Genomic DNA, 144,179 nt, shown 5'->3' with positions numbered 1-144,179 from the left:
TGTGGAGAAATAGGAACACTTTTACACTGTTGGTGGGATTGTAAACTAGTTCAACCATTATGGAAAACAGTATGGCGATTCCTCAAGGATCTAGAACTAGATGTACCATATGACCCAGCCATCCCATTACTGGGTATATACCCAAAGGATTATAAATTATGCTGCTATAAAGACACATGCACACGTATGTTTATTGCAGCACTATTCACAATAGCAAAGACTTGGAATCAACCCAAATGTCCATCAGTGACAGATTGGATTAAGAAAATGTGGCACATATACACCATGGAATACTATGCAGCCATCAAAAAGGATGAGTTTGTGTCCTTAGTAGGGACATGGATGCAGCTGGAAACCATCATTCTTAGCAAACTATCACAAGAACAGAAAACCAAACACCGCATGTTCTCACTCATAGGTGGGAACTGAACAATGAGATCACTTGGACTCAGGAAGGGGAACATCACATACCGGGGCCTATCATGGGGAGGGGGGAGGGGGGAGGGATTGCATTGGGAGTTATACCTGATGTAAATGACGAGTTGATGGGTGCAGCACACCAACATGGCACAAGTATACATATGTAACAAACCTGCACGTTATGCACATGTACCCTACACTTAAAGTATAATAATAATAAATAAATTTAAAAAAAAAAAAAAAGACACTTTCATCACAAGATGAAAACAACGTGAATCCCAAAGTAATGTTTAAATTAATTTTGGGGTTCTTTTACTTATCCTAAAACTAATTCAGGGTTTTGAGAATAATATCATTTTTAAACTCATTTTAATTTTTATTGCAGTAATACTATTGTGTAATTTAACATTTCAAACAGCATATGATTTTTTAAATTTAGATATAATTCGCAAACCCTAAAATTCAGCTTTTCAAAGTATACAATTTAGTAGTTTTTAGTATACTCACAAAGTGATGCAACCATCACCACCATTCTAATTACAAATATTTTCATCATCCCAAAAAAGAAACCGTGTACCTTATTGGCAGTCACACCCCATTACCCCTCTCCCAAACTCCTGTCGATTACTAATCTATTTTCTCTCTCTGTGGATTTGTTTATTCTGAATATTTTATACAAATGGAATCAAACGATATGAGATCTTTTGTGTCTCGCTTCTTTTACTTAGCACAATGTTTTCAAGGTTTATTCTTGCTCTAACAGGTATCAATACATCATTCATTTTTAGGGTTAATACTCCATTGTATAGATATGCCACGTTTTGTTTATCCATTCATCCACTGAAGTATATAAAGTTTTGTGTTTTGTGAAAAAAAAAAAAAAAAAACACCTCAAACCTGAAACTGTGTCCAAATCAATACTAACAGGATGAAACTCCCTTGTGGAGTGTCTGTGGGCCCTAGGACTGCTGGTCTTGCCAGCATGACACTAATCACTACACTGTATTCGTACAACCTTCTCACTTGACAAAGCACCTTCATACCCATGACCTCCAGTGAGCCTCCTTGGGCATTTCTGTGAGATAGGAGGGCATGCATAGTTATCCGTGTTTTACAGGGGGTCACAGAGAGGTACAGTGACCCCGCACCCCACACACACATATGCACATGCACACACACTCACCAAGGAACAGTGACCCACCAAACAAGGCCTGACTCAAACCTAGACTTCCAAGTCCCTGCCTGTTCAGCAGCCACTACATCTGAGGGCTAAATACAGTCTTTGGCTTCAAATCTTTGAGTTTCTCCCCCTGCTTCTCTTTCCTCCCCACTGGCAGGTCCTGCTGACGCTATCTTTGTATTGCCTTTCTCATTCTTCAATTGGTCATATCTGGTAAGGGAGGCAGAGTTGTTTCCTAGACCCCCAGTACCTCAACACTTGGGATAATGTCCTAATTGCTTTTTCTACATCTGGGATCCCCTTGTCTTGAATTTGTCCGCAGCACAGCTGCCAGATTCATATTCCTACAATACTGTTTATCTTCAATGGCTTTTCCTTCCTTCAAGAGTAAATGCCCAAATCCCATCACCCACTGTTCAAGGCGGTCACTGCTTGGCCCTCCTGCCTTCCCAGCCTGGTTCCCAGTTAGTTGCTCCATTAGACCAAACTTCCCTTCCACTGAACCACCTGCCTGTCTTGATTTCCTTCCAGCATGTGCTCCCCCCTGATTCTGGGTCATTGTTCTAATGTGCTGGTGAAAGGTACAGGAACGTGGGTTTGCATCCCATCTCTGCCTCTTGATTGTCATGTAAGTTGGGTTACTTAGTATATCAGTCTGTTCTTGTATTGCTGTAAAGAAATGCCTGAGACTGGATAATTTATAAAGAAAAGAGGTTTTATTGGCTTATGGTTCCACAGGCTGTACAGGAAGCATAGCAGCATCTACTGGGCTTCTAGGGAGGCCTCAGGAAACTTACAATCATGTTGGAAGGCAAACAAGGGGCCAGCATTTCACGTGGCAGGAGAAGGTGGAAGAGAGAGGGAGGGAGGTGCTACACACTTTTAAACAACCAGATCTCTTGAGAACTCACTATACATTACCAAGTGGGGATGATGCTAAACCATTCATGAGAACTCCACCTCCATGATGCAATCGCCTCCCATCAGGCCCCTCCTCCAACACTGGCGATTACAATTCAATGTGAGATTGGACAGGAACAAAGATACAAACCATAGCACTTAGCCTTTCTAAGCCTCAGTATCTGCACTTATAAAGTGGGGCTAATATTAGTACTTGCTCACAGTGTTATAAAAGCAGGTGCTTAGCACAATGTTTACCTATAGATAGTGCTTCATAACTATTAGTTATTTTTATAAACCTCTCTAATTTTCCTTCCTTGAAGCCCACTTTGTTCCTGAAATTTTCCCTGAAAGTTCAGTAATATCAATAACAGTAAGTAGGATAGACAATAACTAACACATAGATGGCCTCTCTCTTCTGCCAGGCATTATGATGTGCTTTGCAAATATTAACTCATTCATTCTTCACATCAACCCTGACGTTATTGTATCTATCGTAATATAAGGAAATGGGAGTTCAGAAATTAAATAACTTTCCCAGTTGACCCAAGTATGAAATGACAGGGGCTGGGTAGGCTCCATCCTGGGAACTCCAGACCCTTGCTGAGCACCTAACTCACACCGTGTCCTCCTGGACTTACGAAGGGCAAGGACCAGCCCCCAGCACATCACCTTCTACCTGGCAGGTGCTCAGGGATGTTTTTGCTGGAGATGATGGTGTGGCTCCCAGCATCTTTCCCCTCCCCCACTCTAGGGAGGGCCTGGATTCATTTACAACGCCTGCTGTGACAAATAAATTACCACAAACTTAGTGGTGTAAAACAAAATAGATTTATTATCTTACATTCGGTACACTTGAAGTCCAATTGGGCCTCACTGGCGAAGATCAAGGCGTCAGCAGGGCTACATTTCTTCCTGGAGGCTCTAGGGGAGAACTCACTTCTTGCCTTTTCCAGCTTCCAGAGGCTGCTGCCTTCCTTGGCTCAGCGCCCCTTTCTCTGTCTTCAAAGCCAGCAAGGTCAGGCTGAGCCCTGATACTGCATCGCTCTGACCTTGTCTCCTGCCCTTCTCTTCCACTTTTAAGAACGTGTGTGATTACATTGCGCTCACCTGGAGGATTCAGGGGCTTCTCCCTACTTTAAGGTTAGCTGATCTGCAGCCTTAATTCTATTTGTGCTTCAATTCCCCTTTACTATGACACATTCACAGGTTCCAGGGATTAGGATGTGGACATCTTTGGAGGGCCATTTGCCTGCCTACCACAATCCCACATGGAATTCAAAATAAAATCAGCATCTCATCATAAAATAAGTATAAAGAAATCTAGGCAAGGCACGGTGGCTCATGCCTGTAATCCCAACATTTTGGGAAGCTGAGGCGGGTGTATCACTTGAGGTCAGGAGTTTGAGACCAGCCTGGCCCACATGGTGAAACCCCATCTCTACTAAAAACACAAAACTAACAAGGCATGATGGCACACATCTGTAAAGCCAGCTACTCAGGAGACTAAGGTTGATGGATCACTTGAATCCGAGAAACAGAGGTTGCAGTAAGCCACGATCATGCCACTGCATTCCAGCCTGGGCAAGAGAGTGAGACTCTGTCAAAAATAAAAATAAAAATAAAAAATAAAAAGAAATCTAACAACATGCTTGGTTTTTCCTAAAATTACCACATCAGTGGCTTTTAAAATAATAAAACATATTTGTTTACAAAACTACCTCTTTGACCAGCCCCCATTTGGTGGAGGCCTATGTGTACATCTCCTCTGGCTGCTGGATGCCCATCCCTGACAGTAGAGAGGGTGGCTGAAGGGAGGAGGACATGGCCACATCCAGCCTTGACCCCCTCTCTCCCACCTCCCATGGCTGGCCCTCGAGGAAAAGAGGAGGGGATATGCAAAGAGGAGAAAAATAATTCAATGACCATCCAGAAAGGAATGGATGGATTTCTGCTGGCAAAAAAGTGGTGAATGGACTTCACACCTCCATGTGGCTGATGCGGCAGTGGAGCCCAGGCTCGTGGGAACCATCGGAGCCAGAGCACGGAGATGTAATAAGCCAGTGACAGCCGGGAGAGAGTGATTGGTGGGACGAGCACTTGGAGGAGATAAAGCCAGGGTCCTACTCATAGTAAATGCTTTTCGGTTTTTATCATAATTAAATGTTTTAAAAATGTTAATGGAATAAATTGAACTTGACTTCCCTATTTTCTCCAGATCCTGCAATTATGCTCAAGGCCTGTCTTGAAAGGATGCCAGAGGGTGATGGATTAACTCTAAAATAAATCAAATTTCTCTTGCTACAGAGTTAGGGCGATACAATAAGCGTTTCATCCTGCCTCTGATGATGGAGGAGTTGCATCGCCTTTTCCCTGGCCATTCCATTCGGCTAGGAACAGCCTGAGGCATAAGCTTACTAATGTAGTGTCATAAACCAAACTCCATCAGAGCAATCACCCTCTGTTGCCACAGCGCAGTGGGTGAATGGACCTGGGCAGCGTTTCTGCCGAGCTGCCACCTCCTTGCCAAGGCTCCCTCCCTGCAAATATCTAGCTAGCAAGCTCTTGGAAATGAGCTGGGCGTGATGCCAGCCAGACTTCCAGCTTGCCAGCATGGGCGGTGCAGAGGGCCAGGCACCTGCTCCCTCTGCTCTTGCTGGTGGGACTTTCGTGCAGGGCTTTGCTGACAAGGGGATCTCTGGGCGGGATCCAGGAGGGCCAGCACTCCAACAGCTCCCAGGACTGAGTCAGCAGCAGAAACTCCTGCCTATGCCTGGAAATACTAAATCCAGGACCTGGGCAGGGAAAGAGGCCAAATGGAGCACTGGGCCTCTCCTTGGGATCACTAAATGTGGGATCATCTGAGTTTATTAAAAGTGGGAATCATCCTTCCACCCCCCGAATTTGGGGCAGGCAAGTAGAAATGAATACAGGTTTCCTACACTTAAAATTCCCAATTGACATTCATCCTCCTGTCTTCACACCCTCTATCTGCTTCTAAAAACTTTTCACTTCCATCCTTCATTCACATTTATGGATAATTTACTGCTATCACTTCCAGAGGCATTTGAATAGGACAGGAATCAAAGCCTTAGGCTATAGGGACAAAGAGCTAATGGTAAAGTTTCAGGCAAAGGCCAGGAAAGATTTTTCTAATCAGTAAGGCCTTTCAGGAGTTTCTGAAACCAAATTGAGCATAGAGTTTCCTATTCCAGCTACAAATAAGGGCCTTACTGACAATGTCCACATTTGCTATGTGTTTTTTTGACTTCTCTTTGGTTCCATTGTGGTGTTGGGATTAGTCTGAACCCAGCATTCTATCTCTTGTGAGTTTCCTTTATATGGACCCCTAACCTAGTCCTCTAGGGCAGCTGTCCCCAACCTTTCTGGCACCAAGGACTGGTTTCACTGAAGACAATTTTTCCAGGGACCAGGGTGGTGAGGGATGGTTTCAGGATGATTCAAGCACATTACATTTATTGTGTACTTTATTTCTATTATTATTACATTGTAATATATAATGAAATAATTATACAACTCACGATAATGTAAAATCAGTGGGAGCCCTGAGATTATTTTCCTGCAACTAGACAGTCTCATCTGGGGGTGATAGGAGACAGTGACAGATCATCAAGCATTAGATTCTCTTTTTTTTTTTTTTTTTTTTGAGACAGAGTCTTGCTCTGTATGCCCAGGCTGGAGTGCAATGGCACGGTCTTGGCTCACCACAACCTCCGCCTCCTGGGTTCAAGCGATTCTCCTGTCTCAGCCTCCTGAGTAGCTGGGACTACAGGCATGTACCACCACACCCGGGTATTTTGTATTTTTAGTAGAGACCAGGTTTCACCATGTTGGTCAGGCTGCTCTGAAACTCCCGACCTCAGGTGATCCGCCCGCCTTGGCCTCACAAAGTGCTGGGATTACAGGTGTGAGCCACCGCACCCGGCCCTAGATTCTCATAAGGAGAGCACAACCTAGATCCCTCACATGCGCAGTTCACAGTAGGGTTTGAGCTCCTATGAGAATCTAATGCCACACTGATCTGACAAGAGGTGGATCTCAGGCGGTAATGCGAGTGATGGGGAGCAGCGGTCAATACAGATGACACTTCTCTGGCTTGTCCGCTGCTCACCTCCTGCTGTGCAGCCCTGTTCCAATACTGGGAACCCCTGGGCTAGAGCTTTCTCACATATATTCTCATTCCATCTGTGAGGATGCTGTGGCAGTCTAAGACAGACTGCAGACATTAAAGCTGCCTCTCTTGTGACTCCTGAAATTACTCATCTCCATTTCTTCCATCTTCCTCGTTGAGGATATTTTAGGTTATTTTTATTAAACAGCTTCTCACCTCCATTGCAGCCTGTTCCAAAGTCTTAATGTGATGCCCAAAATTAGGAAGTCAAAATTCCTAATGATAGAAGTACACTGTAGAATGGAAGATCGCCTCCTCAGCTGCAGACTCTGCTTCTATTATTATAACCCATGATCCAAGTAGCATTGCAGGAGACCTCACAACACAATTGCATATTTTGTTGATGCAGACTACTAAGCCTTTTCACAAGAGCTACTGCTAAGCCATATTCTCTTTCTTTTATTTTTTCTTTTTTATTATACTTTAAGTTCTAGGGTACATGTACACAACGTGCAGGTTTGTTACATATGTATACATGTGCCATGTTGGTGTGCTGCACCCATTAACTCGTCATTTACATTAGGTATATCTCCTAATGATATCCCTCCCCCCTCCCCCCTCCCCCACCCCACAACAGGCCCCTAGTGATGATGAGCATTTTTACATGTGTCTGTTGGCTGCATAAATGTCTTCTTTTGAGAAGTGTCTGTTCATCTCCTTTGCCCACTTTTTGATAGGGTTGTTTGTTTTTTTCTTGTAAATTTGTTTGAGTTCTTTGTAGGTTCTGGATATTAGCCCTTCGTCAGATGAGTAGATTGCAAAAATTTTCTCCTATTTAGGTTGCCTGTTTACTCTGATGGTAGTTTCCCTTGCTGTGCAGAAGCTCTTTAGTTTAATTAGATCCCATTTGTCAATTTTGGCTTTTGTTGCCATTGCTTTTGCTGTTTTAGACATGAAGTCCTTGCCCATGCCTATGTCCTGAATGGTATTGCCTAGGTTTTCTTCTACGGTTTTTATGGTTTTAGGTCTAAAATTTAAGTCACTAATCCATCTTGAATTAATTTGTGTATAAGGTGTAAGGAAGGGATCCAGTTTCAGCTTTCTACTTATGGCTAGCCAGTTTTCCCAGCACCATTTATTAAATAGGGAATCCTTTCCCCATTTCTTGTTTTTGTCAGGTTTGTCAAAGATCAGATGGCTGTAGATGTGTGGTATTATTTCTGAGGGCTCTGTTCTGTTCCATTGGTCTATATCTCTGTTTTGGTACCAGTACCATGCTGTTTTGGTTACCGTAGCCTTGTAGTATAGTCTGAAGTCAGGTAGTGTGATGCCTCCAGCTTTGTTCTTTTGGTTTAGGACTGTCTTGGCAATGTGGGCTCTTTTTTGGTTCCATATGAACTTTAAAGTAGTTTTTCCAATTCTGTGAAGAAAGTCATTTGTAGCCTAATGGGGATGGCATTGAATCTATAAATTACCTTGGGCAGTATGGCCATTTTCACGATATTGATTCTTCCTATCCATGAGCGTGGAATGTTCTTCCACTTGTTTGTGTCCTCTTTTATTTCATTGAGCAGTAGTTCGTAGTTCTCCTTGAAGAGGTCCTTCTCATCCCTTGTAAGTTGGATTCCTAGGTATTTTATTCTCTTTGAAGCAATTATGAATGGGAGTTCACTCATGATTTGGCTCTCTGTTTGTCTGTTATTGGTGTATAAGAATGCTAGTGACTTTTGCACATTGATTTTGTATCCTGAGACTTTCCTGAAGTTGCTTATCAGCTTAAGGAGATTTTGGGCTGAGACAATGGGGTTTTCTAAATATACAATCATGTCATCTGCAAACAGGGACAATTTGACTTCCTCTTTTCCTAATTGAATACCCTTGATTTCTTTCTCTTGCCTGATTGCCCTGGCCAGAACTTCCAACACTATGTTGAATAGGAGTGGTGAGAGAGGGCATCCCTGTCTTGTGCCGGTTTTCAAGGGGAATGCTTCCAGTTTTTGCCCATTCAGTATGATATTGGCTGTGGGTTTGTCATAAATAGGTTTTATTATTGTGAGATATGTTCTATCAATACCGAATTTATTGAGAGTTTTTATCATGAAGGGCTGTTGAATTTTGTCAAAGGCCTTTTGTGCATCTATTGAGATAATCATGTGGTTTTGTCTTTGGTTCTGTTTATATGCTGGATTACATTTATTGATTTGCGTATGTTGAACCAGCCTTGCATCCCAGGGATGAAGCCCACTTGATCATGGTGGATAAGCTTTTTGATGTGCTGCTGGATTTGGTTTGCCAGTATTTTATTGAGGATTTTCACATCGATGTTCATCAGGGATATTGGTCTAAAATTCTCTTTTTTTGTTGTGTCTCTGCCAGGCTTTGGTATCAGGATGATGTTGGCCTCATAAAATGAATTAGGGAGGATTCTCTCTTTTTCTATTAATTGGAATAATTTCAGAAGGAATGGTACCAGCTCCTCCTTGTACCTCTGGTAGAATTCGGCTGTGAATCCATCTGGTCCTGGACTTTTGTTGGTTGGTAGGCTATTAATTATTGCCTCAATTTCAGAGCCTGTTATTGATCTATTCAGGGATTCAACTTCTTCCTGGTTTAGTCTTGGGAGAGTGTATGTGTCCAGGAATTTATCCATTTCTTCTAGGTTTTCTAGTTTATTTGCATAGAGGTGTTTATAGTATTCTCTGATGGTAGTGTGTATTTCTGTGGGGTCGGTGGTGATATCCCCTTTATCATTTTTTATTGCATCTATTTGATTCTTCTCTCTTTTCTTCTTTATTAGTCTTGCTAGCAGTTTTGTTGATCTTTTCAAAAAATCAACTCCTGGATTCATTGATTTTTTGGAGGGTTTTTTGTGTCTCTATCTCCTTCAGTTCTGCTCTGATCTTAGTTATTTCTTGCCTTCTGCTAGCTTTTGAATGTGTTTGCTCTTGCTTCTCTAGTTCTTTTAATTGTGATGTTAGGGTGTCAATTTTAGATCTTTCCTGCTTTCTCTTGTGGGCATTTAGTGCTATAAATTTCCCTCTACACACTGCTTTAAATGTGTCCCAGATATTCTAGTATGTTGTATCTTTGTTCTCATTGGTTTCAAAGAACATCTTTATTTCTGCCTTCATTTCATTATGCACCCAGTAGTCATTCAGGAGCAGGTTGTTCAGTATCCATCTAGTTGAGCCGTTTTGATTGAGTTTCTTAGTCCTGAGTTCTAGTTTGATTGCACTGTGGTCTGAGAGACAGTTTGTTATAATTTCTGTTCTTTTACATTTGCTGAGGAGGGCTTTACTTCCAACTATGAGGTCAATTTTGGAATAAGTGTTATGTGGTGCTAAGAAGAACGTATATTCTGTTGATTTGGGGAGGAGAGTTCTGTAGATGTCTATTTGGTCTGCTTGGTGCAGAGTTGAGTTCAATTCCTGGATATCCTTGTTAACTTTCTGTCTTGTTGATCTATCTAATGTTGACAGTGGGGTGTTAAAGTCTCCCATTATTATTGTGTGGGAGTCTAAGTCTCTTTGTAAGTCTCTAAGGACTTGCTTTATGAATCTAGGTGCTCCTGTATTGGGCGCATATATATTTAGGATAGTTACCTCTTCTTGTTGAATTGATCCCTTTATCATTATGTAACGGCCTTCTTTGTCTCTTTTGGTCATTGTTGGTTTAAAGTCTGTTTTATCAGAGACTAGGATTGCAACCCCTGCCTTTGTTTTCCATTTGCTTGGTAGATCTTCCTCCATCCCTTTATTTTGAGCCTATGTGTGTCTCTGCATGTGAGATGGGTCTCCTGGATACAGCAAATTGATGGTCTTGACTCTTTATCCAATTTGCCAGTCTGTGTCTTTTAATTGGAGCATTTAGTCCATTTACATTTAAGATTAATATTGTTATGTGTGAACTTGTTCCTGTCACTGTGATATTAGCTGGTTATTTTGCTCATTTGTTGATGCAGTTTCTTCCTAGCATCAATAGTCCTTACATTTTGGCATGTTTTTGCAGTGGCTGGTACTGGTTGTTCCTTTCCATGTTTAGTGCTTCCTTCAGGATCTCTTGTAGGGCAGGCCTGGTGGTGACAAAATCTCTAAGCATTTGCTTATCTGTAAAGGATTTTATTTCTCCTTCACTTATGAAACTTAGTTTGGCTGGATATGAAATTCTGGGTTGAAAATTCTTTTCTTTAAGAATGTTGAATATTGGCCCCTACTCTCTTCTGGCTTGTAGGGTTTCTGTCGAGAGATCCACTGTTAGTCTGATGGGTTTCCCTTTGTGGGTAACCCAACCTTTCTTTCTGGCTGCCCTTAACATTTTTTCCTTCATTTCAACTTTGGTGAATCTGACAATTATGTGTCTTGGAGTTGCTCTTCTCAAGGAGTATCTTTGTGGCGCTCTCTGTATTTCCTGAATTTGAATGTTGGCCTGCCTTGCTAGGTTGGGGAAGTTCTCCTGGATAATATCCTGCAGAGTGTTTTCCAACTTGGTTCCCTTCTCACCGTCACTTTCAGGTACACCAATCAGATGTAGATTTGGTCTTTCCACATAGTCCCATATTTCTTGGAGGCTTTGTTCATTTCTTTTTACTCTTTTTTCTCTAAACTTCTCTTCTCACTTCATTTCATTCATTTGATCTTCAATCACTGATACCCTTTCTTCCAGTTGAGAGTCTGTTACTGAAGCTTGTGCATTTGTCACGTAGTTCTCATGTCATGTTTTTCATCTCTATCAGCTCATTTATGGACTTCTCTGCATTGGTTATTCTAGTTAGCCATTCGTCAAATCTTTTTTCAAAGTTTTTAGTTTCTTTACGCTGGGTTTGTAATTCCTCCTTTAGTTCAGAGAAGTTTGATTGTCTGAAGTCTTCTTCCCTCAACTCGTCAAAGTCATTCTCCATCCAGCTTTGTTCCATTGCTGGCGAGGAGCTGCATTCCTTTGGAGGGGGAGAGGCACTCTGATTTTTAGAATTTCCAGCTTTTCTGTACTGCTTTTTCCCCATCTTTGTGGTTTTTATCTACCTTTGGTCTTTGATGATGGTGACGTACTGATGGGCTTTTGGTGTGGATGTCCTTTCTGTTTGTTAGTTTTCCTTCTCAGTCAGGACCCTCAGCTGCAGGTCTGTTGGAGTTTGCTCGAGGTCCACTCCAGACCCTGTTTGCCTGGGTGTCAGCAGCGGAGGCTGCAGAAGAGTGAATATTGCTGAACAGCAAATGTTGCTGCCTGATCGTTCCTCTGGAAGCTTCGTCTCAGAGGTGTACCTGGTTGTGTGAGGTATGAGGTGTCATTCTGCCCCTAGTGGGGGATGTCTCCCAGTTAGGCTACTCGGGGGTCAGGGACCCACTTGAGCAGACAATCTGTCTATTTTCAGATCTCAAACTCCATGCTGGGAAAACCACTACTCTCTTCAAAGCTGTCAGATGGGGACATTTACATATGCAGAGGTTTCTGCTGCCTTTTGTTTGGCTATGCGCTGTCCCCAGAGGTAGAGTCTACAGAGGCAGGCAGTCCTCCTTGAGCTTGGGTGGGCTCCACCCAGTTCGAGCTTCCTGGCCACTTTGTTTACCTACTTAAACCTCAGCAATGGCGGGCACCCCTCCCCCAGCCTCACTGCTGCCTTGCAGTTAGATCTCAGACTGCTGTGCTAGCAATGAGGGAGGCTCCATGGGCATGGGACCCTCTGAGCCAGGCATGGCATATGATCTCCTGGTGTGCCGTTTGCTAAGACCCTTGGTAAAGCACAGTGTTAGGGTGGGAGTGACCCAATTTTCCAGGTATTGTGTGTCACAGTTTCCCTTGGCTAGGAAAGGGAATTCCCTTCCCCTTTGCGCTTCCTGGGCGAGGCAATGCCTCGCCCTGCTTTGGTTCTGACTCGTTGGGCTGCTCCCACTGTCCTGTCCCCACTGTCTGATATGCCCCAGTGAGATGAAACCAGTACCTCAGTTGGAAATGCAGAAATCACCGTCTTCTGTGTCGCTCACACTGGGAGCTGGAGGCTGGAGCTGTTCCTATTCGGCCATCTTGGCACGGCACCTATTCTCTCTCTTATAGCATGCAACAAGGCACATTTTGTTGAATATTATCTTGTGCAATTCCACTCTTGAATCCAGCCTTTCAAAAATCTATCTGTGTGTATATAGAGAAAGACAGTTTTACTCAGTTCCTATCTTCTGAAAATCTATATTTCCATCCAAGTCATAGATAATACATTTGAATAAAGCAGAAGAAAAGGAGAGATTCTAAGCCAGACAACTACACATCATTTTTCTCCATATTCATTAAGCAATACCTCCAGTGCCCAAATGTTCACCTAGTTACCAATACGCCTGCACGTCTCTGCATCCAATCCATTTGTTTCTCTCTTATCCACAACTAGATATCAAGTCCATGTCATTCAGCAACTGAAGTCCACATGTTCTATATGATATGCCTGTTCTTGATTTACCAGTCGAGTATGACCTTATTGGAGAAAGAACTGTGGTTAGCCTGTTCCAATTTGCCCTCAGTAGATTCACGCTGGATTGAAGTGACCCTAGTGTCTTTTTCTAGATGCTTCTAAACAAAGCCTTCAATAACCTGGTGGAATTTTGACTGTGTTTGAACATTAAGTTCACAGGTCTATAGTTTGTAGAATCTGCCTTTTTGGGCACTTTGAAAATCAGAGTCCTGTCTAGGGACAGAGGTTACTGAAAGGACTAGTGTGTGCTCCCATTGCTCGAAGCTGCTGCCTGTGCTGTGGCTAATTAGAAACTGACAGACACAGTTCGAGCAGACTGTTGATTGCTTCTTATCCTCTTTACTTTGAAGCCCAGTGCCTTTTCCAACATACATCTGACCTTTCCTTGGGAGTCAACACTAACTCCAAGTTGTATGTTAGCCTTCAGCTGCTTATATGAGCCTCCTAAACCCCAAGAAGCATCAGTGAGGCACACGCTAAGGGGAAAAGGTAAGGTTGTGCCCTTGAGTTGTCCTCAGGGGTCCCAGGGCTTACTACTGGACTTTGGTATGTTTGGTGCAATGGGTGAAAGGCAAAGTAGAATCCCAGAAGCCTGCAGGGTAGCATTTTCCATCCCCTACGGGATAGTTCTGCCATCTTCTCTGTCTTGAGCCAATTACTCACCTTGGCTCCCTCTTCTGAGGGCTTGAGTTAATGTCCCCAGCAATATCCTTGCTTATTCAGGTCACATGTTAGGAATGTGAACCCATAAGAAGGGAATGAGGTGGGGCACAGCTCATGAAATAATGGGCAAAAAAATAAAAGGCAATGTCTACCCCAGAAACAAACAACTCTTGAACCTTACTAGCTTTGGATTCAGATGGGGATAATAATACCTGTTCTACCTCCCTCATGGAAAAATGAGTCAATGTTTGTGCACAAGAAAGTGAGGGCTATTATCAGACAGGTGGGGGAGAGTGGGGAGAGCCATTCCTAGAGTTTTAAAGCCATGGAGCAATTATCTTACTGCTTTAGAGAAACAGCTTGGGGAGAAAGAGGCAGAGGACAAAGGAGCTTGCCAGATGCTTCCGCAAAAAACAAACAAACAAACAAAAAAAACAGAAAAAACTCTAAATGAGTTCTCCTGCAGGTAGGAAAATCTGTCCCTGTTACTCTTTTCTGCACTTCCCTTTGTGGGACCAACTGCCATATTTCCTGACTCTTTGTGGTCAGAAGAATCCTTGGGGGCTTGTGTTAAAAGCAGAGGTCCCTAGGCAGGGTTTCTCTACCTTGGTTGTACAGTAGAATCACCCAGGGAGCTTTTAAAACTCTGATTCCTAAGCCCCACCCCAGGCCAATTAAACCAGACTCTCTGGGGCTGAGACCCAGGTATTAGTAATCTTTAAAGCTCCCCAGGTGACTTCTATGTTCAGCCAAGGCTGAGAAGCACTGTTCCCGCATCTCCACCCAACCAAAAGAATCAGGCTCTCCAGGCATAGGGCCTAGAAATTAGTATTTTTAACAAGTGCCCCAGTGATTATAATAATTAAGTAAGCTGAGGAACACAGTCCTTTGAAACCTCTCTCTCCTTTTAAGGCTGCTCACCCTTTGTTTCCTTTGCCAAAAAATAGGGGTGGAAAGGGCTGAGTGCCTCTCTCTACATATTGGGAGGGGCTGTGACGACTGTGGCTGATGGACGCCTCTGGAATTCTGTAAGGGTAATTACTTGAGAGTCTGACAAACTGACAAATGAAGCAATTTCCATTTCAAACAGAAAATGGGGAGAGATCAGATGCATTTCCTGGCTACTGGAGTAGGCAGCAAAATTACAGCTGCTCCAAGGACCAAACCATTGGCCTATCCCTGAGGATTGTAGAGCCTGGGGAGAAGAAACAAGGAAGGTTGTAGGCCCATGGCCCACACTTCTCTTCCTGCCCCCATGGTCCACCCTATACCACGCAGGGCCACAGACACATGGCTGTGGTTTTCAAGCCAGGGAGTCATTATCTTACCACTTGAAGTGACACCCTGGCCCTCAAATAGCCATGTCTCCAGCCCAGATGCACACTCCAGTAGCACGGTCTACCCCTGAGAGGACAGACCCCTGAAAGAGGTCAGCAAAAGCTCTGGAATGGGTATGAGACCATTTGAGCCACAAATTCTGGGTCTTGGGTACACAGCTTGACAGAGCACGGTGGTCTAGAAAAGGGTGACAGGTATTGGCCCCAGGTGGGAACATCCTTCAGCCCAGTGAAAGATGGGCTGAAGTGCATGAAGAAAGGCAAAACTAGAGGTGGGCTAGAGTAGGGCCTTTGAAATCACAGGGCCCAGGACAAGAACCCAATGGTCCAGGTCATAGGACGATCCTGCCAATGCATGCAAGGAAAGGAAGCCTCTGTGCCCAAAGACTTAACCCACTCTCCTGGAGGGGCCCAAGCTTTCCACCAAGTACTTGAACTTCTCTCTGGTAGACCTCATTCACTGGCAGGAGGTTCACACAAGATGTGCAAGTCCTCACCACCCAAGCCTCAGAAGGGACCCAGACCCAGCTGCTCTCGTCTTCTCCTTGCCAATGGATGGATCAAGTTTTCTTCTTCTCATTCGGATTTCTCTTGACAGTATCCTCTAGATGCTTCTATTCCCCTACTGTGCCCTGATCCAGGTGGCCCCACACTCCACCTGATTTCCTTTGCAAACTGCCTTTCTCCACCTCAGCTGGGCTATTTCCTACAACAGACCTCTTCCTGCCTGACAGTGTCCTTCATCCTTCAAAGGTAACTATGTGCTGGGCACAGTGGCTCATGCCTGTAATCCCAGCACTTTGGGAGGCCAAAGTGGGCAGATCACCTGAAGTCAGGAGTTCGAGACCCACCTGGCCAAGATGGTGAAACCCCATGTCTATTAAAAATACAAAAATTAGCCAGGCGTGGTGGTGCACGCCTGTAATCCCAGCTGCTCAAGAGGCTGAGGCATGAGAATCACTTGAACCCAGAGGCAGAGGTTGCAGTGAGCCGAGATCACACCACTGTACTCCAGCCTGGGCGACAGAGTGAGACTCCATCTCAAAAGAAAAAAAAAAAATGTAAATATGCACCTCAAGGTTCTTAGACAAGCCTACTCTCCCTTATCATTTTTTACTAATGTAAGTGCCTCATCTCCACTGCCTTGACCTTCTCACTTTACCTTTCCTCCCATGATATAAGAAGAGGCTACTAGACAATGTGCCTGATGTCTCTTATAAACAAAGCCAGAACTTACACTTTCAGATAATTGCTGTTTTCAAGCTAGTGACCTGGGAGAAGGGTGCGCTTATTTCAGTAACACTCTCATTGCACCAGTTGTCACTGCAGCTTCTCTTTTGAAATTGCCTCTGGAGATTGCAATATGTACTTTTGATTATGCTAGTCCTAACCAGGCTCCGTTCTCTGCTGTCAGGTCCACCGTTTGGAAGCAGCCTTCTCTTTCCTTTGGAGGAGGGTCGGTAAATGAAGGATGCTCTGGGTGATCAAATTAAGAATTTTTAAAATGAAGGATGAGTTCTAGGAATTCCTAGGGAAATAATCCTCAATGTATGAAAAAATTAAGTAAAGCGAATCTCCAGAATAGTTTTTTAAAAGATGCATCCAACATACAATGGAATATGTATAGCCATCCATGTGATATTGGGAAAAACCATGTAAAGTCATGGGAATGTAAAAGAGGGGGTGGGTAGGCTGGAGGGAACGGTTCTAAAAGGAAACATGGGGATCCTGATGGAGCTGCTCAGTGTATGAATGTGGTGGTAGACACATGATCTACATATGTGATAAAATTATAGACCACTTGCACACACAAGTGAACACAAATAAAACTAGGAAAATCAGAAGGAAAATCTATGGATTTTCTCAATGTCAGTATTCTGGTTTTTATATTATGCTACAGTTTTTTAAAATGTTACCATTGGAGGAAACTGAGTTAAAAAATAAAGGAGTCTCTTTGTACCATTTTATAAAACTGTATGTAACTTATAATTATCTCAGTAAAAATTGCACTTAAAAAAACACATTTGGACCAACAGAGCCTGATTTAACTATCATTATATAAACAACATTTCTTTAATTTCAGGAAAAAAATCAAATAAACTCATCCATAGAGAGATACAAATAAATGACTTAATATAATAAGTTTTAGGGACTCATTTACATTTTCATAGCAATTAGACCCTCATTTTTCTAAAGCTGACAGCATACGTTTCTTTTGAAGCAGAGGCTGGACTAGGATAAGGCCAGGGAAGCGGGGTTCTGGGCCCTGAGAGTGAGTGGCTTCTTGAATTTTGTACCCTAGAAGCCTCTCTTCCCTTACCGTAGTGTAAACTCCCAAGAGGTTTGTCCTGCTCACTGCACAGACAAAACCAATTCACTGTGACTGTGTTATTGCAATACAGAAAGAGTGTCATTAACACACGGCCACCGAGTGGAAGGACTGGAGTTATCACTCAAATCAGCCTCCCTGAGAACTGAGAGGCTAGCATTTATATGGATAATCCAGTGAGCCGGGGTATGGGGAATGGGTGCTGCAATTGGTTGGGGATGAAGTCATAGGGATGTGGAAAATGGTTCTCATGTACTGAGTTTGCCTCTGGGTGGAGCCCCAGGATGAGATGAGTGATGAGTCATGGGTCCAGGAGGGGCCAGTCAGTTGCCAGAATGCAAAGGTCTGAAACATATCTCAAAAGACTCATCTTAGGCTCTACAATAGCAGTGTTATCTATAGAAGCAATTGGGGAAGTCACACATCTTGTGACCTCTGGCCACATAGCTCCTGAGAAGTAAGTGATTACTGAAACTATGCTTACATTTGAGCAGAATTCAGGCCCTAATCTCATGGTCATTCATTAGTTTTTGGTCCCTGAGCAAGGAGGGAGTTCGTTTTAGGGAAGAATTTTTATCATCCTTGCCTTCAAGTTAAATTATAAACTAAATTTATCCCATGGTTGGTTTGGCCTACGCCCAAAAATAAGTGAGGACAGCCAGCCTGTGAGGCTAGAAGCAAGATGGAGTCGACCAGGTCAGATTTCTCTCACTATCATAATCTTTGCAAAGGCAGTTTCACTAGTCCCAGTCCTGTTTCAAAATTTCCCTTTTTAGTGAGCTACGGATACAGAGCGTAAAAGAAATATACACTCTTCTGACCCCAAACTCACTAAGCCAAAAGGAAAAGTTAAGCTTGGAAACTGAGTCATGCATAAAAAACAGCCTTTCTATGTGTTCCTAAACAGATCTCTCCCCGCCATGTACATTAACAGCTTATCTTCCCGAGTATGGGACAAAAGCAGAGTAGAAATCATCCCTCCGCCCACCCCAAGGCAACACATATTTGACTTCTCCCTCTACTCTACGTTTATCTTATGTGAGGGGCAGGTTTACTGACAGCAAGATGAATACATAATGGACTGTTCCTCTACCCCTCCTTTCACATGCATCATGTGGACTCAGGGAGTACTAATCAAAGCCTCAAAAGAATGTAGCCGCCGTCCTATTTGTGTACCCTGCCCTTTTTGTTCCTCTTTCCTCTTTTCCCTCCTGCTCCCTTTTTCCACTTTAAATACAGAAGCCCTCAAAACCTGCTTTGAAAAAAGTGTGGGCCACAGATCCTACTGTGGCTTGCATCTCTTTTGCCTGAGCACATCCTCAACCTTGGCAAAATAAACCTCGAAATTGAGACCTGTCTTAGACACTTTTCTGATTTATAAGCGGCTGCCTGGGGAAGCAGGCAGCTCCTGGCCTCTGACTCTGAAGGTCACGTAGACTCCATAGATTTTCTCACTGGGTTTATAGAGGAGAAGTTATCCCTGGTATAGCTATGCTTCAAGAGAGTATTAATGTGGCATTTTAAAACTCTGCTGAAATGTTTCTGTTTCTACCATGCATGGTATTCTTTATGTGCCGGGAATTTGCTGGATATGGGGAAGGCAGCAGGGAACAACAGCCCTCATGAAGCTTGAATCTCTTCATTTGAGACTCTGTAATTCGATACAGAAAGTCCCTAACCTAAATGAGTTATAGGCTGAAACAAAGCTTCTGACTTTAGGCAATTGTTTAATATCTGCTCTTTAATCTCATTTTGTCCAAATTGACAGGCTTTGATGTGCGGACCATCAGCAGGATTGCAAAGCATTAACAGATGGAGAGGAAGGACAGGAGTGGACAGAGCTTCCCTCCCAGATGGAGGGATTGATTGATATTAACCACACGGAGTTATAGGGCAGTAGGTCACCATGAGATGACAACCTAGAGCTTTGGCAGCAGGTCGACTTTGGTGTAAGTCCTGGCTCTGCCTCTTAACTGTTTCCATAAGATTTAGTTTTCTCATTTGTAACCTGGGCACAAGACTACATGCCACCCAAGGTAGTTGTGACAGTCAAATCACAGGTGTACAGGCAAATCACAGACGAAAGCATTCAGCACAGCTATGGCCATGGTAGGTGGTGAATGGACCATAGCTGCTATCATTATTACACCAAATCCCCTTAGGGTTGCAAAGCACCCTTTCACAATTGATATCCTGATATCATTGAGGAGCAAAGAACTCATGTATTTGTCCATGATTATGCACAGTTAGGTGGTAAAATAATTGGAAGGACCTTGAAGATAAGTGCAACTCTTAAATCTCTGATATTTTTCTCAAGTACCTCCTTCTAGGGTCTAAGCAGAACAGGGAGCTCAATAAACACTTGTGAATTTAAATTCAGTTCAAAGCGTATTCATAGACCCCAAGCCTGTGCACTGAGCTATTGGGGCAGAGGGTTGGGAGTTCTCTGGACCCAAAGAGAACTGTATTGCTCTACAGTTCTCTTTGGGTCCAAAAGAATTAGACTGTGAACAACTAACAGTCCCTCATAGAATAATAAAATACATGTCAATATAGAGCCATGAAATGAGCTGTGAAAACAATCGCCAATTTTCTAATCCACCAATTAAACACACACTACAGTAGTAGTAGCTTATTGAATGTGTATGATGTACCAGGCACTGTGTGCTAGAAAATGGGCTTTCAAAAATAAACATTGATGTCATATATTACTTCACAAAACAGCAAGAGAGACAAATAAATCATATAAGTCTAGTATAAATAGGTGCAGTGAGAGAAATACATACAGGGCACATGAGTAAGAGGAATGAGTTAGGAAGACTTCATACATGAAGTTTAAAAGATAAGTAGGAGTTTCACAGATGAAGAGGGGAGGGGCACAGTGGGCAGACATAGCTGCATGTGCTAAGTGAGGGCTGCGCCCAACAGCTTGGACCTTTGGAAGAGGGACAGGCAGATCACTACAGCTCCAGCTCAGTCTGAAAAGCAGAGAATGGTGGAATATGAGGTGGAGATGGACTGAGGATGGAGATCATGGGCGCCCTATCGTGCCATGCTTAGGAACTTATGCTTTATCCTGTGAGCAGTAGAGATCACTGAAGGGCTTTAAGGAGTGACAATCAAATTTACCTTTTAAAAAGACATGGAGGATGATTTGGACATGGGAGAGGAGATGAACTAGAGATGGAGAGACCAGGTTTCTGACTCTCCTGGAGCTATTGCCATGGTGACGGTAAGAGCTTGAACTAAGGAAATCGTAAAGAAGGAAGGAAGCAAGAGAGGAAGGGAGGAGGGCGAGAGGGAAGGGAAAGAAAGGCAAGGCAAGGAAGAAGAAAGAAAGGGAAGTAAGAAGAAATAGAGAAAGGAAAGGGAAGGGAAGGGAAGGGAAGGGAAGGGAAGGGAAGGCAAGGGAAGGGAAAGGAAGGGAAGGGAAGAGAAGGGAAGGGGAAGAAGGGAAGGGAAAGGAAGAGAGGGAATTAAGAGATGTTTAAAAGTTGGGATTCCAAGGGTTCAGTGACTGATAGGATGTGGGCAGTGGGAAACTTGAGAATGATCTTTATTGAAGGTGTGAAAGAAGGCCACAGATGAGCTAACATGGATTATAGAAGGCAGTGGAGCAGAGAAGGAGAAAACAGCTGTGGGGCAAAGAAGCATATGTGTTGTATGGAGGGTGAGAAGACCTGGGAGAGAGCTGTGTAGGTGTTTGGGATGAATGCTGTCTCCATCATGGGTGCATAACTGCCCCAGGACCTGTTTTGTGCAGTCACATGAGTATGGGCACCTGTAAGAGCTTATCTTGGGTACAGGCAGAGCACAGTCACACTGGGTGTGCATGGTTCTCTTCCCTCTCTCTGTCACGCTTTCTAAAGACTCTCATAAGGGCCCACTGTTGGCAGAGCCACATTCAGAAGTCAAACTTGGTAATTGATACTGTAATCCCCTGGATTCCCTCATTAGCAGCTGCTAATGGCTGGTGTGTTAACCATTCAATTAGGACTCTAATAAGCCCATTGTAAACTGCATCCATTCGAAGGGAACAGAAGAGCTGGGAGAGAAGACTGAAGCTGGCAGTGAAGATGCTGACAACACCAGAGACCTCCCACTATCTCTGGCTGGGGTGCCCTAGGTCTGGATTAAGCCAGAAGGCCTCTCCAGAAGGCCAGCCCAGGGGCCAGATACTGGACTTCAGAGAGAAAAAAAGTGGGCCTGGGATGGCCTCCAGCCAAAAATCTGGAGACTTTCTCTGTTGCAAAAAGAGGCTCCCTAGGTCTGGACATCCTGTAGTGACTTACTCTCTCCAAAACCTGTACCTGTAAATTCTGTTTTTACTTCTACCCCACCCAGCAACCCAAACTCAAAGGAATATTCAGAGCATCTGATTCAGAGAGATTGCTAGCGCAGCCACCTCCTCCAGCATCTGCCCCAAAGTCCTGGCCCATTTCCACCTCTCCACCACCTTTTCCCTCCAAGACATTCTTTCTGGAGAAGGGACGGTTTGAGATGTGGACCTTGCAGAGCTATTTAGTGGGGTGAGGGTGTTGCCAATGCTCACCTTACACAATTCAAGAACCCCGGGGAAAGCTCTACATGTGGCCCCCTTCTTGTGGTTTATGGCTCTATCTCCAGAGAGATCTGACTTATTAGAACCAAATTCCTCACCAGCAAAACTGGGATATCACTGGTAGCAGGCATCCCTCACTAGAGGCCAGCATATATTTTCCAGGACTCACTGGAATAGAAGTAACTGCAAAGACTCTTAACCAGCCCCTTAGTTGGTCAGTGGAAATGCAGGGAGGTGGGATTTACTCAAAAAATTGGTTCTGCATCAACCTCAAGACCAGCTGGCTGCTCTATGTGTCACGTTATTTCTTTTATCCTTTATTGTTTTAATTCTCACTTCTGAAAAAATAATCAGATAACATATATACAAATGTTCCATAAAGCATAAAATATCCTATCTCTTATCTACCTGCCTTTTCAGGTCCTGCCCCCAGAAACCCCCCACAAGCCTTGGAGCCTCCAGTCTCACATACATACCTTGATCTGACCTTGGGATCCACATTGCAAAGCCAAACCCATTTTCACACACACACACACACACACACACACACACACACACACAACCAAAAGCCAAAAAAACAGAAACCAGGGAACTTAGCCATACCGCCTGCTGCTCTCCACATCTTTTCAAACCCTGCCTGTCTTCTCACCTCCATTGTCTTCTATACCTAGTGGGAGGCAGCTTCTCCGGGGTGCTCTGTCAGACTCCATCAGCATGATGCTTTAACTAGGCAATTTCTCATGCTTCCTAGGCCTAGATAATGTAGCCAGCAATCCTACCTGCTGGGCCAGGGTCAGGAAACAAACTGAAGACACTGTGGAAGGCTTTTCTGAGATCACCTAGAAGCCAAGGCAAAGAATCAACAGAGAAACTGGCTGACTCTAGTATTGACTGTGAGGAGCAGAAAGAACAGTGAACTAAGAACTCCAACTAGTCCTGCCAGTCAGCTTTGGTTAAATCCTGTCTCCCCTCCGGAGTCATCTACAAAGGGAGAAGATTGTTCTGATCATCATTTTTTGAGCGCCACCAGAAGGACCCCCCTGCCTTTTCTGACAGCCCCAGGATTTCAGGCCTGCCTCCTACCTTCCTATCTGTGGACAGAAATAGCCTGTAGGGAGGGCTAAGGCTGGGAACACACCCTACAGAGTCTCATACCTGTTTTGCCTCACAAACCAGGTTAAATTAGAAATGATGCATAATCAGACTGTTTTATCCTACCCAGGAAGCTAGCAGAGAGAATTTGGCAAAAGCTGTTAGGAGGTCATAGGAGAGAGAACCATGTTACCATTGTTCTGAGAGTCCCCAAGAGAAGGTGATGTGTTCTAGAGTTAGTTGTAACTATGCAAATGTGGTAGGCTGATTTCTAAGCAGGCTCCCATGCTGTTCACACTCTGATGTCATTCCTATGATTATGTTATATTGCATGTCAAAAGGGATTTGCAGATGTAATTAAGGTTACTCATCAGTTGACTTTGCAATAGGGAGATTGTCCAGATGGGTGTAACCTAACAAGCTAGGGAGCTTTCTTTAGCTAGTGGCAGAAGGAGAAGTGAGAGATAAATAAAATATGAGAGGGATTTGATGAGAAAGAGATTCTCTGGTAGCATGGAGGGAGTTATATGGAATGACCTCAAGAGGGCAGTTTCCAGAAGCCAGGAGTGACCAAGAGTCAATAACCAGCAAAAAAACAGGAATTGCAGTCCTACAACCACAAGGAACTGAACTGAGATCTGCTAACAACCTGAATGAGCTTGGAAGTGGGTTCTTCCCAGAGCCTCCAGACTACAGCCTAGCTCAGCCAACACCTTGATTTCAGCCCTGTGAGACCCTGAGCAGAGAACCCAGCATGAGCCCACCCAGACTACAGACCTCTGAGATCATCATAAGTAGGTGTTGTTTTAGCCATGATGTTTGTGGTAATTGTTAGGCTCCCTAAGTGTGACTAAATTATTGCCAGGCCATTATGAACTCTGTGACCAACATGTTCACCTCCAAAAGTGAACTCTGTGACTGGCACTTATACCTCCAGATAGCTCCCTGGAACAAAGAGGCCCAAAGCAACAAAAGAAAGACCGCAAAGAAGAAAAACAGCAAGTTCCTGTTCCAGCCAGTTAACCAACGCTCCAAATCGATAATGACCAACCCCAGCTGTAACCTTCTGTAACTTTCCACTTGCTACCCCAGCCTATAAACTCCTGTCTGCCTCATTCCTCAATGCTGCCTCTGTTTTCGGACTCAGCCTGCTCACACCCGAGTGAATAAACAAGCCTTGTTGCTCACACCTAGCCCGCTTGGGTTGTCTCCTCAATTAAACATGTGCTTAACAGTAATTTGTTGCACGGAAATCAAAATGTTAATATAACAAGTAACTCTGACCCTTCTGCCATTCTGCCTTCGCTGGGCATCTTGGATCTGCAGCTGGTTTAAGGGCTGGTATCTCAAAAGAGGAAATCCGGTTGTGATGGTTAATCTTTTATGTCAACTTGACTAGGCTAAGGGTTGCCCAGGTAGCTGGTAAAACATTATTTCTGGGTGTGACTGTGAGGGTGTTTCCAAAAGAGATTAGCATTTGAATCAATGTGCTTAGTAAAGATCATCCTCACCAATGTGGGTGGGCCTCATTCAATCCATTGCAGACTTTAATAGAACTAAAAGGAAGAGGAAGGGCAAATCTGTTGGCTGCTTCAGCTGGGATATCCATCTTTCTCCTGACCTTGGACATCAGAACTCCTGATTCTCAAGCTTTTGGGTTTGGACTGGAGACACCAGCTTTCCTGGGCCTCCAGCTTACAGATGACATATCATGGAACTTCTTAGCCTCCAAATTCATGTGAGCCAATCCTTTATTATTTGTATATTATGGTATATTCATTGTATTATATCTATCTAATCTCCTATTGGTTCTGTTTCTCCAGAGAACTCTAATACACCAGTACAATGGAAAGATTCCCAAATTCAAAAGCCAGGAGGCTGGGTTCGTGTTCCCACCCTGCCATTTACCCTCTGTGTGGTCCTGATGAAGACACTTCATGCTCCACTATTTACTTGCCTCTGAAATGAAGGGCTGACCCAGATCAGTTGTTCTCTGACCTGCTTCGAGGGACTCAGAGGCTGTGGAGGTAAGTGGAAAACAGACCACGTTCCAGGCTCACACTTCAAAGAGACAAGTTCTGTGTTGGACTGTTTCACACACAGGGTTTCTGAGTTTTAGATTTCATTAGAAGTGTTTCTGTTGCCAAATGAAATTTGAAAACCACTGAGCTGGGTGATTATTAGGACCCATTCCAGCTCTCACATTCTTCTAGCCTGAAGATCAAGTTCAGCAGTGCAGCAGCTAGAGCCGTGGAAAGAGGTGGTATGAATTTGGGCTTGGGTTAGTGGACCGGGTAGCCAAATCAGAGATCCCTTTCTCATTCAAGTCATCTATTGGTACCTCTTTGCTCTGGAAGTCTGAACTTCTGGGAGATAAAGGTTTAAACCTGACAGACTTCAGGTGTCATATGTTGACATTGGGTAAATGAATAAATAAATCTCTTAAATTCCCAGTGCTGCAGGTTCCTAGCTATAAAATGATGGCATCACCTACTTTGCCCAGTTGTTGTATATGTCAGTTAACGTGGTCTAAACTGTGCCAATGGGAAGACCCAAAATGTAATGCCTTGAGCAGAGTAGAAGGTTTTTTCTTTCATGTAAATAATCTACAACAGGCCAGGTGGTGGCCTTCTACTCCAAGCATTCTTCAAGAAACCCAGGAGATGCTGGTTCTATTATTTTCAGCACGTTGTTCGCAAGGTTACTGCAAGGTTGGTATTCCAGCCAAACAGGAAGGTGGCATGGAGGTGGGGTGGTATGGAGGAACCTATGAGCCAAGTTTCACGGTCAGGTCTGGAAGTGACTCTCATCACTTCCACTCACATTCTATTGGTGAGAGCTTAGCCATACAACCACACCAAGTTTCAAAAGGAGCCAGAAACCAGTCCCTGGTTGGATAACTCCCTCCCAGTTAAAATTCTATTACTTTGGATGGGCTGGAAAGTCTAGAGTGGTTTCCACCATATTATAGATAGAAAAGTGCTTAACACCTAGGAGCCTGGGGCTCAGCATCTCCACATAGGCCCGGCTCTGCTGGATTAAGCGTTTCCATGCGGGCATGTGTGGAGGTGGCCAGCACTATTCCATATCCTCATTTCAGGATTTTTAACAGCTGCTTTCAATCTGCTTCTCCTAAATGACTCTCTTTGGCTACTCCTCCCTTTCCTACAGTGAATATATCCATCAGCTGATGCCCTTCTCAGGCCTCAGTCTCCCCTGGTTTGCAGACTGTGGCCCTCCCTGGCCTCTCTGGAATCTAGCCATTTGAATCCTGTCAGCCCTGTTCTCCATCACCAAAGGACTCCGGTGAAACTGTGCCAAGCAGGCTGTCAGCCACAGGCAAGCTTTCTGAAAAAGATGTGCCAACTGCAGCCACAGAAAGTCCATTCCCTTGAATAACTTTGTTAATATTTGAAAATTAGTTCCCTTGCTCCTGATCGTGCTACTGGGTATTTGGATATAAGAGCAAGGATGAGGGCAATAGAAAATTAAAATCATGTTCTACTCATACAAAATATGGAAGGGTAGGTCCTATTACCTATAATCCTGGGATTTTTAGACTCTCACTTTCATTGGACCAGAGTTGCCTTAGGGATAGTAAAAAAACAAAATGCTAGGTATTGTTTTCATCAAGCAACTACTGATAGTGCACATTTAAATCAAAATTCTTCTAATCCCAAACCCAGCAAACAGATGCTGTGAGCTTAGTTCTGCCCCTCTGGCTTCAGATTTTACCCCACTGGATGTGACCAATTCTGAGATGACAAGAAGCTTCCAGCTTCCACATGGTTGCAATTTGGCTGTAGAACCGGCATGAAAGCACGTCACTATGTCAGCAGCTGGGCCACCAGATGAATAACCTATGAACAACAGCTTTGGACTAAAATATGAAGGGGTTGCTTTCCTTCGATCTCCCCCTACCCTCCTCAGAACCTGCTACAGGGAAAGATTTATAGACCTGAAAGCGTCAATGACTGATTACACCCATATGATTGCTCTCGCAGTTTCTGGTATTTTAACAAACTGTCTTATAAAGAGGTAAACATAAAAAATCAATGGGAAAACTTTTGGCATGGGTGAGACATTTAGGGAAAGAAGTCATTTCAGCCTCCCCCAACACACACATGCACACACACATACAGCCTGTATCACACAATGGAAGTGAGGACCCACACTATCTAGGCTCAGGACTGGCTCCATGGGACAGATGGGTGGGACAAGTCATCCTGCTGCAGTCAGGTAGCAGGGAGCACTGAGGAGACTAAGATGACAGAGACAAAATAACCAGAGAAAAGATACAGGAGCTGGGGGGAGAGGGTTGAGGTTTGATGAAGCTCTCTGTTCCCAGTAGGGGAGAGTTGGAAGCCACAGATGTAGTTACAGCCCCTTGTTTTCCAGATGAGGAAACTGACCCCAGTAGTGGTCCATGGAGCCAGTGGCCTATGTCAGCTGGGCTCTTACTGCCACGTGAGAGGTGCCACCTTCAAATGTCTGAGATCCACTGACCTTCTTTGAATAACAGCAACTGAAGTAAAAAAAACACCATGAAAATCCCGTGCCTCTCTAGTGCCATTTTCATATTGATTTTCCATCTTCCTCCACGCAGTCAAAGGGCAACGTTTTCTCTGTAACTTCCCACTCTTGCCTGATGCAAATAAAATGTGCTGCTCTTGCCCTTTTCTCCTTCTCCCCTTAGTATTCTTAATTTTCCCCTAGATACTCAAGTAGCGCCCAGGTCTCAGGAATGTATAATCTCTTGCTTATCTCTAGCAACAGATTTGGGAATGAGGAATCGTTCCCTGGAAGAGTCAGAGCGCTCTTAGACACATTCTGCTGGGTTGCTCGAGCTCCTCCCCTGGGAAATCCACTAAAACTAGGAAAGCATTGCTGAGAAGATTCAGAGGCTGAAGAGTAGACAGAGGGCTTTAATTGAAAAAAAGAAGCAGAAAATTAAGGAAGATGTGAGGCATCAGTGCCAGCAGACAATATGTGACAGGTGCTAGCCACATGGATCACACTAAATTTCTGTCATTTATATAGATAAAAAAGAATTTCCAAAGAGCTCCTCCATAATTCAGCATCAGCCAGCTTTAAATCACCACCTTTCTTTACCTTTTCAAGGAGCTTTTATCTAGCTAGCTTTCATTTCAGAGTGAATCCTCACCAATTCAGGTGAGGATTCTCAATCCTGTTCTGCAGCTGAAGAACTCATGCTCAAAAGGGCTAAGAGTTTATTCTCCTGCATTCAAGTACCTTGCTTTTCCAAATCTTGTGCTCATTTTACCTACACACTTTGATTTTTCTGGGATGATGACAAGTTAGACGTGCAGACTCCTCAGGCTCATTCATAATCTGCGTAGACAATACAGGTCATGCAAATTTAAGAAAAGGCTAAAAGGTGCCCTTTTGCACCCAACATGTTTGATAATGCCCCGGTAAAACGGAACATCAGTTTCACAGCCTCGCTCTGTAGGTTTCCTTGGAATTGCAAAAGCACAGGACTCTGCCACATATTTATTTCTCAGGATATAGAGGAGCAGACTGAAAGGAGAAAGGAATTTTAAAAGCCATGGAAAGCTGCCCTAAATGTGGTTGGATATAGAGAGGAGAGTGCTGAAGGCAAACAGCTGTGCCCTCTTTGCCTTTTTAATGAGGAAGGGGATTTAAGCCAAAAGAACACACGTAAACATAGATTTCTTAAAGTTCTCACTGTAATTATGTAGCCTTGGGAGATGAGGAATTGTTAAGTAGATTGTTAAGCTGGAATTGTTAAGGAATTGTTAAGCTGGCTTAAACAAACGATAAATGCTTGAGGTGATGGGTACCCAATTTACCCTGATGTGATTATTACATATAGTGTTCCTGTATCAAAATATCCCATGTAACCCATAGATACACACACCTACTATGTATCCAAAACAACTAAACTTTTTTTTAAATGGGCATTTTCCCAAAAGGACTTTGTTTCAGTTTATTTTCCCCCCTAGGAAAAAAGAAACAGAAATCATATTAATACTGCCTTTAAGACTCAGAGAATGAGTATGTTTTGACTTAAAATATAGCAAGAATAAGAGGCAGTCCTGACAAGAGTGAGCAAGACCTAGCCGGAGACATCTTTTTATTTATCCTATTAAACACTATTTTCTTAAATAAGGTAAATAATTGGGTCAATACTAATAATGAGACTCTGACCTTAAACTCTAGTCTGAAGATTTAAAAAAAAAAAAAAGTAAAAAGATTCTCATTCTGTTGAGAGCCTCTGCTCCTGATTGGTTTGGGGGAAAAAGGCGACAGGACTGGAAACCCCCTTCAGAAAGCTGCACTCCTTCATGGAGTTAGGCAGCCACGCAACACGTCTTTGTTTTGTTGCTCCTTTCAGGGTCAACTCAACTCTCATCATTTTCCCTATAAACCAAAAAATGAGACTCTTGAATTGTCAGTATGCTCTAATAGTGGAACCAAAGGTAGGAGATTAGGAGGTAGGTGGGTGATTATGGCTGGTTTTCCTTATATTTCCAACACCCAAGTGATTAGGCTGCTTCCCCTCTTTTGCTCTGAGGTTTAAAATATTCAGTGTAATTTAAACATCAGTGGGATAGAGAGGATTTCTGAGGCTAATCTGAGAGCCACCTGCACCCTCGCAAAGGCACCCACATGGACTTTTGCCTCCCCTCCTACCCTCTGGCCTCCGGAGTTCCCTGGGCTCTCTCAGTAGGGGAGGGAGACGGGGAGCTTCTTTAGGTTCCTGGTGAGGGTCTCTGAAGACAATTCCTTAGGCATGAATAATTCCCAGACATTTGCTAAAGAGCAGCATCCTCCAAAGCTTTAATTGGGATCACAGGAAAATGATGCTCCCACCTCAGGTTCAAACACAGTTTTATCTCACACTGCAAGCTCCCTGGCATGGTCAAAGTCCTCAATGCCTTTCCTAGTGGTTTCCAACATCAAGGACATACTTTTTCCTCCTCCTAGCTCCCTCCTTCGGCCAAGTCCTTCCTTAGACTGAATTGTCCCAGCAGAACTCCCTCTTAAGCTTGGCTTCTGGGGCAGAAAACCTACTTTCTGAAAGGGTTGGGGACCGTCAGAGCATGAACTAGACTCAAGCTCCCAAATACAGAGCAGACATGGGGCTCTGCCTGCACCAGGCCACCCCCGGATTCCTACAGCTCCAAGACTCTCTTCCAGCATCTAGATGCAGCTAGTCTCATTCCAGCTTTGTGTCCCGTTTGATGCAAAATCTTTTTTCCTTCCTTTTTCAATCCCCGTCACATGTTCTGTGTGACAAAGCAACAAGCTGGAAATCGAGTTCTGAGTTGTATACCCGGCTCTGCCACAAACGTGCTGTGACCTTGAACAAGTCACATGACTTGTCTGGACCTGGATTCTCTCACCTGTAAAAAGAAGAAGCGAGCTATACTACTTTTAAAATGTCTCCAGCTTTAATTTTATTAGAATATCAGCTGCTTGCTCCTCTGGTTTCTCATGGCAGGTTGTGCATTCTCCTCTGAAGGCATCGTATTTCATTGGAGTATCTCTCCTTACAAATGTATTTCCCCACTAGATTGGCCCCTCAAGAACAAGGATTGTATTTCAGTTACCTCTGTTGTCTCTGTACCTGGGGAGGAGGGAGAAAAGGAGAGCAGGAAAGAGAATGATATAGCATCAACATTTGTTGAGTTTCTGTTATGAGGAATTGTCTATGCTACACATTGTACATAAAGTATGTACGATTCACAGTATAAACATTATAATCTGGAATCAACCTAAATGTTCATCAGCAGATGAATGGATAAAGAAAATGTGGCATATATACACAATGTGATACTATACAGCCATAAAAAAAAGAATGAAACCTTGTCATTCACGGCAGCATGGATGAGCCTGGAGGACATTACGTTAAGTGAAAAAAGTCAGGAACAGAAACACAAATGCCACATGTCCTCATTCATATATGGGAAATTTTTAAATGTTACTCTCATAGAAGTAGAGAGTAAAATAGAAGCCACTAGAGGCTGGGAAGGGTAGAGGGGCAAGGGTCATAGGGAAAAGACAGTTAATGGATACAAATTACAGCTACATAGATGGGAAGAGCAAATTCCAGTGTTCTATAGCAGGGTAGGTGACTACAGTTAATGATAATTTATTGTCTCCTTATTGTATATTATTGTATATTTTCAAATATTGTATATTTTCAAAGAGGATTCTGTATGTTCCCAACACAACAAAATAATAAATATTTGAGGTGATGGATATGCTAAGGACCTTGATTTGATCATTACACATTGACTACATGTACTAAAATATCACTCTGTACCCCATAGACATGCTCGATTATTGTGTGTCAATTAAAATGATAAAAAATTATAATCTCATATCTGCTGATAAAGCAACTGAGAAATTAATTTAGCCAGGTCACACAGCTGGATCAGAAACAAAATTCAGGTTTGCCCGGCTTTGCCTACTGTCCCAAGGACCTGACCCAAGAGCAACAGGGCTCCACCAAAATTCTCCAAATATCTAGTAGGTGCTCAATAAATACTCATTAAATGGATGTGACATATATTCTTTTATTTGGCTTTTGGTCAGACTAGGATGTGTCTTTGATCCTTATCTACACTGAGATGGGAGGGGAGCAGAACTGGGGCAGGAGATGAGAGCCCCGAACATAATTTTATTTCAAGGACTTCTGAATTCTTTAATTAAGAAGGGGCAGGGCAGAGCTCTTACTGGGTATTAGGAAATAATGATGAAATATTATCAAAGTAACTCAAGGTTTCAGGTGCTTCACCCTGAAGAATAAGCTAAAGCCCTAATTTGCCTCATCACTCAACCTACAAATTCATAGAGGACACAATTGTTTTCACAGCCCCTGAAGGTCACATTATTCTTTCTTGCTCTAATGCCCCTCACAATTATATACAGGTGAGCAGGCAGAGAAATCTATATTAAAGCCTCAAAGTGTGAGGAGCTCCCAGCTCCAGAAGCCTGCAAGGTACTTGGCCCGAGTACCGTGGCAAACTCTGTGGGCTCCCACCATGTGGCCTGAAAGGCAGTGATACTGGAATTGAAATGGATTGCTGTCTTCAGGGCACTCTAGCCTGGTACCAACACCTGAGAAAGGCTCTTTGGTTCTTGTTAATTTATCTTAAGCACAAAATATTCTAAGAACCAGCTGAGTTAATATTTGCCTAAGGGAGAAAGGAAAAAGAAAGGTGATCATCTGTTTCTAAGGGTGCCTCAGGATTGTGCCTGGAGCTCTTAACCCATTCAGGGCCCACATAAATCTCTCACTGGAGTGTCTGATATTGTTTCAGCAACGAATGCAGTCCAGTAGAGAGAAGAATGTTCATTTCTGTCTAGTGGTGAGTTAATGCCCGTCTGCAGGCAAAGATTCAAATAAACAGCACACTGCATGTATTTCTTTTTAAATAGAGTATTGCTTTAATAGCTGTTGGAGGTGGGGATGTTTGATATTCCTTTATGAAACAAACATATCCTAACACTTCAGAGAGGCAGACTAGTCTGTAAGGTGTTCTATCATTCCAAAACACAATATAGTGGCCCTAAACTCTGACCTTTTCTGCTTAATCATATACTGTGGTTTGAATGTGTCCCCTCCAAAATTTAGGCATTAAAACTTAATGGCCATTGTGATGGTATTAAGAGGTAGGGACTTCAAGAAGAGATTAGGCCAAGAGGGCTTCTCCCTGGTGAATGGGATTAAGGTTCTTTTATAAGGGGTTTCACGAAGCATTCAGGGAGCTTGAGCTTCTGTTGTGTGAGGACACAGTGCTCCTCCCTCCAGAGGACACAACCGCAGGTGCCATCTTGGAAACAGAGATCAGACCCTCGCCTGCCAGTGCCTTGACCTTGGACTCAGCCTTCAGAATGTGAGGAATCCATTTTTGTTCTTCTTAGATTACCCAGTCTTGGGTAATTTTGTTACAACAGCACAAAATTGACTAAAACACCACGTAATGGGTTTAGGACATTCATTCACTCAAAAAATCCTTACTGAGTGCTTGCCATTAGAGAGACAACAGATTAGTTTAGCCACTTATCAACTACATGACTTTGGGCAACTCGCTTACATTCTCTGTGCTTCATTTACCTTATCTGTGAAATGGAGATAATAATAGTGCTAATGTCAGAGTTGTGAGGATTAAATTAACTAATGTGTGAAGCACTTAGAGCACCTCTCAGACATAGCGAGTGCTGTGTAAGTGTTACTACTGCATGCCAAGTACTGGAGCCAAACCTCTCACCCAGGCTATTAACACCCATAGGATGAAGAGACACTTACTGACTAGAGTGGATTTCTTGTCTGGATGGAAAGGGCAAGAGGCACCTACACAGGCTGCCCGCCTGCCTCATGCCTTCAGCTGCCCCTCCCTGCACCTAGTCCCTGGCAAAGCCAGAGAGGCCGCCACTGCCACCCAGTGAAAATGGGGTGAAGGGAAGCTGAAAAGTGGGTCCTGGGGAAGAGCTCACAGTGTTCTTGAGGGAAGTGGTGACAAGATAGTGGCACCAAGGGCAAGATGGAGGCCAATTCACTCTGCTTGTCACAAAAGGCCAGGCTGCTGCCTTTACAACGTGACCATTTCGCACTTGACCCTCACCTTCACGATGGCTTGTACCACTTCAGGTCTGCTGCTCACAAAAATTATGGTGTCCCAGGGAGCGGAGTCCCGGCCATCCTGGCGTCCTGTCTTCTTGGAAGGAGCAGGTCCGAGCACTGGAACGCAGTGTAAATATGCCTGCCAGGGAACAGGATTCCGCGTCGGGCACTCATCCCAGCAGCTTCGGGCTCTCGGTTGTCACTATTTTTACACTTGTGACAAATGTCATGGCCAGTCACACTATAGTGTATGAAGAAACCTCTGTAGAGGAATAGGACGCAGCAGACATGCTGGGGCCCAGACAGCAGCTGCCAAGCAGATGGAGCCTGAACCTCCACAATTTGGCCAAAGAAGTACCAATACTCTCCATGAAAAAGATTTCCAGAAGCTGTGTGTCAATAACAAAGTCTTAACAAAAGAAACAACAACCACAAAAACAACACAAAGTCACCAACACTAAAGATTATTCTTGAGTCTGATTTGAAAACTAGGGTCAAATTCTGCAGAGGCATTGGACTGGCAGGATACCACCCTAACAGCCAGATCCATAGGTCCTCTCACCATGCCGGGGAAAATGCTCTATTCACCTCTCCTCAGCTTCCGGTTCTGGCTTCAGAGTTGTCTCTATATTGGAGGGATTTTAAAGCTAGAGGGGCCTTTACCTACTTACTCTTATTCACAGATCTGAATATGGAAGTCAAGAGGGGAAAGTGGCATGTCCTCAGTCAGAGTAGAGTCAACAAGAAAACAAGACAAACAGCGACTAAGCCCCTAGTGTATACTGGGCATTGGCGTGCTACTGGGGACGACGAGATGAAGAAAACCTAGTTCCTTTTTCAAGGAGCTCAATCTAGCAAAGGAGACAGAGTCTTTGCAGACAGGACCAGGCTTCCCTGTAGCAGAAGGAAACTTGAAATCAGGGTAATGAGCCTCAGCAGGGACGGGCCAGTACACTGCTCTGAGAGGATCGTGTGTGGACACAGGGCTATGGCATGGCCCTGCTTCAACCTGCTAGCTGTGCTGTAGGGCCAGGTGGGGCCTGGAGTGCCTCGAACTAGGGGCTGCCCTGAGCTCTTTCCACTCCCCCAAGGCATTACATAAGTAATGACACTTTCTATTTACCCAGCAAAATCAAGGACACAGTTTTCTAGAACACGGGATGGGGTGCTTCGCCTTCCCCCAGTCCAATGGACAGTCTAATCTGGTTGGTGGGCCTTTGTTCATGACCCCCCAGCCACTGGCAACTGGAGGTAGAGCTGCAAAGCCCCCAGGAGCCTCAGAGGGCCTGCTGCCTGCCAGGACATGCCTACTCAGCTGCTGCTGGCCCACCTGTGGGCAGCAGCCCTAGTGATGTACAGAATCCCGGGACTAGTACCAGCAAATCTATGGATACCCTGTGTGATCTGGGCGGGCACTGTTGTGGTGGCCTCTATGGTGAGGAGGCAACATGTGGGGAGAAGAAGGCAGGAGTGGACCCAAAGGGATTTGGTGCAGGGTGAGGTCCACAGAAAGGCCAGAACCAAGATGTGGCCAGTGGTGGCCTCATGTCGCCCATGCCGGAGGCCAGTTCTTGATCACTCTGAACCCTCTGCTTGAGGGTTCTAAATGGAATGAGCAGGTCATCCCATCAGGATCTAGGTGAACTTCTGAAAAAGCACAAAAAAGCAAGCCTCCTGAGCTTCCCCCAGTAACTGATATAAGGCACATCCCACATACTTCACAGCACAGAGGAGAAGAACTGCACCAGGAACATGTGATGGGGCCTCAGCGGGAGCCCGCGGAGGAGGACGCCTACTGCCTGGACCTCGGCCAGAGACTTCTCAAGGTCCACAAAAACTTGAACCGCGCGTGTCAGACCCGCGACTGCTACAAGATGTCCCAAGACCTAGCCCAGGAATTAAAGAGAGAGACTTCCAGTTTTCAGAGGGAAATCCTTTTCCATGAGAAAACAGCCCAGGTAGGCTGGATGGCTGCTAGCTGTGTCCACCGAGTGAGTGCTCCAGGCACTCCAGAAAGAATGACTACAACAGGCAGAAGCCGGCTGATTGCGAGGCCAAGTTCCAACCTTTCCTGAGGGGCCCTTTGGCTCCTGAGGTTCTGCCCTCAGCCCGCAGAGCCCCAGAAGTGCTAGGAGGACCATGAGACACTAGGACCCCAGGAGAGAGGAGGGTCATGATGTGAGGGCTTGGATCCAAGCACCTGTCAGGTTCTGTTTTCCCTGGAGCCGGGTTCTGAACACCCAGAGACTGGGCAGAATATCAGCCAGTGCTGTTCCCTTTAAAGCACTTCTGATTGACCTCTTGTTAGTTGAGCTACTGTTCATTAGTTGATGCTAAAATTGCTCTTATTGAAGTTTGATAGTGTTAGGATTGTAAGGTACTGTTTTTCAAATAGATTTTTTAATATAAAAAAAGAAAATATAAATCTAACACATTGAATCTTTTATTTAGGGATATTTTTACTTGGGGCCAAGTAAAGAAAGAAAAAAGAAATGCTTACATTGATTTAAACAGAGAACTTCTAGGTTTCCATAGTGTAATGGCAGTTACCTGAATCTAAATTTCTCATACACCCTCCAAAGCCAAATAACAAGTGGAATAAATACAGCTAAAACCTGTGCCCACAATAACATAACTAGTAGACAGATTATAGTATATTAAATGATTAGATTAACGTTCAGCAACTATTCACTCTCTCCTTCCCACCTAAGAATCGCAACCACCACCTCTGATATTAAGAGTGGGGTTGTGAATTGCTTTGGTCAGTGGCATATTGAGAACTGATGCAGGCAAAAACTTGATATGTGCCTGCATGGCAGAGCATGTTCTTTTGTACTCCTGTCTTTGCCATGAGAAGAGTATGGTATGCCTCATTTAGCGGCTGGTTCATAAAGGATAAGAGACATTTGAGGAGGACCTGAATACAACCTGAGCTTGTAAGCAAACCTTATAAGCTAGATGAGCTAAATCCCAGTCAACATGCAAAAACATAAGTGAAAGATGAACGTTTATTGTTTTATGCACCTGAGTTTTAGGGTTATTTGTTTTGCAGCAATAGCTGACAGATACAGGAATTAGTACCAGAAGTGAGATGCTGCTATAATTAAAACTTAAACTATTTGGTATTAATTTGGGGACTGAGAAGTTTGCAGTGAGGAGATTGTCATGTAAGAATGAAAAATAACAATCTATCTTATGCAGTGCCAAATTATTTGGAAAAATATGGCCTGCAATATCTTAGAAGTCAGAATATTTACCTAATAGACATTAGTGTTGGTTGAGGAAATTTTGAGGCAAATCGTTGAAAGTGTGAGCTGATCGCTAGTAGCTGCATTTGATAAGGTACTACATGAAAGAGATTCAATCACAAAAATGCTAACTGGTTTGCAGGCAATATTTAAAGGAATATTATAGGCTTGGGAAATGAAAATGCTAATTACTAAATCAAAGGTGTTGCCATTATGACCACAACCTCAGTCAGAGAAAAGGCCAAACCCAGGCTGCTTGCAATAAAACATGACCTCAAGATAAAGATCAAATAAAAGGTATAGCTATAATACTTGCTTATACCTCTAAAGAGATGAAGGTAACATCTGCAGATCTTTTTAACTAAATAAAGGGACAACTAGAAAGCTTGAACGTGATTCCAAAAAAGCATATTTTGCCCAAATTTTCTGCAATCTAAGTCTAGAAAGACACAGGTATGTATCAAAAATATGTGTATGTGACTTTTGGCACTGGTGTTGATAGAAATCAAATAAAAAACCAAGAAGGAACTTTCAAAGGGTAGAGTCAAAAAGAGTGAGGAATGATGGATTTAGGATTACTTCCACAGACATCACCAGAGCCTAATGAAGAAACATTTTTACCACCAGTGTAGTGAAATCTGATATTTGCCCATCAGGATTTCATAATTTCTAAGAACCAGTATCTATGTGCTATGTGATGGCAGTTCTTGCCCTTTTCAAATTAGAATGTTTATTGAGGCCAGGCACCGTGGCTCACGCCTGAAATCCCAGAATTTTGGTAGGCTAAGGCGGGCGGATTACCTGAGGTCAGGAGTTCAAGACCAGCCTGACCAATATAGAGAAACTCTGTCTCTACTAAAAGTACAAAATTAGCCGGGCGTGGTGGCACACGCCTGTAATCCCAGCTACTTGGGAGGCTGAGGCAGGAGAATTGCTTGAACCTGGGAGGCGGAGGTTGCAGTGAGCCGAGATCACGTCATTGAACTCCAGCTTGGGCAACAAGAGCAAAATTCCGTCTCAAAACAAACAAACAAAAAAAAAAAAAAAAAAAAAAAGAATTTTTACTGAAGTTAACCTGTTTCTCTTCCACCATTATATATTTGGATATGTGCAGAGTGGCAGTAGATAACAACTTGCCTTCTCGGTTCAAAAGTCTCTGTATCAAGAAGAGTTGCGTATTTGTTGTAGATCATAAGATCCTAGATTTGAAGCCTTATGCCATGATTTGATGAGACTTTGAGAACTCTTGGGATGGAAGTGAGAATATTTTGAGTATGCGAGGTATATGGATATTTATAGATAGAAAAGAAATCTATGGCAAATTATTGTTCAGCCAATATTCACTTTCTGTCTCTTCCAACTTCTGTGGGGAAAACACATTTTTCTGTCTCATTGTTGTTGAACTTGGTCATATACCTTTGGTCTATGGAATGTTTTGTAAATAGATATTTGAAATGTATTCTTATAGAGGGGCTTATTTTCTTACACTCTTGTCTTTTGCTATGAATATAGCATGCCTTGAGTAGCCACTAATAGGGCAAGATGAGAGGCTTTTAGACTTGGACTCAACCCACAGTTTGTAACTAAGCCCAGCCTAGATCAGCCAAATCTCAGCAGACCCAAAAATGGATAACCAAGAAATGAATGCTTATTTTTACAGGCCACTTAAGTGGTGTTTTTACACAGTAATAGACAAAGAAAGCTACAAACTTTATTTTTCACATAAGTGGGAAAATACACATCTGAAACCAGCAGAGCCACAGCTGTAGCTCATGCCAGAGTCAGGGGTTATGATAAGAAAGGGAGAGTACAATGTTTTTGAGATGGCATCATACATACAAATTTACCTCCAGAAAGGATCCCATCCTGAGTTGACAAATACTGAGAAAATATCTGAGACAGTAAATAAGACTACCGACAACTGGGAATTGGAAAAAGCATGCTTGAGAGGCTATAGCTTCAAATGTGGCAGCATGGGGAAGGCACTGTTTCTGGGTGAGAAGACGACAACCTGGAAAAGAAGGACTCTGTACCACTTACCAGTTTATTGTCTCCCAGCTCTGAATCCACCCTTTCTTGTGCAGCTTTGTTAATACTGAAACCAGACCCTGTAGACATTTCTCCTTTGCCAGCTGGCACACAGGCCTTTATCAACAGAGGATGCTGACATTACACTTTAAGGTGATCACCACATTAACACACTTCTCTTCCAGGTTCTAGCCAGCCATTTTTTATTCATCATTGCAGCCTAGTGGCCTTCCTGGACCAGCTCTGGCTCTGCCCTCAGGCTACTCTGTCCCCACCTAGTGGCCACTTGTGACACAGTCAATGAGCTCCTTCCTTGGAATCTCCAGCTGCACCTTTAACATGTTCTACCTGCCTGGCAGCTGATTGTGGGTGGTTCCCATGAGCCACAGCAGCTCCAGCCATAGCAGGCAACTGGATCCCCACTTGAACCAGGCTTTCCATCAAGCTTTGTCACTATAGGTAGGCTGTATGTTCCTCTTTACAAAGCTCTAAATCTCAGGCTTGTGAGGATGAAGGTGCTTTTCCAAATTCTTTGTTTCTTTATTGCCACTTTCCCTCAGCCTAGAAGTAGTAGCTGGTTTTTTGTTGTTTTTGTTTTTTGTTTTTTGTTTTTTGTTTTTAACAAACTACTTGTTGATCTCTGAGAGTCTTCTTTCATGTTTTTTTAATATTCAACTATTACTAGTTAAGAATTCTTTATGTTAGGCTTTCAATTTCTAATCACTGTTGCATTCTTTAGTTTTCTGACTGGACCCTGACCGATGTGGTGTCCTTTAGAGTGGCTTGGGAGTGAAGGAAAAGTAGGAAGAAAGTAGTTTAAAATAAAATTTCTACTGAAGTAATAGAAGACACAATCAGAAAACCAGGACCCTTCCTCTCCCCAAAGAGACATCATTTATTCAAGAAAGTGTACTGCACTGTAGAAAAGAAAAGAGACTTATCTCCTCTCACACCTTTATATAAACATCTGTTGTTGCTTGTCTGGAAAAATTCCAAGGCATTTTAACATAAATGGAAAATATCAGGAGACATCCAAGCAAAGCTAATATAAGAAGAAAACGGAAAGTGAAAATAAAAACATCTCATTTAAAAAAAAAATCCCTTCCAAAATATCAATATCAACCAGGAAGCAGAGGAAAACTGTAACACAATGCTCCAACATGAATTAAATATCATTAAAGTAGCATTTGTAGGAAAAAGGTACCCTTCAATCAGAAATTTAAAACTTGTAACAGAAATTGCCAAAAATCAAAATGACATAAGATGAGAATTGGCTGAACTTGGAGAAAGAAAACTGAAGAAAAGGACAGTCTTCTCAGAAATGAAGACTAGATTAGAAAGCACTCAAGTGAAAATAGATTTTATTGAAAATATATCACATAAAATTGAGAAGAGAAAACAACCAAGAAAATGAAAATAAAATAAATAATTAGATAAAAGATATTAGCAAGAAAGTGGTATGTAGAAGATAATGAAGGAAGACCCAATGGATGTATAATGGAGGCTTCAAAGAAGAAAAGCAAGACAGTAGACCAGAATGAAATTTTAAAACTATAATGCAAGAAAACTTTCTAGAAATATAAAAGAATTAAATTTATATATTGAAGTAACCTACAGTGTACCTTGAAAATTTTGACCCCAAATGACTAACACTAGGACAGACCCTAGTGGAATTACTAAAACACTGAATTTAATTTTTTAAAACATCTGAAACTCCAGACAAAAAGATGTGGTCATTTAAAATTAATAGACACCAAATTAGCTTCCGACTTCTCAAAAGCAATATACAGGCTAACTCAACAGTAAAACAGCATTTCAGATTACTCAAGAAACATAACATTGGTGAATTCTATTACATGCAAACTTTATCTCAAGACACAAATTTTCTCCCCCACCCTAAAAAAATATAATTAAAAGAAAAGGTTAGTAAAAGATTCTGGGAGGATCAGAACACAACAACAGCATGTTTTTCAATCTTGCTGAATCTTCACACTAAAAGAAAACAAATAGATAGCAAAGTCAGACCTTAATGGAGAACATGAGGGAACCCCAAATAACCATAAGCGTTCATCAGAAAGCTTGGCAGACCAATTTGAGAACAGCGGCTAAAACTGCGAGTGATTTTTTTCCCTTCCTAATCATGGGTGAGTACAAGTGAACTATAGTAAGATCCCAAGAGAATTGAAAAGGCTACCTTTTATAAACTCTCAAAACTGGCTAGGTAGGAATCTCTTCGAGGAGAGGACCTCAGACTAAAGATAAACTCCTGGAATGGAAGTAAAATTGAGCAGGATAGAAAGAATAGAAACAAATGGGGAAAAAATATCTAGATGAAATTAGAAAACGTTAACAGCCAGGAGACCTCAGAAAGCAAACTGCTATTTTTTTAACACTATACAAAAGCACAGAAGAGGGAGCTTTGTGAATTTAGAAAACCTATCTTGACTTGAGCACAGCTTTTTTCTAAAATTTCTGGGAAATGAATTTTATATAAATAAGAGCATGAGAAAAGGACTGAGGTTAAATCCCACACAAAGTAATTATTAGAAAAAATAAGAATAAAAAACAGAATAACATCTTTCCCAGAAAAACATGCCCATAAACAGATAAAAACTGGTAACCCTCCATTTCTAAACTAACTAAAAGACGCTTAAAGCATGAAAAAAGAAATGAAAGAATAACATAAATGAAAACTACAAAAAACTTAGAAATTAGGTCACAGAACACAGGAAAAAATTACACATAAAAAATCTCGGGAATGAGAACTAAACAAGAAAGAACACATGGGTAAATAAATACAATAGAAATTCCTTAAGAGAAAGTGAAAATAAGGAAAAGGTTTAGAACAGAAATGAAGAAAGACAAAAAAAGAGATAAAGAGAGAAATACTGAAAATAAACAAAGAAAATACAGCACACAGATAATAGGCATCCCTGAAGAAGGAAACCAGAACAAACAAAGGGAACATAAAAAATACAAAATAAATTATAATCTAAGGAAACTCCCTCTAATTAAAAAATACTAACTACATATCAAAGGAATACAATGCATATCTGAAAATAGCAATTCAGCATAACCACAGACAACACGTATTCATACAATTACTTGACTTTAATAGAGAAAAAATTATTTAAGCATTAACTAGGTGGAAAAAGCAAATAACTTGTAAAGGAAAGAAAATTAGATTGTCAACTTTTTGCAAGCAATGCTGTATGCCAGACAAAAAGACCATATCACTTACAATGAATGGATTCCAAGTTAGCCTCCATCTTCTCACAAAAAAACAACATATAGAGTGACACAATAATCAAGCAACTTTTCTAATACCTTCAAGAAGCTGGAAACCAATGGATTTTATTGCACATGTATTATACCTCAATAAATCTATTTTTAACTTGTTTTTAAGTTAGTAGAAGACAATGGAGAAACACTAATAATACACTCAAAGAAAGAAAACATAAGCCAAAGATTTCATATCAAACAAAACTAACCTCTAAGTGCTCTAACTAGAGCACGAATAGTTAGCAACATGCAAGAACCCAGGGAATATTGTTCTGATGAACATTTGCTGAGAAATCTACAAATCAAATTTTAGACAACTAAAATGTCTAGAGATACTTCTGTACACAGATTGAACAGTAAATATATAATTACTTGAATGCCTATAACTAAATAAGTCCTGAAAAAGAAAAAATAGAATATGAAATGGTTTTAACTCTGACAATGTAGCTACAACTACAAAATATGAAGGGGCAAGAACAGGGAGCACATAAACAAAACAATTTCAACACCTCTTAGAAGTTATTTTGATGGTAACATTTACATTGAGTGTTTAGGTCACCCTTCAGATATGGGATGCATCCCCCTCCCGAGTAGGAGGTCAAGTGTTGAGACTGGTGATGCCACACGCACATCAAATCGGTATGAAACAGTTTCTTACATCATGAGGCTTTCTGTGCAATGCGAGGCAGGCTCCCAGCAGGTCCAAAACTGTCTTGAGGAAGGAAGGAGGGGAACTAGCTTGGAGTTTTATTGTGGTTGGGGGTGAGGCTGAGATGAGGATTCCCACATGTGGTCTGGGGCTTGCATGGTTTGAACTTTCCACTAGTGCCAAGAGAGGGAGTATGCAAGTTTTGTTATCAGTTTACCCAGACTTGAGGAAAGAGGAAAAGAGAAAATAAAGGACTTAAAAGCTGTCTGCAGCCACACATCAGAAGTAGAGTCAGGCTCATTATTGCACTGAGATTGGTGTATGTGTAATGGGAGAGAAAGAAAATAAGTAACATGGGATTCTCTAATTCTGGTATTTCCTGTGTCCTTAGGAAACAAAATTCTCGGTGTAGAAGAAAGGAGATCTGTAACACAGAAAAGTTAAGCAGACTCTATAGTCCTGAATTTGAATTGGAAGTATCAGTATGAATTCATGTGATATCTGTAAATTTCTATTTTAAACATGTAACAGAATTTATTTATTTCCTAACTCTTCCCACAGAAAATGCCTGCAAACTATGACCAATACTGTAACAATAAACCTCTCTAATGCCCAGATTATGGTCTTAAAATATCACGTTTCACTTAGAGGAACAGAGGTTTTGGAGAAATAGTAGATTCTAAGTCTGAGGCAGGAAATCACAAGATAATCTTGTAATATTTTTCATTCCAGATAGCAAGAAAACTATCAAACACTACTAGGGTCATAGCAAAAGAACTCAGGAGCCAAACCAAGTAAGTTCCAGTGGGCCAAAGATACAACCTTTTGAGCTTTATTAAGTGTAATCATTAGATGTAAATCCTTTAAATATGTTTAAATCTACAAATTTATCATAGTAAGAAGAAATTAGTTACTTGCGAAGAATGAAATAATAGAATTAGAATATCATCACTGTGCATTGACTAACGAATGAATGAATAGATTTAAGCTTTGAGGTCGACAGATACTATGTGCCTCCTCTCGCTGAAAGAATTCAACAACACCTAATAGTTTTGTCACATGTTTGAGCCTGTGTCTATCAAGCCTCTGGATCCAATTGCCAATTTACAGAAAATATGGAAGATAGAAGAACATGATGAACTGTACTGTGAGCATACGATCAGCAAAATCCAGACTGAGTGAACCTCCATAAGACAAACAGCCAAGATCTATAACAAGTAAATTGCAGTAAAAGAAAAAGATGGAGGGAGATCCTGTAGATTAAAAAATACTTTAAAGACATACCATATTTTTATAAAGAACAACTCTAAACTATGGGATTCAGCGATGTACACTGGGGTAATAAAACTATAATGAAATGCAAGGGATATAACTAAAATAACACATCCGAAAAGTCAAAAGAGTGGTTGCTTGTGGGAGAAGGAAGGGATTCTGATTGATGGCACATGAAGGGGGTTCCAAGGTGGGTAGCAAAGTTCTGTTTCTTGCCCTGGCTGGTGATCACCAAGTTGTTTGCCTCCATTTATCCCTATGTTTATTTCTGGAGTTTTCTGTATCTTTGTTTTCTCTTTTAGTAAAATGGTTTTTTTAAGTAGGGGCAGGGTGAGTTAAACAGATACTGAATAAATAGTTATTCAGGTGGCAGCTGAATTTGGCAAAAGTTATGAAGGTACTTGGCTGACAAGGATTCAGAAAAACACTAGAATAATGTTGAAGAGCTTGGGCTTTGGAAAGCCTCAGAGATCTGTTCACATTCCCATTCTATTGACTATCGGCTGTGTGAGCTCTAAGCCTCAGTGTCCTTATCTATAGAATCAATATCATGATAGTAACAACCTCAGGGTGGTTGTGTAGCATAAATGAGATAATCCATGTAAAGCGCTCTGCAAGGGGCATATCACATAATAATCGCTCAGTACCTATTGTTGTTAGGAATATTGGAGGCTTCTAATTGTCTAGACATCTTTTTCATGGACCACTAGGGACTTCTGCGAGGCCTCTTTCCACTTCCATTACATCTCTCCGAGTTCTTTTTCTTTACTGCTCCAATTATAGTCCTGAGAAAATTCTGACTTCATTTCTTTAAACACTACACGCTTTGGGATACATAGGGAAATGAAAAGTGTTATAGATTTCCAAATTATATTAAACCAATTTAACTTGCTGCCCAACTGCCACAGGGACCAGCACGGCAGTAACTGCTAGGGACCAGAGAATTTTTGAGAACTCAGCCTGTGGCTGGTACACCTACCACCTCCCTAGGTATTCAGAGACGATAGTTATGCTAATCCTCCAGCTTGTGTGCATATTTGGAGATGTAGCCTGTGAAGCAATTATCCTTCTCAGCATATTTCCACTGATACATGTGGCTATATACATATACATATATATATACACACACACATATATATGTAAACTTTATGATCTGTCTGAATTCATCAGCTGACAGCTCCAATGAATGCCAATTTCTTACTGACCTGTCCCGTATCATTGCCTTTTACTCAATTCTAGCAGCAGGTAGGGAGATGCCCTCTGGGATGGAGGACTTCGAATTAGTTTTAGTACCCTTTAGCCTAAGGTACATGTTGAGCAGGAAGTAGAAATGTTCCTCTACTTTCCAAGCATCTCCTCTCTCCATGCCCCCATCATTCGGGGCTTAAACATTCTATTCACATTTCTCTTACCTGAATTTTCACAACCAATGAAACTCACCCCTGTTCTATTTCAGACATCTTGCTTTGCTTTTAAAATTTGCATAATGCTTTCACCCTCATCATTTCAACCGTCAGACAAGTGTTACTAACCTCTTTTGGTTTTTACAAGGAATCTGATCTCCTAGTGAGATCACATATAGACACAACTTGCCCAGAGCCCCACATGTCCGAGCTGAGACAGGAACAGACTTCTTCCCATTACATGTGTCATGTCTGTAGTTTCTTTCCATGATGTCCCACAGACACTGCCTTCTCCTATGGGAAGGGCATATGTATGATATGTGATATATTTTACTTAAATATAAAAAATATGTGATACATTTTTCTTATGTATTTATCTGCTTATGAATGTATGTATTTTTGTTGGTTTATTTTACATAAATTAGGATGCTATTTCTTATATTTTTAATAGAGAATAAATATATAATTAAATACAACAATCTAAAATAACTATGAGTTAGTCACGTTTTTAACAAGTGATACGAGATTTGCAAGAAAACATCATTACAGAAAAAAAAATGGAGATTTACCTCTAAAATCTATCAGGTATGCTGACTTTGTTCATTTCTTCTTAGAACAGCTTTCATTCTTTTTTCTTTTTTCTTTTTTTTTTTTTTTTTTGAGATGGAGTCTCTCTCATTGCCCAGATTAGAGTGCAATGGCACTATCTAGGCTTACTGCAACCTCTGCCTCCTGGGTTCAAGCGATTCTCATGCCTCAACCTCCCGAGTCGCTGGGATTACAGGCGCCCACCACACCAGCTAATGTTTTGTATTTTTTAGTAGAGATGGGGTTTTGCCAAGTTGGCCAGGCTGGTCTTGAACTCCTGACCTCAGGTGATCCACCCTCCTCGGCCTCCCAAAGTGCTGGGATTACAGGCGTGAGCCACCACGCCCGGCCTCATTCCATTTTTAAATCCATTTGTAATGACATATTTTTTACTTTATTTCAAATGTTCAGAAAAGTATGAAGGCTAATATAATGAACATTTGTGTACTGGCTATCCAAATGTTAACTTTTTCTTCATATTTGTTTCAGAACTTTTTCTTTTTTGAAATAAAATATTTCAGAAAAGGTTGGAGTTTCCTGTTTTCTTTTGTCTCATTCCTCTCCTTCTAACCCCAGAAAAGAGCAAACCACTATTCTGAAGGTGTTTTTGTTTTGTTTTGTTGAGACAGGGTCTCACTCTGTCTCCCAGGCTGGAGTACAGTGGTGTGAGCATAGCCCATTGCAGCCTCAAGCTCCTGGGCTCAAGCGGTCCTCCTGCTTCAGCCTCCCAGTAGCAGGGACTACAGGTGTGCACCACAGTGCCTGGCTAGTCTTTTGCTTTTTTAGTAGAGATGGGGTCTCCCCGTATTGCCCAAGCTGGTCTCAAACTCCTGGCCTCAAGCAATCCTCCTGCCTCAACCTCCCAAAGCATGGGGATTACAGAAGTAAGCCAATGCACCTGGCTCTATCTTCTCTTTTAATGTTTTAAAATATTCACTGTACATGTATTTATCCATAATCAACACTCATTCAAAAATAAATAATACACAAATAGACATAATAATAATGTTTTAATCTTTACACAAATGGTGTTATTATCCTATATCTATATATATGTTAATATACATCTTGGTTTTTTTGCCCAACATCATGTTTTTGAGATCAATAATAGATGAGCTTAATCTCTTTTCATGTGTTGTGTTTACTGACATATTTGAATCTATTTCATTTTATTTTGTGTCTTTTGTTTTCCATACTTTTCTGCTTAATTTTATCCCTTTCCTTGACTTTCATCAAACTAATATATTTGTCTATAGTCCTACATTTCTTCATTTGCTGGCTTGGAACTATAGATTATTTTTCTACTCTTTTGATATTCCAAAAATTTTAACAATCATATTTAATTGTACATTTTTAATAAAGTCTAAAGTTATTATTTTTATCCTTCTTTTTAATAAGACAAAGATTTTACCATGCTTCAACTAACTACTAAAAATCCTCCCCCACCACCACCACCACCAATTAGTCACAGATATAAAATTTCAGTTATACAAAATGGGAAATTTCAGGTCAAGGTGGCATTGAAAATTGATTCTTTGAAGCCTCCCTTTTCTACACACAGGAAATTCTAAAAGGAGGCAATTTCAAGGGCAAAGCAATTTCAAATGCAAGTCCAAGAAATTTATTGTACAGCAGAGTACCTATAACTAACACAAAATACTATATTGTATCTTAAAAATTTGCCAAGAGTGAGGAATACTTGTGTTTTTATCACACGAATTAATAATAATAAAGAGGACAGGAGGAAACTTTTGGAAGTGATGAATACGTTGATGGCATAAATTGTGGTGTTGGCTTCATGGCTGTATACTGATCTCTAAACTCTAAACTTGCTACGTTGTATACATTAAATATGCACAGCTTTTTGTATGTCCGTCCTACCTCAAGCAGTTTTTACAAAAATATCCCATTGCCAGATTTATTTCCACTTTTTTTACAAGCATTATTAATGTTTTGTAATAACTCATAGTCAATTTGATTAACCAATATATTGTACCAGTTTCTGAGTTCAAACTGGTTTTTGTCTTCTAGCTAAGAGTTTTTCAACAGTGACACTATTCACATTTTAAACAAGATAATTCTTATGGTGGACTGTCCTATGCACTGTAGGAGTTTAGTGGTATCCCTCACCGCTTCCCACTAGATAAAAATAACATCTCCCAAATCATGACAATCAGAAATGTCAAGTGCCTCCTGAGGGAGAAATTTTTCCCAGTTAAGAACCACCATTCTGGCCAGGCACGGTGGCTCACGCCTGTAATCCCAGCACTTTGGGAGGCCAAGGCGGGTGGATCACCTGAGATCAAGAGTTCGAGATCAGCCTGGCCAACATGGTGAAACACCATCTCTACTAAAAATACAAAAGATTAGCCAGGCGTGGTGGCATGCACCTGTAATCCCAGATACTCGGGAGACTAAGGCAGGAGAATCGCTTGAATCCGGGAGGCAGAGGTTGCAGTGAGCCGAGGTCGCACCACTGCACTTCAGCCTGGGCAGCAAGAGCAAAACTCCATCTCAAAAAAAAAAAAAAAAACCACAATTCTAGATGGCATAGGCCTTTGGTAGTAGCTCTACTAGCAAGGGCCGGGGACTGGGGGCAGGTATGAGGAGCATAAACTCAGTTAGTTGTCCTCAATGTTGAACATTTTTATACCTACGTTTTTAAAAATTTATTGAATCTTCATTTTTTTTCTCAGAACATCGAAGATATTATTACTTCACTGACTTTTGTATTGTTAATGAGTGGTCTGCTGACCATGTAAGAACGTTCCTTCTTTCTGAAGTGATCTGAATTTTTTCTCGTCTCTGGTAGATCTAAAGACATCCCTTATATGCCCATTGTGGGCATTTTCAGTGTGAGGACCCATGTTTTCTCAATTCCGGAAAATTTTTAGCTGTCTCATCTCTTTCAATATGGGTTCTCTGTTATTTCCTCTGCTGTCTTTTGGAATTCCTGTTACAAATGCTATTATCCACAGCTCTTAACTGCACTTTTATATTTTTATTTGCTCTAATTTGGATGGCTTCCTTCCTTAATATCTTCTAATTGACTAATTCTCTCTTTGTGTCCAGTATAGGATTTATCTTGTCTGTTGAGATTTTTCCATTTCAATTATCATTTTTTACTTCTAGGATTTCTGATTTTGTCTTTTTTTTTTTTTTTTTTTTTTTTTTTTTTTTTTTTTTTTTTTTGCTTTTTGCTTTTTGCTTTATTTCTGGCTCTATTGTGCCATAATTACTGTTTTTCTAAGGATATTTTCTTTTTATCTCTCTAAAGATTCTGAGCACACATGCCTTAAAGTTGTCCTCAGATCACTCTATTGTTTTTATTTCATTGGGATAAATTTATCTCCAAATTGCTGATTTTGTTGTCTCCTTCTCTTAGCATTACTTTCCCTTTATGTTTTGGGAATTTCAGTTTGCAGTGTTTTTTGGGGATTTTTTGTTTTTTGTTTTTTGTTTTTTAATTCCTATGGATGAATTAAAATCACTTTACGCAATCACTTATCAAATAACTTCTAAATTTTGTAAACCTGACCAGTCACATTTATCCCACATATATCGTAGGGCATTTTGACTATAGTAACCAGAAATAAGAATGGAACAGCATATATAAAATCAAAGAACACAATCTTTATTTACTATATGCCTTAAAAACTTCCTCTTAAAAAGAGGCTATAACTCAAATGACCACAGGGATTAAGGAAGTTGATGCTGCTCAGCTTCAATAGACCAGCACTGTCATCAAAGGAGCAGGCTGGTAGATCTACTGAGTTCAAGAAAGGCAGCCAGGTGTGGTGGCTCACACCTGTAATCCTAACACTTTGGGATGTTGAGGTGGGAAGATCACTTGAGGCCAGGAGGTTAAGACCAGCTGGGCAACACAGCAAGACCCCATCTCTACTAATTTTAAAAGCAAAAAAAAGTTTTATATATATATATATATGTGCGTGTAAGTGCATATATATATATATATGTATGTATGTGTATATATATAACATGGCAAATATATATTTATATATAAATTATACATATATTTATATATAAAAAACATGGCAAACATATATATATAACATGGCAAAACGCCATCTCTACCAAAAATACAAAAACAAATTGCTGGACTTTGTGATGCATGCTTGCAATCCCAGCTACTCAGGAGGTTGAGGCATGAGAATCACTTGAACCGAGGAGGTGGAGGTTGTAGTGAGCGGAGATTGTGCCCTGCCAGTTTGCAATCTTATATTGATAATTTATTCTCTGTCTCTCTCTCTCTTTCTTCCTCCTTCTCTCCTCCTTTCTACCTTCTCCTCCCAGCATCCTAGCAGTTTTGTGGTTGCCTCCATGCAACCTTCTGAGGTTCCCAATATAAAACTAGAACTCCTATTGCAGGTCCTGGCCCAGACATTCCTGGTTTTGGTCCAGATGAAAGTCTGGGTTTGCTTCCTCCCACCCTGATATAAAGCAGAGCCCCAGTAAAGAGCCAAATGACATCTTGTTAGCCTCTTTTGTGGGTGATGTTCCCACCCCCACCCCACCACAGTCTCTGGCTCCTTACCTGGAATGGGGCCCTTTTTTGTCTGTTATCCTGCAATACCCAAAACTCCTGGCTATCTCTGCCTATTTCTAGACCCAAAGCTCAGCAAGTCCCAGCTTCCCCATCTTACAATGTTTTTTGTTTTATTTATGCTGCACAGAAGTGTTTATTTTGTATTTTAACATAGCTTTGCCTTTGAATTTGTCTCTTTTTAAAATGTCCTATGTGAAGAAAAGGAAGGCATCAAAGAGTCAACTTTCAATGGCATCTTGTCCAGAAATTTCCTAAACCCCTTTCTAGCCTAGATCTACTTATCAACTTTATATTGGGTGTTATTGCCCAGAATGAATATAACTAGCCTTTCCATGTAGGTTAAACCCTCTTATTTATTTATCTCTGAACACCCTCAGCTTCTCTACTCTGCTGGATTCTATGGGGCAAGTTGAATAGATAACTTTCCCCACTATTAGCTACTGGGGAAAGTCAGACTAATGTGCTGATATGCTAGCCTATCTTCACTTCTTAACAGCTCTACCCATGAAGTAATCCATTCTGCTTGTCAAACCCTTGCTCTTTAGTGTCCCTTTTCCATTCAGATTCCCAGCTCCACCTCAGACACAGGGGCACCTTTGATACCATGCCCCCAAAGAGCTAGAGAAGCCAATGACAAATAGAAATTCTTGAGTTTGCAGGATGGCAGATTTCAACAAAAGAAACAACTGTTGAAACATTGAAACTCCCCTTGCTTCTGAGACCAAAAAAAAAAAAAAACTGGCTGAAATAAGTTGGAACCAATATGGCCTACTGCAGTCTCCATAGAACAAGTTTGCTGAAGTCACAGCCCGAATTTCCATAGCATGTTTCATGGTAACTCCCCTTAGTTTGCATATGGGACCCATTAGATAGCATGAAGAGAAAACTACACATGCCCAAGGACTTTCCAAACCTCCTCTTTCCTTCCACCAATCACCTGCTAATTTCAGAATCCACCACCTGGTGGATCCAACTTTTTTTTTTTTTTAAATACTTCATGTCCTAGGGTACATGTGCACAATGTGCAGGTTTGTTACATATGTATACATATACCATGTTGGTGTGGTGGACCCATTAACTCATCAATTACATTAGGTGTATCTCTTAATGCTATCCCTCCCCCCTGCCCCCATCCCACAACAGGCCCCTGTGTGTGATGTTCCCCTTCCTGTGTCCAAGTGTTCTCATTGTTCAGTTCCCACCTATGAGTGAGAACATGCGGTGTTTGGTTTTCTGTTCTTGTGATAGTTTGCTGAGAAGGATGGTTTCCAGCTGCATACATGTCCCTACAAAGGACATGAACTCATCCTTTTTGATGGCTGCATAGTATTCCATGGTGTATATGTGCCACATTTTCTTAATCTGTCATTGATGGACATTTGGGTTGGTTCCAAGTCTTTCCTATTGTGAATAGTGCCACAATAAACATATGTGTGCATGTGTCTTTATAGCAGCTTGATTTATAATCTTTTGGGTATAACCCCAGTAATGGGATGGCTGGATCAAATGGTATTTCTAGTTCTAGATCCTTGAGGAATCACCACACTGTCTTCCACAATGGTTGACTGGATCCTTTCCTTACACCTTATACAAAAATTAATTCAAGATGGATTAGAGACTTAAATGTTAGACCTAAAACCATAAAATCCCTAGAAGAAAACCTAGGCAATACCATTCAGTACATAGGCATGGGCAAGGACTTTGCGTCTAAAACACCAAAAGCAATGGCAACAAAAGCCAAAATTGACAAATGGGATCTAATTAAACTAAAGAGCTTCTGCACAGCAAAAGAAACTACCATCAGAGTGAACAGGCAACCTACAGAATAGGAGAAAATTTTTGCAATCTACTCATCTGACAAAGGGCTAATATCCAGAACCTACAAAGAACTCAAACAAATTTACAAGAATAAAACAACCCTATCAAAAAGTGGGCAAAGGAAATGAACAGACACTTCTCAAAAGAAGCCAACAGACACACAAAAAAATGCTCATCATCACTAGCCATCAGAGAAATGTGAATCAAAACCACAATGAGATACCATCTCACACCAGTTAGAATGGCAATCATTAAAAAGTCAGGAAACAACAGGTGCTGGAGAGGATGTGGAGAAATAGGAACACTTTTACACTGTTGGTGATCCAACTTTTCTAATAAAAATACTGCTTTGAAGCCAGCACAGGGAGACAGATTTGAACTTGACACTCCTGTCTCCTTGGGAGTTGACTTTCAATATAAAGCTTTTCTTTTCTCCAAAAGCTAGTGTCATAGTATTGGCTTTGAGCGCAGTAGGAAGATAGCCCCTTTTACTCAATAGTGCCTTCTTAGTTCACTAAAGCCCCTGAAGGATCTTTTTCTTTTCTACTTGGGTCTACATTACATTCTTGATGGCCTCCAAATCCTCGTCGAAATTTCTTAGAATATTTACCTTAAGGTGCTTTTTCCTGATGGCATCACAGACTTTTATGAACCCCAGCATGATCCAATCATAATGCTCTGTTTCATCATGGAACTCCAACACCTCCCCATCCTAGACAGGCTTCATGATTAATTCCCTTTCCATGAAGCAGAGACTCCTTTCTAGCATTCCGGATTCCTCCCCTCCCTCTTTGCCTATTGTCATCCCTATGTCATCCTCAAAACTTGTTTTCTTTGTTGTGTGTATTTTCATTGGTTCAACAGTTCATTAATTTAATACACATAAAAATCCTGATATGTTCTAGGTTTACATTAGGCTCTACAATAAGAAAAATACAGCAATGATTCAGATGCCAAGCATATTCTAAAAACACTTCTAACCTAAAATAGGGGAGGATGCATACACAGAAACAATTATAATACCCTCTAGGGAGTAGGAGGAGGGAGAAGCTTCGTGGAAGAGGCATTACTGGAAGATGGTCTTGAAGACCCTCTTGAAGAATTCTTGAAGAATCTAGATGAGGAGATTAGGGGAAGAGAATCCAGGTCAAGGGAAGAACATTAAGTTATCATTTGCCTTCTCAACTATGGTTTCCGTTCCTTAGGGATAGGAACCATATGTTTTATTTTTGTAGCCTTTCACAGTGCTTCGCACAGGTCTATGTATAAAACAGCTTGATATATACTGAGTCAATAATGTTATTAAACATGCTATGAAATGTTTTTCCACAGCTTGATCTCTGTCTTGCTGCTCAGTGAATGAGTTACCATTTATTAGTTTATTGAGGAACTGTTATTAGTGCCTACTGTGTGTCAGGGGTAATGGTGGAGAGATGAGGAAGCTGGGCATTCCCAGCAAAGACTCAACCTTTGGCAGCCCCTCTGCCTTGGAGCCAGAAGAGCACCAGAGATTCAGCATTCAGGCCCTTCCATGTATAGCAAGTAAGGGCTTCAATCAAGCAATTCCATGAGTCTCAGTTCACAGTCCCCACAGCCCTGGTGCTTCCCACTTACTCTGAAGTCTTTGTTACAAATACAAGGGATTCTCCAATGAGAAAACAGCCTGGGGGCACATTCACCCCAGGCCTTCTCCTAATAGACCTCACTCAAGGAACTGATGAGATGAACTCCTGGAGAAAGAGCCTGGGGGCAGCCCTGGAGCCAGGGGCTTTGTCTGGAATCAACAACCACCTATGCTTCTCCTGACACTCTCTCTTTTCCTGTGTTTGAACCCTATCTTCTCAGAGGTCATCTTGCTCCCAGGCAGCCAAATTGGTTATTCAGTTACAGAGAGAGAGAGAGTCTGTGTGGGTGCTTTTGTTATTGTTTCTCTAGTCTAAATTTGAAAAAAAAATAGTGCCATCTATAAACAACACTCCTCCTGTTTTCTACCAGAACTTAGCTACATATATTCACACGTTCTTCGCTTAGAAGAACTCCTTGTCCATTGACTATATCATATTTTAATTGTGAACATCCCCCACCAAAATTAGATTGTATTAAACCTTTTGGCAACCCACTATAATCACCAAAAAGCAAGCTTAGGGTCAAGAATGGTGAGTTTTTGTAGAACAGAGAAGTGAAGGCACAATTAGGAATCAAGCAACCAAGTCTGAATTCTGACTGTGCAACTTTCAGCAACTATATAACCTGAATGCAGACTTGAGCTCTCTGGACTTGTGTCTGCAGCTACAAAATAGGAATAATGATGCCACAATGCTTATGGGATCATTGTGAGGATGAAACCTATGCCTGGCAAATCCTCGCTAATGGGTGACAATTTTATTTTTATTATGATAATTACTACAAATGTCCAGCGCCCAGACTCAGTGGCTGTCTGAGCTGTTTGTTCACTCCCACTCTCCATCTGCTTCCATCAGGAGCAGGGAAGGGGAGCCTCAGGAAAGACAGCCTTAGGGCTGGGGTACAGTCAGTGGCTGTGATGAAGCAACACAGCCTTGTCTGCCCCTGAATGATGCATTGGCTCTGTCAGTCAAAAGGCACATGCAGGGCACAAATTTTGGCTATGATATCTACCTCACCACACCAGATACCTTCACTGGTACAGAGCAGTTTTGATCAGCAAGCTGTAACATATCCAAGTTACTGCAGTAAGATCTTCAGTTTCACAGTTTAGAAAAGCTCTCCCTGGGTCTATGTACAAGTGATGCAACCGTGACTCACCCAGAAGCTCACAGTCCCCACTTCCAGACAACTGTGTGTCATGTCACCGTGGAACCCACCACCCTCCCACCCTAAGGGGGTGGAATATGCTCACCAGGCTGTGGGAGGGCACCCAGGGAAGGAGTGGTTCTCTCCTAACCAGCCCCTCCCTAGCGGGAGCTAGTCACAGATGGGGTGTACCTTCTGTCTGCCGCAGTCTGGACACCACGTTCTCAAAAAACTCAGTGTTAATTAACAACAGACCTGGCTTACATGACTCTTCTTTGGAAAATGTGTGCTCATTCGTTGCTTTAACCATCTTTCCACTCCCACACTCAACCCCTATCTCCCCATCTCAGGCATCTTCACAGCCTGCCAGATTTGAGTGAGAAAAACCCACAAGATGGCCATGTGAACACCTGGAAAACATCTGTCTGCCATCATGTAATGATTGCAGGTGGTGCTGGGGGGAGAGACTTAATAATACTAATGAATAAGCCTAGTTAATTATTAAGCACTATTAGCCTGGCAATAATACCACCTTGGAATTCTGCCAATCCCTGTGACTTAGATACAGGGAATTCTTACTTCTTATTTGACTGGGAAACAGGGAATGCAGGACAGATCAGAGTATCTGAACTAGAAACCTTCAGGGGACTCAGGATACCAACAGTGATGTATGTGTGGAATACAGATATTTAAAATCTATAAACCAATTACATTCCCAAGGATTCTGAAGTACCCAGGCAGACTAACTTTATCACGAAGTAAACATATCCTCCAAACTTCATAGTAATAACCATCAACCACTGTTCCACGGGGTGGGAAGCTGGGTGATAGACAAGGAGTGATAGTTTGGACCTGAAACAAACCTCAATGATTTTACCCTCACTTTCCCTCTTAAAAGTAGAAATTCAGAAAATAAACATCAAAGAAAAACAATCAGACTGAGGAGTATATGCTATGTATATGCGGAGGGTACCTTGGTAGTGTTTTGAGGGAGAAAAGCATTATTATATCATATATTCTTTTAACAAATATTTTTTGAGGATCTATCCAGGCACTATGCTAGGTACTGGAGGTAGGCATATTTTGTTTCTCAAAGAGCTCACAGTCTAGGAAGGGGAGACACATACATGTAAAACCCAATTTCCTGCAATATGACTGTTTAGATATCCTGAAAGCGCCCTTCTGCTACCAAACAACTAGAAACTAGACGCAAAAGAGTTTATACTGTATTACTGGACTCACAAGAAATCTCCAAGACTTATTCACACCCACCCGCCCCACTGTCCCCAAAAAGTGAGCTGGGTGCAGAGAGGGAAGAGGTATAAGCAAATGGGAAGCTGGGGAGGCCTTAAGGGAAAATCTTAATAGTACAGTGCTATTAGGATATTGATACTAGGCCAGCAGCAATGGAGGAAATTAAACCTGAGACACCTGCAGGTCCTTGAAGGGAGCTAACATGGTCACAGGTCACTAGGAGATCCTGCCTCCCAGCAGAAGTAGATGCAGATTCTCTCTGGAGAGAAATATCCGTGATTGAAGGCTTCAGAATTTACACTGATTAAGAGCAAGCAAAAGTGAGCTCACAAAACAGCCACCATGACTGAGAATCAGAGTCACATAGAACAAAAGTCAAGCACATCCTTTTGCTGTCATCCATGCAAGCTGGAACTATCGATACAAGGGCAGTGAAAGCATGAGCTCTCCAGGCTCTTGACGTTCCAAAGACAAGCATGCTTGCGCCAAGGCAAAGCTACATTCACTGCAGGTTTTGCAATACTACTTGCTGCTTTCCCTTGCTTTGCAGGGAAGGGGTGAGTATTCAGAAAAAAAGCCTTATCCATAGTGGTATAAGCATTTTGGGAAATAAAGGAATTGGAATGTTTCTAACACAAAGAAATTATCAGTGCTTAAAGTAATAGATGCCCCAATTACCATGATTTGATCAATATATACTGTGTGCTTGTGTGGAAATATCATATGTAACCTGCAAATACATAAACTATTGTTTATCCATAATAATTAAAAATAAATTTAGAAAGAAGAATTTTGGACTCAAGTGCCAAGCAGTCAAGTGGTGAAGTTAAGGAGCTATCTGTTTAGGGCAGTGCTGAGAAACGTCAGTACCTGGTATCTGAAAACCTGAGGGCTCATCAGTTTCTGAAAAGTTCAATTTCAGTGGAACATCTCTGGATCGAGAACATCTCAGGGGAAGAAGTAGCCACTGGTCCCAAGGGAAGCTGTAGCCCCTCTGGCCAGAAGAAGGGGAGTCACTGGTCCCTGATACCTCATTGCTAGACAACTCAGAGAATCTAGGGTCATTCTTAGGCAATCCTGCTTGTCATTCTACCTTTAGCTGAAACAAAAGATAACAGATTTAGACCCCAGAGATTTCCAATACAGAATTGTCAGATACTGAGTGTGAAATAGCTATGCATGAAATGTTTATAGAAATAAAGGATGGGATCACAAAGTTGAGGGTGGTATAAGAAACCACCACAAAAGAATAAAATAGAACTTCAGACATGAAAAATATCATTGTTGAAAAAAATCTTAAAAGGCTCATAGGATGTGATACAAAGTAGATTATACACCTCTAAGTACAAAATAAGTAAACTATAAATAAGAACTGAAGAGATTATCCATAAAATACCATATAGAGTTAAGGACATGAAAAATATGAGAGGTGCAGTGATGTGGAAGAGAGGCAAGAACATTTACTATATGCCTGATTAGAGCCCCAAAGAGAGAAAATAGAGAGAATGAAAGAGAGGCATTATTTGAAGAGCTAATGCTTGGAGATTTTCCAGAACCGTTAAAAAGGATGAATCCACAGATTCAGGAAATACAATGCACCCTAAACAGGATAAATAAAAATAAATCTACATCCTACATGTCCTAATGAAACTGCAGAATACCAAGGACAATTTTTAAAATCTTAGATATTATAAGTGTTCATAATTGTGAATTCTTATTTTAGTTTCTTTTGGACCTTAGGTAAAAAGTCTCTACTTGTTATTATCCTTGTCCTTGCAAGGTCTTGCCATCAGTTGGTTGATTGGTTTGTCCATTTTTTCATTATATAGATTATCCTCTATATCTCTATGCCTCACAGACAACCATTTTAAAGTGTATGTTTTTTCTTTATGTATGTTCCTGCAAAATGTGTCTTGTTACTCTGCGTGCATGTATTTTTAATTCAAATAAATGGTACTGAATTACAGATCACAATCTACTTCTTACCTTTCTTTTACTAAGGATTATGTTCTTAAAATCTAACCATGTTATACAGCAGTGATTTTCAAACTGTGGGTTATGACCCATTAGTGAGTAATGAAACCAATTTGGTAGGACCTAGCAGCGTTTTTGAATAAAATAGAGCAGAATGAAAAACAAAATTTATCATAAGTTATAAAGGTTGATATTATTTCCTAATACTCATATTTCTATATGTGTATACATATAAACATACATAAACACATTTATACATATCGTGTATGTATGTTATTTGTGCTCTGGGTGGTGATGTCAAATTTATCCCTTGGACGCAATCAAAAAGAATTTTTAAGTCACTATTCTGTAAGATGCAACAGAGGCACAAAGAAGGCAGCTGTCAGGACTCGGGTAATATGGCCCTGACATTGGGGAATACAGGATGACAGCCAAAGTTTTATAGTGTAGGTGATATATGTGTCGGTTGTTCAAAGGCAGGGAAGGCTTTTATAAGCTAATAACAGAAGAGGAGACCAGATTTTGAGGGGAGAACCACAAAAATGGGCATAAAGCCATGACAATTGGATTTTTGAAGGCAACCTTAGGTTATTTAGAATTGATACAGCATAGAGTGTAGTGAGGAAGTCATAGCTGGAGATAAAAGTTTGGCAGGAGCCTCACCATGAAGAACTACATAGGCCATCCTGAGGAGCTGGGACTGAATCCCACGAGCAAGGGACAGGTACTAAAGAGTTTTAGGCAAGGATATTCTATGAGTCATTGCATGAATCAGAGAGACAATTCTGGCAGCATCCTGGGGAAAATGTGATTGAGTGGATGCTGGTGCTGTTCACCCAAATCAGAGTGAAGATAGAGATAGCTTGGAGGAGGAAGAGGATGAGTTATTTAGGATAGTTTAAACTTCCAATATGTGATAGATTGTATTACAACAAAATTATTTGCTGCTTCTCACCCAGGATGTCCACCAGGCTTGGTCATGTACCTTTGTTCCGGTTGATGAAACATGAGCGAACGTGGGGGAAGTTTCAACAGCTGACTTATACTTTGCCATGATCTCTCTTTTCTTTACCGTGAGGTTTTCAGTGTCCAGTCAGAGGGTTCTCTGTTGGCCTGGGCCCTAGGGTGGAGATGGTTTGGAGCATATCATTGTCAATCTGTGGTGAGCAAGTAGAATGAGTAAGAAAGAAACCTTTGCTACCGTAAGCCACTGAGATTTGGGGAGTGTTTGCCCCCACAACATAACCCAGCCTATTCTGACTGAGTCAAGATGCCTGTGGGGGCATTGTATTTACATGAAGTTTACCAATAGATCATTTTTTAAAGGATTAGCCGTGTTTCTCTACTCCTATCTGAAAATTTCTGGAGTAACTATTCATGGCTCTATGTCTTGAGAAAAGTCGTGTGTCGATTTTTACAGCCGAGATGGGGCTATAAAATTGTGTCCTGCTCTCAGTATAGGATCTCCACAGTGTAGGATGGGTGACCACAGTGACAAGGGGCCTCATAGGTGTACAGGAAGGCACAGTGTCAGAGTAGGGATGTGCATGGTCAACTTTTAGGAAATGGTGGGTGACAGAGCTCAGTTAAGAGGATGAGCAGATACAGGTTTTATCTCAGTATGGACGTGCCAATGAAGAAGGATTATTGACCCAAGAATCGGGAGGGAAAACCAAAGAGAGGGTTCAAGGCAGGTCTGAAGTAGAGAAGGGAGTTTAGCAAGCCCCTGGAGGCTGCAGAGAAGTCTGAGACTGGAGAAAGGAGGCTCAGACAGAATTCTGCTTCTGTGTGTCCCAGGATCTGGGGGTGGCACTGTGGTTCTGTGGGTCACTCCACATGACTATGTGCTGTCATGCACATGTACCCATGACATTTCCCATCTGGGGGGACATGTGGGTCCCTGTGTGTGAATGTCATGTTTGTCTTCTCTGAGCCTTTAGGAGCAACAGAAATTCATGAGATTCTGTTACTTGAAAGTAGTGTGGTTCTGCCCCACCTTGGTTGTGAGTATACTATTGTGTGTGATAATGAGGACTATCTGATCCTTACAAAATCAGAGGGAAAGAGCAACAGGAGAGATCATCTTTCCCCCAGAAAGGCTGACAGTTTGCTTTCGACTGGAGAAAAATAAGAAATCTCCCGGGAAGCAAATGTCGTGAGGGGAAAGGACAATGACAAGAAAATGAGACACAAGGGAAGGGGAAAAAAGGTGAACCTGGTAGAAAGTCTGCATGAGAATGTAAGTGAGAATTCTACTAGTGAAGATGGAAGAGCATTTTGAGAAGAGGAGACAATTTTAGATGAACTAAAACCAAATAATATCAAAAGCATTTCTCTACATTCTTGTACAGCCAATACCATAATATTCTGCTTCATACATACATTCATTCATTCACAAGCATTATTGAGAACATGTGTGTGCCAAACATGTGGCAAGTGCCAGGGACACAAAGATGAATAAGATCCTGCTTTAGTCCATTTGGGTTTCTATGACAAAATAACTTAGAATGGGTAATTTACAAACAACAGAAATGTATTTTCTTGCAGTTCTGGAGGCTGGGAAGTCCAAGACCAAGATGCCAACAGATTTGATGGGAGCCCACTCTGCTTCATAGATGGTGCTTTCTTGCCATGCCCTCACAAAATGGAAAGAGTAAGAAAGCTCCTTCTGGCCTCCTTGATAAGGGCACCAATCCCATTCACCTGGTATTCACCCTCATGACCTAATCACCCCCTAAAGACTCCCCCTCTTAATGCCATTACATTGGGAATTAGGTTTCAGAATATGAACTTTGGGGAAAAACAAACATTTGGACCATAGCAGACCACTCCTGACCCAAAATATTCAGTCTATGGTGCATTATAAATTTATTGCATGTCTCTTTTGCTAAAATATTAGCTCCTTAAAGACTAGGACAGTGTTTTCTCAATGCCTAGCACATAGTACGTCCTCAACAAATATTAGTTGAATGAACAAATGAAGAAATGGATGTCCAATGAGAGAGATACACTAGAAAACAATGACCCTTCAGTATGGTAAGTGCTCTAGAAACATAAGTTGCCATGTGAAGCTTGAAAAGGGGGTTCCTAGAATATGAAAAGCCTGCCTCTGAGAGCTCAAGCTGTGTGATGATGGGGAAGAGGATGTGGGTCCCTCTGAGGACTTCAGCAAAGTGACATAAAAGGAGATTTGAAGAATGAATAGGAATCTCAGAGCAGAGCCAGGTAAGCCAAGCTCAACACTCTGAAGACTCAAGCAGCTTCATCTAATTGGGGAGCAGCAAGAACTTCATGTCTAGGATGAAGTTCCTGGGGGGTTGTCTAATGAAGAGAAGACAACAGAGGCAATAGAGGACCATTAAATGCTTTTTTTTCAAAAAGAGGAACATTATTAGATTTGCATTTTCTACAAAAGCACTCTGCTACCAGCATGGCCGATGGATTTCAGTTGGGGCAGTGCTGAGGCAGAGGAACAAATAGGAGACTATTGTGGGCAGTGTTTGTGGGAATGGCCAAGAAAATATCGATATGGGAGAGACTTAGAAGCTGGAATCAAAGATCTGACAGCCCATTGGTACAATCTAAAGTGTTTATAATAGCACTCAAAAATCTGGCTTGAGTGGGCGGTACTACACAGGTGACTTTTTGGGAAGGAGGACAGTTAGAGTGACAGGAGGAGGCTGTCTTCCTACCAGCATTCTGAATTCTAAAGGGATGAGAGAAGATCAAGCAATCATGCAGTGACCAACAGGCCACGGCTGAAACTACCTTTGTGATCCCATTTGTTACTGACTGGAGCTAAGTTGTGCTAAGATTGGAAGGAGAAAATGAAGAGCCTGCCTCTGATAGCTCGAGCTGTGTGACGGTGGAAGAGAGAGTGTAGGTCCCTCTAAGGCCCACTTACAGGGTGAATGGGACGACCACTGCCTTTCCAATGACAGCCAGGCACAGAGGGAGACTTCTGGCTCCAGGAGGGCTGAGATCACGCCAGGCTTGTTCTCCAGGGTATCCCCAGGGAAGGCAGTGTCTGGCACATGTTGGCAATAAATGTTTGTTTAATACATAGAGGGAGATAAAAGTATGATTCAGATGGGGGTGGACATATATGGAGAGAACTTTATTTTCCACTTTTAAGACTCTATTCCTGGTGATGGAGGTGTGGGGAGAGGGTGGGGGAATTTAAATTTATCGACTGACAGTAATTCAGCATTCTTTGGTTTAAAAGTCTTTTTTAGTTTAATTTCATCCCTTTAGGGTAAAGATCATCTGACAGTCAGTATTTCTTCCTCCTTCCCTTTTTCCATTCCTTTTCCCAAGGTGGGTAGGGGGAACCTAAGATTTCAAATATTTAAAAAGCATTGTGGTGTTAGTTGCCAGAGGATAAGGCCACACTCCCAGTCCATACCTTGTCCTCTGACTCTGGCTAGAGGCATTGCTAGAGTCCACAGATGATGAACTCCACATTCTCTCCCTGGGAAACTAACACACCCTTCCTTTGAGTTGTCTACCTATCCCATCAGCCATACTCTCTGTCCCCCAGTCAGGGGTTACAGCAACTATCAGGTCCCCTGCATGACACACACAAATCAGGCCTGCCAAAGGACTACCATGCCCAGCCTCTCAAGCTCAGTGCTGGCTCCACCCTTTCTCTTGTCATGCATGCCCCTTACTCACTATGGGCTCCTCTGATGGGCTGGCAGCCTCTGTGGGCTGGGGAAGCAGGACTCCACCCACAATAGTCCCAGAGTCCTGCACATCTATCTTGGTGTGTTTGCCACACACTGAATTCCAAGGTTGACCCTGGTGGTGGCAGGAACACGGAAAGTTGTAATTGACCTATTTTCCTAGCTCCTCCTCTCTAAACCAGATACTCACGACTTTTACCTTTGTCTAGAAGGCATCTCAACCTACGAGTCTTGCATTTCACTCTCTTTTAACTCACCTCTCTATGTGGGAAACCCATGTAGAGAATTGAACCCTAATCTCCCCAGGCTATTGATCTTTTAGCTAGGAACCCCTGGATGTGTAAGCCTCAACCTGCAGAAACAAGTATCTCTAGTAGGATTTCATGTTCTTCCTGTTAGATGGAAGGAGAAGTACTTTTGAGTTGCCAGTTCTTCTCAAACTGCCTTGACCTGTATAAATGTACAACTGACCCAGCTGAGAGCCACAAACTTAACTACCACGGTCCCACTTAGCTTAGCCTTTGGTAAGTGCCATGGTACTTAGAGAATTTTTTTTTTTATTTCGCTATAAAGCATGTACCAGCAAACTAAGGCTTATCAGACCAAACCTAACCCGATGCCTGTTCTATACGATCCTTGGGCTAAGAATGGTTTTCACATTTTCAATAGATCAGAAGAAGATAAGGTGCAAGAGAAGGAAAGAAGAGGAAGAAAAGGAGGAAGAAGAAGAAAAGGAAGAGAAGGAATGCACACAGAGACCGTATGTGTTCGACAAAACCTAAAATATTTACTATCTGGCTCTTTTCAGAAAAACGTAAAGAAGGAACTATTGTACCAAATTCATAAATTAGTTTGGGATGAGAGTCTCTATTATCCCCAAGAGCTCATTCAAAGCAAATCAATTTAACAAAATTATCCTTCTCTGGAAGAAATTGAAACCCTCATTTTCTTCTAAGATCCTGAGAGCCCATGAAGTTAGGAAGTTAACATTGCTTTTGCTGCAACAGGTAGGGTTTTGTAGGTGACCCCTAAGTCACAGGTTGCTGCTCTCCAACGATCTAATGTCCATTTAGTATCTTTACTCTCTGAGCATAAGGAATAGGAAAAGGAAACCATTCAGGAGCTAGCCCAAGCAACCCGGCTGAGCCTGTTGGATGAAAGATGGGGGATACTGCTCCAGGGACATGCACTCCCATTATCAGGTTGCAGACTCCCAGCACCCTCGGACCCAGCTTGGGAAAACTGGTTGGAAGAAAATCACTACACACATCTCTTTGTGCATGCCCTTGATCCTCTTACCACCCTAAATAGTTCCTGTGCACTTCAGACTCATATGCCATGATTGGTCAACCCCTGAGAGGTGCACAGCAGACCTGTGTGCAGACAGACAAGCTACTTACACTGGTGAAGACTGCAGCCCCTGGTAGCAGCAAAAAATGACCATAAATTGCCCCATCTTTCAGTCTAGGGTTGCCCCAGATTTCTCCTTCAGAGAAAAGGTCATGCATTATTTGTCCCATGCATGCCAAACCCACCACAAACATAACCAAAGGGAGACAGCTTGGCTCCTGTGCCTCACTTCAGGTTTACACTCTGCACACAGCAGAGTGATCCTGTTCTTTCTTCCAAGACACAGGCTTTTGTCAGTCATGTTGCATACATACCCATGGTCATGCACTAATCTTTTTGTCTGCAGCATCACAACAAAGAATGAAATCACTGCCAGATGCTGGAACACGAAGGACAATGATGAATGAGTAGTATACCAAATTATAGCCTGTTTGTTACCCATCTTGTTCTGGCGACTTTTGTGGCCGCTCGTATAGATATGATCTAGCAGTCATCCAGTGACTTAGCTGTCTTCTAAATTTGCAGCTATATTATTTGATTTTGTGGCCTTTACTCCAGGCCCAGAAACTTGGCATTGGCATTGCTACTTTGGAAATCAGAGTATCTCATTCTGGGAGCCTTTCTAGGGGTGTCTAGTCACACAGAGCCAGGGTCCTGGATTCAGATTTCACCACTGACTTTTCTCAATGTTTGGAGGATAATCTGGGACCCTTAGTGCCCTTCTGGGGCTGTGCTCTGCTCATCACTTGGAAGGGCTATGTTGCTTGCCCACCTTTTCCCTGCCTCTCCCTTAGACTTGCACACAAGGGGCTGCACCAGCTGTATTCCCAAAATTCATCAGTGAGGCTCAAAATACAGTTACTTGAGCTTGTGTCTCTTAGCAGGACTGGGTAAGTCATCAGGGTGTCTCTTTTTTTTTTTTTTTTTTTTTTTCTTTTTTTCTTTTGAGACAGAGTCTCGCTCTGTCGCCCAAGCTGGAGTGCAGTGGCATGGTCTCGGCTCACTGCCAGCTCCGCCTCCCAGGTTCCCGCCATTCTCCTGCCTCAGCCTCCTGAGTAGCTGGGACTACAGGCACCCACCACCACGCCCGGCTAATTTTTTGTATTTTTAGTAGAGATGGGGTTTCATCATGTTAGCCAGGATGGTCTCAATCTCCTGACCTTGTGTTCTGCCTGCCTCAGCCTCCCAAAGTGCTGGCAATGTATCTTTCTAACTATTTTAGAAGAGCACCATAGGGATGGAACTCAGATCCTGAAGCCAAGTTTAAAAATATGAAAGGTGTATAGACTTCTACGGTCACAGGTGTGGGGGGATTCTTCTTTCAGGAAAAAGTCTTTGTCCTTTCACTTATTAACTTATCCAACAGGCATCTACTCAGAGTATTCCATGCCAGGCATTGTGCAAGACCCTTGGAATAGAGAGATGCAAAAAGTGTATCTTGGCCTCCAGGAGCTCACAGACCAGTGTGAAATCCCAAAAGGTGAGGACTTGGCTGGAGACTCTTACGACATTGCTAGTTTTAGGGCTATTCACAGAAATTCCAATTCTTCTCTCTTTCCCAACACAAGGTAGAATTACACTTCCCTGCTCTCTTGAAAGTTAGACATGACCATGGGACTTGCTTTAGGCAATGAAATGTGAGTGCGAGTGTAGTAGATGACTTACAGGTGGAAGTCTTTAAAAAACAGCATGTGGGGCCCACACGGTGGCTCACGCCTGTAATCTCAGCACTTTGGAAGACCGAAGTGGGCAGATCACAAGGTCAGGAGATCGAGACCATCCTGGCTAACACGGTGAAACCTCGTCGCTACTAAAAATACAAAAAAAATTAGCCAGGCACGGTGGCAGGTGCCTGCAGTCCCAGCTACTCGGGATGCTGAGGCAGGAGAATGGCGTGAACCCGGGAGGCAGAGCTTGCAGTGACCCAAGATCGCACCACTGCACTCCAGCCTGGGTGGCAGAGCGAGACTCCATCTCAAAGAAAAAAAGAAACAACATGTGTTACCATGTCCCATTTTTCCCTCTTCAGGAATTTTGGAAGGATGTGTAGAGGTGAAGCATCTATCAGCCTCAGTCTCTGAGTGACTATAATGAACATAACTCTGAACAACCCACATGAGATAAACTTCTGTTATGTTAACCCACTGATATTTGGGGGGTTATTTGTTACCACAGCATAACCTAGCTTATTTTAACTGATACACACTGACTCCAGAGAATGAAGTTTTCCAGCCCTCAGTGATCAAAGAAGAACCTTTTGCATATCAGGACCATGCTGTTATTTGAGGAACCCCTAGATACATGGAATGGGGGGACTCTTGGAGCTAGTCCAGACAGCATTGCGATAGCAGCCGTGAGTCACAAAAGGTCTTTCCATCTACCTTCTTCAGTGCTCACCACTTACGGGCTTCCTACCAAAGTTGCTGCAAGTCAATTTTAAAATCTCCCAGCTTATGGCATCTCCTGAGAGAGATACCCAGAAATTCAGTACTTCATGCAGCCTGTGCTTCCCTTTATCACAGCCCTTTTCACATTGTTTATTTTCCTATCTCACTAGACTGTGAGCCCAGGTGATGACCTGGCATGATACTCAAATCAGAACAGATAACCAATTCCTACTTTTCTAAATGAACACATGTTGAGTGAATAAGTGAACCCTTCCGCTGCTACCTTTGTACAATGTATCTTTGACATGGGAGACAGTAAGTTCTTTCAGTGAGGCCTGAGAAGGTACCAAAGATAGTGAAGCATGTGTCTTTCCATTTCCATTACTTCTCTGTAAGGTAATGGTGATGAGAAGAGTTCTGGAGCCATTGTTGGAGAGCTTGGCTTTAGCACATGCTGTGCTTCTCATCTCTTAGTTGTGAGGTCTTAAGCAAGTCATGAAACCTTAAGTCCAAGTGGTTGCGCGCTCTTAAGGGACGTTGCTCACAGAATATCGAAAAGGACTTCTGGATACTTTCCAGCTCACTGTACTCTAACTCAGCTGGCTAGTGGCAGAATAGCAGAACTAGGAATAGAGGAATAGAGTCCACACTTCCTAAAACCTGAAACCCTGCTTGAAGTATTAATACTGTTGATAAAAGGAATATAAGAATCAATAATATTATGGATATGAATATAAGTGCATTAAATAAATAACACCTTGATGCATCGCTCCATGTTTTCATGCTATTCTGGTTATAATGAGGAGAGAGGATGTGAGGGAACTGCATACACACATTCTTGCCTTACTCACTAGTTAAGTTTTGGTGGAGGATAAAGCCTGTTTATAATTCTGGTGGGCAGCTAACCCTAGGCAGCTATTTCCAAGGCTGTATAACTGTCATTTTCCCCAAACTAAGCAGATTGGCCCTGTATCCCTAGAGTGTATCCTCACCCTGTAATGTGCTCGTTCTTTGGCATAAATAACTCCATGCTAAAATAGAAGAGTTGATTGGAATTTAAATTACATTTACATAAAATAGACACACTTGCCTTGAGTACTAATTAATGAACAACCAAAAGCTCCTCTTTATCAATGAGTAAAAGTGTCAATAGCCATCTATGTGCTAAGTGGCCTGGACCTGGGTGGAAAGACACCACTATGAGCTGGGCAACCTTAGAGGCATGAGTATTTGCATACAGGATGTCAACCAACATCCACAAACGCCTTGGTATGGTTTGTGCTGCTCTAACAAAATACCGGAGCCTGGGTAATTATAAAGAATAGAAATTTTGCCGGGCGCGGTGGCTCACGCCTGTGATCCCAGCACTTTGGGAGGCCGAGGCGGGCGGATCACGAGGTCAGGAGATGGAGACCATCTGGCGGATCACGAGGTCAGGAGATAGAGATCATCCTGGCTAACACAGTGAAATCCCGTCTCTACCAAAAATGAAAAAAAAATTAGCTGGGTGTGGCGGCGGGCGCCTGTAGTCCCAGCTACTTGGGAGGTTGAGGCAGGAGAATGGCGTGAACCTGGGAGGCGGAGCTTGCAGTGAGCTGAGATCGCATCACTGCACTCCAGCCTGGGCGACTGAGCAAGACTCCGTCTCAAAAAAAAAAAAAAGAAAAGAAAAGAAATTTATTTTCCCACAGTTCTGAGGGCTGAGAGGTCCAAGATCAAGGATCCAGGATCTGGTGAGGGCCTTCTTGTTGTGTCATCCCATGGTGGAAGAGGAGAGGGTGAGAAAGGGTAAGAGAGAGAGAAAGAAAAGGGGGCCAAACCCACCCTTTTATAAAGAACCCACTCCTGCCATAATGAACCCATTTCCATGATAATGGCATTAATCCATTCATAAGAGGAAAGCCCCCATGGCCTAATCACCTTTTAAAAGTTCTACCTCTTAATACTATTACAATGGCAAGTGAGTTTCAACATGAGGACAAACATTCAAACCATAGCATCAAGTATTAAAATATGCTATATAGTATATTGTAGGGCAGTGTGGCAAGTAATACATTGCAATATACTGTATAATTTATAATGTAATTAGATCTAGATAATGTTAGCTATTTAGGCATGTAAGCCAGATGTACACAGGTTCTCCAGCTTTCATAGACTCCCTTTTTCATTCGCAAATAAGAAGGTACTATTCTAGGTGCCATTCTGAGTGCCATGATCCTGAACACCGCAAAAGTTCACTCTTCAACTGGTTTTCCTCTCCATATCATTTCCCAGCAGCCTTAAAGAATGTTCACATGTAAGAGGATACACTGCATAAAGAATTTTTTAAAAAGAATGTTCACATGGTCCCCAAATCTACCTTTTTGGTCCCTGATCCCTTTGCCAGACATCCCTGCTCAAGAGCTTGGCAAATGACTTCTTATTGCCAGATACTTGACTTCTTCATAGTCCCAATACTTCCCCTGAATTTCTACCCAAGGTCCATGAGGGGGCATAGACCTTCTGCCTACAGCTGCACATGGTCTAAACATTTTAAAGAATTTTGAACCAAGCGTCCATGTTCTTTCCACTTTGGCCAGTCGCGGTGGCTCACAACTGTAATCCCAGTACTTTGGGAGGTCAAGACAGGATTGCTTGAGCCCGGGAGTTCAAGATCAGCCTGGACAACACAACAAGACTCTGTCTCATTTTTAAAAAGTAAAAATAAAAACTTAAATAAAAAGAATTTTATCAATTATATCTGCACATCATTTAAAGAACCAAATAATATCATAAAGCAGGTTATTTAAAATTAGTAACCCTTACCCTCCCCATCTCCTCTCATCAATTTCTCCCTACCCATAGGCAGCTAGACTTTTACACACACACACACACACAAAATTGACTCTTGAACAATACAGGAGTTACGGGCACTGACCCCCTGACCCCCCCTGCACAGTAAAAAATCTGAGTATCACTTTCGATTACCCAAGAACTTAACTCTTAATAACCTACTGATGACCAGAAAGAAGTTTTATTGATAACATAAACAGCCAATTAACACATATTTTGTATTGTGTATGTATATATACTGTATCCTTACCGCAAAGTAAGCTAGAGAAAAGAACATATTATTAGGAAAATCATAAGGAAGAGAAAATATATTTACTATTTATGAAGTGGAAATGGATTATCAGAAGGTTTTCATCTTCATTGTCTTCACATTGAGTAGGCTGAGGAGGAGGAAGAAGAGAAGAGGTTGGTCTTGCTCTCTCAGGAGTGGCAGAGGTACAAGAAAATCTGTGTATAAGTGGACCCTCACAGTTCAAATCCATGTTGTTCAAAGTTCAACTGTATAATACATATACACATATATAATACATATATTTACACTGTAAATAAGTATGTTATATAATACATATATAATAAATATATAATATGCATTGCTTATATTAATAAAATATTTATATTAATATATATTGATTTACATATAATATATTCATGTGTATTTGTTGTTAATTTATCATAATAGATTATGACTATTTTGCTCTCTTAAACCCCCGCCTTTACTCCCACCATTCATCCTTTACACTTTTACTATCTTGCTATCCACCTAAGATATTTAATTTTGGTTATATCAGTACTCAGTTGTTAGACTGTTGTGGATACATAAATGCTATTCACAGCTGAGATATAGAACGTATTATGATTGCTGCCATAGATTGAATGTTTGTGTCCTCCCAAAATTTGTATGTTAAATCCCAACCTTCAATACAATTATATAAGGAGGTGGGGACTTTTAGGAGGCGATTAGGTCATGAAGGCTGACCTAATCTTCACAAATGGGATTAGTGCCCTTATAAGAAAGGCCCCAGAGAGTAACTGTGTGAGATTACAGTAAAAAACAGCCATCAGTGAATCAGGGAGTGAGCCCTCACCCGACACCAAATCTGCTGGCACCTTGGTCTTGGACTTCCCAGCCTCCAGAACTGTGAGAAATAAATTTCTGTTGTTTATAAGCCACCCAGGCTAGGGTAGTTTGTTACCACACCCTGAATTGACTAAGTGACTGAGAGAATTACTTTCGCTTTTAAACACAATTTTTATTTCCCCAGAGTCCACAACTGTTTACTTTGTTTAGTTTTCCACATAACTATCACTAATCCAGCTGACTTCAAGCCCTCCACCAATTGTCTAAATCCTCTCATCAGCTGTTCTATCCAATTGTGTCTTAAAGAAATCTTTCCCAGAGTCTTCTGATGTGCTCCAATTAGGGCCTGTGACTCTCCGTACCCGGTGCACAGCTGTCATCTTGAGATCTCCTTTCACCATTGCTGCTGCAATCAGAATGTTTGTGTCTCTCCAAAATCCATATGTTGCAATCCTAACCCCCAGTGCAGTGGTCTTACAAGGTAGGACCTTTCAGGTGGTGATTATTCGCGAGACGCTCTGCTCTCATGAATGGGATTGTGCCTTAACAAAGAAGCCCAAGAAAGCTCATTTGTCCCTTAAACCAGGTGAGGACGCAGCAAAAAGACATTGTCTTTGAATCAAAAGTATATTCTTACCAGACACGGAACCTTCTAGTACCTACATCTTGGACTTTCCAGCCTCTAGAACTGTATGAAATAAATTTCTGCTGTTTATTAACTACTTCTGCTGTTTATTATGGTATTTTTGTCATAGCAGCCTGAATAGACTAAGACAATTGCTTTAGGAATTCTCTTTTTTTCTATCCTTTAATAGATTGTCACTTTCATGAGTCCAATATCTTCCTCTTTCTGGATTTAATCACCTGTTTAATTGTTACTTTCTAGGAGAAAGTATATAAAAGATAACCTTTTTGAGATTTGTGTCTGAAATGTCTTTTATTCTACCCTCACCCTAAATTTACAATTTGGCATGCATGGTACAGAATTCCATGCTGGGAGTCATTTTCCTTCAAAAATTTTAAGGCATTTCTCCATTGTCTTCTAGCTTCCAGTATTCCTGTGGAGATGTTCAATGCCATCCCAATTTCACGTGCTTTGTGTATGAAATTTTACTCTCCACTCTGGAAGCATGTAGGATATTTACTTTGTTGCCAATATTCTAAAATTTCACAGTGTGCCTTGGTGTGGGCCACTTTAGTCTGGAAACCCATGCCCTTCCATTCTGTGAAATTTGTTTTAATTATTTTTGTGATAATATCTTCTCCAAAATTTCCTTGTTCTTTTTTTTCTTCAGGGTGAAGACATTCTGCAGTGATATTTTTTTCCCTTTTTCTTCCTATTTAGCATCTCTTTGCCTTCTTATTTTATTTTCTGGAAATTTTCTCAATCTTATATCTCGGCTCTTTCAGGTTTTTCATTTCTGCCGTCATTTTTAACTTCCAAGAGCTTTTTTTGTTTGTTTTCTGACTGTTTTCTTATAGACAATATTGTATCCTTGTTCTACAGATACATTATCCTCTCTTACATTTCTGAAAATATCAAGTAGTTTAAGTGTTCTTGCACCTGTTTAATTTTTGTTTCCTCAAAGTGGTTTTAATTTTGTGTATTTCTTATCTATAGATGTCATGCTATGGGCTTCCCTCTGGCACGCATAGTAACCTTGGTAGTCTGTTTATATGCCAGAGTTGGGTGAGACGGTGAAGGGGCCAACTGAGGGCTCTGGGCAAGTGTGCAGGCTGTTAGCAGAGGGGTTTACTATAGAGAGAATTAGCTTGGCCAACCTTTCATTTTCACTAGGATACTTCCATTCTCAACTGTGCCTAGTGTCTCCTCACTTTAGTGACTTTCTGATTTACCTTCTTCAATCCTCTGCCAGGATGGGAGAGAGGGAGGATTCCAGGTTCCCTGTGTGGTAGCAGGGATTTGGGGCCCTAACTCCTTCCCAGACTTTCAACAAATCTTTCTGTCATTAGCCCCCACTTTTACAGCCACTTCTGTAGTGACACCAATTTTTGACCCTCTGGGGAGTTCATCAATTTAACTCCAATTACTTTTCAGTCTTTTCCACTCATTTCCCATACATTCTCAGACCTGTTAAATCAGTTATCACTCATCCAGCTGGTGTCCAACCTCCAAAATTTAATTGTCATCGCCTCCCCTTCTACTGTCTTTGTCCTTATGGATAAAGATTTTTTAAATCCCTTTCTATTATTTCAGAGGAATTTCAGAAGGAACTGAAAGTAAATACATGTGGTCAATCCGTTGCTTTACCTAGAAGCTGATCTGTAATGATCAGGAAAGATGTACTGAAGTCCTGTCGTAAAAGATATACAACTCCAGGAGGAAATTCTCAAAATTCTATACTAAAGGCTCACCTTCTGCAAGTAGCCAGCTGAATTCAATCCTACAGGGATACCCAGACGGACTTCTCCCCTACTTAAATCCTGGCTCTGAATTCACTTTCAAGCTCCAGAGAGAAGAGTCCCCTCTCTTGGCCCTCCTCTTTCCCTGTCTCACGATGACCAATACTATAAATACGCATTATCTTCACAAAAAGTTCCCACACTTATCCATGGGGTGTAATCTTGCCTTTGGGATCCAGGTAAGACAGCCATGATACTTTGTATCCATTTTCCCCATAGGTCAGCTCTCCAATTTTATATCATGCCATGTGGACATCAAGATTCCAGTCCAGGTGATGCTAGGCCAGTTCTATCCTAGAACAAATTCAGTCTCTCTTTTCCAATATAACCAAGGAGAAGATCCAACCAGCATCCTCCCTGTCATTGTCTGATCTCCCAGGATCCTGTGAGCAAATACTTTGACTACCCCACCAAAATACCGTAATTTTCATAAATAGTTCAATCTAAATCTGCATTTTTAAAAATCTCAATTTTGCTAAAGACACCCACTTAGCATTACTAAATGTAATGATTACTCAGTATCTCAGTCTGCACCTGAATTTAGGTTCATTATAGATTCACAGTTTTCTTTAAGACAATGAGTGAATATTACACACAAAACACCATACCAAGACAGACCCCAGTTAAGGATGGTGCTAACTAAGAGAGCTTGCCTCCTAAGCATGAGCTGTGGCCGAACCATTGTGTAACTGTCTCCCCAACCCCCTAGAGCAGGGTTCTGCCAATTCTGGTTTAAATGAAACAGGCAATTTATGACTCTTTTCTGATCCTCTGCATGGTATAAGGGAACACTGTTCCTAAATGGTGCTAATCAGAGCCTAAGCTACTACTCAATAGTTCTGCTCTCTTGAATTTCAATAGTTCTTTGTACAGATGTGTTCTATCAGGTTAAACCATATGAAATTGCTGACATTTGATTTTTTTTTGACCTACAAAAATAGCAATTTCATATGATTCGACATAATAGTGAGAAAAGCACTTAGAGTCAGGAGGCTTGGTTTTGAATCCCGGCTGTCCTGCTCTATGGCTATTAAGCTCTAGCAAGTCACTGGGTATCTCGCTGGGCTCAGGTTTTCAAATGGATCGAGCTATGCCTGCTGCATGGGATTATTGTGGAGATGAAAGGAGAGATGGCACCCTCAATACCAAGCCACTGTTAATTAATTGTGAGTTAATTGTCAAAACATTTGCTCATTTATTAATTTGTTTGATCTTTACAACAATCCTGTAAGATACACGGGAAAAACACAGTCTATTACTGAATTTTAAAAAGGAAGAAACTGTTGTAGACTCTAAATGGTTTACACTGGATTATCCCACTGACAGGTAACAGGGCTAGAATTAGAACCTGATCTCTTGATTCTTGGTCTAGTAAGTAATTTTTTTTTCTTTCTTTCTTTCTTTCTTCCTTTCACATTGTCCTTCTTTCTGGTCAGCAGAGCACTGCAAAAAGAAAACATGCAGGAGTTAACTAAATTCTAAGAATCCTTAATGCAGTAATACACATAGCACCAAAACTAAACATTCTTTTTGGTGTGGGGTTTTTTGTTGTTGTTGTTTTGGTTTTTGGTTTTGGGGTTTTTTTTTTTTTTGATGGAGCCTCACTCTGTGGTCCAGGCTGGAGTGCAGTGGTGCAGTCTCGGCTCACTGCAACCTTTGCCTCCTGGCTTCAAGCAATTCTCCTCCCTCAGCCTCCTGAGTAACTGTGACTACGGGCACGCACCACCACCACCTGACTAATTTTTGTATTTTTAGTAGAGACGAGGTTTCACCATATTGGCCAGGCCAGTCTCGAACTCCTGACCTCAAGTGATCTGCCTGCCTCAGCCTCCCAAAGTGCAGGAATTACAGGCGTGAGCCACTGCACCCGGCTCCAAACTGAACATTCTTGAATCTCTTTTTCCTTTTTTTCTGATGGTGCAAGGACCTATTATGTACCTGATGCTCTACCTACGTTTTTATTTATTCAGTCCAAACAATAATTTCTTAAGGGGGATGCTCTGTCCCCATTTTCCACATAAAAAGAATGGAATTCAGAGTGGCTTGGCAGGTTGCTCAAGGATGCATGTCTTCACTCATTTGTACATCTCCTCACCGTAACTGTTTTAAAAATCAATTTCCACCTCACAGAAGATAGACTAGAATTTGCCTCAGACAAATCAGATGGAACATAAAAAGCTTGACATGGATTTGGCATAACCTCTGAAGACCATGTGGATATGATTTAATAGACGGGAATTCAGGAGATATGGGTTCCCAGGTTCTGATACTGTGACTTTGGGCTGACCACTTAATTCCAAGCTTGTTTTTCTATTTGTAATACACAAAAATGTCTCTTTTTAGCTTTCATGTTGTAGAGTCTGTACTGTAGAAGGCCCCATTTCACAAGCACCTGTACTTAGCTGTCTACCCCAGACTTACTCTGGGGCAAGCTTGGGGTCCTCTGGAAGGGCATGTGAGCTTGGCTCCTACTGCCCATAGCTGCTAATAATATAACCAGCTGTGGGATCACACCAACTTCCCGCCACCAGCTTTCAGAGAGCACCCCTCTCTCAATTCTCTAGAACAGCAGACCTGAAACTGAGTTTCACTGGAGTCAAAAGGCATATAAATGCAGCTAGGGCTGGAATAGAAAGCTCCCTTGGCATCTGGGTCCTTTCCTGAATGCTGAGATCATGCAGCAATTTTCTGGGGTGAAAACTCCAGAATGCTCCATGTTGACAACCCATCTTGCTTTGTTTCTTCAACTTCTGCAGATTTCAGAGGTGTTGACTCTCTGCCTGGGCTGGTCTCCTATGTTTTCCTGACACCTAATTCTCCTTGATTGATTTCTAATAGCTTATTTGGCAGCTGCACCATTGCTACCTTGATCATATTCCTTCATAACCCCCTACTTCCCCTTTTCTTTCTTCCTCAGCCTCCTTCACCTGATCCTGCTCACAGCATGGCGTGCCATCGTGGACATGGCCCTCTCACCTTTGTTTGTTAACTGGCCTCTTTCCTCTTTTTCTCTGCAAGTAAATGATTCTCCTTGGATGTTTGCCAGCCCTACAGGCATGGCTCCATGGGTAGTGACAGTGCCAGCTCTGAAACAAATGCCATGCCCTGCAGCCCTTGGGGCAAGGAGCCACAGTAAAATTGCAATCCCCAGTGTGGCTGTGGCAACAATTGAGGGGGAAATTGCCTCAATTCTGCCTAGTCCCTGGACAGTGCTCAGACGGTACTCTCCCGTGATATGTTTCCTAAAGTCACAATCTGAAGGAGAGGGCGTGGGTGGGTTGTATTAATATGGAGGTTCTGATCACACTCCAACGTGACTAATTAGACTCTCTTAGGCAAAATTACTCCAAGTCTGGATGGATTTAATTTTCTACTAATTCTCTGTGCCGTTTACTGTGTTTTATGTGAGGTCAATGAACACTTGTATTTTTCCTTCGGGTTCTGTCAGTGCCCTGGTGGCTAAATGTACTTGCTCTCAGTTTTGTTCAGAAATTGAAACCAGAAAATTCATATATCCAGACTTATTTGGAGCCCCTCTAATGATAGTTGATGCTAATCATAATAAATCAAAAGCACTGTGAGATCCTGAAGTGCTCTATGAATCATCCAAGAAAGAGAAAAGCACATTCTGTCCCATTTTGGTGATAAAATTATGGTTCTTTGGTTCATCCATTTAAGGCACGCCTACTGTGTGCAATTCATGTGGTGCTACCTAGGGGACTAACAGAGACATGTCTGTCACAAATAATTCACTCGAGGAAATTGTGACTAGTAGGTTAAGATAAAATTGATGTAAACGATGATAACTTAAAGGAGAAAGTCATTTCCCGAGAGATGCAGACAGAGATCAGGAATATGGGATTTCAGGGGCCAGGTATGGTGGCTCACGCCTGTAATCCCAGCACTTTGGGAGGCCGAGGCAAGAGGACTGCTTGAGTCCAGGAGTTCAAGATCAGCCTGAGAAACATAATGAGACCCTTGTCTCTACCAAAGATAAAAATAAATTAGTCAGTGTAGTGACATATGCTTGTAATCCCAGCTATTCAGTTACTCAAGAAGCTAAAGTGGGAAGATCACTTGAACCCAGGAGGCTAAAGCTGCAGTAAACCATTATTGCACAACTGCACTCCAGCCTGGGCAACAGAATGAGACCCTGTCTTAAAAGGAAAAGAAAAAGAACATGGAACTCAGAGGAGGAAGATATAAAAACTGGACCTGGAGGAAGGAAGAGGTGAAAAGAGGCCTCACCAAGAAGAGAGAATTGGCCTGAGTCTTTAAGGGTGGGTGGATTTGAAATACACTGAAACAGAGTAGAAAAACCTCCTCTGTAGAGAGAACATCAGGCATGGAGAAAGGTCAGGGTGTTTATGAGGAAGAGGGTGAGAGCAGAGAGGGTAAATAAATGGGGATGAAAGTAGATATGCTGGGAACAATGAATGCCCTTGAATGATAGCTTATTCAATCAAGTTTTTGAAGGTTTTGAGTTGGAGAGAAATGAGTTACTCTTTAAGAAGATTAACGCAAAGAGAGACTAGAAGAAACAGAAAGGTCAAAAAGCTATGGCCATCATCCAGAGAAAATGAATTTTCATTCTCTGAAAATGGGATGATATGTCAATCCCCAGTTAATCAGAATACTGGAAATTAAAACCACCTATCTCCAGCTACTCTGGATAAAGGGAAATTTGCTATAATTGGCGAAGTGTGAGGTGGTAAAAGGTTATGTGTCCTGCAAGATGACATCCTTTAGTTAGCTTGAGACGTGAGTCGAAGTATCACAATGAATTATGTTTCAGGTAATAAACACCTTCACCTTTCACACGCTGATTCACTTTAAACAATTATTTGGTCACCAGCTATGAAAAGATGACATTTCATTAAGTAGCTGAGACTTAAAATGCTAAGGAAGGCAGATAAACCCGGGAAAGAACCCTGTGACAATTACAATTCAGAGATGTGTTTAGCTATTGCTGCTGTCATCAAGCACCGCATCCCATATGCAGTGCACAGATATGAAGAATGTAGCTGCAGCCATCACCAATTTAACTCTTGGATTTCTCTATCTGGCCCATGTGCTGGAATAGCCCATTCCTCATTGAGGAATGAGAGCATTTTTAATAAATGTAATAGATGGCTGAATAAAGATGTCATAGCAATACTGTTGCTGTTATTTAAAAGAGTTTAGCTCTTTAGATTTATTACGTTTTGATTAGCATTTCTGATTATGATTTTTTTTCTTTCTGCATTCCCCATCCCATTCCTCTTCTGCTCATCATACGGCTGCCTGTGCCGGAACAATTTTCAAGATTAGGCCCTGAGGTGCCAATTCCCTTATTTTAGTAGATTCCTCAACTAACTAGTTAATCTCCTGCTCCCTCATTACTTTCTCCCTTAATGACCATAGGTAGTAACATTCTCCAGAGACTATCCTACCAGCATTTATATTTCTTTCAAATTAGAAGAGTAGGCATCTCTCCAGATCATGAAGAATACATTTATTTTAAGGTACAGTGGAGAGAACACACAGAAATTAAAGTTTGTTTAATGAGTCTTACTAGTTTGCAGAAATTCTGGCTGTGCAGAAGGCCTCGCCTCATGCTAATACCAGCTCTGGTCTTTCTAGCCTGGTGCATGATTTCCATATTCTCTCCGGCCCTTCAGTGTTAGATTACAAAAAAACCTTGGGAGTTCAGAATCAGAGAATGCTCAAAAGACTCATTTTATTTCTAGCTGTGAGTTTCTGTCTCTCAACTGCTTTAAGTCCATTTTCTCTTCCTCATTCTCTTTCTCTTTCTCTCTCTCTCCCCCACTCTCTTCTTCTCTGGTCAGAAGCTTTGACCTCAGGGGCTCTGGTGAAGCATCCACATTTCTAAGGATTATGAAATCCCTAGTCTGGATTCACTATGGACCCTGCTAAATGCATGTTCCCAAGCACACATGTTTGGCACTTCCACTCCAATAGGGTTATGTGGAGGCTCATCGGGGGCAATGTGACCCCTTATGTACCTGAGCTCGGCCACCTTCTTCTCAAAGCTGTGAACCAGGTATCAAGCCATGTCAAATAAAAAGGAAACTGTTAATAAATTATGCACTAACTAGCGATGTGCTAGTTAGTAGCAGAGTGAGAGTTCACCTCTCCCATCATGTTGCTGTCTTTCCTGGTCTTATCCATATGTTTATTGGTGGAGGTCTATGTCTCAGTCAGCTCAGGGTGCTGTAACAAAATACTATAAACTGGGTGACATAAGCAACAAACGCTTATTTCTCACAGTTGTGGAGTTTGGAAATCTGAGATCCGGGTGCCAGCATAGTTGGGTTTTTGGTGATTTTGGTTTTGGTTTTCCTCGTTTACAGACAATTGTCTTCTTGCTGTGTCCTCACATGGCAGAAAGACAGTTGTGTGGCTCTCCGGCCTCATCTTATAAGGGCATTAATCTCATTCATGAGGGCTTCAGTCTCATGACCTAATCAGCTCTCAAAGGCCCCACCTCCAAATACCACCACTTTGGGATTAGGATTTTAACATATGATTTTGTGGGGGGACAAACATTCAGCTCACTGCTGTTTATAAACCTGTAGCCTATCAGGGTAGAATGAATGGCTCATTCAAGGCTTTGAGAAAATCCAGGGCTTATTAGAGATATCATTATACTGAGGTGATCTCAATCTATTTCAGGCCTAGCAAGTATTTATTACTGGAGAAGCTAGAGATTCAAAAGGTCTGGTAGAGAAAGCTAGTGGTTTGGTAGCAAGGTGGAGCATCTATTGGTTGTTTCAGGGTCTTTTGACTAAAAGCAAAAGAAACAGATTCTTCCCATCTTAAGTTAAAAAAAAAAAAGAGAGAGTGAACATATTAGAAAAATGGGCAGAATTCCCAAAATGGCAGAAATGTATAAAAGTGTCAAACAGATTCAAGAAGGGCAGAAGCCAGCACATCCCTGGGAATCCAAGTCACAGGCTCTAATTGGTGATCTCCTTAGGGTGCAGCCGTAGGATAAATTAGACCCAACATTTTGTTTCCATCCGTTAATGATTTCAAGTTCCAAGAGAGAGTCCAGTTGGAACATCATGACCAACAGCCCCACCAACAAAAGTAATTACAAAGTGCCTTGAAAATATCAAACCATGGGGTTGGGCCTGGTGGCTTATGCCTGTAATCCCAGCACTGTGGGAGGCCAAGGCAGGTGGATCACGAGGTCAGGAGATCGAGACCATCCTGGCTAACACAGTGAAACCCCGTCTCTACTAAAAATACAAAAAAGTAGCACGGCATGGTGGCGGGTGCCTGTAGTCCCAGCTGCTCAGGAGGCTGAGGCAGGAGAATGCGTGAACCCGGGAGGCAGAACTTGCTATGAGCCAAGACCACGCCACTGCACTCCAGCCTGGGCGACAGAGGGAGACTCCGTCTCAAAAGAAAAAAAAAAGAAAAAAAAGAAAATATCAAACCAATTATCTCCTTTCTTTTTCCAGCTGACTAAAATGCAATTGTTTTCTATTCTGTACTCCCCTTCACCACCCTACTCTGGAAGATTCCTTCTTTTCCACTATCTCTTGGAAGAGCAACACCTTCCTATCTTTATGTTAACACATGAAATTTTCCCTCCCACTTACTCCTCCTCTACCCCCTAATCTTGATGGCATATAATTTTCTTTTTCTTTTTCTTATTTCCTTTTTTTTTTTTTTTTCTGAAACAGGGTCTCACTCTGCTGCCCAGGCTAGAGTGCAGTGGCATGATTACAACTCACTGCAAGCAACTTCTGCCTCCCGACCTCAAGTGCTCTCCCACCTCAGGTCTCCCAAGTAGCTGGGACCACAGGCATGCACCACCATGCCTGACTAATTTTTTTTTTTTTTTTTTTGTAGGTTTTGTAGAGATGAGGTTTTGCCATGTTGCCAGTCTGGTCTCAAACTTCCAGACTAAAGTGATCTGCCCACCTCGGCCTCCCAAAGTGCTAGGATTATAGGAGCACCTAATTTTCAACCAAATACTGACCACAACAACTAAAAAAAAAAATGTATGAACGCATCTTTGTGTATATTTCTAAACTGGTGTCACAGTGACTGCATCTGAACAAATAGGAAAGGGAAGAATTGAGGATTAGCAAGCGCTTACTGAGCGCCTGGTATGTGCAATGCACAAGAGCTCATTCACCTCAGAGTATTAAGACAGCTCTCCTCTCCTCCTCCTGCTCCCTCCTTCCCCATTCTCACCTTCCATTCCACAGAAGAACTTCATGTGTTAGTCCCCGCATCTGCAAACTGGACTGACCTAGTCTTTGGAGCACACCGATTTCTTTGCAGTCAAATAAATGTGGCCTGAGTCTGCTTATCTCACACAGATAAAAATAATTAACCTTCATGCTGCTGACCACTCCAAACTCCAAAAAGTGTCCTATTTTCATTAAATGCACTTCTGCATGACACACAGCCCCCCTTTTAAATTCCTATTTTCCCATGGCCACTTTGATCCAATGGGAGCATTTTCTTTCATTTCCTTCCTTCCTTTGTTCTCTGTCTCCCTTACCGCCTTCCTCCTCCTTTCTTTCCATCTTTATCCTCTTGGCTTCTTTGCTTTTCTCTCCTCCCCTATTGAGATAGAAACTGAACTGCAGAAACCAGTGTCCTGAAGCTGGTGAGAAGCCTTCAGCAATCGTCCCTCTACCAAGGACAGAGGCTTTCCTCCTTTTCTTGACCACACCCTCTGTGGGCTCCCATGGGCCTAGAGTCGGAAGATTTTCATACTTCTGGATAGTTGGTGTCTTCACTGAACCAATTGCTTCATGTATCACCAGGGAAATAAAACCTACAGTGAAAATGAGAGTATTGGTTTTCCATTTTACTTTACTGGTAATGAAGTTGCAGAACTTCTTCTCACAAAAAGAGCCCATGCCTGCTGGAACCGCAAACAATGGGGAGAAGGGAAGCCACACAACTCCTCCCTCTAACAGCGCAAGTCACAGGCCAGTTTGAACCTGAACGTGCCATTTAATATATTCTGAAATTCAGAATAATTTGTATCAGGTGAGGTGAAGGCAGTAGGGGAGAATAAAAATCTGCTGAATGTGATCTGCAGCAGAAACCCAGAAGGCTAAACTGATCTCCAACACCGAGACATTCTGAAGTCGTAGGAGGAGAACTGTTTAAATATTTTCGCAAGAATGTATTAAGACGGTGAGTCAATATGGAGCTGAAGTGAAGTTGGCTCGGGCAGATGAAAAAGGGTTGTTTTAAAATCAGTTCACATCACTAACTCGTTATGTGATCTTGATTGTGTCACTTAACCCCTCTGGACCTGATTTTTCCTGTTTCTAAAATGAAAGAGATTAAAATGTTGAAATTGAGGACTTCTAACAACATTTCTAGTTCTCCACTTACATAAGTCTAATCAAGACTAAAAGACAGTGGCTAAACAATAAAGCTATTCAGGGAGCTTTTCCTGTAACCCTGGGGAGGAGCGCTGGGTCTGACGGTGATAACCAGTGTGAGGCCTCTGCAGTCTATCATCTTTTCCGTCTCAGAATTATCTGGCTTCCCTATGATTCAAAGAGAGTTAATGGGCCCAACTTCTTACGTGACCTGTTGATTCCAGCTCTGCCTTTTTGACTTCTGCATCCAAACAAGCCCCTAAGGCAAGGACTGGCTAGATCATTGTAGGTGTCAAAGAGAATAGGTAGAATAATACAGATGGATGGTCCCAGGCAGAAACTACCAGGAACTCCCAGGAGGGACACAATAGGCCTTGAAAAAAGAATGCTTTGATAAAGAATTTGAAAACATATAGTCAGGCCTCCAGACAAGAATTTGGCCTCAGGAACAAGAGGAAAGTTATAGGCAATCTTCTTCCACTTAGTGGGAACAGTTTCTAAGTGTGAGTGGAGATTCTGTGCTGATCATTTACCTATCCTCTCTCAAGCCCATTCCCTCATTTTCTCTGGCAAATATGCAATTGACTTCTCACTAGGTTCTGCTCCTGGAAGGCACTAGCAGGAAACTGGAGGACAAGAGGAAGGGAGAGGGCAGGGAATGTCTGCCTCCCTCTGCCTCAGGCATGGCATGCAGCCTCATCAGTGGGCTGGGCCTTCTTTGTGATCCAGCAGGTCTGTCTCTTGGACTCTAACAGAAAAACCTCCCTCCTTTGCCTCTAATGCTAGGGATGGTAGCAGGTTGTTGATGTTGCTAATCTCTGACTTGTCTCACTATCCTCAAGTTGACTTTTCAGCTCTTCCAGCACTTTAAGATGAGCTCCCGATATTCTATTTTTTCTGTCAAACTCCGTGGCCTGGACTTTCTTTTCCTGACCTCACCCTGGCTGATACAGATGCTTGACTCTGACCATGTGCTGACACTGGCATACCATCTGCATGCAGGAATACTTTGGGTACAACCTTTTTTTTTTTTAATGGAGTCTTGCTCTGTTGCTCAGTCTAGAGTGCAGTGGTGTGATATCAGCTCACTGTAATCTCTGCCTCCCAGGTTCAGGTGATCACCATCTTGGCCAGGCTGGTCTCGAACTCCTGACCTTGTGATCCACCCACCTCGGCCACCCAAAGTGCTGCAATTACAGGCATGAGTGGGTACAACTCTTATAGCTCTGGCATACTTCCCAGGGATGTCACCTTAAAAGGCCCTCCCAAAGCTGGTGAAAGCAAGATTGTCAGCTCGGTGGCTCAACAGTAATGAAGTCAATACTGACAGTAACAATGACAGGTGGGCCAACATTGGTGCCTCCATCCATAAGCAGCATGCCAAGCCCATCATCTGGTAGACCAAAGAAATTGCATCGACAGCTGTTGCAGAAGACTTTTATAGGCTGTCTTTAATTGCTTGTGACCCAGACAAATCCACCTGGAAAAGGGAAGGGATTTGAGAGCCTCTGAAGGTCCAGAGACAAATATTATAATTACCACTAAAATTACTCCCTCAGCCTTTGATTGTTCTCACAGTGCTCTTTCCAGGGGAAGAAAGATGTGAACAGTAATTTAAAGAGCACTTTCAAACGTTTATATCATTGGATACTCACTTTACATTCCAAATGAAGGTTTTGGTATTCAGAAAAGCTACACATTAATAAGTAACATAGATTAAACCAAAATCCAAATTTTCAGTCTCCAGTTTCTGTGCTTTGTGGGTGCATATGGCAAGTGACAGTGAGGGATCCCCTTTGGTGTCTGAGAACACACACAGGGCAGGCAGGGCTGCTGAGGCAGGCTCAACCTGTAGATATGTTTACAGCAATGCCTGCCATGCTGAACATGTAGCTGGCTGCTTACACCTCTGTATGAATTATGAGACAGAACAGGGACCAGACCAACTATCAGTCTGTTGTGGTCTTCCTGCTCCTTAACTCAGCTAGGTCCGAGTTCTTGTCCCATGACCAGGAAGAATTAGGCACACAGGCACTGGAGAGTGAGTAGGGCAGAGTAGAATTTATTAAGCAAAAGGAAATCTCTCAGCAAAGAGAGGGGTCCTGAAAACAGGTTGACATTTTATAGTTGAATACAAGGGCTTTTCAGAAAAGCTGATGGGGCTAGGTTCCTTATTTGCACAAGGTGTAAATTCCTGGCAGTTCTACCCCCATCCTTCCAGTGCGTATGCAGGCCCTTAGCCTGAGTTGCTACATATTGATTTATTTCCCTTACCGTGCATGTGTCAAGAGATGGAATTTAGGAAAGCCCTCTGTGCATGTTCCTTTATCTGCACAAAACATCTGGTGTAAGCCCTTGTGGTATGTGTAGATGAGACAATGACCTGGGTGGATCGGAGGTTTTCTGGGGACGCTTTCCTTACTCTCTGCCTAAAGCAAGCTGGCTAACCTCTCTCAAGTGCACACTAACTCCAGTGTCTATCACAACTAGAGATCTAGTAAGTGCCCAGTAAACATTTGTCAGCTAAACAGATGAATGAGGGCAGAGAAAGCCACTACCTGGGCCAAAACAAATATCGATGGACTTGGAAATCAAAATCTGATAATACATTCAATCATATTAGCAGGTCCTGTCACAATAAGTGACTTCCTATATGTCTTAAGTTGTCTTAAAAACCCGCCTAATATGTCCTCCCAAAACTGAAATCCAACCATAAGAGACCCATTCCTTTTGTTTTTGAGAGTCTCTGTGACTAAACAAGTCTCCCTGAAACTGGGCATAATGATAAGCTTGCTTTAAAAAGCAAAAGCAAGGGAACAGGTCTCAGAGTAGCTGCACTTGGGTATTTGGCCTACAGATACACTTGAACACATATAAAATCATGTATGTAATGGTTTGTGCAACAATATTTTTAATAGCAAACAGTTGGAAGCACTTCAAGTGTCCACCTACAGGGGATTGGTTAAAGAAACCAGAAGACTTTCTATGCATTTTTACAAAAGAATGAAGGAACTCTTTATTTGTTAATGTAGAATCATCTCTGGGATTTATCATAAAGGAATAAAAGCAAGATGGAGACTCCATGTATAATATCTTAACTTTTTTGTAAGAAAAGGGATGGAATAAAAATACCTATTCTTATCTGCTTTGTTTACATAAAGTAGCCCTGGAAGAATATGCAAGAAATGGATAGACATGCATGCAGGAGTGGAGGGAATGGAATGGAACAGGAGTGGAGGGAACAGGAGGAGGAGTGGAGGAAATGGTCTGAATGGGAACGTGGTGACAGCAAGGCTTCTTAATGTATGTCTGATGAAATTATTTTGAGTTTTGAACATTAGAATGTATTAACTAATCAAAAAATTAAATTAAATTTCATTTTATTTAAAAGAGAGAATCCCCCCCCAAAAAGTGAGAAGACGCCAAGGACAAACTACAGCACTCCAGGACTCCTCCTTTCCTCAGTCTTCCAGAAATATATAACCATTGAACCCCACAGGTTCTGCTCTTACCCCACGATAGCACTTGCTAAATCTGTCTGACACTAGAACTACTGGCCTACCTCCATTATTATTGGGTCTCCTCCAGTCACTAGACTGTTAATCCCTAGAGAGCAGAGTCCATGACTGACTCCTCTCTTTCATCCCTGTGGTTCCAGGCATATAAAAGTAATTTAAAAATAAATAAATCTCTGTTAAATGGAATTGAATTTTTCTTACTGCCAAGTCTAATTCTGCCTTCAAAATCTTGAGCATGAGCCAGAGATTTCTCCTTCCTTCTCCTCAAAAAGCATTTTTAGAATCCATTTAGGAAGGGTACACTTGTTGGTTTTTGAAATGGCCTTCACAGTCCACATAAGTGGACAGGGACTGTCTTTCTACTCACTGTCAAGCAGGGGAGGTAGGGAGCATGGGCAGCATGTTGGGCAAAGGGGAGAGAGAATGGGAGATCCCTGTAAGGTACATACCTGCCCATGAGTCCAGAAGCGGGAATACTGAATTAGCTGCACATGGGCCCCATAGGGGCAGGTGGAGAACACAAGACTCATAATCTAAAAGGATGATGTAATTCAGGTTTTGCCCAGACAGCTGTCCTATCTAAAAAAGCTCTCTCCCTTGAGTGGACACGATAATCCAATGTTTGTTTCTTCACTCACTCATTCATTGACTCTCTACTATGCTCCAGGTAGAATGTAAGGCATTGAGGTTCCAGCAGTAAGCACTGGAGGTCATGTATAAAGTCAGATAGGGAGTGGTAATCGCATGACCAGTGATCAACCCATTCATGTTCTCAACCAGTGCCTGAGTCTACAAAAAGCAAAACCCAGCCATCCCATCAGGGGATGAGCTACTAGGGGCTAGCTGGAGCATCAGGATCCCAGATAAATGGTCTGATATTCGGGATGAGGCTCCAAATAGAAACTCAGTCATATGAACCCACTGCTGCAGGGGTCAAAAGAGGGCAAGGACTTCACGGGGTATATGGCTGCTCATAGCACATATCAGATACCTGATCCATGACAGCAAATCCTAGACATCACCATTGGGAAGAATAATGTGGCTGACACTCTGGGCAGCATTGGCTCCAGTACTCCACGGGACTAAGCTCCTGTTGGAGGCAGCCTGAGAAAGACAGGGTTGGCAAAGACAGCGCTAGAACATGATCACACATGTTCCTGTCTTATATATACTATCGAGCAAAGCTTTCTCCCCTCACACACATTTCCCTCATATTTCACACCACCCTTCTGTGCCCACCCTATCCCATTAAAACTGTCCTGGCTTCATTTTCATAAGTATCGCAATGGGCAGGGAAAAGGAGGACCTAACATAGATTACCCCAGACTCGTAGATTCGCCTAGGACACTTTTTTATTCCTTTTAAGTTTACTTTCTTAAGCTTACTGGTATGTTTTCAAATCTGGAAAGTTAACATTTAACTTTCAAAATTTGCACAGCACAGAAGGCTGGAGATTTTGCACTGACTTACTCACTAGTTAGCCAAGTGACTTCAGGATGTCATTTGACCCCTCTGTGCCTGGCTCCTCCCACGTCTAATGGGAATGGACATGCCCAGTTAGCCTTATAAGGAAAAATATGTGATGTAAAAGTGCTCTGGAAAAGGACAAACACTATACAAATATGTGAGATCTTAAAAATTATTTTATTTCTAAATTATCTGAAAGTAGGCTATTTGGGATGAAATTAATTACAACATTCTCATTGTAGAATTCAGGTGGGTGACTGGAGCGATAGGTTAGAGAACATCAGGTGTTTTTAAAAGCTGCCTTCTTCATTATCCCTAACAGTAATAGATTTCTTTTGGACTAGAATATCTTCCCATGTTAAAGATTTTTGTTTTGATACCAGATGTAAGGATAAGACAAAAAAAGCAGTCAGTATGCAAGGTTGAATCAAGTCTGACTGCTTAGCTACTTCTGAATATTTTTAGCTCAATTCCACCACTTTCAAAGTATCTGCAGACAAGAGGTACAGATATATTATAGGCTCAGAGAATGGCTTCAGAAATAATCAAAACATCACATGCACTATCAAGAAAAATTTAGAGATTCTCTTACAGGAGCACAGACAGTGTTTTATGAGCAAATAAAAAACTACAAATGCAGAATTTATTGATGTTGTGTCAAAAAGAGCTCTGCCCTGAATAAATGCATGTTGCAGGGTAATACCACATGATTCAGGGACAAACTTCTCTCCTCCAGCTGCTCCTCTGCCACAATCTTGGACCTCTTTTATCATTGGTCTAGCATTTATTTAGCAATTTTTATTGAAAGACTTCTAGGCTCTCCTTCTAGTGTTGAGAATTCAGCCATGAACAAGACAAAGTCTCTACCCTCACAAAGCTTGTGTTCTTGTACGAGAGACAGAAGAAACAAGCAAATAAATATTTACTGTAATATAGAGAGAAAAGCCATGTTAGAATACAACAGCATGAAATTATTTTGGGTTTTGAACATTAGAATGTATTAACTAATCAAAAAATTAAATTAAATTTCATTTTATTTAAAAGAGAGAATCCCCCCCCCCAAAAAAAGTGAGAAGACGCCAAGTGAGGTATGCTATGCTGGAGACAGTTGTTGGAGAAAATCACTCTGAAGGGGTGATATTTGAACAAAAAAAGTAACAGAGTGAGCCATGGGAGGGGTTCTAACTGACAAATATAAACATTTCGTCTCAAAACAAGAAGGGGACAATAAACACATCATTAAAAAATGCTGATTGCAGACATGCTATCATTACTAGAGAAGGCAGAAAATGTCTTCAAAGTGTGCAGGGTGGGCTTGTCTGGCACCTCCACCATCACATGTGAGGGACTTTTCCTGAGCAGCTACTGCTCCTTCTGCTTGGGGCCTAGAATAACATCACACAGATCCCACCAGATCCCTTCCTGCAGACAGGAGGCCAGGCCAGAGGCACCTGCAGCTGGAAGCAGAGTAGGAAGCCAAACCCAGACTGGGTTGCCTAATCCTCAACCAACTTACAGATGAGATAGCGGTAAAATAAATGACTCTTGTTTTAAGCCACTGGTTTGGGGGTAGTTTGTTACTCAGCAATAGCCTGCCGTTACAGTATGCCAGGTGATGGTAAGTCCCAAGAGGAAAACACAAAATGGGAAGGCAGAGTGAGAACTAGTCTGTGGGGGCACAATTTAGTTAGGATGACCAGAGAAGGCCTTGCTAAACTTCAAGTAAGATCTGAAGGAAATGAAAGAGCGAAACACTCAGATTCCTGGAAGAGGGACATTCTGATAAGAGGGAAATGCAGATGAGAGGCATTGAGGCATTGAGGAAAGCATCCTGCATGTTTGCAGACAGCAAAGAGGCCAAGAGGCTGGAGTGAGGCCAGCAAGGGGGCAGTGGTAGGAGGTAAGGTCAGGGAGACAAAGAGACAACTTACATAGGGCCTTTTAGGTCCCACAGGTAGATTTTAAGCAGAGGAGTGGCACAGTCTGACTTAATTTGGAAAGGATCACTCTATCTCCTTTGCTGTGAATAGGATGTAGTGTAGAAATAGGAGAATTGGGTGGGAGCCTATTACAATAACCCAAGCTATAAAGGATGGTGGCTTGAATGAGGATGGCAGCAACAGAGGCAGAGGGAAATGTCGGAGTTCGGATATGGTTTGAACGTAGAGCTAATAAGATCTGCAGCTGTATCCAAGGTTGAACAAAAGAGAAAGAGAAACTTCAGGGATGACTCCCAGGTTTTAGTCCTCAGCAACCAGGAAGTTGGAGTTAGCATTTACTAGACAGTATTAAAAAGAATTGGCATTTAAAAGCAGCAAGTATGGGGGCTCTCAGCATCTTAGTGTTGATCATGTTAAATTTGAACTACCCATCAGTCATCCAATGGGAATGTCACAAGGCAGTTCGAGGTAGGTCTGGAATGCAGATAGCAATTGGAGAATCATCAGCATATAGATTAAGTTTTTTCTCATGCCAATAAAGAGCTGAGAAAACCTTTGCAAGGGAGGAGACACCAAAATGGAAAACTGAAATTTTAAAGAGCAGAATGGCTAATATTTCTGTGGGATCTTCTCCAGGCCATGTGGCAAATAGTTAAAACAGTGCTCGGTTTAGCTCTTTCTTTCCCTGCTGTTCTACCACACATGGAGTCTTCACCATCTCAACTCAGGCAAAGCCCAAAACTCAGAGCACTTTATGTGCTGGTGAGACACACAAAGTGTCTGATTCCCACTGTCTTATTACTTATGGTTCATGTATTGGGGGTGTGGTGTTCTATGGAGAGGAAGAAAAACATTGCCCCAGCCATGTTTGGGGGCAGGGAAAGAGAGGGGCCTTCTCTGTCTCTTTGGACCACCCTGAACTGATGCTATCTCCTCAGTCTCTTGAGTGTGGCACATTTTAGCTTTATCTGTTAAAAATTTATAAGTAATAGAGGGCAAGAAACTGATACGCTAAACAATATTGCCCTACTTTAAAGATTGCCACTCTTGTGCTGAGCTGAGACCCAGACCTTAGAAGAGAAATCGATTGAGAAAATGTAAGTGGCCAACCTATGGCATCATGATAACTTCAAAATGAACGCCATCACAGTTGCAAAATCACTACAAATACAATTGTTCAAGACCTCAAAGCGACTTTCAAAACTTGATTCCATTTTTGCTGCTGCTGTCACCAATCTATAGCCAAGAAACTTCAGCCTCATAAACTTGAAAATGTTTGATTTCATTTTAAAAACCTTTGTGAACTAGTAAACTAACAAGGGCTGCTAGGAGCAAAAACTGACATTTAGATGATCAGAAACGGGCTAAGAGCTTGGGTTTCGAACTAGGACAGTGGACATAAACTCTACTAAGGAAATATAGGGCCACAGTGGAGATGGGAAAGAGAAAGGTCTTGTCGCATTGAAGAGCCTGAGAGGAAGATGCTCAGGCCAGACTTAGAAATCCAGTCGAGAGTCCCCATCACAAACCTTTCACTCTGCTATTAGCTGGACAGCTTGCCCCTTTCCCTTTTTACTTTGGGACAAATAGAGAAGGTCTTTAAGTTTCATGGCTGCTCTCATTCATTGTGAAATTTTACTACTCCTAAATATGGCAGAATTCTTAAAGGCCTGGCATAGCAAATAGCGAAGACTACACTTAGCATTTGGGGTGCACGTGGGAGTCAAGGACTGCACTTTCCACAGAAGATACATTGCAATTGGCATGTAGGATTGCAGGGGTAATGTGCATGGGCCACGGTGCAGAAGCAGCCAGTTAGGGGCATCTAAGCTGTATTTTTCTTTGAATCTTTGCCTCTAGAAAATAATACCCCAATAAAGGGGATTGGCAAAGGCAGCCGAGCAGAACCCACAACTTCACTCCCCAGAGCATCTTGCAGAGATTATTTTGGTTGCTTCCCTGGCTAACAGAGGGAGGGAAATATGGAACGAGAGAGGCAAATAAATGTGATACTTGAGATGGCTTTTAAGGATGAAAAGAATTTCGAGAGGGAGAGAGGGCAGCCCAGGGGTCAGCGGAGAAAAACACAGGGACACAGGATTCAGTTCAATGAGGGAAGAGTTTTCTAGTAGAATTATTCAATTTTGTTTTCAAGGCTTCCTCAAAAAGCAGAGCAAGCAAACTCACTGAGAATGTATTTCTTTCTTCCTTCCTTTATTTTTTAGACACAAATATATTGAGTAAACTCAATCATGTGCCAGGCGCTGTGCTTTGATCAATATTCTGCTATGTCCACATGGCTGTTCCCCACACTGGACATATGAACCACTTGAATTTCTGTTCCTCCTTGTTGTTCTGCCCTGAGCACATATATTCAGTATGTCTACTGGAGGGGAAGGAGGAAGGGAAAAATAAAGTATAGACAGGATTTCTGTATTGGTCAGCTGGTTCGACTCCTTGACACACTATTAATTTAAAATCACATCAGCCAAGAGATATGGAATCTGCTGTTTAAAATTAAGAAAAAAGAAAAAAAAAGAAAAAAACTTGAACCAATACTTTTTAAACCTTGGAAAACTGTAGGTGGAATACTCTGCTCCCATTCTACAAACTTTGGCTATACAGTTTCTCCTTTGTCTGCCCAAAGAGCAGGGAAGGGTGTTGGCTTGGCTCACACTTGAGAAACTTGGGCAGAGAAAGACATTCTTCTCCCCATGCATTTATCAGAATAGAACCAGGTGCAACCCCCAGGAAGCCAGTCAGGCTTTACTGTGCCTGGTTTCCTCTTCAAACTATGATCCAAGTCCCTCTGGGCAGAAAAGGGCGCCACTCGAAGCCACGGTGCTCCTCTCACCTCCTCTCCAAGCCATGGAGAATGAACCCCAGTGAGGTCAGAGATCCCCAGAATCACACACACATGCATTAGAAGGGTCCGTAAGACCTTCTGTTCCAAGCTGCATATTTCACAGGCCATGGGACTGAGACCAGAGCAAGGGTACCTACCTTTGTGCCTTGGCAAGGCCTTATTTCCACACAACATGGGCAAAAATAAATGAACCCCTTACTCTCCCTTAATCCTCTGTGTTTTGCCAGCATTTCCAGTTTTAACCTCTCTTCATGTCCTTTTTGGGAGTGTTCCCTCCCCACAGCTACCTCTATCTATACTGCGAGAAGTGTCAGCTGCAGAGCTGCCTGTTAGTTAGTAGACTCAGGCAATGATGAGGATGTTGAAGTGAGGTATGCCCTCTTGACCTCACCACCATTAGCAGTGCTGGCAAGCAGGAGAGGTAGAGAGAAGCCCAGGCTAATTGGCCAGAACTGCTGTGAGGCTGGCAAGCAGCCGCAGGGATGAGCGTGATCCCTGTTGCCCTGGCTTACTCCTTCTTATCCTATCTGTGTAGAACCCCTCACCCCAAACTAAAGAGGCTCCTCTAGGCCCATCACAGCTTCCCCAGAACATACCGGCCTAACTAGGCCACACCTGGGCTCTTTCCACCTGCCCTTAGCAATCCTTTTTACTTGCAATCATCTCTGCTTTCTAACCTGGTTATTAGCCATCATGGTTGAGAGCAGGCTGTGGGCTAAAGTAGTTGATACTCATTTTTCCCGTACTCCTTATGTCTCTCTTCCTATCATAGAGGACTCATAAAAGGGAGTGAACATGTAGTGACAAACAGGATATTCACTAAGTCAAGACGGCGGATCCACCACCTTGCTTCTTTTCCATAGCTGATGATCTTGGGTGTGAGCATGAACATGTTTTTCTGTGCAAGTAGTATTAAAAATTAACGATGAACAACCTCCATGATTAGGCAGCCCCTCTCTCTGCATTTTCAGGGTCATCCAAATGATATCCTCAAAACCAGAAAAATCTCAGAATGCATGATTTTATATAATCTGCTTTTCATAGGTAAGAGGTATTGATAATAGATCTCTTCAAAGATTTTGACCATTCAGGTTGGAAAAATTCCTATTTTTATACCCCCACACCCAGTTTAGGCAACTGATCTGGAAAACAGAGTAGGAGGATCTCAGATTCTGCATTGGGTGCTACCCACCATAAAGTAGGGAAGGGGTATATATCCAGCACGCAACAAGCTGTCCCAGGGCAGACCTTACGGAAAAGAGGCACAGAAGGAATTTCCTTCCCCTCTCCCAGGAAAGCAGGAGTTTTGTACCCTCTTTGGATACAAAGGTGGTGTCCATTCATTGTGATATTCCAAATACTAGGTCAGAGCATCTCATTCTCCAGCTCAAAAATTCAATAGCTCAACCCTAAATCCCAATTCACTTCCAGACTCATTGGTCTTCACAGTCTGGCTTTACCTACATTCTCATCTTTTAAGCCTTTGTCTATAAAATGAATAAGTCAAGATGAACTATTCTTACTGCACTTTAAGTTCCACATTCACTCACTTTTAGACTTTTTTCAAGCTGCCTGTCATGTCTTCCTCACCTCTCACCCATCTCTGAAGGTCCACATCTCACTGTCCAACGATAGCAAGAGGCAGAAATTGACCCAAAAGGAACTGATTGGAAAGGTAGAAGAATATCTCATGAAGACCAAAAGTGCCAAGTATACCCAGACCTTAGAAGAGACCAGAAAAAGAAACTGGAAGCCCTAGGGAGCAATGATTCATTTCTCTCGCTCTCTCCTCCTCCCTTCCTTCCTCACTAATCAAATATGCTGCTATCTCTACTTTCTCCCCTGAGGATGCTCTGTTGTTTTCATTCTCCACTTTCTCGTGGCCACCTCAGGCTCCTACGTGTTTTCTCAGCTTCAAGCCCACTAACCAACTGACTAGCACCTAGAGTGTATCTCAATTCCCAGTGTATGGCAAAGCAGGTCAACTTGCCCACTGCACTGCTTCTCAGCTGTTTAACTCCCCTCTAGCTAGTCATGGCCAAGGAGTGGGAGCCTCCAGTACAACTTGGCAATGCTTTTATGCATTGCTGAGAGGGCAATGTTCTCACAGAAGCAGGAGGTGATCTAGGCAGACTCCCCACATGCTTCCTACATCAAAAATCCAGCCTGAATTCCAGCTGTCTCTTGAAGCTTCCTCTGATTCTACCATCTAGACATAACCTTCTGTCTTTGAGTATCTTTCAATAGTAGGTGATAGCTTGATGTCCTTTTCTGCTGAGCACCTTCCCTCCAACTTCTCTCATTCTAACAGATTCCCCCTCCACCCTCAGACCAAGAAGCAGCACTGATCCAGGCTAAGCCAAGCATTGTAGTTTGCACACATTGTCTTGAGACCAATACTAGAAAGTGACTGCTCCTAAAATGTAAGATAGTCTGAGCCGATGAGATGAGGTACGTTCCTCTAGGATCCTAGAGTTTCTTGTCTACTTCTGGAAGCCTCCAGTAAGATACTATAAGAAAGAGACAGGGATTGGTGCAAGCTGGCCTAAATGGAACAGAAAAGGAAAGCAAGATGAAGTGGTTGGAGCTCCAGGCAGCATCCAAAACATTTAAGTCAATATCTGGGGTTCCCAGGTGCTGTCCTTATTTCTGTCTTTCTGAAGTTCTTAGTCTTCAAGTTATCTCAGAATCCTAATAAATCTCTTTTTATTTATGGTAGCCATAGTTTGCTTGTAGCCAATGAGATGTGGCATGCACAGCCCTTTAAACCTTCGTTATGATGCTCATGACATTTTGTATTGAATTACTCTTATTTGTCTACATATCTTCTTTCCCCTATGAATCTGTGAGATTCCTAAAGAAGCAATTATGTATCACCACTTTTTGAATGCCCCCAAAGCATGGAACATAAGCTCTTATAATATGTCCAATACCTGACTGACTGAATGAATTAATGAAATATTAGAAAATGTGCATGGTCTGCCAGGTGTGGTGGTTCGCACCTGTAGTACTAGTTACTTGGAAGACTGAGGAAGGAAGATTTCTTAAGGCCAGGAGTTTGAGACAAGCCTGAAGTTTGAAACATAGCAAGATGCAGTCTCTATAAATTTTGTTTTAACTAGCTGGGCATGGTGGCACATGCCTGTAGTTCTAGCTGCTAAGGAGGGTGAAGCAGGAAGATCCCTTGAGCCCAGGATTTTGAGACTGCAGTGAGCTATGATCATGCCACTTCAGTCCAGCCTCAGCAATAAAGCAAGACGACCTCCATCTCTAAAAAAAAAAAAAAAAGGTCCAGTCCTATTCCCATGATCAGGCACTTCACGAAATTGGAAAATGTGTATGAATAAAGGGGAATAATCACTGCCTGAATCAATGTTTTGGAAGGTGAATGGCATAGTCTTCTACATGGCACCTGAGTTTCCTGAGGCTGTTTCTTTCAACATGCCCGTGCCCAACTAGGACGCAGGGATATGGATGGATGCGGCCTTTGTTTAATAAGGCTTCTATTTGACATGCTGCTTGGAGAAAGGGATAGGAGAAGACCCTTTACCACCCATCTTAGTAGTCTTATAATCACCCCTGAAGTATGGTATACAGAGAAAAAGCCATGTCACACCCTGTAAAAGGCATAAGCATAGATTCTTATGGAATCCAAACTGTTGCATTCTTTTGTTTCAATATGGCCAAGAAAATGTCTGAAACAACCACTCCCCACCCAAAACCCACAGATACTGTGGTTTTGCAGAAGTACCTATGGTTGGGTCCATTTGCTCCTGGGAATTTGTAAGGTCTTGGAAAAACCACAGTGACAATTCCAAAGTGGAACTGGAATAGGAGTCCTGAAAATTTCAAGTAACTGACTTACACCTTCTCTTCAACTTCTGCTCCTCCTACTGAGTGAGCTCAAAAGCCCTTTGGATAATTCAAATATATCCTTTCTCGTTGAGAAGTTATCCTCTCTAGACCCAGGAAAGGCTGCAGATTCCCTAAACCTAAACCCACCTGTCAGTCGCCCTCATTATCCCCAGAGTCCAGGGCTTCCAGGGCTGGCAAGGCTGAGCCCTGAATTTTAAAAACAGCTTCACCCCACCCTTTCCTTATGACAGCTGCCTGCCTTTAGCTTGCTCTGAGACAAGCACGAAGGCTGTCTCAGGGACACCAGTGGTGACAGCCCCTAGCTTACACTTGCTTAGTCACTCCAGAGCCCAGAGAACCTATGTCCTTCCCACATGCTTGGCATTTCACAACGCTATCTCCCTTAGGACCACTCAGCTATAACATTTCCCCAGCATGTCTTCTCCTTGTCAACATGACACAGAGCAAGCAGCCCTTCAAAATGAGAGAAAGACATTGGAGCAGGCAGGCATGCATGCACACACACATGTGTGTGCACACACACAAGGAGGAGGAGGAGGGAAAAGAGAGGGAGAGGAGAAAGACCTCACTGAAGGGGCAGCACTGATTTTAGCTCAAATGTAAAAGTGCTCCTAAGTAGCAACAGCTTAGCAGTGGGCATCTTATTTTGATAAGAAGCTATGGGAGGGTTCAGCTTTTTCATGCACTCTTCCCAAAAGCCCTTAACAGATTGTTTAGACAGGACTCCATTTTGGTGTGGCCAAAATGCAGCCACTTCTAGGGACTAAAGCCTCCACTGGCCTTAATGTTGCCTACTGAAGATGCCATCCTCTGCTGGCCCTTTTAATGCCAGCACCTGTGCCTCATCTGGCATGGATGGAGCTGGCAATGCCAAAGGGATCTTGGCTATGTGAATGCACCGAACTTGGGTCTCCATTGGACAGGTCCTGCTCTGTTGTGCTTCTCTGCCCTTGCAAATTGTTCTGTTTGCCTAGAAGGCACCCTTGCCCTTTCTCTATTTATTTACCAGAAAACTTCACCACTTAAAAGTTGGCTTAATTTGCTCCTCATCTAGGACTCCCTAGACACCACTAGCTGCATCCATTGCAATGTGCATAGGCCTCATATTGCAAACGTCACACTGTCTCGCATTTGTCTTTTGATGTCTCCATCCAGCTAAAAGTTTGTGCGGAACGTAAAGGCATAAAAATGGCTTTTCATGTCTGTATCCCCAGCACCTAGCACAGCTCCTGTCATACAGAAATCTATAAGAAGCAGAAATGCCGTGAAAACTAGGGAAACAGTTGGAACTGAAAGATTCTTCCTTTTCTTGCCACTTTAATTTAACAGAAATAAATTTCAGTACAGGCTTGAAAATAGTGCTTCACTAGCCTACTGGAGAACTACCCATCCTCCATGCAAAGTGGGCCATCCATGGCAGTAACCCTGACCTCCTCCCCCGGATTGTCATAGGCTAGGCATATGACCCGGGCTGATCTGTTAGAGCATTCCATTTCCAAGACCACAGTAACAGGTTCAAGGATAAGCATATGCCACAAAGAAGTCCAGTCAAAACCTTCTCTGAAATGTAGTATCATATGAATGCAGAGAAAAGAGTCTCTCTTCCTAGCTTGTAAATTATCATAATATAGATTTAGAGCTGCTAGTTGCCTTCTTTCTTCCTCACCAAAATGAAGCCAAAACACAGAGGGAAGCACACCTAAAGATGTAGAGAGACACAGAGGCAGAGCCCTGACATGTTGCTTTGATACCTAGATCCAGTGGTGCCTGAAAGCAGATCCATCTTGTCCTTCCTAGTTATTAGGGTTTAGAACCAGCTCAATTCCCATCTGTCTCATCTTTTTTTCACCTCGTAAGCTACTAGGAGTCAACCTTTTAACATTTAAAACCAAAAGGGATTTGATCTACGTCCTTTTTACTCAATTATAAAATGAGAGTTTCTCCTGTACCCATGAAACTCTTGCTTAATTACTGCATTTTAAACACTAAAAATTGTTTGGGGAAAGCCCACTAGCCTTAAATGATCTCAACTATTGCTAGTATTTGGTGCTCTGATGCAATCTGACATAAATCTGACATGATCTATTTAAAAGAAGACAAAACGTTTTAACACAGATTTAGTAATTCTTCTCAGAGGAATTGAAACTGTTTATTATCATAATTGAAACATTTAAAGATCACTTTCAGAAGCAATACCCTGGCAAAAAAAAAAAATCAGCTTTTGGAAGGAAACATAGGAGAATATCTTCCTGACCTTGGAATAGGGAAAGAGTTCTTAAATAGAATTCTGAAAGCTCTAACATTAAAGAGAAGAAAATCAATAAATTGGACCATGTTAAATTAAGAACTTTCGTTCAAAGATATTATAAGACAGTGAAAACATAAGCTACAGAGTAGGAGACGATATTTCCAATAGTTATCTATCAAAGGACTTGCATCCAGAATATATAAAGAACTTGTATAAAGCAATAAGGAAAGTGCAGAAACCCAATAGAAAAGAAATAGATAAAAGAGAATCTCAAATGGCCAATTTGATGTTAAAAGTTTCCCAGCATTACTAATTATCAGAAAAATTCAAATTAAAACCACAATGAGACACCACCACAAATCCAACAGAATGGCTAAAATGAACACAAGAGTAGTACCAGGTTAAGCCTGGTACTATCTTGTTGGTAGAAGTATAAATTGGCACCACTTTGGGAAATGGTTTCAAATATTCGTTGACACAGAAGCTCTTCATATAGAGTGCTGGTAAGGTTCTGTATCTTGATAGGTGTTAGGTTCAAGGGTGTGTTTACTCTGTCAATTCATTGAGCTGTATTTATGTTTATACATTTTTCTGAATATGTGTTTGACTTCAATGCTATCAGGACCAACAGCAGTGTTCAAGGTCTGGGATCTCCAGCAACAGCAGTGCAAGCCTGGTCAGGAGCACCCTCATGACATGAAGTTGGGAGCTGTGCCAGGGTCGAGCTCTGTTCTCTCTCCTGGTTCTCCTGTCCTTCATTACCCCTTACATTAACCAGAGTCCATTTATGTTTCTTGCAACTCAGAACCCTAACTGGCACAACTCTACATAATTTTTACATAAATAATTAACTTAAGATTATAAGTTTATATTTGATTAAGGGTTTATACATCCAAAGTTATCAAACTATTTCTTTTGCCATCTTTCTGATTGAGAAAAGTTATCTTTTACCCAGACACATACAGTTTATGCTTCTTCAAGTGTCTACTCAAAGGCGGCGGGTGTAGTGGTTCAGTACTTTGACTCTGATGCTAAACAGACTGAGGTTGGATTCCCAGCTCCAGTGTTGGTGGCTGTGTGATCTTGGACAAGTTCCCTAACTTTTCTGTGTCTCAGTCTCTTCAGTTGTAAAATAGGGATAATACCTTCTTCATAAATGTATTATGAGAAAACATATGTAAAGCATTTTACATATTTGCTATTATTATAATTATTAACATGAAAGAGACTTAGGCTCTGTGATTTCTTGAGTAGCATACTCTGCCCATGCCTGAGACAGCTGGAAACAAAACAGAAGGAGTTTCTGGAAACAAATGAGAGTATTTCCCATTTGGGCTAGACCTCTTTTTTCCATAGGGTTTGGGGAACAGGTGGTATTTGGTTACATGAGTAAGTTCTTTAGTGGTGATTTGTGAGATTTTGGTGCACCCATCACCTGAGCAGTATACACTGAACCCAATGTTTAGTCTTTTATCCCTCATACCCCTCCCACCCTTTCCCCCTAAGTCTCCAAAGTCCATTATATCTTTCTTATGCCTTTGCATCCTCATAGCTTAGCTCCCACATATGAGTGAGAACATACGATGTTTGGTTTTCCATTCCTGAGTTACTTCACTTAGAATAATAGTCTCCAGTTTCATTCAGGTAGCTACAAATGCCATTAATTCATTCCTTTTTATGGCGGAGTAATAGTCCATCATATATATATACAACAATTTCTTTATCCACTTGTTGATTGATGGGCATTTGGGCTGGTTCCATATTTTTGCAGTTGCGAATTGTGCTGCTATAAACACACATGTGCAAGGATGTTTTTCGTATAATGACTTCCTTTCCTCTGGGTAGAGATCCAGTAGTGAGATTGCTGGATCAAATGGTAGTACTACTTTTAGTTCTTTAAGGAATCTCCACACTGTTTTCTATAGAGGTTGTACTAGCTTACATTCCCACCAGCAGTGAAGAAGTGTTTCCTTTTCACCACATCCATGTCAACATCTAAGCCAATGTCTAGAAGAGTTTTTCCAATGTTATCTTCTAGAACTTTCATAGTTTCAGGTCTTAGATTTAAGTCCTTGATTGATCTTGAGTTGAGGATCCAGTTTCATTCTCCCACCCATGTCTTGGAAGGAAGCAATAAAGACCCTGAACGGTCATGACCCTCCTCTGAACACCCACCACCACCCATCCTCCCATACCCCACCTCCTATTCACACTGCTGCCACCAACCCCTGACCATGTTCACCATGTCTGATGAGAATGGCCTAACAAAATCTCTGTGCTCTATTTAGACCTCCAACTCCCAGGCCTCCTTGATGTGCCTCCCAAGGTCCTGTTTAATGGTAATTGGCAGTCAGTCCCTGGCAGCTGCAGCCACAGCTGTAAGGGTGGGATTCTGTCCCATTGGTTCAATGAATCCTCTCCTCCCTGCCCAATCTCCATCTGACATAGTGCCCATCTCAGGGGCTTCAGCTACTCCACCCCTCACCCTACTCCCAACCCCAAAAGCCTGGCCTTATGTGCCCCACCACCAGCACCCACTTCAGACACTACCTTTAATCTGGGCTTTGCCTTTTCCTTGACTCTGTGGTTTCCAGGTGTCTCCAATATTTCTACTTTCTCCAGCATACTCCTCATCTGCCTACAATGACCATGGACATTTCTCTCTTCCTGATCTTCCTCTGAGCTTTTATCTTCCTCTAAAAGAATCTTGTACATTAAAATAACCTAAAAAGAAAAATTAAGAAAATGTTTTAAAAAGGGCCATAATATATTTAGACACACACATCCACACCGATGACACTAGATAAAGTCTATCTAGGGAAGAGAACTGCCTTTGGTTAGGAAAATACCCTGCAATGCCTACCAAGTGCAGAACATGGGCCCCAAGGGCTTAGTCTGAAAGGAGACCATCAAAGACATAGTTAGATTTCTTTTGCTCATAAAAGCATTAGGGCTTAGAGTCAGATGAGAGAGAAGATGGGAGAGAGAGACCTGTGTCGCATAGCTTAGGGTTGTCTCTTGCTGGGAACAGTGGTCAGCAGGAAATGCCCAAGAACATTGAAGAACAAGGTGTCTATTAATATAGTAAAGTTGTGATGCTGCAATGGAAACCCTCTCCGTGGCCCTAAGCCTTCACTTAGAGATAGCTGTACACCAGCCTTGTGATGATACCACTTGGTGGGAGGGAAGGAGTCACATCCAGCCAGAAGTAACAGTGAGGATAAGACCAGGCATGCACAGGTTGTCCAGGTGATCCACAAAGTGAACTGACTCAGCAGAAGCAGGAATTCGAAGCCTGAGCTGACCAGTGCAAGCCATCAGAGTGGATGGAGGAAATGACAGAGAAACAAAAGCACTGACTTAGACATCTAAAGAGGTGGATCTGAGTCCTGGCTTAGTCACTCATCTTGGATGAACCGATGAGCTTATCTGGTCCTCAAGGGCCTCACCTGTAAACTATGCACCTGCAGCACCAGACGAAATCTATGATCCCTACCAGCTCCAACTTTTCAGAGCACTCATGCTGCCTTCCCACCTTTCCCTAACCATTTGAGTTCATCCTCCCTTGATTAACTTCCTCTCTCTGCTCTTTTACAAAGTTGGAGAGCAAAGTTAAGATTTCTCAATGCACATTCATGGGAATCTATGTGTCCACCACCCCTCCCCCTTTAAGCACAGAGATGGGGAGGTCCTTCTCTTCCTGGCCCGGAGAGCAACAGTACGGAGGCACAAGCCAAGCTTAAAGGTGAAGCACATGCAAGTCGAATAACTTGCTAGTCGTCTCATAGGTTATTAACAAAACCAGCCCTAGACCCAGGCCTGCTCCTTGAGTTTCCATCCCCTCAACAGCATACTCTTAGTTCTCTTCCTTCTGTCATCGAGCATGTGTTTAATAATTGCTAGTACTTAGGAAGAAGGAATGAGGGAGATAAAATTTGGGGGAATTAAATAATGTAAGATGAAGCGCTTGGCCTCAGAATTTGCAGTAGAATTGGAAATGTACCACTTCCTAATCTCTCCAGTAATATCTTCCTTAGCATATTGGTGGAATTTTACTAGAAAGCTATTAATTCAATAAATTCTTCTTTTATTTATGTATTTTTTTATTATACTTTAAGTTCTAGGGTACATGTGCACAATGTGCAGGTTTGTTACATACATAAACATGTGCCATGTTGGTGTGCTGCGCCCATTATCTCATCATTTACATCAGGTATATCTCCTAATGCTTATTAAGTACCAACCCTATTCCAGCACTATGCTATCCTATGAGGATAAAGAGGTGAACAAGATAAGTTCCCTATGGAGTTTATAGTCTAAAGAGAAAAGACTGACCTTAAAGTAGTAATCACGTCACTACAGACAATTAATTAGTTCATTACAATTGTGATGTGTTTTATGAGACTATATAGCAAGGGAACCTAACCTAGCCTAGGGTGTCTGGAGAGCCTTCCATGAAGAAGTGACTTTAAGCAGAGACCTGCACTGCGCTTTGAGTTGGCTAGATGGAAGAATAAGAAAGGGAATGGAGGAAAATGGTCCATGGAGAGACAGAGGCATGAGCACAGGGCATGGCCACTTTGAAGAACTGAAAGATGACTAGCTTGGCTGGGCTGCTGAGAGCCAGGAAAATCTTGGCGAGAGAGGCAGGGGCCAGATCACGCAAGGTTTGTTAAGGTTCTGGAACTTTATCCTAAGAGCAGTAGGAAGTCATTTGAGATCTCTAACCACCCCTCCATGAGTTACAGGCATCCACCATGTTTGTTTATTTCATCACGGAATCTAGGCCAGCCTTAGTCTGAAGCACTGCCAGATGTGCTGTTCCTGACAAGTGCCCCTGGGCTTCTCAAAGATGTCTTTGCCTTTCGTCCTCACAGTCTGTCTTTCCACCACCGAACCCAGTTACCGTGTGACAGATTGGGGATGGCAGGAAGGAAAGCTGCGGGTTCCCAAGGGAAGCCTGAGCAACAAGCCAGCAGTACCCTTTCTTGGCCTCTCCAGAGTCCCCTTTGGGGATTGTGGAAAAGTCCAAGACCCCCTGTGTCTCCATCTTTCATCTGGCATCTGAGTCGGCCTCACCTCCCTAGGACGTTGGAGGAATAATTAAATTAAAGATATGAGGTGTGACATTTCCCAGGTGCTGGCGTAACAGCTGTGCATGTACATAAGAGAAAGTGCCTTGGAGAAGTACCCAAGGACAACAGCACTGGGGGAGCGGGGAGGAGCTGCCTGCTGGCCAGGACCACATGTACACTGGGCCAGCCTTGGCCACTCCCGCAGAGACGGGTAGGAAAGGCGACATAGCTTTCCAGAAAAGTTCATCTGGTTGCTGTTACAGTCAACAACCTATTCTGTAAACATCAATTATGTGCTGGAAACATGAAGATAAGTAAGACCTGAGGCATACAGTCAACTGTGGGTGACAGACATAAATACCAGGATTCATAAAATTTTTCTGGAAATGTGGGGAGATATACATACCTGACATATGCGTACATACATCATACATGAGTCAAATATACATATAGGATATGTGAGTCAGATATACATACATGATGCATGAGTCAATTCCAGCATTTTCAGAGAAAGTAGTGTGTGTGGAGAAATATATACATACATGCACATACATATATACACATATACATGTATATATATAATATCAAGCAGTATTATGCAGAATAATCCCTGGAACCTGTAAATATGTTACCTGACATGGCCAAAGGGACTTTGCAGATGTGATTAAGGTTGAAGACCTTGAGATGGGAGATTATCCTGGATTATCCAGGTAGGTCCAGTCTAATCACAGAAGTCCTTACAAGCAGAAAACCTTTTCCAGGTTCAGTCAGCCAGAGAGAGAGCGGAGGACAAAAGAAGCAGCAGGAGAAGTCTGAAGCGTGAAATATACCTGCCCTGCTGTTGCCGGCTTTGAAGGTGGGGGATGAGTGCCCTGAGCCAAGGGAAGTGTGTGGCCTCTAGAAACTGGAAAGGGATGGGAAAAAGATGCTCTCCTGGAGCTTCCAGAAAGGAGTGCATCCCAGCTGACACCCTGATTTTAGCCTGGTGAGACCTGTGTCAGACTTTTGACCTACAGAACTATAGAGTAATAAATTTATGTTGTTTTAAGCCAGTCAGTGTGTGGTCATTTGTAACAGCAGCAATAGAAGAGTAATACAATAGAGAAAGAAATATAGATTGTGTGTGTGTGAGTGTGTGTGTGTATGTGTGTGTGAGTGTGAGAGTGTGTGAGTGTGTGAGAGTGTGAGTATGTATGAATGTGTGTGAGTGTGTGAGAGTGCGTGAGTGTGCAAGTGTGTGTGTGCACATGAGTGTGTGTGAGTGAGTGTGTGAGTGTGTGTGTCAGACTGTGCGAGTGTGTGAGAGTGTGTGTATTTTCACTGATTATCCTTCAATCAGGAATTCTCAGGTACAAATGACATCATCCACTCTAGCTAGTTTAAGCAGAAAAGAAATGTATTTAAAGAGTATTGGGTAGTTCAGAGACTTCCCAGGAGGGCCAGAGAGGTTGATTCTGAAAGTTCACAGCCAGAGGTGAGCCCAGACGTTTCTCTAGCAGAGCATGCCGCAGTTACTGCCTGGCACCCGTGATGCTGAAGCACGGCCATCCACAGAACCCGATGCCCTCACTGTCAGGCCGACCAGAACATTCATGCCATGGCACAGCCCACACTCATACCACTCATGTCCAGATAACGTTTCATGAGGGCACTTCTCGTCGGTGAAACTCTGGTCTCATATCTGCACCCCCTGGTTTTCTGGCAGGACTTTCACTGTGTGGAAATGATAGAAATATAGAAAAGGTGCTCAAATGTGGTGAGGGAACAAAATGAGCGACGTCCACTACAGAGGACTTTAGTCAGTCCAAGCACTCTTTAGGTTGCCACAGCTTCAGTCATGGTGACAGCCCGATGACTCACTGATGTTACCTTCCTGGACCCCCGAGGCACCCAAATCGGCCAAACATCCAGTGCTTCCTACAAGGTGCCTTAGGATTGGGGTCATAAGATTTTGAGCTGACCCTTGCGGATAGGTAGAGAAAGGATATTCCAGGCACAATGCAGGTATTCAAGTACAGGAAGTTGCAGAAGAGCTTGGCATGTGGAGAGAACTGGGTGTGACTGGAGCCCAAAGAGTGATCAGGAAATCCTGGGGCACAAGGTGAGGGGTAGTTAGGGGCATACCATAAAGGCTGTAATAAACTATGCCAAGAAGCTTAGAATTCCTCTTACAGACAACAGGGATCCATGGAAATGTTTTAATTAAGGAACTGACATTAGGTCATTTTTAGAAAGATAATTCTGGCAGTGAGTGGTATGACAGACACATTGAGAGAAATAAAATGGTAAGGATTTCTAGTTACTAGGAAATGAAGGTGATGGGAACAAAAGCAGTGGCAATGGGTATTGTGGAGAAGGGGTTGATTCAAGAACTATTTGGGAAGAAAAATTGATATGATGCTGTAACTGAATGGATATGGTTGATAGAGAAGACTCAAAATTATTAGAACATCTCAGACTTAGACAACTGGAGAGAAGCTCTTGATAGTCACTAAATTGGGAAATTTAGGTTGGCAAATATAAGAAAAGCCTTTGGGTAAGACACAAATTTGATTTGCCCCTGTGGATTTCAGATGCCTGTGGGACATACAGATGAGATGTCTAAGAGGAAAGTGAATACAATCGTCCAGAGCTTGGAGAACAGCTGAGCTGGAGACATCGATTTTAGGGTCATCATGGGGATGACCGAGGCTTGGGCTTGGGTATGGATTTCTCGGGGAGAGTCTGTGAAAGAGATGAAGGGTGACGACCCAGCACTGAACAGGTGCCATACATAATGGCAGTGGAAGACACCACAGGCATGGGAGGTCCTGTCCCTCACCACTGAAATGGACCTGAGGTTGACTTTTTTCTTTTAATTTTACATGGCACCAAATCAGCTGGGAGGCGAAGTTAAAGCATGCCTGGTGAGTATGCGACTGAAGTTACAGCTGAATTCTTACCCTGTGTGGGCCAGTATTTCCTTCCCCTGACACAGTCAACTGGAGCAGCCAACTACTAAACACCTGCCTTGCCTGTTGTCCCAGTCGTAAGGGACACTTCCTGCATAGGGGGCCATGGCATCTAACACATGGCTCCACTCCAGCTTGGCAATACTGTTGGACCAAAGGTTATTGTAGTCCATTCAGGCTGCTATAGCAAAATACCTCAGACTGCATAATTTATAAAGAAGCGAAATGTATTGCCCACAGTTCTGGAGGCTGGGATGTCCGTGATCAAAGCTCTAGCAGATTCAGTATCTGGTGAGGGCCTGTTGCTTTTAGATGGTAACTTCTGTGTGTCCTCATCTGGCAGAGGAGGCAAACGGCCTTTCTTGGGCATCTTTTATGAGGCACTAATCCCGCTGGTGAAGGTGGAGCCCTTATGACCTAATCACCTCCTAAAGACCCCACCCCTTAATACTACCACATTGAGGATTCTGTTCCAACATAGAAATTTAGTGGAGGAGCCAGGTGCAGTGGCTCATGCCTGTAATCCGAACACATTGGGAAGCTGATGCAGGTGGATCACAGGTCAGGAGTTCAAGACCAGCCTGACCAACATGGTGAAACCCCGTCTCTACTAAAAATACAAAAATTAGCCAGGCATGGTAGCGTGCGCTTGTATTCCTAGCTACTCGGGAGGCTGAGGCAGGAGAATTGCTTGAACCCAGGAGGCAGAGGTTGCAGTGAGCCAAGATTGCACCACTGCACTCCAGCTTGGGTGACAGAGCGAGACTCTGTCTCAAAAAAAAATTAGTGGAGGACACCAACATGCAGACCACAGCAGTCACCAGTATTTGGAGTGGCCAGCAACATATGGTCTATAAAGTCTGGCTTAAAACACAGTTGGCTTGTAGGAGAGTTGGAGTAGACAACACTGGGCAACTTGGCACTTGGTGTTTGGAGCCAGTAAGAACACAGTGACCAGGTACAACATGAAGCTAATAGGATCCAGAAACTATGAGCCTGCAGAGGAATTGGTTAGGAAGAGAAATGGAGCAAATATCAGAAAGAAGCAGAGGTGCCATCAACAAGAGACCATGTAGTCATGGGAGAGAAGGAAGAGCCTGTGGTTTGACAGCTTTTTGGTTATAACCTTCATGCAACACTGCTGTATCCACCCCACACTCATTTTTTCTTGGACAACTCAAATACAAACTGGTAAAATACCCACAGAGGACACTCAGTTTGCTGAAGCAATGCACATGTGTGTTAAATGTGCGCCCACTATAATTGTCCACATTCCTAATTCTTGCAGCAGAATCTTTTCCATAGTTAATACAGAGATCCGGCCGGGCACTGTGGCTCATGCCTATAGTCCCAGCACTCTGGGAAGCCAAGGCAGGCAGATCTCTTGAAGTCAGGAGTTTGAGATCAGCCTGGCCAACATGGTGAAATCCCGTCGCTACTAAAAATACAAAAATTAGCTGAGTGTGGTGGCGCGTGCCAGTAACCCAAGCTACTTGGGAGGCAGAGGCAAGAGAATGGCTTGAACCCGGGAGGCAGAAGTTGCCGTGAGCCAAAATCGAGCCACTGCACTCCAGCCTGGGCAACGGCACGAGACTCTGTCTCAAAAAAAAGAATTCAGAGATCAATGCAAAGGATGACCCTCTCCGTAAGAACCCAAACTCTAAATTAATGGAGCCTGAATGAAAGAGGTTTTACAATCCTATCAGAGGTACGGGGATAATGTCTGTAAATAGCAATTGGCAATTTCATTAATCGGGATCAAGGTCTGGCCTACACTTCTCATGTCGAGTACAATCAGTTTGTGAAATAGGATCTCCTCCACTTATAATAAGCCTCTATTGCTTTTTAGTCAGCAGCAGCATGCTTGAGTTTCCCAGGAATGTTTGAAATGCAAAGTTTTACTTTTCCCAGGGGGACTCAGTCTCGGTGACCTTTTCCTAGAATGACAGCTACCACCAAAGCATAGGGACCCTCTTGGGCTAGGCCAATGATCATCTTTCATAAGAGAGGATATATAAGCAGGTCTCTGAGAAGTCGACTTATAATAGTTAGTGCCAGTTTATGGAGATTAATCCAAAATCAAAGGCTAAAGCACTAAAAAAATGCTTCCAAAATGCTAAGGATGGAGGAATAAAACTAACACCTCCCTAGGAAGCTATTAAATCAGACATTGGCAAAATGTGCCTGCTGCATTCAGAGGGGGCAGGATGTAACCTATAGTGTATGTGAATCTGTAAGTATAATTGTATTTAATAACTATGTGTACAATTTAGCCAGTTATGTTCAGGGGCAGGCTTTAAGTTCACCTCATTAAACATAGACATCTAAATAAGTCAGCATGAGATCCCTGACATGTACTTGCCATGGACAGACCTTTAAAAAACAAAACAAAACAAAAAAAAACTCTGTTGGCATAAAAATAGATATACAGGTATACATTCTATTTAAAAGTATATTTCACACACATAATGGCCCACAGGTAGTCCTCAGTAGTTAAGACATACCATGCCAGAACTGAAGACTTAGAACCTGTATGCAGGTAGAAATAAGAATACCTTGTATTTGCAACTTATCTTTCACTTTTCAAAGAATTTTCATAATTTTAGAAATTTTTAAATCACACATATAGTAGACAAGTTCTGCAGATGTCATTATCCAATTTCACTGATGAAGTACAAAGATATAAAATTAAAGCACAGGCCGGGCACAATGGCTCACACCTATAATCCCAGAACTCTGGGAGGCTGAGGCAGGTGGATCACTTGAGGTCAAGAGTTGGAGACCAGCCTGGCCAACATGGCGAAACCCTGTCTCTACTAAAAGTACAAAAATTAGCCGGGCCTGGTGGTGAGCGCCTGTAGTCCCAGCTACTCAGGAGTACAAGGCACGAGAATCACTTGAACCCGGGGGACAAAGAATGTCTTGGTTCATTACAGTGAGCCAAGATTGTGCCACTGCACTCCAGCCTGGGCTACAGAGTGGGACTCTGTCTCAAAAAAATAAAAAGTAAAATAAAACTGAAGCACAAAAATGCAGAGATGTATTTTTCTCAGTTCACAGTAGTCTTTACCCGGTTGCCAATCATCAAAAACTTCCTTCCCTGACTCACAGTCTGAAGCATTTCAGCATTCCATTCAAGTTCTCCTGGACCAGAGCACCCAGGGTGAAGAAGGCCTATATCAAGCAGAACACCAGTAAAAAGATTTCCCCAAACAATGATTATCATGTTGGGGGACAAACCCCTGATTAGAAGCTGGAGTTGATATCTTCTAATTTTCAAATTGCAAGAACTTCCTGAAGAAGTAAGGAAGTCTCCGGGAGCTAGCTGGGAAATGCAAGGGTGTGCTGTGAAAGGCATATCATAAATGACGACCACGTGAGCTGTGTCTAAGTGGAGTAAGCCTGAGACCTTCTTTTCCACATTTGGAGAGCAATTATTTATTGGGCCCCACTGTGTACCCCCACAACACGGGGCTAGATATCACAGCGGGAGGGAGACACTCAAAGTACAACAAGCTGAGGTCCTTGCCCTCGGGGGATGTTCAAACTGAGGAAATGAGTCCATAAGTAACTGGAAAATAGTGGACTGCCAGAGACAGCAACTCCAGATCCCTCGGGCGTGGAGGACTGCCTGGGCCGTGTCTGCTGGGACTGGCTGAGAGGAAGCAGGGGCAGAACCCGGAACTGAGCCAAGACACACGGAGCAATGGTACAAGGGGAGGCCAGGGCGTTTTCTTAGGCATTTGGGGTCCTCTACTATACTATGTGGGTGAAAACGAGAGCTGCACGATCAATGGTGGCCAGAGCCACAGACCTGGGCGCCCCCCAGCAGGAAAGTTCTTTGAGGAGAAGCAAGGCTGTGCCCTGACTTTTGCCAACAGAGGTGGAAGAATGCTCTGAGTCCCCTGAGCTGAATTGACCCAACCAAGTGAAAAGGCACCATACCTCTGCATTTTCCGTAGCGGATCCTCCATATTTCCTCCCACTGTAAAGCCCACAGTTGCCAGACTGCGGTGAACAAGGACCAGAGGGGTCAGAGGAAAGCCTGGGTGGAAAGTAGAGGATGTGGGCCTTGCTGGGACAGATCACTCTCCATTAAGCAACGCTGGGTGGAAGATGCGAAGAAAGACAACTCTACACAAAGTGTGGTCTAGGAACAGACAGCAGCAGCCTCACCTGGGAAACTGTTATCAGTTCACGTTCTGGTTGGGCATGGTAACCCAAGCCTGTAATTTCAGCACTTTTGGAGTTAGAAGCAGGAGAATCATTTGAGGCCAGGAGTTTCAGACCAGTCCCAGCAAAATAGCAAGACTGTGTCTGTACAACAAAACAAAAAATTAAATTAAATTAACTGGGTGCAGTGACACACACCTGTAGTCCCAGCTACTTGGGAGGCTGAGAAAGAAGGATCACTTGAGCCCAGAAGTTTGGGGCCGAAGTGGGTTGTCATCATGCCATTGCACTCCAGTCTGAGAGAGAGACCTTGTCTCCTGAAAAAACAACAACAACAAGAAAGTTCAGATTCCTCAAGCTGACTAAATCAGAAATTCTATGGCTGAGGCCCAGCAATCAAGTCTCTTCAGGTAATTCAGATCCACTCTAAAGCTTGAGAACTTTACCATATAGCACACTACATTAAATGATGGTCAGTTCTTTGGGCTGGGCAGAAGCTAGCACAGGGAAGAATTGGTGCTCTGTGCCCCCAATTTGCCTGCAAACCAGCATGAGATGATGGTCACCTGGTACCCAGAGTGACCCCAAGGCACCTCAGAACCTAGTAGGCTATTCCTCCAGAAGATGCCAGATTTAGGATTTTGCAAAGTCTTGAAGAAAAATCCTTAAGAGACCCCTTCTGGCATCAACTACAGAGGTTTTGAGGACCTCCAGAAAAAAAGTATGCCTTGGATCCTCCTCTAAACCACTCTGCCAATCCAAACCCTGGATTAATCCAACCAGTAATTTTTGCAGCCTCTTTACATCAGATGATTCATCTTGCTCATGTAAATCCAAAATCAGGAAGCCTTGAGTGGAAGTACATACATTCTTCCTAACCTCAGTGGAGTGATCAACATCATTTTTATACATACCCATTCATTCAACAAACGTGTTTTCGATGCTTAGAATGTGTCCAGCAATTAATGATTCCTTCTTCCCATTCCTAGTAGGTCCTATACATAATTCACCTTATCAACATAATTTGTTTGCTTATTCAGCAGTTCTTTTGAGCATCTACTCTGCACTAGGTGCTATCCAACACACCAGGGAAATGGAAATATCCAGGACCAGAGCCTGGTTGTGCAGGCCATGCACAGAGAAGGGATCCCAGCCAAAGAAAGGAAAGAGATGAAACTCACTCACCAGTCCTTGCATCTGGCCCAAGGCACTGTTTGCCTATGATTTTTTTTTTTTTTTAATTTCACAGAAGAGGAACATGGCAAGCAGATAGCACTTTTGTACAGATTATGAAAAGGTGCCCCTTCCTCTGAGTTGCCTTCATCCAGAGAAGGTCCTTTTTCTAATTCACACTTAGAGCAAAGGGAAATCTGCTGCACCCCACTAAGGTCTGTGACCTCATAAAGATGGCATTCAAGAAGGTGGGTCAGATAGACAAATCACTACACTGAAATGTGACCGGCGCTGTAAAAGAGGTGTGCATTGGAGTTTGCTGTTGGGGGCACGGAGAAGAGAGGAACTCATTATGTCACTGAGATTTTGTTTTTGTAATTTCATGGAGGAGGAGCATCTAAATTATTCTGAAGCTTTCCTGATTCCCTTAATCCCCCAAACATGCTTTTGACCTTCATTCTTGGCAGCAGGCCCTGCCAGCTCCTTTATGGCAGTAAGCAGGGTCAGCAGATTCTAATTTTCTCCCCTCCAATGCCCCTCTGCATCCCCACCACTCTTCGCTCCTTCTCTGTTTCTGTTGTTGATGGACCCTGTCAGTTTCCATTCTCTCTCACGCATGTGGCATCATTCCTGGCTCTGCGCCCTGAATCGATAAAGCCATTCATACTTCCTGTGTCCTGATACATTCCCCGCGTTCCTGCTGATTTTCTATGAAACTACTACTGCATCCTTCTCCTTTCCCTCACTGTCTAACTTCTTTACACTTTTTCCCCAATTTTCCCATTCTTTCATCAGGCCCTAACAAAAATAATAGGGGACACTTTTCTGTCTGGTATTATTCTAAGTACTTACATATTATATACTAACTCATTGAATCTTCACAACAATATTGCCTGGTAAACACTATCATTGGCATCCTCACATTTCAGTAGAGGAAACTGAGCACAGAGTGGTTAAGTTATTAGCCCAAGATCACACAGCTGGCAGGTGATAGATTGGGGTTCTGATGCGAGCACTCTGGCTCTGGAGTCTGCATCCTTCATCATTAGAACAGCTGCAGAAAACATACTTGGGAAACCTGCCCAACCCCTATTCCTTTCTTGGAAATTGCTAACCTGCCCAAGCTGATAAGAGTATAGTGGACATGTCCAGTGGTGGATTGGACTCACCCAGTCAGATTCTCATTGTAGAAAACAGGGAGTGGCTTTACTTGCTGACTGTCCAGCTCCCATCCCAACATATTCTGCTCTTGGATAACCATCAGGCTGTCTGTGGTATCTCTAAAATAAGCAGCTGTCCTCTTTTGAGTGGCTTCTGTCCCTGCTACCCAACAACGCCTGTTTAAGTCATATCCTTCCAACTCTCCTGAAGCTGAACTTTTAAAGATTGCTGATCATCCCCTCTAATAATCTTTCTACAGCATTCCACACAGGTGACCACTTACCCATGCCCTCTCCTCTGTTTCTGCCCCTGTACCTATACTAGGTACCCCACTGCCTGAGATTCCCTTCACTGCTTTCTTCACCAGGCCAGCTACCTCTCATCTTCTGTGACCTGGCTTGGGCATAGTCTTCCAGGAAAGTGCCCATGGCTCCCTAAGGCTGGAAGTACCCCACCCCTCCATGCTCCCATAGCCCCTTTGTAAATATATGCCATTACACATCTTATGCAAAACAAATATGGCTGGATATTGCATACTCCTGTATGTAAAAGTAGCAAGCTACAGAATAGTATGGATTGTATGGTCCCTTTTATGCAAAACTATGTATGTGCATACAGAAGGATAAGTAGGTCATATCACTCACCTGCCTAAATCCTCCAGTGAATCTCCAATTGTACTTAACAAAACACAAAGGCCAGACTCGGCCTGCAAAGCCCTATAGGATAGGACCCCGCTCACCTCTCTGACTCCTCCTCTGTTTCTGCCTCACTCCATGCACATTGAACTGTTTTCCTGTTTCTTGAAAACACCTAGCTTTTTCCCACCTCACAAACCATTTGTGTCCCCAGATGTTTGTCTGGCGGACATTGCCTGTCATTGAAGATTCAGCTTGAGGCCCCAACAACCCTGTTCCACACAGTCCCACCCTGTCATTCTCTTTCATGACATTCAGTTTTAATTTCTTTAGGAACTTATCACTCTCTGAAAGCATTAATAACTTTTCTATGTATTTGGTTTTTTGATTATCTATCACCTGAAGTTAGCTGAACTGCAGGGTTTAGGAAGTCATCCTTCAGGTTACTGGGTCTGCCCAATACTTATGATAACAACTACAAGTTGAAGGATCCCCAAAACCACCCTCAGATTCTATAACTTACTAGAAAGAGTCACAGAACTCACTGAAATCAATTATACTCATTGTCACGTTTATTCCAGGGGAGGGATACAAGCTCGAACAATCAAGGGAGTCAATGCCCAGGGAGATATGGGCAGAGCCCACCCTGGAGCTTCTGGCCATTCCCTTCCCATGGAGTCACGGCTGGTGTTGCTCGTCCCAGCCACAATATGTGACACCACACGTGGAGTACTGCCGCCCAAGGAAACCCACCCAAGCTTTGGAGTCCAGGGTTTTTATGGGGGCTTCATTCTGTGTGCGTGATCGACTGAGTCATTGTCCACATGGCAGCACTCAATCCACAGCTCTCGCACCCCACTCTCCCAGGAGTGAAGCTGATATCACGTGGCCTGAGCAGCCCACCCTGAGCCCCCTGGTAAGCAAAACTACCAGATGGGGTCTGCGGGTCTGCCACAAATAACAAAAACATTCCTAACACAAGGGAAATGCCAAGGATCTAGAGGCTACCTCCAAGGAGCCAAAACCAAGCCCAGACCTTTTTTGGGTGAAACCAAATTCCTTACCACACATTTATGTACTGTCCTACTAAAATATAAACTTCTAGGGTACAGAAAATAAACTTTCTGTCTTATTCTCCTCTGTGGCCCTAGCAGTACAGACAAATATACATGTATATACATACATACACACACATACACATACACACACACATATACACATGCACACACATGCATGCATGCATACATACACATGCACATATACATACATATACACACACATACATGCATACATACACATACAAATACACATATATACACACATGCACACACATGCATGCATACATACATACACATGCACATAGACATACATACATGTACACACATACGCATACATGCATACATGCACATACAAATACACACACATATACACATGCACACATGCATGCATACATACACACACATACACACACATATACACATGCACACACATGCATGCATGCATACATACACATGCACATATACATACATATATACACATACACATACATGCATGCATACATACATACACATACAAATACACACATATACACATGCACACACATGCATACATGCATACATACACACACACACGCACACACATGCATGCATACATACACACACATACACACACATATACACATGCACACACATGCATGCATGCATACATACACACACACATACACACACATATACACATGTACGCACATGCATCCATGCATACATACACATACACATGCACATAGACATACATACATACATATACACACATACACATACATGCATACATACATACACATACAAATACACACACACAGAGTTCTATTTTACCTTACCAATTTGAGGTAAATATCAAGTTACATTTCACTTTTTAAAATAAATTTTATTGCATATATTTAAGGTATACAACATGTTATAAAATATATATGATTTTTGAAAATTAATATAGTGAAACAAATTAATATATTCATCAGTTCACATAGTTACCCATATGTGTGTGACAAGAGCAGCTAGAATCTACTCACCTAGCAAGAATCCCAAAAACAGTACAAATTTGTTACCAACAGTCCTCATGCTATAAATCAAATCTCTAGATTTGTTCATCCCAGATCTTCTACATTGTGTCCTCTGACTTCCATCTCCCCATTGACTCTCCCCACATGCCCAGTAACCACTGCTTTATTATCGATCTCTCTCTCTTTATATATATACATATATTAGATTTCACATATAAATGAGATCATACAATATTTTTGTTTCTGTATCTGGCTTATTTCATTTACTATAATGTCCTTCAGGCTCTTCCAGGTTGTAACAAGTAGCAAAATCTTATTCCTTTTTAGGACTGAATAATATTCCATTGTATGTATATACCACAATTTTTTATTCACTTATTCACTGACAGGTTCTTTGGTTGTTTCCATATCTATGGCTATTGTGAATAAGGCTAGAGTGAACATGAGAGAGCAGATATCTTTACAAGGTGTTGATTTCATCTCCTTTGGATATATACCCAGAAGAGGGATTGCTGAGTCATATGGTAGTTCTATTATTAATTTATTTATGAAACTCCATACTGTTTCCCATAATGGCTGCACCAATCTACATTCCCCCCAACAGTGTATATGAGTCCCTTTCTTCATACCCCCACCAAATTTATTATTGTTTCACTTTTTGATAACAGCCATCCTAACAGATGTCAGGTGATATCTCACAGTGGTTTTGATTTCCATTTCCCTGAAAGTTGACCACCTTTTTATATGTGTGTTGGCCATTTTCATGTATTCTTTGAAGAAATGCCTATCCAGGTTTTTTGCTCATTTTTTAATCAGGTTATTTGTTTTTGTATTATTAGGCTATATGAGCTCTTTATAAATTGTAGATATTAACCCCTTATCAGATACATATTTTGCAAATATTTTTTCCTAACCTGTAGGCTCCCATTTCATTTTGTTGATTGTGTACTTAGCTGTGCAGAAGATTTTTAGTTTGGTGCTGTTCCATTCATTTATTTTTGCTTTTGTGGCCTAAGATTTTGGTGTAATACCCAAAAAAATCATTGCCATGGCCGATGTCCAGATTTTCCATGATTTTCTTTTCTTCTAGGAGTTTTATAGTTTCTGGTCTTACAGTTAGGTCTTTTCCCCATTTTGAGCTGATTTTTGTGTATGAGATAAGAGTCCTAATTCCATTCACTTGCATGTATCAAGCCAGTTTTCCCAGCATCATTTATTAAAGAGATTATTTTACCCATTGTGCTCTCTTGGTGCCCCTGTCAAAAATTAGTTGACTGTGTATGTTTGGGTTTGTTTCTGGGCTCTCTGTTCTGTTCCACTGGTCTACGTGGTCTGTGCCAGTATCATACTGGTTTGATTACCATGGCTTTGTAATACAGTAAAAAATAAATGGCTTTAAACTCTCACTTCCTCAATCTTAGCAACTCATCCTTCTTCCCAGGTGACTCCCTTCAAAAGTCCCAAAGGTAGGTTCTTACTGAGTGGTACTATTTTCCTGTCTAAGAAAGAGATAAATGAAAATGGAAAGTTTGGTGAATGTGCCAAATGTCCAATCCTGCAGCTATAGCTTCTGTCACCATCGCTCAATGCCTTTGCATCGGGAGGAGGTCCATGAATCCTTTCTCAGGGCCTGCACACTGCAGGCAGCACTCAGTAGCCAAATCCCTGCTCACCACAAGAAGCAAAGAAGTAATTCAGGCTGATAGCTATTTTCATGCTGTCTGCAGTTTCTCTGGGATGGAAAGGAGGTGATAAGTCTTTCCCAGAGTTCTGCTCAGCTGCTTGTACTTCATGCTAAGCAGACCTGGGCTTCAATGTCAAAGCTCTTTGGACACAATATTTTTATTGTACACTCACATAAAACCTTTGCCCAACATGTGATTATAGTCCAGAGAATAAGGGTAGTGAGGGTTCCAGCCCTTCCTGAATGCCATCAGTGAGTCTGGCCAGGACACTTCTCTTCCTTCTTTCTCCACCACCTGGGCTTCCATCAGTCTCTTAGACCTGTACTAACAACCTTGGACTTCAAGTAAAAGGAGTGTTGGCCCCCTTTTTCTGCAAGGCTCTTTGACTTCTTTGTAAATTATCGGAGGCAAAAGGACACTGAGGGAGTTCACCATTTAATTTCACCAACCCCAGTGTCTAAGCTTTAGGCTCTTTTGAAACCAAAACATGTTCTATTATGCTTTTCTCCTACAACAGATGAACATTAGCCTTCCATCCATTATCTAAAAGGAGATGTGCAAGTTGCTCTTCTCAGAAAAAGAAGAACTACTCCTAGGTGGTTTGAAAAAAAACCACTAGCCATTTTTAAATAACTGTAAGTGCCAAAAATAGCCATGCAGGTATACACACAGAAAGGACTATAAGAAAGAATGATGGCAAAAATATTAGCATAGGTTATTTCTGGGAGGTAGGATCCCAAGTGATGTATGCTTTCTTACTTATACATTCTCTACCATTTGAAGATTTTACCATAAATATTTGGCACTTTATAGTAAAAATAAAACATTTTTGATATTAAAGAAAATGCTGCAAGGATCTACCAGAGTGGGCAGATGGCTGAATCATCAGAAGCTTCCATTCATGGCACTATTACATCCTTGCTTGGTTGAGACCCCCATTTTGCTTTGTTTATGTATTGACTTCTTTTTATCTCCATTTTCCACTCCTGTTCTCCCCAACAGGAAACTTCGTTAACACATTTGACATATTATCTTTATATCTGGATGTACTCTTATAAAGTACATAGTGCTGTTTTGTGTGAATCATATTTTTATTTACATAAATGTTTTCACATATCTATTTCCCCTAACAGACTATAACTCCTCCCCTCTTCCTCCAGAAAAGATGAGAGCTTATTTATATTTGTAGTTCCATAAAAAGTATGTAGCCTGGCACAGAGGGACGGCACAAGAAATATTTGTTGGACTGAACTGAATTTGTTCTACAAGTTAAGCATCCTATAATCCAAACATCTGAAATCCAAATGCTCCAAAATCCAAAACTTTTTTATCACCAACATGATGTTCAAAGGAAATACTCATGAGAGCATTTCAGATTTTGGATTTTTGGATTTGGTCTGATCAACTCATAAATATAATGCAGATACTCTAAAGTCAAAAAAAAAAACCCTCAAAATCTGTAATACTTCTGGTCCCAAGCATTTGAGATAAGGGATACTCAACCTGCACCACTTTTTCTTAAAATCTCACATTTTCTAAGCTTCAGTGACACTTCATCCTCCTGGTTCCCTGCTGCCTCAGTCTTCACAGGCCCCTCCCCTTTCTTGTCCTTCACTATAAGTACTACATGATGCTTAGTCTCTCTTCTGCCCTCATGCTGCCTGGCCCACCACAATTATCTCATCCAATGCTTTCCCGGTGCTTTCATTACCATTTTGGCAAAGGTGTTGCTATGGTTGAATGTTTGTCACCTCAAAGCTCATGTTGAGATTGAAATGCAGTTCTAAAAGCTGGGGCCTTTAAGAGGTGATAAGGTCATGAGGGCTCTGACCTCATGAGTAGGATTCATGGTGTTATCAAAAGGTGAATTTGGTCCCCTTTTGTCTCTTCACCCCCCTGCCATGTGAAGGTGAAGGCTTCCTCCCCTCCAGAGGGCACAATGTTCAAGGTGCTCTCTTGGAATCGGAATCGCCAATCCTGCCTGCACCTTCATATTAGACTTCCCAGTCCCTAGAACTGTGAGCTACTAAATGTCTGTTCCTCATAAATTACTCAGTGTATAGTATTCTGCTATAGCAATACAAAATAGACTAAGCCAGTGTTTTCCAAATCTTTATCTCCAGCCCTAACTTGTTTCCCAAGCTACAGGCCTACATCTCCATCTAACAGCTGAAAGTCCGATAGGCATCACAAACCCATCATAAAATCAGCACCTTACCCACCTCCCCAACCCAAAGCTTGTACTTTATCCTTTGCCTCTTCTCACTGGAATTGTATTTGCATTCTTTGAGTTCTTCACTCACATCCCTAATGAAATTCCTCCCTTCTCCATCACTCTGCTTTATATACAAGATAACTCACCAGATTCTGTCATTTCTACCCAATGTATAACACTACTAATTCACAGCCAGGGGCTTTGCTTGGTGCTGAGAATATTGGAGTGAGCAAGAAAGACAAGTTTCTTATTCTCAGGAGACAGACAATAGATGACAGATAAGTTTCTGTGTTGCAGAGTGTGAGCAATGTCATGAAGGAGGTAAGCAAGGTGATGTGGGAAAGCTGGGAGCATGAGGATGAGCAGAAAAGGCATCTCTATAGGATGAGAAGGGAGTCTCTTATAAAAAGACCCAGGCAAAGAGCAAACAATCCAGGTCCATGGGTTAGGAGATGCAAAGGCCATATATAGAAAAAAAGCTTCCCATGTTCAAGGACCAGCAATGAGACCTTTGTGGATAAAGCATATTGAGAAGGAAGTGATCATAACTAGGTGAGGATGAAGTAGGGGCAGAGGCCACATTGTGGAAAGCCTTGGAGGCCATTCAAAGCCTTTGGATTTTATTCTAAGTGTGATGGGAAATCAAAGAAGAGCATTTAAGCAGAGGAAGGATCTGACCTGATTTATGCTTTTGTAAGTTCATTTTCACTGATGCATGAAGAATGAATTATGGGGAGAAAGGGGCAAGAGGCAGAGCAGAGAGACAAGTTCAAAGCTTTTGCACCAGGCCACGTAAGAGATCGTGGCAGCTTAAACTACAGGATGGCAGTGATCATGGTGAGAAATGGGCCAATTTGAGATCTATATTGGAAGTAAACCTGATAGAACTTCTGATGGATGGGATATACAGATGAGGAAAAGGGAGGAATCAAGGATGACTCAGGAGTTCTGGTGTAAGCAGCTAGGTGGATGATAATGCCATTTCTTGAATTGGGGACATAGAGAGAGGAACACAACCAGCTGGCAGTTGGGTACAGAAGAGAATTAAGAGTTTTGTTTTAGATATGCTAAATTTAAGATTCCAATGAGACAAGCTGGTGGAGATGTCAATTTGATAGTTGGATGTAAGAGCCTGGGCCTCCCTGGGGAGGGCTCTGAGATGGGGATCCATTTGGAGGCATCACTGGAGAGACGGTATTTGTGCCATGGGAGTACATCAATGAAGAGAAGAGAGTAGATGAGACAGGAAGAGAAAGGAAGAAAAGGGAGCCCGTGACAAGGTCCTGGGGCACTTCAGTATTTGTACCTCTTCTCCAAAAGCAGAAGCTACTAGAGCTGTATGAGAAGCAGAGGTCACTGATACAGAAAAAATACAGGCAGTTATGATGTCATGAAACTAAGAAAAAGAGTGTTTCACAGAGGACAGTGGGGTCAAGTACGCTAAATATGATTGAAAGAACCAATATAAGGCCAGAAAACTACCTGCTGGATTTAGGATGATGGAGATTGAAGGGTAATTTTGGTAAAGTAATGTAATGAGCCAGATCGGAGCAAACTGAAGAGCAGTTTGTAGGTGAAGAGATAGAAGCACTATGTGTAGACTTTGGAAAAGTTTTATTACAGATGAGGCTCTAGGTAGAGAGGAATGTAGTATTGGAGACTTTTGTGAAGCTGCAGAATGATAGAGCATGTTTCTGTGGTGGTGAGAATGAACATTAAAGAGGGAGGGACTGATGATGCAGGAGAGAAAAGGAGTAATGAGAAGAAAAGTCCTTGAGAAAGGCAGAGTGGAGGAAAGCCAGTTTTGCTTTCTTATAATATAAACAGGAAGAAAGGGAATTATTTTCCATTCTAAGAGGAGGAAAAGAGAAAATGGGTACACACAGGTTCATGTGTAGACCAGGTGGATGGAAGAAAAGAGAGTTCTCCTCCAATCATTCCCATTTTTCAGTGAAGAGTGATAGGAGATCGTCAGCTGTGATGGGGAGTGATAGACGGGGCAGAGGTGGGAAGAGGGTGTTGAGGAGCAAGTGTGAAGCCTCTCCTCATGGTGTCTCACACTCTCTGCTCCAGTGCGGCAGCCTCAGGTCAGGCCCTGACTGTCTCCATCTGTACTACCACAACAGCCCCCGAAACCTTCCATGCCCAGCTGCCAACCCCCAGCACCTCAATCCCTTATCTACCCATCCTTTGGAGAAATATCCCTAAACCACTGATATGATTTGAATCTGTGTTCCCACCCAAATCTCATTGTAATTAATCCTCAGTGTTGGAGGAGGGGCCTTGTGGGAGGTGATTGGATCACGGAGGCAGACTTCCCTCTTGTGGTCCTTGTGATAGACTTCTCCCAAGATCTGCTTGTTTAATGGTGTATAGCACCACTCCCCCAGCTCCCCACCCTGCTTTTTATTTCCTGCCGGCCATATGAAGATATGCCTGCTTCCCCTTTGCCGTCTGCCATGACTGTAAGCTTCCTGAGGTCTCCCCAGAAGCAGAAGCCTGTATAGCCAGCAGAACAGTGAGCCAATTAAACCTCTTTTCATTATGAATTTTCCAGTCCCAGGTATGTCTTTATAGCAGTGTGAGAATGAACTAATACAACCATAGATTTGTTGTGCCATGAAAACTTTGATGGGCTTCACAGTCTACAGACCAATGCACTAACTCCTCATTTGGGCTCTAGGGTTCTCCATTTTCTGGTCCAACTTCTGCAGGCTTATGCTCAAAACATCCTCTTCCCCTCTACCTTCTATGGAGCCACTGCAGCCTACTCATGGCTCTCTCCAACTGCTGTGGCATCTGTCACTTTTATGTCTTTGTTCAAGCTTTTCTCTCTCAGTGGCCTGTCTTCCTCCCTCTTGCAGAAGTCCTACCCATTCTTCAAGATCCAACTCAAATCCCACTTATTTCAAGAAACTGATCAGATCTCTCCCCCACCCCATGGTGCCTTATGCCTTTAGAACTTATTACAAAAGATCCAAGTATGACTTGTATTATAAGCACATGCATAGGCATGTCTATATGTGTGCTTGTGTCTGTCTCTAAGGAAGGAAGAAAGGAAAGGAGGGAAGGAGGGATGAAAGGGAGAGGCAAATGGAGAAAGAGGAAGAAAAAATGGAGGTGCATCATGGGCCCCTGGTGTTTCACTTCAACAGTTTGAGTAAAAGAGCTCAACAGTGTTGCCCAAGAGTGGCAAGCATCTCAGAGCCACACCTTCTCTCTGCAGGCGCACCTGCAGGCATCTGGGCTGACAGGCCCCTTCCTCTCCTCTCTGTTCCCGCTCCTCCTTTCTTCCCCCAGTGCCTCCATCTTTGTTGCCCAGTAATTGCATCAAATCTGAAGAAGTAGATCCATCTCTAAAAAGAGCAGTGGGAGGGAACTGCGCTGCTCTTTTCAGAGATGAGAATTGAGAGAAATAGGGCAGAGAGATGAAAATGTAATGCTGAAAAATTCATGCTAGAGGAAGCGCGTGCTGGCCCTCCCCTGCTCTGCCTCCCATCTGATAAGCTTCTGGCAGAGGCCTGGCTTTCCAGGCACATGAGAAGACCATGGGAGGTTTAGCCAAATCTGTCTGAGGGTGGCCTGAGAACTGGCAGGGGTCTGGGGAGTGCCCACGGGTGTGCAGGGACAGAGCTGCCACTTGGCTTCTAGGGGCTGGGGGCAGTAAGAGGGCAGGAGCGGGAGAGGAGGTGTCCTCCCCATCTACATCAAGAGCTGTCCCTCTACGCCACCTCCCGCCATTCCTGATGACTTCAGGCCTGGCAGGCACTGCTGTCCACAGACTCGCAGGTCCCGTGTGTTTAGGAATCCTGGGAGGCAAGGTTCGACCCTGGGCCAGGCGAGCGGCTGGCCTCGCTGCACTTCGTTGAGCACTGTGTGCTCTCAGCCTAGGGCGGGAGAGTTGAGGTGGCCCGGCTCTAGTGGCCCGAAAAGGCCCGGTCTCATTCCCAGCCCTAGTCTCTGACTCCCCTCGCAAAGCACTGCAGAGGCTGCGGCCTGATTAACGCTGCGCGATGATATGTACAGGAGACCGGCTTGCGATTCCCGGCCAGCGGCCCCTGCTTCGCTGCGCAGAGGCGGCGTCAGCTGCTCGACTGCGACCCCTGGCGGCCGCTGGAGGCACTCGCTGCAGAGCTTCAAAAGCGAACGGGCCGCTGGACGGGAAGTCGAGGGAGTATTAAAAAAAAAATGGGGTAAGAGCTCTGCACCCCCAGATGGTGCAGGGTGGGAGGTGGAGAATGAAGGGGAAGCCAATTTTGCTTTCTTATAATATAAACAGGAAGGAAGGGAACAATCTGTTGGGGATGGTGGGGGCTGATGGAGGGTAATGGGAGGGGGAAGGTGGAAATGTGAAAATCTGTTTATAGTTGGAATGGAATCTGTTTAATATGATGCTTACACAAAATAAGACTTAAAAGTTTTTCTCTGCTCTGAACCGTTACCCTCATCTTCATTTTAAGTAGCAGAAGAACTCTGACCTGTTTTTTCTCTTTCATACTCCCAAACCAGGCTGTGTTTTCAAAGAGGCATTCATTCAAGGAAATAAAACACACTTTGGCTTCCTCCAGTGCCTTCAGTGAGCCTGAGTCCAAACAGTCAATATAATACCAGAATTGAGAGCCTGGACATTGGAGAGGGACAGTGTAAATTCAATCCATGTCCATACGTTAGCTGCGTAACCTTGAGCAATTTGCTCAACCTCTCTGAACCTTCTTTTCCTTATTCAAAAAACAAAATATAAGCAAAATGCACTTCTAAGATTGTGGTGATAAAGAGAATCCTGCCTCATCTCTACTTCCAGGACAAAGAAGCTGTCTATTGTGGTTCTGCGTTCCCTTCCCTGGTAGGACCCCTTTGGGCTGGACTGTGACAGACTCAGTTCAATAATAGATCAAGTGCCTATGAGTAGCAAGGGGATGAGTCCTCCAGGACTTTCCCTGACTCCTTCCCTTCCTTTGTCATCAGTTCACGCAGCCCTCTAGTCCATGTCTGCCATGCAAGACAACCAAGCAGCACCCACAAAATGTTGCGTGTGGTGTATGTGTGTTTAGTGTGCAAGGGGCTTCTTGGCACAGAGCTGATCTTAGCTGAGGGTGGAGTCTGATGCCTTCAGCCAATTCTTCAAGGCTACAGATCAATGCCCTTCTCCTTGGTGTCAGCATTGCAAATATGCAATGCTTCGATATGCGGCCCGCTAATGGCTCCAGCTCTGAAGAGGTTCTCCAGGTGGCTCCTCCCACTAAGGAGCATAGTGTAGTGGGAGAGGTGCAACATACACACAGGAAAAACTAAATAAGAAGTCATGATTCTAGACAGCCTGTGTGAAGAAAGGGCCAGCCGAGGGGCTCACGGAGCACTCTCGGAGATCAGAGGATAGGAAAACTCCCTCAGACAGAAGTTGAGGGCTCACCTGAGCCCCAAGAGCTACAGAAAGTGGTCCTGGTGCTGTGATGAAGTGGGCAAGCTCTTCCCTCTAATTCAGGGTGGAACACTGGAAGGGCTTATCACAAGGTGTATCATCTACCAGGGGGAAGGAGAATATGTGCAACACCTCTGAATCTTCAAAGGTGATAGGCTCTTGAAGATGCTGGGCCGTCTTTAGCCTCAGATCTTGGGGCTAATTGCAGGGCATGACTCTCATCCAAAAGCTTCACCACGGAACCTCTGACTACTCAGTGACCATCTTCTGGAGGACAAAACTGATTTGCAATTAAGTTCCTAGGGCTGAGCAAGAGGAGAGAAGTCAGGAACCTAGTTATTCACAATTTTTTTATCCATTTATTCATCAATTCACTCACATAAGCATCTATCCATCCATGTATCCATTCGATCTTTCATTCACTCACTAGATATTTTATTTAGCAATTGCTATGTGCCTAGCCCAGTGTCCTGTGCTATGAGAAATACAATTGTGTATCTCCTTTCCTTCCACCCTAAGGAAGATTCTACAATCCTCTACTCAGTGTTGAAGATTCTCCTCTTCTGTTCCACCCCATCTGGGGGAGCAGATGTCCTATGACATTCACACAGCTCATTCCTCTGCAGAAGCAGGGCCCTAACAGCGCGGATCCCACTGCTCTCAGCGAACTCTCTCATACTGAATCTAACTGTTTAGACATGACAGATCCACCCACCCACTTCCTAAAAGGACAAAGAAGATAGGACTCAATGTTCTGGCCCCTTAGAATCAAATACAAACATGTCAAGCTCTGCCTCATGTTCGCCTCTGACAACTGACCTGTGAGCTGGTTCCAGTCTCCGCCTCGCATGGGCCCCCTCCCTGGGTGTTCACCTAGAATCATTCCAGTCGCCTTTTTTCCTCGCCTGCTGCCTCACTCCCACCCTCTGCCTTTGTGGGATTTGTGACAATCTATGCTCTTTAAAATAATTTCTGGAGTGTATTTGTGTGTCTTTAGTGGTGGTGGAATGCTGTATAATTATCTCCCAATTCATCAGACTCCTTAACAGGCAAATGCCTTTTTTTCCAATAAGTTTCTCTGGCTGAAGCACCAATAGGCCTTGTTGCTACGGAAACCAGAACATTTCTTTCTCTATTTTAATGGTATGTTGAAAGTGCGGCGTGCATGTGCATGCACACATATGGTGGCTGCTCGTTTTTTCAGCTCTTTTTTCCTTCCCTACCTCTGCTGACCTGTCTGGCATTTTCCCGACCTCACATGTTTCAGGACGTCCCCCTCATCCACAGCCCCTGCTTGCCCCCTTCCTGCCTTTCACTGTGCCTCCACCTCCCCCTACCCTTCCATCTGTTGTTCTCAGCTGTTTTTAAAAGAAAAATACCAGTTGGCTTTGCATGAAATCTAAGAGAGAGAGGGAAATAAAAGGTAATTGTGGAAACAAAGCACTGCAAAAGGCTTTGACCAGCCAGGTGTTTCCTGCTGGAAGGCTAGTGGCCTCACTTGGCCATCTTCCTAGTACATGGGGCTGCTTCGGAGAAGGAGGAGAGGGGATGGAGAGAGAGCAGCTCGGTGCAAGAGTAGAGAGAGCATATCCCCGCAGCACCATCTGCTGCTGCTGCTCCTGGGCACGGAGGAACTTCTCTCCACCCAAGTCCCTGGGTTTGGTTCAAGGACTACTGGGGGAGAGGAAGGGAGGGCTCTGTTGAAATTTATTTGTTGATTCAGTTAGTCAACACTCACTCACTGAACACTTAGCATATACCAGGCACTGTTCTAGGCACTAGGGATATGCCGAGGGCTCCTGTCCTTGAGAAGCAAGCCTTGCTCACAGACAGTTGCCAAGGCAGCATAAGTAGTGAGAGGCACAGTGACATTTGGGCTCTGGAATGAGACAAGCTTAAGTTTGAGCCCCAGGCCACCATTTTTTAGCTGTGACCTTGGGTAAATGACTAAACCTCTAGAAAGCTCAGTTTCCTTACCCCTAAAAGTAGCTTTATAATAAAGTTGTTTCCGAAGATTAAATAAAATAATGAATCTTTATTGGCATAATCAATAAATGTCGGTTGCCACTGTTGTCTTTTTCATTGTTATTACCATTGTTAGGGTCTTAAGGGGCTCATGGTAACATGCAAGGTGCCCAAGACATAGGCAAGTCATCACCAAGAAGGGTTTGACCAGACATTTTCCAAGTGGGAAAGTGTGGAGAGCATTCTAGTCAGAGGGCACAGCATCTGCAAAGACCTACATCACAGACAAGGGAGCGCGTCTGTGGCTGCGGTGTCCCGTGTGCATGTCTGGGAGTTGGGGCACGGTGGACTCTGGCTGGGCTGTGAGGACACTGACGGCTACGGGGTAGGGATTGAAACAGACCCTCAGTTATGGGAGTACACAGGAGGTGTTTAGGTTTAAGAGAAGCACAGGCAGATGCACTCTTTAGAGAGAAGAGTTTTTCCTTGTGACACACAAGATGCCAAACTTAAGGGGCTCCTGAACTTCCGCTGGCTTTAAAAGTCAGTGATGCCAGGGGATCCTGGCCAGCTGCACTTAGCAAGTGATCTCTTGCTCCACTTTGGCCCATCCTCCCAGTGCATTCCAGGCCACACGCAGCTGGGAGAAAGGATATCAGAGTCAGGGCACTCTAGCTGTGTCTACTTGAACTAGTCCCTAATGCAACACTAGAGGTAGAAGACCCTGGAGTCTCTCCCAGCTCTTGATAGCGTGACTATAATTTGAGGAATTTAAAGGAGTGGTTGCTTGGCACACTGATGGTGGAGTGGTTGGCAAGGAAAGAAAATATTGTGTGTGTGCAGAGCAGAGTGACAACTGGAGGGGGAGCAGAGATGCTGGAGCAGACGTGTGAGGTAGAGAGACCAGGCAGAGCTGGGCGACAGAGCTGGAGCTGGAGGGAAGAGGAGAGGAGTGAGCAATAATGCAAAGGCTCTGGGGCTTGCAGGCTAATTCTGTTGTGCTTGGAGGTCGGGAAAAAATCAGCAAGTCAAGCGTATGATTGGGTGCTCTGGGTTTGGCCTTATTAAAAAGGAAACGGTAGAACAGCAAAAGCTGCTTTGGATCATGTGGTACATCCACCCTCCGCTCTCAACACTGAGCAAGCATTCGTCAACGTTACAATCTAAAAGTATTTCAAATTTTTATTTTACCTAGTGTTTAAAATAAGACAACAGTATCTCTAAAAACAAGTAGAAAGGAAATCAGAGCTGACCAAAGGTAACAAGGTAGTGAGCCAAACGCATGCCTGCAGTTTCCCATCTCCTATCACTCCACGGCCCCTTGCCTGTAACAGGGGTCTATCCAGGTTACAGTGAGCACTTACATGCTAGCGTGTTTGTTTTCTCACAAGAACTCACATGGGAGGAGATTCCCACCCCCTCAATTGATGGATTTGTATTCTGTATTTTTCAAAATGCTTAGAATGGATTACTTACAGAATTAGAAAAAAAACGCATTTATACACATTGTTTAATAAATTTGATGAAGCTTTAAATATATATATATGTAAAATATGTCTTAAGAAAAAGTTAAAAGAGAATGGGGAGAAACATAAGCCGTGTTGTACAAGGCAGTCTCTTCATTTATATTATCCTGTCTGGACCTCACAACACCTGTGTGAGATAATGATTCTTATACCCTTTTACACACAAGGAAATTGAAGTTAAGGCCAGTTGAGAAATTTGCCAAAGGTCAGACATCTAATCAGTAATGGGGCCCGTAGTCACGTTCGTGTGTGCCTGACTTCAAGATGCAGATCCACCATTCACCCTAACAAACACAAGAAGGAGAGGACCGTTCTTTGATCAGTTACAACATTGCCCTGTGACACAAATTCACTTAACGCTTTTATCTCTGGGTCCTCCTCTCCAGAACCTGGGTGGTTACCCAGTGGCTTTACCCCGTCCCCTCATTCTCCAAACTTTCCTAGGTTCCAAAATTACTTCTCTCTCTTTTCCCTCCTCATCTGAATTCCAGTTCTGTCTACTTACAGCTCTGAATCCCAGTGGTTAAAAAAGTAAGCAAACTCATTTAATTGGCACAAGAGTGAGAGAATCTGTCGGGTGTATTTTTATTCTCCCAGCCGTGTTTGCTTCATCAAAACTGATAGAACCAAATGACTGTGATTGATGAAGCCAAAGACGGCGAGACAAAACAATTAAATTTCAGGTAGGGGAAAGGGAGAGAATTTTTGGATCCAGTGAGGTTTTATTAAACAGCTTTATTGAGGTATAACTGACACACAATAAACCACCTATATTTAAAATGTGCAACGTGATAGGTTTTGGCATATGTAGACATCCATGAACCATCATTACACGCAAGATAATAATAAACTCACCTGTCATCCTCAGAAAATAACTCTTATGGGGCAAGTTTTTGAAATTCCTCAAATTGGGCGAGTTTGTAAGCAATGTGACTTTGTGGATAAGGGTGGCTCCCATAACCATAGTGGGGCTCAATGACATTTTTGTGTACTAAATGCAGCACTAAAACCAAGTGATTTTTGAAACTTGTTCATAATGCTGAAAATAATTCTGGGAAGAAAAAAAAAAAAACAGGCTGCAGACCTATTTGCAAACAAAAATCATGTGAGGATGTTAATCTCCAGAAAATCTGATAGCATATTCTACACAAGTCCTGATCAGGAAGATATGTTTGCAATTAAAATGGTGAAAATATACATCGGAAAATTCCAGCAGAAGTGAGTCCTCCGTCCAGGCCCATGAACCACACCGGCAGAGATCACAGCTCACGTCCAATGGGGCCAGAAGGGCAAAGCCAAGGAGACTCGTCATTTCAGACAACTACAAAGACAAAATGTGGCATTGGGATTGGGAAAGTTAAATTAAAGATTGGAGAAGGACCTCTTGCTAGGTCTTTCTCTATTTTGGTGTCCTTAATGCCTATATTTCCTAGTACACAGGCCTGGAAGTAAAATGTTGAATAATCAGTGGGGATATCTATTTGAAGTGAAATGCTCTCAGGTTTCTCAAATGAATGGGAGTTCTTAATGCAGCTACCCATGGAAACTCCACCACTCTAGAGGTGAGCAGACAAGAGGCTGCGTAGGAGGAAGGCTCTCACGGGGATCTCCTGGTGTTCTGAGGACTCCATGCATGGATTGCCCACTGCATACTAGACAGTGTATGAGATTATGCTTTGTTGGCAGAGATAGCTGAGCACATAGGCAGGAGATAGAGGCTATGAAGGAGAAGAATGCATAGCACAACAGCACCCAGGCAGAGCACCTGACCCGGCCTGAGGAGTCAAGCAGGCTCTGCAGAGGCCGTGACCTCCAAGCCACTGCACAGTTTCATGAGGCAGTGCTATTTCCGCCTTGGTTGTTACGTATTTTGTACAACACCAAGCTCAACCCACTTAGCTTCCTCATCCATAATAATGGCCCACTTCAGGAACTAATAACTTATCTTGGAAAAATCAATCTTATCCTGGAGTGAAATACAACCTTACATATACGCCTGTGGAATAACAACATGGGACACGAGCGTGCGAGCCACCGCCGAGCCTGAAGATTAACGGAGAGCTGAGGGTTTCTCGGTAAAATATTTCTGCGTCAAGTGCTTGCTTTTATCAAAGCACGGATAAAATCTATCTTAACACACCCTCAGCATTCAGAGAGCTCTTTCTGGAGAGGAGACAGAGAGAAAGGGGTAAAGAGAGAAGACAAAAAGATGGAGCTATTAGGATGAAAATCAGAGAGAGAGAATACAGAATTAAAATGGTGAGTAGAAAACAGAGGAGAAGGAGAGCTTGAGAGAGGATAGGGCAGATTGGAGGATGAGGAGGAGAGGGAGAGACCAGAAAAGGCTGAAAACTGGAGAATGAAAAAGCTGATGGAGAAGTAAAGAAACAATAAACATAAAAGGGAAGGATCTATATTCATGAATACACTTTAGTGGGGAAAACAAGATAAAGAACAGAAGGATTGGAGGTGTGAGTGAGCAAAGGATGGAGAAATCAGTACCCAAGAGAGCCATCTACTGCCTCCAGAGAGAAGCGTAAAGCACTGGGGAAAAGGGAGGACTCGCGGATGTGGGATCACATCGGGGCAACACAGAGCCAGTGCCCACTCTCCCATTTAAAACACTGGACAAATTAAAGACAACCACTTGTGTCACAGGAGCCTCAGTGGACCATGCTCCTGAATACATCTCTCTCTGTCCTTCACCAGTTCCCAGCATGCCCTCTGGTACTTAAGACGAGATGGCCAAAAAAGAACAGGGGCTTTGAGCAAACTTCAGGGGCTGCCCCTCCGACATGGCAGTGAAATCTCTGCCCAGCAGCTTTTGTTCCATAAGCCCCTACAATCTCTGAAACAAGTACCTAATGAAGACCTTTCAAGTGTCCCCATGGTAGGAGGACTAACTGGCTTTGTCATCAGATATCCTCCAGGTATTCAAATCTTGAGATAGCAAATGTTCCCTTTTAAGAATCTGTTTAGCTTTTTTTCATTTACTATTTCCTTGGCCTATTTTCTTTTCAGTAGAAGGCATGAAAGGTATTCCCTGAATGATGAGATTTATTCAAGAATGCTTGTGCTGATGTGGACATCCTGCTCCCCATAGTGGAGAATTGGTATCCCTAAGTCATCAGTTCAGACACGAGACTAATAGCAAGAGGAGAGCCATATGGCAGTGTTTGAACAGGAAGCTAATATGACCACTGCAATTAAATCGAGAACACTAACAGAATTAACCAAATTCACCAGCTATAATGATGTCATTGTTGATCACATGCAAGGAACTCAAGAAAAAATTCAAGGTCTTCGGTCCTCCTTGTTCCATCTCCAGGGAGGATGGTAAACATCAAAGATAATATTAAGTTATCAAGGTCACATTAGGTAGGTCATCATTTCAGGAGGTGGAACTCTCAGTGGACAGAGAAAAAGGGGGATCATCTCTGTTATTCGCCCAGTTCATTCTTTGGTTTAATCTCTTCCTAAGGTGATTGAGACAATACCTGAGGCTGCCCTCTCTCTAGGGTTGTCTACCCTTTGAAAGACCACATGAGATCCAAGAAATCTCAGAGGAAAGGGGGCAGCCCAGTTGATTAAAAATCAGAGCAGTGGCTGGGGTAGTTAGGGAGAGATAAGATGGCTTAGCAGGCTAACAGCCACCATAGGCCCTCACCCTGGTGCTGCTGCTCTTTATGGTACCTCAGTGGTCTTTTGGGAGATATTTTCTTCTGGTGGGATGATAATAACTCATGGAGTTATGGAAAAACAAACTCCACCTCTTGGGTTGACTTCCTTTGCCTTGGTCCTATTTGCTAAGCAGAGTCCATGAGAAGTCAGGACCAAGCATGTCAGGTGAGAGAACTCCAAGTTCCCTTCATGCTAAGAAGCTATGATTGGGTGGGAGGAGACCAAGATGTCTCCTCCTTGGGTCCTCTCCTTGGGACCTAACCTCTTCCTTAGGTCCCAAGGAACCCGTAAGTATCAAGTAAACAGAGGAGCAAAGAGGTGGGTTTTTTGGTTGTTGTTTGTTGTTTGATTGATTGTTTTTGAGAGACAGAGTCTCTCTGTTGCCCAGGCTGGAGCACAAGGGTGCAGTCATAGCTCACTGTAGCCTCAAACTCTTGGGCTCAAGTGATCCTCCCATCTCAGCCTCCTGAGTAGCTGGGACTACTCAGGTATGAGCCACCAAGCCCAGCTGAGCAAAGAGTATTAACTCAGAAAAAACAAAACACAAATTGAAGCCTAAATGCTATTATAACTTTCATGACAAAAGTTTATTTTTTAATTAATAGTCTATCGAGTGTCTCCTAGATATTTCCTCAAATTAATAGTCTATAGAGTGTCTGTTAGATACATTATGGATATTATATCATTTAGTATTTACTAGAATTCTACAAGACAGGTATTTTTATGCTCCATTTACAGGTAAGAAAACTAAGGCTCGGGGAATTTCAATAGCCTGTCCCAGTTCTTACAGTTAGCAAGAGGTTGAGATGGGTCTGTCTGACCTCCAGCCTATGACTGCCACACTGCCTCTCTTGAACAAGATCCACCGAGCATGACCGAGCCTGTCACCTAGGTCCCAAGGCATCTCCCCCACCGCCCCATACAGCTGCACACACTTCTGATGCTCACCGGGGAGTTTTTCCCAGTCAGGTGTGCACCGCCTGGCAAAATGAAACAGGATTGGGAGTAATTGTGACATGACATGGTCTAGAATGAGGAGCAGATGGGGCTTGAGTACTCAGAAACCCTTTGGGTTCTGATTTCGTGAGAAGGGGACATGGCCATCTGAATGATTTCCAGTGTGCATTGGCAGAGAAGGCAGGGAGGCAGGGTGACAGCCATGGCTGATGTTGTTGGCAACAGCTGAAGCTGAAAATCACCCCTGCCTACAGTCTTAAGTTATCATTCTCAACACGATGGGCCCTGAGGCCTGGAAACAAGAGGAGTTATAAGGAACGGGCAGAAAGACATGGTCACAGAGGCCGTCTCTATAGAAAAGAGTCCTAACCATGACCAACACAATCCCACCAGCATTCCAGACCTTTCAGGAGTGGTTGGACCGCAGGCAAACAAAGAGAGAGATTGAAGAACTGGGAGGTCTTCAGAAGGCCTAGCTCCTAGTCCAAATTCTACCCCTAACTAAATGTGTGACCCTAGGGGAATCACTGACTTTCTCAGAGTCTTGAGCAAGGGAGTTTAGTCCCTTGTAATCCTGAAATATTCTGATTCTAATCTGAGCTGTTAAATACTCTATCTCAAGATATTCTCTCTATAGAAATAAAAAGCAAAGATACTTCTTGTAAGAAATAGAATACAGAGAGTACAACTCAAAGACAGGCACAAGTTGATGTCTAGCTTGCCATCCCAAAGGCATTGATTTGATTTGAGTTGTGTTGCCATTCAAATCTCATGTCGAATTGTAATCCCCAGCGTTGGAGGAGGGCCCTAGTACACGGTGATTGGATCATGGAGGCAGATCTCCCCCTTGCTGTTCTCATGATAGTGAATGAGTTCTCATGAGATCTGGTTTTTAAAAGCGTATAGCTCCTCCCCCTGCTCTCTCTTCCTCCTTCAGCTATGTGACATGTGCCTGCTTCCCCTTCACCTTCTGCCAGTTGTAAGTTTCCTGAGGCCTCCCCAGTCATGCTTCTTGTGCAGCCTGCAGAACTGTGAGTCAATTAAACCTCTTTTCTTTATAAATGACCTAGTCTCAAGTAGTTCTTTATAGCAATGTGAGAACGGACTCATACAGAATAAAGAAATGGATAATGGGTCACTTTTTTCCTTCTCCTGCACATCAGTCAGGATGCCTTTAGCTGCAAGTTAGATGACGCCCTGATTTGACTGGCTTAAACAATATGGAAAAGCACTTCATAAGAAGTCCAGAGTTGGTCGGTTCATCCCAGGTTCTTTCTGACTTTCCCCTCTACCATCCTCCAGGTACAGCTTTGTCCTCAGATGTATGTTCCCTATATGATTACAAAGATGGCTACTAGATTTCCAGGTGTTATTGCCAGACAATCCAATGTCTAGTTGAAGAAGAAAGTCAGTCTCTTCCTAAGCATCTCTTTGCTAAGAGCAAAGAAGCCTCACCCAGAAGCCCTTTCATATCTCATTATCCAAAACTGGTTTACATGCTAATCACCACCAAATCCCAGGTATGACAAGTGATGCCACTGTGACCGACTTTGACTATTCAAGATTACCTGAGAGACTAAGGAGAGGTAGAAATTTGATCAAAACCAGGCTCCATCAGCAGAAAAGAGCTGAGGGTAGATGTGGAGTTGATTACTGTGGCAAAGACTGCAATTTGCTTCCCAATACCCACTCTCTCTTCTTCCTTAGTAACATAAACCCTAGTGTTTAGCTGTACAGTTTGCAACCCAGAATAAAGATTCCATTTCTCTGCTTTACATTGTCACCACTATGTTGTGGCCATGTGACTAAAACCGACCAATGAGATATAAGCAGAAGAGCTGTGTGGAACTTCTGAAATGCTGCTTCAAGGGAGATAACCCAGCTTGGAGCCCCTGCCTACTGTTTTCTTCTGCCTGCAGCCTAAATGTGATGGCTGCATCTCCATTAGCCATCTTGGACCATGAATCAGTATTAAGAATGGAAATCACATCCAAGGATAATGAAGCAGAAAGACAGAAGGAACCAGAGGCCCTGGTGCCTCCAGTGCCACCTCACCTGCCCTAGGCTGCCAATCGCCATACTTTTACGTGAGACAATAAGCTCATGTGTGCTTAAGCCTTTAGTTATTCGGCCTGTTCCTTACCACTAGTGCAATTCCAAATTGGTACAGCAACCAGCAGTGAATACTACACCCCAGGAGCTAAATTCCTTAGGTTAGTTAACTTAACTCTGTCATTTGGGGACTGCATGAAAGACAGCATCAGGCAATGAGAAGTTTAGAATCAAACTGATCTGAGTGTGAAACCTGACTTTGCCACCTCCAAGTTGTGTGACCATTGGCAAGTGACTTAACTTCCTGGAGCTTTGTTTCAGCATCTGAAAAATGCAGCTGTCTATTCCTACCCCAAGGTGTTAGATGAGGGTTAAGAAGACCTTTGCACAGCACCTTGTGTTGCAATTGCATATAACATATGGACACTACGTGGTTCTAAACATTTTAGAAAACTGTCTTAGAATTGTAAAGACTGAGAAATCACATAGCCTAAATATACCCTTTTCTTTTTTGTCAAAGAAGAAGCTGAGGCCCAGAGAGGTGAAATCAAGTTCCCAAGGGATCTCTGAGGTGCCCTGTTGGAAGGCATATTTGTCGTGATTGCTCACCACAAAGGGTACTTTCATGATTCTGTGCCCTGCATCACATCTACATTGCCCATTGTCCTAGTGCTCCAGGACTCCTCTTCTTGATACCCCATTCAGTCCCTGATGAGAGACAGATGCTCAGCCCTGAGCACCACGCACCGAGATGGTGTTCTTTTTCTGTACTGATATCATCAGTCACATCATGTGGTACTACTTTAATTGCTGTCCTATTTTTGGAAAAATAGATGGCTAAACATAAGCAATTTTTTTCTTAGCATTTTTTTGGTTACTGAAGCAAAGTACTCAGTAAATAAGAACTGATTTGCATGACATTTTGCATGAATAGCGATGTTGAATGAACAAGGTAACAGACTTTGAACTTTTGCAGACATTCTATTCTATTTGAAAATAATTTTTTGTTAATTCCCAGTAGATTTCCACTGACAGTAAAATCAACCACAATTTGGGAGGCCTCTGGTGGCTACAATGGTAAAAGACAAAAGCAATTATAAGCCTGTGTGTGTTTGCTTAGCTAAATGAAATGTGCTTTTATTCATGCATGTGGGGCTATGCAGATTTTCCAAGAAATGGAGACCCTCGTTATGCTCTGAACCCCAGCAAGTGTCAAGAGTTTGGGGCCTTATCAAGGTCTTGCTGGGAGCCACAGAGAACTCATGGTGTGCTTTTCTGGGTTGGAAGTGGTCAAAACAACACCCCCAGAAATCCAAGGGCAAGAAAATCTCTGCAAAGGCCAAATAACTACAAGTCTTGTATTCTAGAGGTAGTAATGTATTCCAGTTCTGGCTTATATACTAAATAGACAGCAGGTTGTACACTAAAATAACTAAATAAAAGACTTTTGGTGTCTTTCACCCCAGCAGAATCAGAATGCTCAACCTCCCAAGAAACTTGCCAGGTGTGACTGTTCACATAACTCACCCCAGGGCATAATTGTAGAGCAGAGCAATGATGAATGACTAGGAGAGAACAAATAGAATATAATAATAATTCTACCCTGGATTTAAATAATGCTTTTTCCTTCCCAGAGCGCTAAGTGCTTTCACATAGATTAGAAGGTAAAGGTGGGTATTATTATCCCCGTATGTAGATAAAGAAATAGAGTCAGAGAGGTAAGCTGTTTGTCTAAAGACTTACAATAAAAGCCTATTAGAGGTGAATGATCACCTTTGACACTACTTACGCAACCCTCTCATTTTTCAGATGAAGAAGCTCAAGTTGGGAGGGTGATGTTTTTCCAAGACTGCATCATTAGTGGCCAAATAATAACACACCTAGCCCTTCACGGAGTGGAGGACAAACCCCAAGGCCCCTGACAACTTGGGATACAAGCCGTTCCCATCTGCAAGTCCTGTTTTTCCAGGAACACAGCACCCATACTGAGACTTCCCACCCTGCCATTCAAGAATCTTGCCTCCCCAGGGCCACCAGGGTCATGGCCAAGGATAACATCTGCTTATAGAATCCCAGGGAGTTTTATTGACTTCACAAGGAAGATAAGCAGCACAGTGGCTCACACACTCACAGGAGAGTAAACTCTCTCACAATTCATAGAAATCCCCTCTCCATATTATAACAGTGCTCAAATTTCCTGCTCAGCTCCCCCTCCTCATCTTCATCATAGTTGCCCACATCCCATAATAATACGAGGGGATTTTACCAAAAGTATGGAAATAGAGTTTGTGGGTGCTCACCCTCAAACATTCTCTCCCCTGAGGGTGTCACCCTCTTTGTTTGGCTTTGATACATAGTGATATGTAGCCCCAGGCAACTGGCTCCAGCAGGCTCTGGGACTCCCCAGATGGTTTGGCTCCAAGGGCGTGTCTGGTGAGCCACTACGCAGCAGTGGTCAGGGTACTGCTCCTGAGCTCTTGGGCTGTAAGAGGCCAGAGTAGCAGCTGTCAGAGGTGAGAAGTCATAAGCCAAGGAAGAACAGGCAATGTGCTACAAGAGGAGGGAGGGAGGCCATAGTGCCTTGTCTCTGGGCAGCTGCTGTCTGAACAGCAGACAGGAGTTTAAACATAGGCTATAGCCACACAGAGCCCATCGCTCCCCCTGCTTCTCATCCTCCTGGAGAGGCAGTCTTACCTTCACCCTCTTTCTCAATCTCCCCCAGCTGCAGACTGATTCTTCCTGCCCTGGAGCAACTGCCTCCCTTTCTGGCAAGCCCCTACCATCAAGAAAGGTGGGAAACACTTGCCCTCCCTGTCCCCAGCCCTCTGCCCAGTCATCCTCACTTACAACCCCTTTATTTAGCCAAAACCCATTTCCTCTGCTTATAAGAAAAAGGAGGGGTGCTTTTGAATTGACACACCAGGCCCTTCCTCTCAGATACAAATGTTCTTCCCAAGATCCCGAATCCTTACATCAAGAATAGATCCAGCTTAGCAGAAACAGGGATGATAAAGGATTTCAGTTCTAAATCACAGTATGTTCTAAGATACAAGGACGTGCATGACATCACCAATAATTCAGATATTAGATAAATATTTGCCTGACAAGAACCACTATCCTGAGGAACGAAGGGGAAAAAGAATGATATGAGGCATGGAGTTTGTCACTGAATTTCTTTCCCTCTTTCACTGGTGCTCAGTTCAGCTCACCCCAGTTTTATACCTATGTTCCCCCTTAAACCCCCTCAACAGACTGTTTTTCACACCTCCTAAGATATTCGGCTTCATGGGGTGCCCTTGAGGCTGTGAGGTTCAGTGACAGCTACAGCTGTTGTGCCCAGATCTCCCCCTCACATCCCATCTTCTGGTCCTCAGCTCTGGGTTTCTTAGGAATTTCACATCCAGGCAGGGAGTTCCCCAGACCTCTGCTTTTCCTTCCTCTCCCTCCTGCGTCCACGCTTAGGTTATTTCACTGCTTATTAGCACTTCAGATGGGGGATATGAAGGAGTCGATGTGAAAATCTGATTAGTCATTTTGGCTATTTTTTCTGGAAGCTGTAGTAAAAGATGGGTTGCAAAAGAAGGAAAAGCTATTAGCTATTGAAATCTGTGTGTTTCAATTAACCTTATCCCTCACAGATAATTGAGAATTGACAATAATGTTAGTTTCTTTGCAACCTTCTTGAAAAAAATTTTTTTTTCATTTCTGATACCATCTTCATGCGGCATTGACCAAGGCCCATAAACAATTTGTGCCTTCTTGGTCAGCACCAAGAGCTCAAAGCTTGGCAAGTGAGCCCACGACAGAAGAACTGAAAGGCCTTGGGAGTCCCGGGGCAGTGAAGGTCACCTTCCCCTCCTTCCACTGTGTTCTCTTTGTGCCCAAGTGTGCCAATGTGGGTGCCAGGTTATTCCAGCCTGCCAGTTCCCACATCTCCTGCCCAGGTTCATGCTGCCGCCCCTCCACCAAGTCAGACTGGCCTCTCTTGCCTCTGGGCACACCTTACCCTCTCCAGCTCTTACTGCTTTCTTCCTTCTGGGCCCCTGCCTGAAATACTTGAGGCCTTTCCAGAACCCAGATCTCCAAGGTTTAGCTCAAGTCCGGGAGCACCTCAAAGACCTCATGGCAAAGCCAGGCAGAATTGCTCAGCACCCTCCACCACAACCTCACACAGTCCTCTGGGTGGATAATATGGCCATGCCCGGCTGCTCCCAGAGCCTAAATAGGCATGGAAGGCAAGGAGAGCAGCAGCCATGGGTCCTCGGGCAGGCCCACGTGGCTTCCAACAACTGCTTAGCTCTGTCCACAAGTCAGCCTCAGTTTCCTCTTCTGTAAAATGAGACTGAAAATAGAATCTACTTCCTAGATTTATTTTGAAACCTAAATGAGTTGATGAAAGTAAAGCACTTGGCACAGGGCCAGGCAGGAAATCAGTTCTGGGTGTGCCATGATGACCAGCACAGTTAGCAGCGGCCCCACAGCCCCAGGCAGCCTGGGCCAGCTCTAGGACGGCCTCTGGTGCTACACTCTGCTGGAAGAGCCCCAAGGCTGAGAGGCTTCTACCTAGGTGCTTTCTGGGACTTTTAGTAAAACATCTCTTACAGTTTTTATAGATTCCCCTCTCTCCCCTGCAAGATGCAGAGCTGTGTTCAGGGGAGTCCTGAGCCACTTCCTGGCTATTCGCGCAAGGAGCACTCAGTGATGCAGGCCCCATCTGCTCCTGGTCTAGCTCAGTAGCAGCTCCATCTTCCCATGGGATGAATTCCTCCCCAGAGGATCCTCCATGCTTATGCAAATAGTTACTAGGATCTCTGGCTCATCGAGTTTCTTGACATTCCCAAACAAGTCTGAATGCACTTCGAAAGCGGGTGTCTCCTCCCACCTTAATTACAATTAGAATTAAATTATGTTCACTTCAAAATTAACAATTCACACTTTTGCAACCATCAGAACTCCGACCACTGCCACCGCTCGGGTCCTGCCTCCCCCTCTCCTCCCTGCCGCCTCCTCTCCCTTTGTCCTGTGACTCAGCTCCCTGCTTCCCTGCCCTGACTTCCCCCACTCTTCCAGGTTTTGCAGGCAGCGCCATCTGCTGGACGCAGGCTCAGCTGCACCTTCCCCTCCCGGCGGGGCAAGGAGCTGGCCTAGGATAGATGGCTCTTTCCCAACTGGTAACACTGCACTTGCTGAGTGATTCTGCCGCAGTTCTGCAGTGGTTAATATTTTATTTTCCAAAAAAAAAAAAACAAGGAGAACATCGTAAGAGAAGAGTGAAGGGCCAAAGATAAACAAGACCTATAAATTAGGGAAAATAAATTCAATCTTAGACAGTTTTTTGCCTTAGAAATGTGAAGTGTTAGCAGTGATGACTGCACGCTTACACTTCCTTTTTCATCTTTTTTTTCTTTTAAGCAACCTTTCTTGAGAAAGTGTCAGTTTATAATTTTATATAATAGTAAACCTTTTGCCTTGGTATGAAAATAATTAGAGGCCCTTCCTAAGTAAAAGACACAAAAAGACAAAAACCCTACTAGTGATGTCTAGAAGTAGACATGGGTTCCTCTCCCAGTGAGAAGGTCTTGTTATTATAGAAAAGACATATTATACACAACGGATTCCTTTTTCACTGGGTCCCAAGGAAAAAAAAAAAAATTCAAGACTGGTATCCCAGCTACCCTGTTAACTTAAAATCCTTATTTAAATCTCCTAAGGGAAGTGCTTTTTTTTCTGAAAAGACATTTCTAGTGGCAGTTTTTCTCTTAGCGGTGTTGAATTTATTATTTGTAAAATGCTATGCTTTGTATCTAATTATATTACAGGTGATTTTAAGTCATCAAAATAAAAAGCAAGCTAACGTTACCTAACGCTTACTAAACTACATGATTTTAAAATCTATATATGTCTTAGTTTATTTAATCCTTACAGCTCAAGATGGTGAAACTACTGTTATCCCCATTTTAAAGTTAAGGAAACTGAGATACAGACAGAATTAACAGTCCAGTCCAAGCTTGCACAGAGTATTTGAAGTTGTCTAAATGGCCCCGGGAGATGAGTTTACCCATTACTATACTCTGCTTTATAATACATTAACATCTCCAAGGTGACACATCTGTGAAAATCTAACGCCACAGCTCTGTCAGATTAAGTTTGGCCAAAAGCTGTCTCCGTACATATTTTAAGTTTGGGCTAAATTTGCCTTTGACTTGTGTGGCGGCCCCTTGCTAACTGCCTGAACTTGGGCATCATTCTCACATTCTGAAAGCTTGTTTTCTTTTAAAATCAATCATAGGAAAATAACAATAATAATTACAAAAGGAGCCGTTCTTTGTACATAATGAACTGCAACCTAACTTGATGTGGATACGTAAACATACTGTAACCTACTCTTGTAAGAAGTAACTAAGCCTCAGCCAACCACAGGCAGCCAACTGTTCAAAGCAGGTTCAAATAAGGCAAATGCCCAGCTGTAACCAATCCAGCTGTTTCTGTTCTCACTTCCGTTGTATGGCTCTTTCCTTTTTCTGTGCATACCGGGAGTCGCTCTGAACCTATTCTGGTTCTGAGAGCTGCCCAGTTCACGAATCTTTGCCCAATTAAACTCTGTTAAATTTGTCTAACGTGTTTCTTTCCACAGCTCCTTCTGGTCCTCGACTTTTCTATCCATCCACCTAGCCATCCATAAGCTTTATCGTTATCCCCTAAACATGTGAGTTAAGCAGATGAATGAATATATAGATGCGGAAGAGAAACAGAAATAGAGAGAGATAGAGAAACATTGTGCACATAGAGAGAGAGCAACAGAGAGCATGTGTGTGTATCTATATATATATAGAGAGAGAGAGAACATGTGACCCAAGGGACAGGCAGCAAATGAGGAGATTTTGACTCAGAGTTCTTAACCTTGAGTGTGTGGGGCCCATGAACACCCTATGATTATATGCAAAGTGTCACATTTATATGCATTTTTCTGAGGAAAGAGTCCTTAGCTGTCTTCACATCCTTAAAAGTGCCTGTGTTCCTGACAAGATTAAGGATCACTGATTTCAATGAAGAATAAAATAGCGCATACACCAGCTATCTTCTCCTTCTTTCATGTGGGACCACTGCCTGCACAATCTACATTCTTCCTTTTGGTCAAAAAGTGAAAGAAGACAAATAAGATGGCCAGGTCATCAAGAGACATTAACAGTATCTTTAGAACTCACTGACACGTTCTTTGTTATTTTCAACAGTTAATGCATGACATACCAGATGTTAGCTCAAATATGGCTAAGGGGGCCGGGCACGGTGGCTCATGCCTGTAATTTCAGCACTTCAGGAGTCCGAGGCGGGAGGATCACTTGAGGTCGGGAGTTCAAGAATAGCCTGACCAAAATGGTGAAACCCTGTTTCTACTAAAAATACAAAAATTAGCCAGGTGTCGTGGCGGGTACCTGTAATCCCAGCTGCTCAGGAGGCTGAGGCATGAGAATCATTTGAACCCGGTAGGCAGAGGTTGCAGAGAGATGAGATCATACCACTGCACTCCAGCCTTGGCAACAGAGCAAGACCCTGTCTCAAAAATAAAAACAAACATGGTTAAGGGAAGAGGATCAACTTTTACTAAGGACCCACTATGTGCCAGGCACTTAATTTTTCTAACAACACTGTGCTATTGGCATTATTATTGTTGTTCTCATTGATTTGAAAAGAAAACAAGCTTTCAGAATGTAAGCATCATGCCCAAGTTCAGGCAATTAGCAAGGGGCTGACTTGGCAAATCATCTCAGGGTCTGTCATAATGAATATGGGTATGTGTGTATATGAGTGCTTGGGGCAGAGTAACCAGGTAGATACGTTAAATCTGTTGCATCTCCGAAGCAACAAACATTCAGCGGGGGTTGGGGGGAAGAAGCTCATTATTTGGAGATCAAATAACTTAATGCTGCTATTATTTCTAGCTCCTGATTCCCCTCCATTAATTTATCACCTTCTTCTATGAATTACATTGAGCAACTCTGTATGCTAGGCATTGGGTAGCGTCCAGCATATCATCTTGCAATACTGCCTCCAGTAGACCCATGGTCCATGCCATTGGAAGCTCACTGTCTAGCAGAGACCACAGGCATGTGAGTAAATCATTACAGTACTGTGGGACAGGGATTCGAATATAAGAATGTCCTGAGTCCAAGTGGTGGAATGAAGAAGAAGCTTGATGTTGCCAAGAGGTTTCAACTGAAACTTAAAGAATTAGGAGAAATTCCCAGCAAACAATAGGTGATGGTTAATTTTATGTGTCAATGTGGCTGGGCCACAGTACCCAGATATTTGGTCAAACAATCTTCTAGATGTTTCTGTAAGGGTGTTTTCAGATGAGATGAACATTTAAATAGATGGACTTTGAGTAAAGCAAATTGCCCTCCTTGATGTGGGTGGGCCTCACTCAATTATCTGAAAACCTGAATAGAACAAAAGACTGACCTCCCTGAGCCAGAAGGAATCCTGCCAGCAGACGGCCTTCAGAAACGAACTGCAACATTGGCTCTGCCCTGGGTGTCCAGCCTGCTGGCCCATCCTGCAGATTTTGGCTTGCCAGCCTCCATAATTGTATAAGCCTATCCCTTAAAATAAATCTATGTCTGGATGTATACATATTCCATTGGTCTGTTTTTCTGGAGAACCCTGACTACTACACAATGAAAGTAGGACTCTTCTAGGCAGCGGGAACAGCATGTACAAAGAAAGGCACGGAGGCTTCAGAAACAATGATTTGGCTGAATCATAGTCCAGTCAGTTCATTGAACCCTGCTCTGGTGCCTGGTCTTACTGCCTGATCACGCTGTGCTTGCTCCCGTAAATAGATTCTAGGAATCTGATCGTTCTAGTCTGTTTGACCACCCCA

General features: G+C 42.8%; 1 long non-coding RNA gene and 1 pseudogene across 2 annotated transcripts; one reads left to right on the top strand and one right to left on the bottom strand.

The window, feature by feature from the left end:
• Window positions 1–24,581: 24,581 nt before the first annotated feature.
• Window positions 24,582–31,279, top strand: LOC100426979 (putative uncharacterized protein encoded by LINC01559; annotated as a pseudogene). Its single transcript, XR_013400649.1, has 3 exons — window positions 24,582–24,806; window positions 24,892–25,095; window positions 27,839–31,279. The product of XR_013400649.1 is annotated as a putative uncharacterized protein encoded by LINC01559 (transcript).
• A 43,335-nt stretch (window positions 31,280–74,614) lies between these two features.
• On the bottom strand, window positions 74,615–126,343 carry LOC107000808 (uncharacterized). Its single transcript, XR_001447956.3, has 3 exons — window positions 125,937–126,343; window positions 101,128–101,301; window positions 74,615–74,740 (listed from the first exon to the last, which is right to left on the bottom strand). It is a non-coding gene; the product is annotated as an uncharacterized LOC107000808 (long non-coding RNA).
• Window positions 126,344–144,179: the final 17,836 nt, after the last annotated feature.

The sequence above is a fragment of the Macaca mulatta genome, chromosome 11 (assembly GCF_049350105.2).
Source record: "Macaca mulatta isolate MMU2019108-1 chromosome 11, T2T-MMU8v2.0, whole genome shotgun sequence".
Classification (NCBI taxonomy): Eukaryota; Metazoa; Chordata; class Mammalia; order Primates; family Cercopithecidae; genus Macaca; species Macaca mulatta.
This window is presented reverse-complemented; position numbering and strand designations above follow the sequence as displayed.